Source organism: Halichoerus grypus, chromosome 1 (genome assembly GCF_964656455.1).
Source record: "Halichoerus grypus chromosome 1, mHalGry1.hap1.1, whole genome shotgun sequence".
Taxonomy (NCBI): Eukaryota; Metazoa; Chordata; class Mammalia; order Carnivora; family Phocidae; genus Halichoerus; species Halichoerus grypus.
The window spans coordinates 9,494,370-9,638,548 of record NC_135712.1 but is presented as its reverse complement, the minus strand read 5'-3'; the positions used below and the strand labels follow the sequence as shown (position 1 = coordinate 9,638,548).

The 144,179-nt window shown below is 44.6% G+C and overlaps 3 protein-coding genes and 1 long non-coding RNA gene across 10 annotated transcripts; 2 read left to right on the top strand and 2 right to left on the bottom strand.

Annotated features, from left to right (window-relative positions):
- Nucleotides 1-77,245: 77,245 nt before the first annotated feature.
- Nucleotides 77,246-102,542, bottom strand: SETD4 (SET domain containing 4). 6 transcript variants are annotated; one of them, XM_078075630.1, is made up of 11 exons: nt 102,311-102,538; nt 100,740-100,906; nt 94,167-94,262; nt 89,826-89,863; nt 87,612-87,700; nt 85,670-86,099; nt 83,415-83,589; nt 81,922-82,003; nt 80,792-80,872; nt 78,341-78,464; nt 77,246-77,506 (listed from the first exon to the last, which is right to left on the bottom strand). In XM_078075630.1, the coding sequence occupies exons 2-11, from the start codon at nt 100,807-100,809 to the stop codon at nt 77,372-77,374; spliced, it is 1,320 nt and encodes a 439-aa protein (XP_077931756.1). In that variant the 5' UTR covers nt 100,810-100,906; nt 102,311-102,538; the 3' UTR covers nt 77,246-77,371. The 6 variants fall into 6 exon arrangements, with proteins under 6 accessions (XP_077931756.1, XP_077931814.1, XP_077931870.1 ...); XM_078075688.1 differs by having other exon boundaries at nt 102,452-102,530; XM_078075744.1 differs by lacking the exon at nt 102,311-102,538 and adding an exon at nt 101,802-101,868.
- A 4,919-nt stretch (nt 102,543-107,461) lies between these two features.
- On the bottom strand, nt 107,462-110,303 carry LOC144382342 (uncharacterized). The gene is made up of 2 exons (XR_013449077.1): nt 109,534-110,303; nt 107,462-108,466 (listed from the first exon to the last, which is right to left on the bottom strand). It is a non-coding gene; the product is annotated as an uncharacterized LOC144382342 (long non-coding RNA).
- LOC118543204 (carbonyl reductase [NADPH] 1) lies at nt 107,586-111,936 on the top strand. Of its 2 annotated transcripts, XM_036103984.2 has the most exons (3): nt 107,861-108,149; nt 108,715-108,822; nt 111,288-111,936. In XM_036103984.2, the coding sequence occupies exons 1-3, from the start codon at nt 107,861-107,863 to the stop codon at nt 111,722-111,724; spliced, it is 834 nt and encodes a 277-aa protein (XP_035959877.2). In that variant the 3' UTR covers nt 111,725-111,936. The 2 variants fall into 2 exon arrangements, with proteins under 2 accessions (XP_035959878.2, XP_035959877.2); XM_036103985.2 differs by lacking the exon at nt 108,715-108,822 and having other exon boundaries at nt 107,586-108,149.
- A 1,590-nt stretch (nt 111,937-113,526) lies between these two features.
- Nucleotides 113,527-119,593, top strand: LOC118543205 (carbonyl reductase [NADPH] 1-like). The gene is made up of 3 exons (XM_078075433.1): nt 113,527-113,931; nt 115,437-115,544; nt 118,899-119,593. The coding sequence occupies exons 1-3, from the start codon at nt 113,643-113,645 to the stop codon at nt 119,381-119,383; spliced, it is 882 nt and encodes a 293-aa protein (XP_077931559.1). The 5' UTR covers nt 113,527-113,642; the 3' UTR covers nt 119,384-119,593.
- Nucleotides 119,594-144,179: the final 24,586 nt, after the last annotated feature.

The window sequence follows — 144,179 nt, the reverse complement described above, 5'->3', positions numbered from 1 at the left end:
GAAGAAGAAAAACCATCACAGACTCTTAACTATAGGAAATAAACTGAGGGTTGCTGGAGGTGGATGGAGTGATGGGGTAAATGGGGGATGGGCATTAAGTAGGGCATGTGATGTTATGAGCACTGGGTGTTAGATGAAACTGATGAATTATTGAGCTCTACATCTGAAACTAATGTTGTACTCTATGTTGGCTAATTAAATTTAAATTAAAAAAGGAAAAAACAAAGGAAAATAATTTAAATAAATCAATTATCAATGAAAATATCAAGTATTCAGAAATCTGCCCAAAAATATGCAAAACCTCTATAGGATAGACCAATGGAAAACACTAAAAAGTTCAGAAAGACAACACACCATACATGGCTATTAATTCACATCAGAAGAGGCAGAAAGACGGAGGGTATGGAATTTAAAATACACTCACCTTTCCATGTAAAAACAAATGCAACTGGTCCCTGCCACAAAAACCCCATCGAGGTTTCCAAATTATCCAGATGTTACCTTCCCGATCTCTGGCCATTCTCGGTTTTGTTTGTTTGCTTGCTTCTTTGGTTGGTTGATCTTCTAGTTATAAAAACAGTTTCGGTTGTCAAGAAGACAGAAGATAAAGAACAAGCTAACTGAATATCTGCCTTCTTGGTTGGTGTGCCTTGGAAAGTGAATGTGTGACGGACGAGAGCTGAAGTCACTGACAATGCCTCATCCATTCCGCCCTCAGCGAGCCCCATCATGATGGAGTTCAAGCCATCTCGGGATGTCCTCTTATCCTTGAATTGAAATAGTTCTGGAGGCTGCAAGTCGAGATCAAAGTGTGGTGTCGTCAGGGTTGGTTCCTCCTGAGGGCCGTGAGGGAGAATCTGTTCCACTGTCTCTGCCAACTTCTGGGGCTTTGGTGGCAATCTTTGGCATCTATTGGCTTGTAGAAGCATCACCCCAGTCTCTGCCTGTATCCTCACATGGCGCTCTCCCTGTCTGTGCTTCAAACCATTCTTGTTTCCAAAAGATACCTAATGATCTACAGAAATTTTATTATATATAATATATGTATATAATAGACATGACATATTACATTAAATTGAAAAATAGGCATACAAAACAGTTGTATGATCCCAATTTTATAAAAATAACAATGTATGCATTTTTAAAAGATTAAAATGCAACAAAAACAGTGCTCCTACATGATTCTTTTACGTTTCTGTTTTCTAAATTTTTCACTGAGAGCAAATACTACTTTTGCAGTATGACACGTAAACAAATGTACTAAATGAATAAAGTGTGGATAGAAATCCTTTAAGTAAGAGGCTCTGGTACGTGTGAGAGATACAAAGAGATTTCCACTTCATAACAACAACCACACAAGGAGCACTTGTTATGCACCATGTGATGCTCTAAGAGCTCTCTTTGTGTAACTCACAAAAGCCATAGGAGGCCAATACTTTTTTATGCCCATTTCACAGATGAGGAAAGAGCTGGATAGTCAGCAGATCCAGGCTGGTTCAAGGATCAAGGTAACATCATCTGTCTACTTGCTCACTTGTCTGTTGGAATTTGGTTTTTCAAACACAGGTTGCTGCCAGCACAACTACATTCATTTTGTCTGGTAATGGGGCAGAGGAAGAAACCAGTGGGTCAGTATCGTTATGTGTTAGTTTCCATGGGATCCAATAAGTACTTTGTTTCCATTTTTCACTTTTAACCTTGGAAAGCATTTTGTTTACTCCTGCCCTGCTACTGTTTCACCCTAAAAATCACAGTGGGCACAATCAAGCAGGAGTTTCAACTCCACTCCACTCTATGGCCTCCCCAGCCCTTCCGGTGAAAGGAATCAGCAGGGTGGGAGAACGAACTGGCTCAGGTCCCGGCACGGGTGGTCCCATCCCACCGTGGTCCAGCCGGGAGACCTTCTGTATTTGCTCCATCTACAAAGTGAGCTATCTGTGTAGATCTCCACCAGCTCCTTTCGGAAAGCCACAGCTGGTGGGTGGTAGAGCTGAGCTCAACCTCTAGGTCTCAACTTTAAATCAGACTAATATTTAAGGTTCTTCTTCCTTCTGTGAAGGACAAGGTCACAGTATTTCTCCTCATGTTGTCTTATAACAAGCTCTGTTCACCAGTTAGGATTTCTAAATCAGCTGTCGTTCTGTTCACTCCTTGATGTGTCACATAAAGAGCCAACTGATGGCTTGGTGTCTGTGTGCATCTGCACCATTTGGAGGAATCATGGGTTTTGGAACACTGTGCAGATCCCCAATGCAGCCACCTCTCCTCCCAGATTTCTTTATCATCTTTATTTTTTATTTTATTTTATTTTATTATGTTATGTTAGTCACCATACTTCATTAGTTTTTGATGTAGTGTTCCACGATTCATTGTTTTCATATAACACCCCGTGCTCCATGCGGTACGTGTCCTCCTTCATACCCATCACCAGGCTAACCCATCCCCCCACCCCCCTCCCCTCTAAAACCCTCAGCTTGTTTCGCAGAGTCCACGGTCTCTCACGGTTCGACTCCCCCTCCGATCTCCCCCGCTTCATTTTTCCATTCCTTCTCCTAATGTCCTCCATGCTATTCCTTATGTGCCACAAATAAGTGAAACCATGTGATAATTGACTTTCTCTGCTTGACTTATTTCACTCAGCATATTCTCCTCCAGTCCCATCCATGTTGATGCAAATGGTGGGTATTCACCCTTTCTGATGGCTGAGTAATATTCCATTGTATATATGGACCACATCTTCTTTAGCCATTCATCTGTTGAAAGGCATCTCAGCTCTTTCCACAGTTTGGCTATTGTGGACATTGCTGCTATGAACATTGGGGTGCATATGGCCCTTCTTTTCACTACATCTGTATCTTTGGGGTTAATACCCAGTAGTGCAATTGCTGGGTCATAGGGTAGCTGTATTTTTCACTTTTTGAGGAACCTCCACACTGTTTTCCAAAGTGGCTGTACCAACTCGTATTCCCACCAACAGTGTAAGAGGGTTCCCCTTTCTCCACATCCTCTCCAACATTTGTTGTTTCTTGCCTTGTCAATTCTTGCCATTCGAACTGGTGTAAGGTGGTATCTCAATGTGGTGTTGACTTGAATTTCCCTGATGGCTAATGATGTTGAACATTTTTTCATGTGTCTGTTAGCCATTCCTATGTCTTCTTTGGATATATTTCTATATAGAGTGTAGATACAGAGATACATATGGTATTTCTGTATACCAGGGACAAAGAGTTTCCAAAAGAAATTTAAATAAATTATGAATACCATTTACATCAACGTGGATGCAACTAGAGGGTATTATGCTGAATGAAATAAGTCAGTCAGAGAAAGACAATTATATGGTTTCACTCATACGTGGAATATAAGAAACAGTGCAGAGGATCATAAAAGGGAGGGAAAACTGAAAGGAAAGGAATCAGAGAGGGAGACAAACCAAGAGATGCTTAACTATAGGAAACAAACTGAGGGATCCTGGAGGGGATGTGGGGTTGGGGGTTAGATAAATGGGTGATGGGTATTAAGGAGGGCACCCGATGTGATGAGCACTGGGTTTATATGCAACTGATGATAGCTGAACTCTACATCTGAAACTAATGATGTACTATATGTTTGCTAATTGAATTAAAATTAAAAAAAATTTTAAAAGAACCTGGCTGGCCTCCCCTCCCCCGGCCCAACTGCTCTGCCCTGGTTGCCGGGCACCGTTGACCTCATGGGTGGAACTCTCCACATGGTTCTGAGTGGTCAGTTGCGGCCACAGGACTCTGGCGCTCGGAGACAGAGCTGTGGAGCCCGACGCAGCCATGGAGGGCCCCCCCTCGGCCGCCGGATCCACTTGCCAGCTGATGTTGGAGCACCTGTTGGGGGCACTGCTGATTTCTGGAAGCTGGGGACACAGCCCGAGTCTCCCCGTGTTGCCCTGGGCGGTGCTCGTATGGACTGTGCTGCTGGTTCTCCTCGTGAAGAGACGACTCACTCGAAGAAGCGCGAAGGCGCTGGGCCACAGGGCCTCTGCCCGCCACGAAGTGTGTGGAGCCCGCCGTGAGGAGAGTGGCCCAAGCACACAAGCCGAGGCCGCCCTCAGGCCGCCCGCGGTGGTGGCCAGTCCTCCCTCGTTACAAGCCCTGTGCTCGACAGCAATGAACACGGACCCGAGCAGGCTGGTGCTTAGGGACACTGTCAACTCTCTGAGGAAGGCACTGAAGAGCCAGCCTCCCGACCTGCCCCAGGTCCCTGGGGAAAAACCCATCCTCAGAACATCGGAGAAGGATGGAGAACAGCTTCTGAGGAAAAGAACGAAGGATCGGAGTGAAAACACTCCTTTTCCAGAAGGACCCGAACCGCTCAACCAAGACGTTTCGAGATGGAGGCAGAAAGGGCAGGAGAAGGAGGGGGAAGAAAGGCTGGAGCCGTCGAAGGCATGCATGGAGCCGGTCCCGAAAGATCAAGCCAGCCAGTCCCCGTCCAGGGCCGGACCCGGGCTGCAGGCCGTCCCCCCGCCTGACCTCCCTGCAGAGCACGCCGGTGCCGGGAGCCGGGGAGTCCAGCCAGAGAGGGGAGCAGGAAATGGCGATCAGCCCGCCCATCGGGCAGCAGTGGATCTGAAGGGCGTCCCTGACGATGCTGGCTGCCCTCGGTCCCCTCCAAGTCCCGAAGGGGAACAGCAACACAGAGCCAGACGACTGTGCGCAGAAAGGCGAGAGATGGCGGAGCTGACACGACAAATCCGCAGCCTGCAAACCCACGAAGCCTCTTTGCAGAAGGAAACTTCACAGCTGGACAGGGAGATTCAGCCGCTGAAGCTGAAACGTCAGAACCCCCTGGATGAACAGGACCAATACATCCTGCAACTTCACCAAAAAGTGTTTCAAGCGGAAGCTCAGTGCTTGGAAATGAAGAAGAAACTGGCCAGCGCGCACAGAGAAATGAACTTCGCGTGCCAGAGACGCAACCTCTACAAGAAGATGGTCCAAGACCTGGGCAAGGAGCTGGAGAGAACCACCTCCTACTATCGCAAGCTGGTCCTCTTCCATCAGGACAGAGCCACAAAGAGCTGGGTGGGAGCTGCGCCCAGAGAGAGGGAGTTCCAGGAGCTAAGGAAAGAGAATGATCGCTTGAGGCGGATGCTAGCCGGTGTGGAGTCCAGCTGCCGGCCTGTCCTGTGGGACCCTCTGGGTCCTGCTGCTCCGCCCACAGCCCACGCAGGCTGGGGAGTGTCGGGGGGTCCCCGGGGTCATCTGGCCCCCAGGGGGGAGGGAAGGCCCACCGTGAGGGCCCCGGGACCCGGAGTCGCCTGCAGGGGTGACCAGGCTCAGGGCAGCCGGGCTCTGAGCCGCCACAGCCCGGCTCAGCATCTGCGCGGAGCTCCGTGAAGAACATCTGATGGCTCTCTCTCTCTAGTGAAACGGCTACTATTTCGGAACTGACGCCACAGTGACTCTCCGCCGGATAGCGGTGTAACCCCATCGCGGACTGTGTAACTAGAGCTTCGTCTACATGGTCATGAAGACATAGCTTCCCTGCCGGACGCTTTAGAACTCTCTGCTGTAGGTACGGTGCTCGGATTTAAATTCATGCCACTGGGACTGAAGACATCCTCTATCGTGGACATGGATTGAGACTTTCAAACAAGACCATTTCTGTGCTCTAGGACTAGGGTTACAGTTCCGCAGAAAGAACTCAGTATTTATGTGAATAAAATGTGATTGCCTTAAAAAAAGAGAGAGAGAGAAAACTTAAACAAAACAACATCTCACTCAAACTGTATGAAATAGTTAGTGTAGTCCTAAATTCAAATTTTAGTCCTAAAACTCATATTTTAGTCGTAAATTCAAATTTTAGTCCTAAATTCAAATTTTAGTCTTAAATTCAAAGTTTAGTCCTAAATTCACATTTTAGTCCTAAGTTCATATTTTAGTTCTGAATTCATATTTTAGTCCTAAATTCATAGCATTAGTTTAGTCTTAAATTTATAGATAGGAAAACTTAGGAATTTGCAACCATTTCTTCCTTGTTCTGCAATTTTTTTCTTCTTAGCCTTTGTTGTTTTGTTTAAGATACTGTTTGTTGTTTAACATTTATGAATTGTATGCAGTCAAAATACAAAGTTTTCTCCTGATACCAAGCATACACTCCCATGCACGTGGGCATGTGCACACGCACACACCCCAGGATGCAGAATCTAGACTACTGTAGTTGTTTTATGAGTACCTGAAAATGTAAAAATAGAATTGACCATTTTAAAAATTGCTTAGAGATAAATAAATTACTGAAAGGAAAAAACGTGTGTGTGCAATGTGTAAAGAGAGGACAGGCTCCTTGATCTTCTGCACAGAGAGCAGAGTGTCCGATGGACCAGGGAAGATCCCAGGCAGGAGCGCTTCTCCCACACGGTGCGGAGTTGGAGGCCGGGGGACAGTCCCCAGCTACAGCAGGGAAGAGGGCAGGACCAAGGAGGGGGCTCCCAGCCTCCAGCCACAGGGGGAGGCGGTCCCACCCCTGGGCCTGGAGGGAGGACAGGGAAGTGGCATCTGCTGAGCCCAGTGGGGGGCTGTCCCAGGAATGGGGCAAAGTGCCCCCCCTCTGCCATCCAGACCTCCATGGACTGCTGGGCAAGGAGGCAGCCCCCAGAGGGCCTGAGTGCAGGTAGGGGAGTCAGCCTCGGGCACAGGGCAGGCAGAAAAGGGTCCAGGAGCAATTTGGAGAAGGACGCGCACTCATGATTCTATTTGATCCAAAGTGTGCCTGTGTGTATTATTTGCTTTCATTCGCACCCACATATGTAGTGAGTATCTCTGCAGCTTCTAAGATGTCTTTAGCGCTGTCCTGCAGCATGGGGTGGGGCCCGAGGAGCCCCAGGGCTTCCGTCCTAGTGGGGGCAAGGCCAGGGAATCAAGAACAAGGGGACAAGGAATAGCAATCTCTGCTCTGCAGAGAATTCCAATAGGGTGATGACTACAGGGGTCAGGGGCCACAACCAGAGGGGACATTCAGGCTGAGATGAAGGTCACAGGAGGTAGTCTGGGAGGGCAGGGGGCAGAATGTTCCAGGCAGGGAGCACAGGAGTATAAAGGCCGAGGCAGGGCTGTGCTGCCGGGGCTGGGGAAACCGGGCACAGGTGACAGGGAAGGGGACAGGCAGCAGGGCCCCTGCACAGAGCTCTCCCTCGTGCAGGGTAGAGACACCCGGGGCGGGTGTAGACCTGGAGACAGGGGCCGGTGGCTGGGCACGGGTGTGATGTGTGTTCTGCACAGATCTGCGTGGCTTTGGGGACAAGGGAACGAGGGGAGGGGGAGACGGGGCTGGATTCTGGGAGAGGGCTCACGGGGTCTGCATGGAGCACTGGGGGCTGGCACTGGGGTGGTCATCATGGAGATGGAGGGGGAGGACAGATCGGGGCTGTGTTGGGGCAGTTGGGGGGGGTCAGAGGAGAGGCAGGAAGAAAGACTCCCACCTTCTGTAAGATCGCTGTGTGTTGTCTGGGCGTCCTCAAGGAACCCTTAGAAAAATCTCTGCGTGGGGCCCTGAGGAGAGTCAGCAAGGCATGGACCCATTGCACGCAGTGGGGAGCCCGCTTTCTGAGGAGTGCGGCGTGGAGTAGGCCTGTCCATTTGGGCTCCCGCCAGGTTTCCACCGTCCCTGAAGGCCCTCGTGAGCAGGTGGTCTCACCTCCCAGCTGCTCCCACAACAGGGACCCCAAGGGCAGCTTCGGGAGGGGCTGGAGTGCAGGGGGAGGATTTCCAAGGGGACGCACGTCCTACCTGATGGAGCCGACGCTGCTACCAGCGGGAACCACGACAAATACGACGTGTCCTCCCACAGAGTCACAGGCAGCAGGAGAGAGAGCCTCGGGGACTGGAAGTGCTCCTGAAGGTGGCATGTGCCCTCATTGCTGGGCCACCCCGCCTCTCTAACTGTCCCTGCTGCAGGCTGGGGTGGGGTGGCAGGGCAGGGGGCCTCTCCGGACGAGGAGGCCTCTGAGCTGAATACTGAGAGATGAGCAGGAGTCCCCGATGGTGCTTTCACAGTTTAAAGAGCATAGGAGTCCTTGGAGACCTTGTCACAGAACGATTCCGACTCCTCAGGTTGTGGGGCTGAAACTCAGCACGGCCTCCACGTGAGCTCTATGTTGGGACCAGACATGGAGTAGCAAGGGTCCTTAGATGACGATCGGAGAGGAGCGGGGGCAGTTGGTTGATACAGGGGATTTTCTGGCAGAAGGCACAGCACAGGCCAGACACAGGGCCGAAAACAGTCTAGTCTCAGGGAGCAAGGCGAGTTTGTGCAGTTAGCTTTCTGGAGTCCAGTGCCGATGGGCTCATAAGGGAATTCTACCAAATATTTCAAGAAGAATTAATACCTATTTTTCTGAAGTGGTTTCAAAAAATAGAAATGGAAGGAAAACTTCCAAACTCATTCTATAAGGCCAGCATTACCTTGATCCCCAAATCAGACAAAGACCCCAATGAAAAGAATTTCAGACCAATATCCCTGATGAAAATGGATGCAAGACTGTTGAATCACAGATCTGTACCTCCGAAACAAATCATGCAATATATCTTAAGAAAGAAAAAAGAAGAAGAAGAAGATAGCAGGAGGGGAAGAATGAAGGGGGGCAAATCGGAGGGGGAGACGAACCATGAGAGACGATGGACTCTGAAAATCAAACTGAGGGTTCTAGAGGGGACGGGGGTGGGAGGATGGGTTAGCCTGGTGATGGGTATTGAGGAGGGCACGTTCTGCATGGAGCACTGGGTGTTATGCACAAACAATGAATCATGGAACACTGTATCTAAAACTAATGATGTAATGTATGGGGATTAACATAACAATAAAAAAATTTTTTTAATTAAAAAAATAAAAAAATAATTCCTAAAAAAAATAATAAAGTGCTCAATATGATTTTTTAAAAAAATCAGTTGCATTTCTATACACTAACAATGAGAGAGAAGAAAGAGAAATTAAGGAATTGATCCCATTTACAGTTGCACCAAAACCCATAAGACACCTAGGAATAAACCTAAGCAAAGAGGAAAAGGATCTATACTCGAAAAACTAAAGAACACTTATGAAAGAAATTGAGGAAGACACAAAGAAATGGAAAAATAGGACATGTTCACGGATTTGAAGAAGAAATATTAGTTAAAATGTCTTACGCTACCCAGAGCAAGCTACACATTCAATGCAATCTCTATCAAAACGCCATTGACATTTTTCACAGAGCTGGAGCAAATAATCCCAAAATTTGTATGGACCAGAAAAGATCCAGAATAGCCAGAGGAATGTTGAAAAAGAAAACCAAAGCTGGTGGCATCACGATTCTGGACTTCAAGCTCTATCACAAAGCTGCAATCATCAAGACAGCATGGCACTGACACAAAAACAGACAGACATCAATGGAACAGTATAGAGAACCCAGAAAGGGACCCTCAACTCTATTGTCAACTAATTTTCGACAAAGCAGGAAAGAAAATCCAAAAGAAAAAAAGTCTCTTCAACAAATGACGTTGGGATAATTGGACAGCCACACGGAGAAGAATGACACTGGACCGTTTCCTTACACCATACACAAAGATAAACTCAAAATGGACGAGAGACCTAAATGGGAGACAGGAATCCATCAAAATCTTAGAGGAGAACACAGCAACAATCTCTTAGACCTCGGCTGCAGCAACTCTTGCTAGACACATCTCCAAAGGCAGGGAAACAAAAGCAAAAATGAACTATTGGGACTTCATCAAGATAAAAAGCTTTTGCCCGGCAAAGGAAACAGTCAGCAAAACCAAAAGGCAACCTATGGGATGGAAGGAGATATTTGCAAATAACTTATCAGATAAAGGGCTCATAACCAAAATCTATAAAGAACTTATCAAACTCAGCACCCAAAAAACCAAATAATCCAGTGAAGAAATCAGCAGAAGACATGAAGAGACATTTCTCGAAAGAAGACCTACAAATGGCCAACAGACACATGAACAAATGCTCCACATCACTCAGAATCAGGGAAATCCAAATCAAAACCTCAATGAGATACCACCTCACACCAGTCAGAATGGCTAAAATTAACAAGTCAGGAAATGGCAGATGTTGGCAAGGATGCAGAGAAAGGGGAACCCTCCTACACTGTTGGTGGGAATGCAAGCTGGTGCAGCCAATCTGGAAAACAGTAGGGAGGTTCCTTAAAAAGTTAAAAATAGGGCTACCCTCTGACTCAGCAATTGCATTACTAGGTATTTACCCCAAAGATACAAAGATAGTGATCCGAAGGGGCACATACACCCCAATATTTATTGCAGCAATGCCCACAATAGCCAAACGGTAGAAAGAGCCCGAATGCCCCACGACAGATGAATGGATAAAGAAGATGTGGTATATGTACACCATGGAATATTACTCAGCCATCAAAAAGGATGATTGCTTACCATTTACATCACCGGGGATGGAACTGGAGGGTATTATGCTAAGCGAAATAAGTCAACGAGAGAAAGACAATTGTCGTATGGTTTCACTCACATGTGGAATGTAAGAAACAGCACAGAGGACCATAGGGGAAGGGAGAGAAAACTGAATGGGAAGTCACAGAGAAGAAGAAAAACCATCACAGACTCTTAACTATAGGAAATAAACTGAGGGTTGCTGGAGGTGGATGGAGTGATGGGGTAAATGGGGGATGGGCATTAAGTAGGGCATGTGATGTTATGAGCACTGGGTGTTAGATGAAACTGATGAATTATTGAGCTCTACATCTGAAACTAATGTTGTACTCTATGTTGGCTAATTAAATTTAAATTAAAAAAGGAAAAAACAAAGGAAAATAATTTAAATAAATCAATTATCAATGAAAATATCAAGTATTCAGAAATCTGCCCAAAAATATGCAAAACCTCTATAGGATAGACCAATGGAAAACACTAAAAAGTTCAGAAAGACAACACACCATACATGGCTATTAATTCACATCAGAAGAGGCAGAAAGACGGAGGGTATGGAATTTAAAATACACTCACCTTTCCATGTAAAAACAAATGCAACTGGTCCCTGCCACAAAAACCCCATCGAGGTTTCCAAATTATCCAGATGTTACCTTCCCGATCTCTGGCCATTCTCGGTTTTGTTTGTTTGCTTGCTTCTTTGGTTGGTTGATCTTCTAGTTATAAAAACAGTTTCGGTTGTCAAGAAGACAGAAGATAAAGAACAAGCTAACTGAATATCTGCCTTCTTGGTTGGTGTGCCTTGGAAAGTGAATGTGTGACGGACGAGAGCTGAAGTCACTGACAATGCCTCATCCATTCCGCCCTCAGCGAGCCCCATCATGATGGAGTTCAAGCCATCTCGGGATGTCCTCTTATCCTTGAATTGAAATAGTTCTGGAGGCTGAAAGTCGAGATCAAAGTGTGGTGTCGTCAGGGTTGGTTCCTCCTGAGGGCCGTGAGGGAGAATCTGCTCCACTGTCTCTGCCAACTTCTGGGGCTTTGGTGGCAATCTTTGGCATCTATTGGCTTGTAGAAGCATCACCCCAGTCTCTGCCTGTATCCTCACATGGCGCTCTCCCTGTCTGTGCTTCAAATCATTCTTGTTTCCAAAAGATACCTAATGATCTAGAGAAATTTTATTATATATAATATATGTATATAATATACATGACATATTACATTAAATTGAAAAATAGGCATACAAAACAGTTGTATGATCCCAATTTTATAAAAATAACAATGTATGCATTTTTAAAAGATTAAAATGCAACAAAAACAGTGCTCCTACATGATTCTTTTACGTTTCTGTTTTCTAAATTTTTCACTGAGAGCAAATACTACTTTTGCAGTATGACACGTAAACAAATGTACTAAATGAATAAAGTGTGGATAGAAATCCTTTAAGTAAGAGGCTCTGGTACGTGTGAGAGATACAAAGAGATTTCCACTTCATAACAACAACCACACAAGGAGCACTTGTTATGCACCATGTGATGCTCTAAGAGCTCTCTTTGTGTAACTCACAAAAGCCATAGGAGGCCAATACTTTTTTATGCCCATTTCACAGATGAGGAAAGAGCTGGATAGTCAGCAGATCCAGGCTGGTTCAAGGATCAAGGTAACATCATCTGTCTACTTGCTCACTTGTCTGTTGGAATTTGGTTTTTCAAACACAGGTTGCTGCCAGCACAACGACATTCATTTTGTTTGGTAATGGGGCAGAGGAAGAAACTAGTGGGTCAGTATCGTTATGTGTTAGTTTCCATGGGATCCAATAAGTACTTTGTTTCCATTTTTCACTTTTAACCTTGGAAAGCATTTTGTTTACTCCTGCCCTGCTACTGTTTCACCCTAAAAATCACAGTGGGCACAATCAAGCAGGAGTTTCAACTCCACTCCACTCTATGGCCTCCCCAGCCCTTCCGGTGAAAGGAATCAGCAGGGCGGGAGAACGACCTGGCTCAGGTCCCGGCACGGGTGGTCCCATCCCACCGTGGTCCAGCCGGGAGACCTTCTGTATTTGCTCCATCTACAAAGTGAGCTATCTGTGTAGGTGTCCACCAGCTCCTTTCGGAAAGCCACAGCTGGTGGGTGGTAGAGCTGAGCTCAACCTCTAGGTCTCAACTTTAAATCAGACTAATATTTAAGGTTCTTCTTCCTTCTGTGAAGGACAAGGTCACAGTATTTCTCCTCATGTTGTCTTATAACAAGCTCTGTTCACCAGTTAGGATTTCTAAATCAGCTGTCGTTCTGTTCACTCCTTGATGTGTCACATAAAGAGCCAACTGATGGCTTGGTGTCTGTGTGCATCTGCACCATTTGGAGGAATCATGGGTTTTGGAACACTGTGCAGATCCCCAGTGCAGCCACCTCTCCTCCCAGATTTCTTTATCATCTTTATTTTTTATTTTATTTTATTTTATTATGTTATGTTAGTCACCATACTTCATTAGTTTTTGATGTAGTGTTCCACGATTCATTGTTTTCATATAACACCCCGTGCTCCATGCGGTACGTGTCCTCCTTCATACCCATCACCAGGCTAACCCATCCCCCCACCCCCCTCCCCTCTAAAACCCTCAGCTTGTTTCGCAGAGTCCACGGTCTCTCACGGTTCGACTCCCCCTCCGATCTCCCCCGCTTCATTTTTCCATTCCTTCTCCTAATGTCCTCCATGCTATTCCTTATGTGCCACAAATAAGTGAAACCATGTGATAATTGACTTTCTCTGCTTGACTTATTTCACTCAGCATATTCTCCTCCAGTCCCATCCATGTTGATGCAAATGGTGGGTATTCACCCTTTCTGATGGCTGAGTAATATTCCATTGTATATATGGACCACATCTTCTTTAGCCATTCATCTGTTGAAAGGCATCTCAGCTCTTTCCACAGTTTGGCTATTGTGGACATTGCTGCTATGAACATTGGGGTGCATATGGCCCTTCTTTTCACTACATCTGTATCTTTGGGGTTAATACCCAGTAGTGCAATTGCTGGGTCATAGGGTAGCTGTATTTTTCACTTTTTGAGGAACCTCCACACTGTTTTCCAAAGTGGCTGTACCAACTCGTATTCCCACCAACAGTGTAAGAGGGTTCCCCTTTCTCCACATCCTCTCCAACATTTGTTGTTTCTTGCCTTGTCAATTCTTGCCATTCTAACTGGTGTAAGGTGGTATCTCAATGTGGTGTTGACTTGAATTTCCCTGATGGCTGATGATGTTGAACATTTTTTCATGTGTCTGTTAGCCATTCCTATGTCTTCTTTGGATATATTTCTATATAGAGTGTAGATATAGAGATACATATGGTATTTCTGTATACCAGGGACAAAGAGTTTCCAAAAGAAATTTAAATAAATTATGAATACCATTTACATCAACGTGGATGCAACTAGAGGGTATTATGCTGAATGAAATAAGTCAGTCAGAGAAAGACAATTATATGGTTTCACTCATACGTGGAATATAAGAAACAGTGCAGAGGATCATAAAAGGGAGGGAAAACTGAAAGGAAAGGAATCAGAGAGGGAGACAAACCAAGAGATGCTTAACTATAGGAAACAAACTGAGGGATCCTGGAGGGGATGTGGGGTTGGGGGTTAGATAAATGGGTGATGGGTATTAAGGAGGGCACCCGATGTGATGAGCACTGGGTTTATATGCAACTGATGATAGCTGAACTCTACATCTGAAACTAATGATGTACTATATGTTTGCTAATTGAATTAAAATTAAAAAAAATTTTAAAAGAACCTGGCTGGCCTCCCCTCCCCCGGCCCAACTGCTCTGCCCTGGTTGCCGGGCACCGTTGACCTCATGGGTGGAACTCTCCACATGGTTCTGAGTGGTCAGTTGCGGCCACAGGACTCTGGCGCTCGGAGACAGAGCTGTGGAGCCCGACGCAGCCATGGAGGGCCCCCCCTCGGCCGCCGGATCCACTTGCCAGCTGATGTTGGAGCACCTGTTGGGGGCACTGCTGATTTCTGGAAGCTGGGGACACAGCCCGAGTCTCCCCGTGTTGCCCTGGGCGGTGCTCGTATGGACTGTGCTGCTGGTTCTCCTCGTGAAGAGACGACTCACTCGAAGAAGCGCGAAGGCGCTGGGCCACAGGGCCTCTGCCCGCCACGAAGTGTGTGGAGCCCGCCGTGAGGAGAGTGGCCCAAGCACACAAGCCGAGGCCGCCCTCAGGCCGCCCGCGGTGGTGGCCAGTCCTCCCTCGTTACAAGCCCTGTGCTCGACGGCAATGAACACGGACCCGAGCAGGCTGGTGCTTAGGGACACTGTCAACTCTCTGAGGAAGGCACTGAAGAGCCAGCCTCCCGACCTGCCCCAGGTCCCTGGGGAAAAACCCATCCTCAGAACATCGGAGAAGGATGGAGAACAGCTTCTGAGGAAAAGAACGAAGGATCGGAGTGAAAACACTCCTTTTCCAGAAGGACCCGAACCGCTCAACCAAGACGTTTCGAGATGGAGGCAGAAAGGGCAGGAGAAGGAGGGGGAAGAAAGGCTGGAGCCGTCGAAGGCATGCATGGAGCCGGTCCCGAAAGATCAAGCCAGCCAGTCCCCGTCCAGGGCCGGACCCGGGCTGCAGGCCGTCCCCCCGCCTGACCTCCCTGCAGAGCACGCCGGTGCCGGGAGCCGGGGAGTCCAGCCAGAGAGGGGAGCAGGAAATGGCGATCAGCCCGCCCATCGGGCAGCAGTGGATCTGAAGGGCGTCCCTGACGATGCTGGCTGCCCTCGGTCCCCTCCAAGTCCCGAAGGGGAACAGCAACACAGAGCCAGACGACTGTGCGCAGAAAGGCGAGAGATGGCGGAGCTGACACGACAAATCCGCAGCCTGCAAACCCACGAAGCCTCTTTGCAGAAGGAAACTTCACAGCTGGACAGGGAGATTCAGCCGCTGAAGCTGAAACGTCAGAACCCCCTGGATGAACAGGACCAATACATCCTGCAACTTCACCAAAAAGTGTTTCAAGCGGAAGCTCAGTGCTTGGAAATGAAGAAGAAACTGGCCAGCGCGCACAGAGAAATGAACTTCGCGTGCCAGAGACGCAACCTCTACAAGAAGATGGTCCAAGACCTGGGCAAGGAGCTGGAGAGAACCACCTCCTACTATCGCAAGCTGGTCCTCTTCCATCAGGACAGAGCCACAAAGAGCTGGGTGGGAGCTGCGCCCAGAGAGAGGGAGTTCCAGGAGCTAAGGAAAGAGAATGATCGCTTGAGGCGGATGCTAGCCGGTGTGGAGTCCAGCTGCCGGCCTGTCCTGTGGGACCCTCTGGGTCCTGCTGCTCCGCCCACAGCCCACGCAGGCTGGGGAGTGTCGGGGGGTCCCCGGGGTCATCTGGCCCCCAGGGGGGAGGGAAGGCCCACCGTGAGGGCCCCGGGACCCGGAGTCGCCTGCAGGGGTGACCAGGCTCAGGGCAGCCAGGCTCTGAGCCGCCACAGCCCGGCTCAGCATCTGCGCGGAGCTCCGTGAAGAACATCTGATGGCTCTCTCTCTCTAGTGAAACGGCTACTATTTCGGAACTGACGCCACAGTGACTCTCCGCCGGATAGCGGTGTAACCCCATCGCGGACTGTGTAACTAGAGCTTCGTCCACATTGTCATGAAGACATAGCTTCCCTGCCGGACGCTTTAGAACTCTCTGCTGTAGGTACGGTCCTCGGATTTAAATTCATGCCACTGGGACTGAAGACATCCTCTATCGTGGACATGGATTGAGACTTTCAAACAAGACCATTTCTGTGCTCTAGGACTAGGGTTACAGTTCCGCAGAAAGAACTCAGTATTTATGTGAATAAAATGTGATTGCCTTAAAAAAAGAGAGAGAGAGAAAACTTAAACAAAACAACATCTCACTCAAACTGTATGAAATAGTTAGTGTAGTCCTAAATTCAAATTTTAGTCCTAAAACTCATATTTTAGTCGTAAATTCAAATTTTAGTCCTAAATTCAAATTTTAGTCTTAAATTCAAAGTTTAGTCCTAAATTCACATTTTAGTCCTAAGTTCATATTTTAGTTCTGAATTCATATTTTAGTCCTAAATTCATAGCATTAGTTTAGTCTTAAATTTATAGATAGGAAAACTTAGGAATTTGCAACCATTTCTTCCTTGTTCTGCAATTTTTTTCTTCTTAGCCTTTGTTGTTTTGTTTAAGATACTGTTTGTTGTTTAACATTTAGGAATTGTATGCAGTCAAAATACAAAGTTTTCTCCTGATACCAAGCGTACACTCCCATGCACGTGGGCATGTGCACACGCACACACCCCAGGATGCAGAATCTAGACTACTGTAGTTGTTTTATGAGTACCTGAAAATGTAAAAATAGAATTGACCATTTTAAAAATTGCTTAGAGATAAATAAATTACTGAAAGGAAAAAACGTGTGTGTGCAATGTGTAAAGAGAGGACAGGCTCCTTGATCTTCTGCACAGAGAGCAGAGTGTCCGATGGACCAGGGAAGATCCCAGGCAGGAGCGCTTCTCCCACACGGTGCGGAGTTGGAGGCCGGGGGACAGTCCCCAGCTACAGCAGGGAAGAGGGCAGGACCAAGGAGGGGGCTCCCAGCCTCCAGCCACAGGGGGAGGCGGTCCCACCCCTGGGCCTGGAGGGAGGACAGGGAAGTGGCATCTGCTGAGCCCAGTGGGGGGCTGTCCCAGGAATGGGGCAAAGTGCCCCCCCTCTGCCATCCAGACCTCCATGGACTGCTGGGCAAGGAGGCAGCCCCCAGAGGGCCTGAGTGCAGGTAGGGGAGTCAGCCTCGGGCACAGGGCAGGCAGAAAAGGGTCCAGGAGCAATTTGGAGAAGGACGCGCACTCATGATTCTATTTGATCCAAAGTGTGCCTGTGTGTATTATTTGCTTTCATTCGCACCCACATATGTAGTGAGTATCTCTGCAGCTTCTAAGATGTCTTTAGCGCTGTCCTGCAGCATGGGGTGGGGCCCGAGGAGCCCCAGGGCTTCCGTCCTAGTGGGGGCAAGGCCAGGGAATCAAGAACAAGGGGACAAGGAATAGCAATCTCTGCTCTGCAGAGAATTCCAATAGGGTGATGACTACAGGGGTCAGGGGCCACAACCAGAGGGGACATTCAGGCTGAGATGAAGGTCACAGGAGGTAGTCTGGGAGGGCAGGGGGCAGAATGTTCCAGGCAGGGAGCACAGGAGTATAAAGGCCGAGGCAGGGCTGTGCTGCCGGGGCTGGGGAAACCGGGCACAGGTGACAGGGAAGGGGGCAGGCAGCAGGGCCCCTGCACAGAGCTCTCCCTCGTGCAGGGTAGAGACACCCGGGGCGGGTGTAGACCTGGAGACAGGGGCCGGTGGCTGGGCACGGGTGTGATGTGTGTTCTGCACAGATCTGCGTGGCTTTGGGGACAAGGGAACGAGGGGAGGGGGAGACGGGGCTGGATTCTGGGAGAGGGCTCACGGGGTCTGCATGGAGCACTGGGGGCTGGCACTGGGGTGGTCATCATGGAGATGGAGGGGGAGGACAGATCGGGGCTGTGTTGGGGCACTTGGGGGGGGTCAGAGGAGAGGCAGGAAGAAAGACTCCCACCTTCTGTAAGATCGCTGTGTGTTGTCTGGGCGTCCTCAAGGAACCCTTAGAAAAATCTCTGCGTGGGGCCCTGAGGAGAGTCAGCAAGGCATGGACCCATTGCACGCAGTGGGGAGCCCGCTTTCTGAGGAGTGCGGCGTGGAGTAGGCCTGTCCATTTGGGCTCCCGCCAGGTTTCCACCGTCCCTGAAGGCCCTCGTGAGCAGGTGGTCTCACCTCCCAGCTGCTCCCACAACAGGGACCCCAAGGGCAGCTTCGGGAGGGGCTGGAGTGCAGGGGGAGGATTTCCAAGGGGACGCACGTCCTACCTGATGGAGCCGACGCTGCTACCAGCGGGAACCACGACAAATACGACGTGTCCTCCCACAGAGTCACAGGCAGCAGGAGAGAGAGGCTCGGGGACTGGAAGTGCTCCTGAAGGTGGCATGTGCCCTCATTGCTGGGCCACTCCGGCTCTCTAACTGTCCCTGCTGCAGGCTGGGGTGGGGTGGCAGGGCAGGGGGCCTCTCCGGACGAGGAGGCCTCTGAGCTGAATACTGAGAGATGAGCAGGAGTCCCCGATGGTGCTTTCACAGTTTAAAGAGCATAGGAGTCCTTGGAGACCTTGTCACAGAACGATTCCGACTCCTCAGGTTGTGGAGCTGAAACTCAGCACGGCCTCCACGTGAGCTCTATGTTGGGACCAGACATGGAGTAGCAAGGGTCCTTAGATGACGATCGGAGAGGAGCGGGGGCAGTTGGTTGATACAGGGGATTTTCTGGCAGAAGGCACAGCACAGGCCAGACACAGGGCCGAAAACAGTCTAGTCTCAGGGAGCAAGGCGAGTTTGTGCAGTTAGCTTTCTGGAGTCCAGTGCCGATGGGCTCATAAGGGAATTCTACCAAATATTTCAAGAAGAATTAATACCTATTTTTCTGAAGTGGTTTCAAAAAATAGAAATGGAAGGAAAACTTCCAAACTCATTCTATAAGGCCAGCATTACCTTGATCCCCAAATCAGACAAAGACCCCAATGAAAAGAATTTCAGACCAATATCCCTGATGAAAATGGATGCAAGACTGTTGAATCACAGATCTGTACCTCCGAAACAAATCATGCAATATATCTTAAGAAAGAAAAAAGAAGAAGAAGAAGAAGATAGCAGGAGGGGAAGAATGAAGGGGGGCAAATCGGAGGGGGAGACGAACCATGAGAGACGATGGACTCTGAAAATCAAACTGAGGGTTCTAGAGGGGACGGGGGTGGGAGGATGGGTTAGCCTGGTGATGGGTATTGAGGAGGGCACGTTCTGCATGGAGCACTGGGTGTTATGCACAAACAATGAATCATGGAACACTGTATCTAAAACTAATGATGTAATGTATGGGGATTAACATAACAATAAAAAAATTTTTTTAATTAAAAAAATAAAAAAATAATTCCTAAAAAAAATAATAAAGTGCTCAATATGATTTTTTAAAAAATCAGTTGCATTTCTATACACTAACAATGAGAGAGAAGAAAGAGAAATTAAGGAATTGATCCCATTTACAGTTGCACCAAAACCCATAAGACACCTAGGAATAAACCTAACCAAAGAGGAAAAGGATCTATACTCGAAAAACTAAAGAACACTTATGAAAGAAATTGAGGAAGACACAAAGAAATGGAAAAATAGGACATGTTCACGGATTTGAAGAAGAAATATTAGTTAAAATGTCTTACGCTACCCAGAGCAAGCTACACATTCAATGCAATCTCTATCAAAACGCCATTGACATTTTTCACAGAGCTGGAGCAAATAATCCCAAAATTTGTATGGACCAGAAAAGATCCAGAATAGCCAGAGGAATGTTGAAAAAGAAAACCAAAGCTGGTGGCATCACGATTCTGGACTTCAAGCTCTATCACAAAGCTGCAATCATCAAGACAGCATGGCACTGACACAAAAACAGACAGACATCAATGGAACAGTATAGAGAACCCAGAAAGGGACCCTCAACTCTATTGTCAACTAATTTTCGACAAAGCAGGAAAGAAAATCCAAAAGAAAAAAAGTCTCTTCAACAAATGACGTTGGGATAATTGGACAGCCACACGGAGAAGAATGACACTGGACCGTTTCCTTACACCATACACAAAGATAAACTCAAAATGGACGAGAGACCTAAATGGGAGACAGGAATCCATCAAAATCTTAGAGGAGAACACAGCAACAATCTCTTAGACCTCGGCTGCAGCAACTCTTGCTAGACACATCTCCAAAGGCAGGGAAACAAAAGCAAAAATGAACTATTGGGACTTCATCAAGATAAAAAGCTTTTGCCCGGCAAAGGAAACAGTCAGCAAAACCAAAAGGCAACCTATGGGATGGAAGGAGATATTTGCAAATAACTTATCAGATAAAGGGCTCATAACCAAAATCTATAAAGAACTTATCAAACTCAGCACCCAAAAAACCAAATAATCCAGTGAAGAAATCAGCAGAAGACATGAAGAGACATTTCTCGAAAGAAGACCTACAAATGGCCAACAGACACATGAACAAATGCTCCACATCACTCAGAATCAGGGAAATCCAAATCAAAACCTCAATGAGATACCACCTCACACCAGTCAGAATGGCTAAAATTAACAAGTCAGGAAATGGCAGATGTTGGCAAGGATGCAGAGAAAGGGGAACCCTCCTACACTGTTGGTGGGAATGCAAGCTGGTGCAGCCAATCTGGAAAACAGTAGGGAGGTTCCTTAAAAAGTTAAAAATAGGGCTACCCTCTGACTCAGCAATTGCATTACTAGGTATTTACCCCAAAGATACAAAGATAGTGATCCGAAGGGGCACATACACCCCAATATTTATTGCAGCAATGCCCACAATAGCCAAACGGTAGAAAGAGCCCGAATGCCCCACGACAGATGAATGGATAAAGAAGATGTGGTATATGTACACCATGGAATATTACTCAGCCATCAAAAAGGATGATTGCTTACCATTTACATCACCGGGGATGGAACTGGAGGGTATTATGCTAAGCGAAATAAGTCAACGAGAGAAAGACAATTGTCGTATGGTTTCACTCACATGTGGAATGTAAGAAACAGCACAGAGGACCATAGGGGAAGGGAGAGAAAACTGAATGGGAAGTCACAGAGAAGAAGAAAAACCATCACAGACTCTTAACTATAGGAAATAAACTGAGGGTTGCTGGAGGTGGATGGAGTGATGGGGTAAATGGGGGATGGGCATTAAGTAGGGCATGTGATGTTATGAGCACTGGGTGTTAGATGAAACTGATGAATTATTGAGCTCTACATCTGAAACTAATGTTGTACTCTATGTTGGCTAATTAAATTTAAATTAAAAAAGGAAAAAACAAAGGAAAATAATTTAAATAAATCAATTATCAATGAAAATATCAAGTATTCAGAAATCTGCCCAAAAATATGCAAAACCTCTATAGGATAGACCAATGGAAAACACTAAAAAGTTCAGAAAGACAACACACCATACATGGCTATTAATTCACATCAGAAGAGGCAGAAAGACGGAGGGTATGGAATTTAAAATACACTCACCTTTCCATGTAAAAACAAATGCAACTGGTCCCTGCCACAAAAACCCCATCGAGGTTTCCAAATTATCCAGATGTTACCTTCCCGATCTCTGGCCATTCTCGGTTTTGTTTGTTTGCTTGCTTCTTTGGTTGGTTGATCTTCTAGTTATAAAAACAGTTTCGGTTGTCAAGAAGACAGAAGATAAAGAACAAGCTAACTGAATATCTGCCTTCTTGGTTGGTGTGCCTTGGAAAGTGAATGTGTGACGGACGAGAGCTGAAGTCACTGACAATGCCTCATCCATTCCGCCCTCAGCGAGCCCCATCATGATGGAGTTCAAGCCATCTCGGGATGTCCTCTTATCCTTGAATTGAAATAGTTCTGGAGGCTGCAAGTCGAGATCAAAGTGTGGTGTCGTCAGGGTTGGTTCCTCCTGAGGGCCGTGAGGGAGAATCTGCTCCACTGTCTCTGCCAACTTCTGGGGCTTTGGTGGCAATCTTTGGCATCTATTGGCTTGTAGAAGCATCACCCCAGTCTCTGCCTGTATCCTCACATGGCGCTCTCCCTGTCTGTGCTTCAAATCATTCTTGTTTCCAAAAGATACCTAATGATCTAGAGAAATTTTATTATATATAATATATGTATATAATATACATGACATATTACATTAAATTGAAAAATAGGCATACAAAACAGTTGTATGATCCCAATTTTATAAAAATAACAATGTATGCATTTTTAAAAGATTAAAATGCAACAAAAACAGTGCTCCTACATGATTCTTTTACGTTTCTGTTTTCTAAATTTTTCACTGAGAGCAAATACTACTTTTACAGTATGACACGTAAACAAATGTACTAAATGAATAAAGTGTGGATAGAAATCCTTTAAGTAAGAGGCTCTGGTACGTGTGAGAGATACAAAGAGATTTCCACTTCATAACAACAGCCACACAAGGAGCACTTGTTATGCACCATGTGATGCTCTAAGAGCTCTCTTTGTGTAACTCACAAAAGCCATAGGAGGCCAATACTTTTTTATGCCCATTTCACAGATGAGGAAAGAGCTGGATAGTCAGCAGATCCAGGCTGGTTCAAGGATCAAGGTAACATCATCTGTCTACTTGCTCACTTGTCTGTTGGAATTTGGTTTTTCAAACACAGGTTGCTGCCAGCACAACCACATTCATTTTGTTTGGTCATGGGGCAGAGGAAGAAACTAGTGGGTCAGTATCGTTATGTGTTAGTTTCCATGGGATCCAATAAGTACTTTGTTTCCATTTTTCACTTTTAACCTTGGAAAGCATTTTGTTTACTCCTGCCCTGCTACTGTTTCACCCTAAAAATCACAGTGGGCACAATCAAGCAGGAGTTTCAACTCCACTCCACTCTATGGCCTCCCCAGCCCTTCCGGTGAAAGGAATCAGCAGGGTGGGAGAACGAACTGGCTCAGGTCCCGGCACGGGTGGTCCCATCCCACCGTGGTCCAGCCGGGAGACCTTCTCTATTTGCTCCATCTACAAAGTGAGCTATCTGTGTAGATGTCCACCAGCTCCTTTCGGAAAGCCACAGCTGGTGGGTGGTAGAGCTGAGCTCAACCTCTAGGTCTCAACTTTAAATCAGACTAATATTTAAGGTTCTTCTTCCTTCTGTGAAGGACAAGGTCACAGTATTTCTCCTCATGTTGTCTTATAACAAGCTCTGTTCACCAGTTAGGATTTCTAAATCAGCTGTCGTTCTGTTCACTCCTTGATGTGTCACATAAAGAGCCAACTGATGGCTTGGTGTCTGTGTGCATCTGCACCATTTGGAGGAATCATGGGTTTTGGAACACTGTGCAGATCCCCAGTGCAGCCACCTCTCCTCCCAGATTTCTTTATCATCTTTATTTTTTATTTTATTTTATTTTATTATGTTATGTTAGTCACCATACTTCATTAGTTTTTGATGTAGTGTTCCACGATTCATTGTTTTCATATAACACCCCGTGCTCCATGCGGTACGTGTCCTCCTTCATACCCATCACCAGGCTAACACATCCCCCCACCCCCCTCCCCTCTAAAACCCTCAGCTTGTTTCGCAGAGTCCACGGTCTCTCACGGTTCGACTCCCCCTCCGATCTCCCCCGCTTCATTTTTCCATTCCTTCTCCTAATGTCCTCCATGCTATTCCTTATGTGCCACAAATAAGTGAAACCATGTGATAATTGACTTTCTCTGCTTGACTTATTTCACTCAGCATATTCTCCTCCAGTCCCATCCATGTTGATGCAAATGGTGGGTATTCACCCTTTCTGATGGCTGAGTAATATTCCATTGTATATATGGACCACATCTTCTTTAGCCATTCATCTGTTGAAAGGCATCTCAGCTCTTTCCACAGTTTGGCTATTGTGGACATTGCTGCTATGAACATTGGGGTGCATATGGCCCTTCTTTTCACTACATCTGTATCTTTGGGGTTAATACCCAGTAGTGCAATTGCTGGGTCATAGGGTAGCTGTATTTTTCACTTTTTGAGGAACCTCCACACTGTTTTCCAAAGTGGCTGTACCAACTCGTATTCCCACCAACAGTGTAAGAGGGTTCCCCTTTCTCCACATCCTCTCCAACATTTGTTGTTTCTTGCCTTGTCAATTCTTGCCATTCGAACTGGTGTAAGGTGGTATCTCAATGTGGTGTTGACTTGAATTTCCCTGATGGCTGATGATGTTGAACATTTTTTCATGTGTCTGTTAGCCATTCCTATGTCTTCTTTGGATATATTTCTATATAGAGTGTAGATATAGAGATACATATGGTATTTCTGTATACCAGGGACAAAGAGTTTCCAAAAGAAATTTAAATAAATTATGAATACCATTTACATCAACGTGGATGCAACTAGAGGGTATTATGCTGAATGAAATAAGTCAGTCAGAGAAAGACAATTATATGGTTTCACTCATACGTGGAATATAAGAAACAGTGCAGAGGATCATAAAAGGGAGGGAAAACTGAAAGGAAAGGAATCAGAGAGGGAGACAAACCAAGAGATGCTTAACTATAGGAAACAAACTGAGGGATCCTGGAGGGGATGTGGGGTTGGGGGTTAGATAAATGGGTGATGGGTATTAAGGAGGGCACCCGATGTGATGAGCACTGGGTTTATATGCAACTGATGATAGCTGAACTCTACATCTGAAACTAATGATGTACTATATGTTTGCTAATTGAATTAAAATTAAAAAAAATTTTAAAAGAACCTGGCTGGCCTCCCCTCCCCCGGCCCAACTGCTCTGCCCTGGTTGCCGGGCACCGTTGACCTCATGGGTGGAACTCTCCACATGGTTCTGAGTGGTCAGTTGCGGCCACAGGACTCTGGCGCTCGGAGACAGAGCTGTGGAGCCCGACGCAGCCATGGAGGGCCCCCCCTCGGCCGCCGGATCCACTTGCCAGCTGATGTTGGAGCACCTGTTGGGGGCACTGCTGATTTCTGGAAGCTGGGGACACAGCCCGAGTCTCCCCGTGTTGCCCTGGGCGGTGCTCGTATGGACTGTGCTGCTGGTTCTCCTCGTGAAGAGACGACTCACTCGAAGAAGCGCGAAGGCGCTGGGCCACAGGGCCTCTGCCCGCCACGAAGTGTGTGGAGCCCGCCGTGAGGAGAGTGGCCCAAGCACACAAGCCGAGGCCGCCCTCAGGCCGCCCGCGGTGGTGGCCAGTCCTCCCTCGTTACAAGCCCTGTGCTCGACGGCAATGAACACGGACCCGAGCAGGCTGGTGCTTAGGGACACTGTCAACTCTCTGAGGAAGGCACTGAAGAGCCAGCCTCCCGACCTGCCCCAGGTCCCTGGGGAAAAACCCATCCTCAGAACATCGGAGAAGGATGGAGAACAGCTTCTGAGGAAAAGAACGAAGGATCGGAGTGAAAACACTCCTTTTCCAGAAGGACCCGAACCGCTCAACCAAGACGTTTCGAGATGGAGGCAGAAAGGGCAGGAGAAGGAGGGGGAAGAAAGGCTGGAGCCGTCGAAGGCATGCATGGAGCCGGTCCCGAAAGATCAAGCCAGCCAGTCCCCGTCCAGGGCCGGACCCGGGCTGCAGGCCGTCCCCCCGCCTGACCTCCCTGCAGAGCACGCCGGTGCCGGGAGCCGGGGAGTCCAGCCAGAGAGGGGAGCAGGAAATGGCGATCAGCCCGCCCATCGGGCAGCAGTGGATCTGAAGGGCGTCCCTGACGATGCTGGCTGCCCTCGGTCCCCTCCAAGTCCCGAAGGGGAACAGCAACACAGAGCCAGACGACTGTGCGCAGAAAGGCGAGAGATGGCGGAGCTGACACGACAAATCCGCAGCCTGCAAACCCACGAAGCCTCTTTGCAGAAGGAAACTTCACAGCTGGACAGGGAGATTCAGCCGCTGAAGCTGAAACGTCAGAACCCCCTGGATGAACAGGACCAATACATCCTGCAACTTCACCAAAAAGTGTTTCAAGCGGAAGCTCAGTGCTTGGAAATGAAGAAGAAACTGGCCAGCGCGCACAGAGAAATGAACTTCGCGTGCCAGAGACGCAACCTCTACAAGAAGATGGTCCAAGACCTGGGCAAGGAGCTGGAGAGAACCACCTCCTACTATCGCAAGCTGGTCCTCTTCCATCAGGACAGAGCCACAAAGAGCTGGGTGGGAGCTGCGCCCAGAGAGAGGGAGTTCCAGGAGCTAAGGAAAGAGAATGATCGCTTGAGGCGGATGCTAGCCGGTGTGGAGTCCAGCTGCCGGCCTGTCCTGTGGGACCCTCTGGGTCCTGCTGCTCCGCCCACAGCCCACGCAGGCTGGGGAGTGTCGGGGGGTCCCCGGGGTCATCTGGCCCCCAGGGGGGAGGGAAGGCCCACCGTGAGGGCCCCGGGACCCGGAGTCGCCTGCAGGGGTGACCAGGCTCAGGGCAGCCGGGCTCTGAGCCGCCACAGCCCGGCTCAGCATCTGCGCGGAGCTCCGTGAAGAACATCTGATGGCTCTCTCTCTCTAGTGAAACGGCTACTATTTCGGAACTGACGCCACAGTGACTCTCCGCCGGATAGCGGTGTAACCCCATCGCGGACTGTGTAACTAGAGCTTCGTCCACATGGTCATGAAGACATAGCTTCCCTGCCGGACGCTTTAGAACTCTCTGCTGTAGGTACGGTGCTCGGATTTAAATTCATGCCACTGGGACTGAAGACATCCTCTATCGTGGACATGGATTGAGACTTTCAAACAAGACCATTTCTGTGCTCTAGGACTAGGGTTACAGTTCCGCAGAAAGAACTCAGTATTTATGTGAATAAAATGTGATTGCCTTAAAAAAAGAGAGAGAGAGAAAACTTAAACAAAACAACATCTCACTCAAACTGTATGAAATAGTTAGTGTAGTCCTAAATTCAAATTTTAGTCCTAAAACTCATATTTTAGTCGTAAATTCAAATTTTAGTCCTAAATTCAAATTTTAGTCTTAAATTCAAAGTTTAGTCCTAAATTCACATTTTAGTCCTAAGTTCATATTTTAGTTCTGAATTCATATTTTAGTCCTAAATTCATAGCATTAGTTTAGTCTTAAATTTATAGATAGGAAAACTTAGGAATTTGCAACCATTTCTTCCTTGTTCTGCAATTTTTTTCTTCTTAGCCTTTGTTGTTTTGTTTAAGATACTGTTTGTTGTTTAACATTTAGGAATTGTATGCAGTCAAAATACAAAGTTTTCTCCTGATACCAAGCGTACACTCCCATGCACGTGGGCATGTGCACACGCACACACCCCAGGATGCAGAATCTAGACTACTGTAGTTGTTTTATGAGTACCTGAAAATGTAAAAATAGAATTGACCATTTTAAAAATTGCTTAGAGATAAATAAATTACTGAAAGGAAAAAACGTGTGTGTGCAATGTGTAAAGAGAGGACAGGCTCCTTGATCTTCTGCACAGAGAGCAGAGTGTCCGATGGACCAGGGAAGATCCCAGGCAGGAGCGCTTCTCCCACACGGTGCGGAGTTGGAGGCCGGGGGACAGTCCCCAGCTACAGCAGGGAAGAGGGCAGGACCAAGGAGGGGGCTCCCAGCCTCCAGCCACAGGGGGAGGCGGTCCCACCCCTGGGCCTGGAGGGAGGACAGGGAAGTGGCATCTGCTGAGCCCAGTGGGGGGCTGTCCCAGGAATGGGGCAAAGTGCCCCCCCTCTGCCATCCAGACCTCCATGGACTGCTGGGCAAGGAGGCAGCCCCCAGAGGGCCTGAGTGCAGGTAGGGGAGTCAGCCTCGGGCACAGGGCAGGCAGAAAAGGGTCCAGGAGCAATTTGGAGAAGGACGCGCACTCATGATTCTATTTGATCCAAAGTGTGCCTGTGTGTATTATTTGCTTTCATTCGCACCCACATATGTAGTGAGTATCTCTGCAGCTTCTAAGATGTCTTTAGCGCTGTCCTGCAGCATGGGGTGGGGCCCGAGGAGCCCCAGGGCTTCCGTCCTAGTGGGGGCAAGGCCAGGGAATCAAGAACAAGGGGACAAGGAATAGCAATCTCTGCTCTGCAGAGAATTCCAATAGGGTGATGACTACAGGGGTCAGGGGCCACAGCCAGAGGGGACATTCAGGCTGAGATGAAGGTCACAGGAGGTAGTCTGGGAGGGCAGGGGGCAGAATGTTCCAGGCAGGGAGCACAGGAGTATAAAGGCCGAGGCAGGGCTGTGCTGCCGGGGCTGGGGAAACCGGGCACACGTGACAGGGAAGGGGGCAGGCAGCAGGGCCCCTGCACAGAGCTCTCCCTCGTGCAGGGTAGAGACACCCGGGGCGGGTGTAGACCTGGAGACAGGGGCCGGTGGCTGGGCACGGGTGTGATGTGTGTTCTGCACAGATCTGCGTGGCTTTGGGGACAAGGGAACGAGGGGAGGGGGAGACGGGGCTGGATTCTGGGAGAGGGCTCACGGGGTCTGCATGGAGCACTGGGGGCTGGCACTGGGGTGGTCATCATGGAGATGGAGGGGGAGGACAGATCGGGGCTGTGTTGGGGCACTTGGGGGGGTCAGAGGAGAGGCAGGAAGAAAGACTCCCACCTTCTGTAAGATCGCTGTGTGTTGTCTGGGCGTCCTCAAGGAACCCTTAGAAAAATCTCTGCGTGGGGCCCTGAGGAGAGTCAGCAAGGCATGGACCCATTGCACGCAGTGGGGAGCCCGCTTTCTGAGGAGTGCGGCGTGGAGTAGGCCTGTCCATTTGGGCTCCCGCCAGGTTTCCACCGTCCCTGAAGGCCCTCGTGAGCAGGTGGTCTCACCTCCCAGCTGCTCCCACAACAGGGACCCCAAGGGCAGCTTCGGGAGGGGCTGGAGTGCAGGGGGAGGATTTCCAAGGGGACGCACGTCCTACCTGATGGAGCCGACGCTGCTACCAGCGGGAACCACGACAAATACGACGTGTCCTCCCACAGAGTCACAGGCAGCAGGAGAGAGAGGCTCGGGGACTGGAAGTGCTCCTGAAGGTGGCATGTGCCCTCATTGCTGGGCCACTCCGGCTCTCTAACTGTCCCTGCTGCAGGCTGGGGTGGGGTGGCAGGGCAGGGGGCCTCTCCGGACGAGGAGGCCTCTGAGCTGAATACTGAGAGATGAGCAGGAGTCCCCGATGGTGCTTTCACAGTTTAAAGAGCATAGGAGTCCTTGGAGACCTTGTCACAGAACGATTCCGACTCCTCAGGTTGTGGAGCTGAAACTCAGCACGGCCTCCACGTGAGCTCTATGTTGGGACCAGACATGGAGTAGCAAGGGTCCTTAGATGACGATCGGAGAGGAGCGGGGGCAGTTGGTTGATACAGGGGATTTTCTGGCAGAAGGCACAGCACAGGCCAGACACAGGGCCGAAAACAGTCTAGTCTCAGGGAGCAAGGCGAGTTTGTGCAGTTAGCTTTCTGGAGTCCAGTGCCGATGGGCTCATAAGGGAATTCTACCAAATATTTCAAGAAGAATTAATACCTATTTTTCTGAAGTGGTTTCAAAAAATAGAAATGGAAGGAAAACTTCCAAACTCATTCTATAAGGCCAGCATTACCTTGATCCCCAAATCAGACAAAGACCCCAATGAAAAGAATTTCAGACCAATATCCCTGATGAAAATGGATGCAAGACTGTTGAATCACAGATCTGTACCTCCGAAACAAATCATGCAATATATCTTAAGAAAGAAAAAAGAAGAAGAAGAAGATAGCAGGAGGGGAAGAATGAAGGGGGGCAAATCGGAGGGGGAGACGAACCATGAGAGACGATGGACTCTGAAAATCAAACTGAGGGTTCTAGAGGGGACGGGGGTGGGAGGATGGGTTAGCCTGGTGATGGGTATTGAGGAGGGCACGTTCTGCATGGAGCACTGGGTGTTATGCACAAACAATGAATCATGGAACACTGTATCTAAAACTAATGATGTAATGTATGGGGATTAACATAACAATAAAAAAATTTTTTTAATTAAAAAAAATAAAAAAATAATTCCTAAAAAAAATAATAAAGTGCTCAATATGATTTTTTAAAAAATCAGTTGCATTTCTATACACTAACAATGAGAGAGAAGAAAGAGAAATTAAGGAATTGATCCCATTTACAGTTGCACCAAAACCCATAAGACACCTAGGAATAAACCTAACCAAAGAGGAAAAGGATCTATACTCGAAAAACTAAAGAACACTTATGAAAGAAATTGAGGAAGACACAAAGAAATGGAAAAATAGGACATGTTCACGGATTTGAAGAAGAAATATTAGTTAAAATGTCTTACGCTACCCAGAGCAAGCTACACATTCAATGCAATCTCTATCAAAACGCCATTGACATTTTTCACAGAGCTGGAGCAAATAATCCCAAAATTTGTATGGACCAGAAAAGATCCAGAATAGCCAGAGGAATGTTGAAAAAGAAAACCAAAGCTGGTGGCATCACGATTCTGGACTTCAAGCTCTATCACAAAGCTGCAATCATCAAGACAGCATGGCACTGACACAAAAACAGACAGACATCAATGGAACAGTATAGAGAACCCAGAAAGGGACCCTCAACTCTATTGTCAACTAATTTTCGACAAAGCAGGAAAGAAAATCCAAAAGAAAAAAAGTCTCTTCAACAAATGACGTTGGGATAATTGGACAGCCACACGGAGAAGAATGACACTGGACCGTTTCCTTACACCATACACAAAGATAAACTCAAAATGGACGAGAGACCTAAATGGGAGACAGGAATCCATCAAAATCTTAGAGGAGAACACAGCAACAATCTCTTAGACCTCGGCTGCAGCAACTCTTGCTAGACACATCTCCAAAGGCAGGGAAACAAAAGCAAAAATGAACTATTGGGACTTCATCAAGATAAAAAGCTTTTGCCCGGCAAAGGAAACAGTCAGCAAAACCAAAAGGCAACCTATGGGATGGAAGGAGATATTTGCAAATAACTTATCAGATAAAGGGCTCATAACCAAAATCTATAAAGAACTTATCAAACTCAGCACCCAAAAAACCAAATAATCCAGTGAAGAAATCAGCAGAAGACATGAAGAGACATTTCTCGAAAGAAGACCTACAAATGGCCAACAGACACATGAACAAATGCTCCACATCACTCAGAATCAGGGAAATCCAAATCAAAACCTCAATGAGATACCACCTCACACCAGTCAGAATGGCTAAAATTAACAAGTCAGGAAATGGCAGATGTTGGCAAGGATGCAGAGAAAGGGGAACCCTCCTACACTGTTGGTGGGAATGCAAGCTGGTGCAGCCAATCTGGAAAACAGTAGGGAGGTTCCTTAAAAAGTTAAAAATAGGGCTACCCTCTGACTCAGCAATTGCATTACTAGGTATTTACCCCAAAGATACAAAGATAGTGATCCGAAGGGGCACATACACCCCAATATTTATTGCAGCAATGCCCACAATAGCCAAACGGTAGAAAGAGCCCGAATGCCCCACGACAGATGAATGGATAAAGAAGATGTGGTATATGTACACCATGGAATATTACTCAGCCATCAAAAAGGATGATTGCTTACCATTTACATCACCGGGGATGGAACTGGAGGGTATTATGCTAAGCGAAATAAGTCAACGAGAGAAAGACAATTGTCGTATGGTTTCACTCACATGTGGAATGTAAGAAACAGCACAGAGGACCATAGGGGAAGGGAGAGAAAACTGAATGGGAAGTCACAGAGAAGAAGAAAAACCATCACAGACTCTTAACTATAGGAAATAAACTGAGGGTTGCTGGAGGTGGATGGAGTGATGGGGTAAATGGGGGATGGGCATTAAGTAGGGCATGTGATGTTATGAGCACTGGGTGTTAGATGAAACTGATGAATTATTGAGCTCTACATCTGAAACTAATGTTGTACTCTATGTTGGCTAATTAAATTTAAATTAAAAAAGGAAAAAACAAAGGAAAATAATTTAAATAAATCAATTATCAATGAAAATATCAAGTATTCAGAAATCTGCCCAAAAATATGCAAAACCTCTATAGGATAGACCAATGGAAAACACTAAAAAGTTCAGAAAGACAACACACCATACATGGCTATTAATTCACATCAGAAGAGGCAGAAAGACGGAGGGTATGGAATTTAAAATACACTCACCTTTCCATGTAAAAACAAATGCAACTGGTCCCTGCCACAAAAACCCCATCGAGGTTTCCAAATTATCCAGATGTTACCTTCCCGATCTCTGGCCATTCTCGGTTTTGTTTGTTTGCTTGCTTCTTTGGTTGGTTGATCTTCTAGTTATAAAAACAGTTTCGGTTGTCAAGAAGACAGAAGATAAAGAACAAGCTAACTGAATATCTGCCTTCTTGGTTGGTGTGCCTTGGAAAGTGAATGTGTGACGGACGAGAGCTGAAGTCACTGACAATGCCTCATCCATTCCGCCCTCAGCGAGCCCCATCATGATGGAGTTCAAGCCATCTCGGGATGTCCTCTTATCCTTGAATTGAAATAGTTCTGGAGGCTGCAAGTCGAGATCAAAGTGTGGTGTCGTCAGGGTTGGTTCCTCCTGAGGGCCGTGAGGGAGAATCTGCTCCACTGTCTCTGCCAACTTCTGGGGCTTTGGTGGCAATCTTTGGCATCTATTGGCTTGTAGAAGCATCACCCCAGTCTCTGCCTGTATCCTCACATGGCGCTCTCCCTGTCTGTGCTTCAAATCATTCTTGTTTCCAAAAGATACCTAATGATCTAGAGAAATTTTATTATATATAATATATGTATATAATATACATGACATATTACATTAAATTGAAAAATAGGCATACAAAACAGTTGTATGATCCCAATTTTATAAAAATAACAATGTATGCATTTTTAAAAGATTAAAATGCAACAAAAACAGTGCTCCTACATGATTCTTTTACGTTTCTGTTTTCTAAATTTTTCACTGAGAGCAAATACTACTTTTACAGTATGACACGTAAACAAATGTACTAAATGAATAAAGTGTGGATAGAAATCCTTTAAGTAAGAGGCTCTGGTACGTGTGAGAGATACAAAGAGATTTCCACTTCATAACAACAGCCACACAAGGAGCACTTGTTATGCACCATGTGATGCTCTAAGAGCTCTCTTTGTGTAACTCACAAAAGCCATAGGAGGCCAATACTTTTTTATGCCCATTTCACAGATGAGGAAAGAGCTGGATAGTCAGCAGATCCAGGCTGGTTCAAGGATCAAGGTAACATCATCTGTCTACTTGCTCACTTGTCTGTTGGAATTTGGTTTTTCAAACACAGGTTGCTGCCAGCACAACCACATTCATTTTGTTTGGTCATGGGGCAGAGGAAGAAACTAGTGGGTCAGTATCGTTATGTGTTAGTTTCCATGGGATCCAATAAGTACTTTGTTTCCATTTTTCACTTTTAACCTTGGAAAGCATTTTGTTTACTCCTGCCCTGCTACTGTTTCACCCTAAAAATCACAGTGGGCACAATCAAGCAGGAGTTTCAACTCCACTCCACTCTATGGCCTCCCCAGCCCTTCCGGTGAAAGGAATCAGCAGGGTGGGAGAACGAACTGGCTCAGGTCCCGGCACGGGTGGTCCCATCCCACCGTGGTCCAGCCGGGAGACCTTCTCTATTTGCTCCATCTACAAAGTGAGCTATCTGTGTAGATGTCCACCAGCTCCTTTCGGAAAGCCACAGCTGGTGGGTGGTAGAGCTGAGCTCAACCTCTAGGTCTCAACTTTAAATCAGACTAATATTTAAGGTTCTTCTTCCTTCTGTGAAGGACAAGGTCACAGTATTTCTCCTCATGTTGTCTTATAACAAGCTCTGTTCACCAGTTAGGATTTCTAAATCAGCTGTCGTTCTGTTCACTCCTTGATGTGTCACATAAAGAGCCAACTGATGGCTTGGTGTCTGTGTGCATCTGCACCATTTGGAGGAATCATGGGTTTTGGAACACTGTGCAGATCCCCAATGCAGCCACCTCTCCTCCCAGATTTCTTTATCATCTTTATTTTTTATTTTATTTTATTTTATTATGTTATGTTAGTCACCATACTTCATTAGTTTTTGATGTAGTGTTCCACGATTCATTGTTTTCATATAACACCCCGTGCTCCATGCGGTACGTGTCCTCCTTCATACCCATCACCAGGCTAACCCATCCCCCCACCCCCCTCCCCTCTAAAACCCTCAGCTTGTTTCGCAGAGTCCACGGTCTCTCACGGTTCGACTCCCCCTCCGATCTCCCCCGCTTCATTTTTCCATTCCTTCTCCTAATGTCCTCCATGCTATTCCTTATGTGCCACAAATAAGTGAAACCATGTGATAATTGACTTTCTCTGCTTGACTTATTTCACTCAGCATATTCTCCTCCAGTCCCATCCATGTTGATGCAAATGGTGGGTATTCACCCTTTCTGATGGCTGAGTAATATTCCATTGTATATATGGACCACATCTTCTTTAGCCATTCATCTGTTGAAAGGCATCTCAGCTCTTTCCACAGTTTGGCTATTGTGGACATTGCTGCTATGAACATTGGGGTGCATATGGCCCTTCTTTTCACTACATCTGTATCTTTGGGGTTAATACCCAGTAGTGCAATTGCTGGGTCATAGGGTAGCTGTATTTTTCACTTTTTGAGGAACCTCCACACTGTTTTCCAAAGTGGCTGTACCAACTCGTATTCCCACCAACAGTGTAAGAGGGTTCCCCTTTCTCCACATCCTCTCCAACATTTGTTGTTTCTTGCCTTGTCAATTCTTGCCATTCGAACTGGTGTAAGGTGGTATCTCAATGTGGTGTTGACTTGAATTTCCCTGATGGCTGATGATGTTGAACATTTTTTCATGTGTCTGTTAGCCATTCCTATGTCTTCTTTGGATATATTTCTATATAGAGTGTAGATATAGAGATACATATGGTATTTCTGTATACCAGGGACAAAGAGTTTCCAAAAGAAATTTAAATAAATTATGAATACCATTTACATCAACGTGGATGCAACTAGAGGGTATTATGCTGAATGAAATAAGTCAGTCAGAGAAAGACAATTATATGGTTTCACTCATACGTGGAATATAAGAAACAGTGCAGAGGATCATAAAAGGGAGGGAAAACTGAAAGGAAAGGAATCAGAGAGGGAGACAAACCAAGAGATGCTTAACTATAGGAAACAAACTGAGGGATCCTGGAGGGGATGTGGGGTTGGGGGTTAGATAAATGGGTGATGGGTATTAAGGAGGGCACCCGATGTGATGAGCACTGGGTTTATATGCAACTGATGATAGCTGAACTCTACATCTGAAACTAATGATGTACTATATGTTTGCTAATTGAATTAAAATTAAAAAAAATTTTAAAAGAACCTGGCTGGCCTCCCCTCCCCCGGCCCAACTGCTCTGCCCTGGTTGCCGGGCACCGTTGACCTCATGGGTGGAACTCTCCACATGGTTCTGAGTGGTCAGTTGCGGCCACAGGACTCTGGCGCTCGGAGACAGAGCTGTGGAGCCCGACGCAGCCATGGAGGGCCCCCCCTCGGCCGCCGGATCCACTTGCCAGCTGATGTTGGAGCACCTGTTGGGGGCACTGCTGATTTCTGGAAGCTGGGGACACAGCCCGAGTCTCCCCGTGTTGCCCTGGGCGGTGCTCGTATGGACTGTGCTGCTGGTTCTCCTCGTGAAGAGACGACTCACTCGAAGAAGCGCGAAGGCGCTGGGCCACAGGGCCTCTGCCCGCCACGAAGTGTGTGGAGCCCGCCGTGAGGAGAGTGGCCCAAGCACACAAGCCGAGGCCGCCCTCAGGCCGCCCGCGGTGGTGGCCAGTCCTCCCTCGTTACAAGCCCTGTGCTCGACGGCAATGAACACGGACCCGAGCAGGCTGGTGCTTAGGGACACTGTCAACTCTCTGAGGAAGGCACTGAAGAGCCAGCCTCCCGACCTGCCCCAGGTCCCTGGGGAAAAACCCATCCTCAGAACATCGGAGAAGGATGGAGAACAGCTTCTGAGGAAAAGAACGAAGGATCGGAGTGAAAACACTCCTTTTCCAGAAGGACCCGAACCGCTCAACCAAGACGTTTCGAGATGGAGGCAGAAAGGGCAGGAGAAGGAGGGGGAAGAAAGGCTGGAGCCGTCGAAGGCATGCATGGAGCCGGTCCCGAAAGATCAAGCCAGCCAGTCCCCGTCCAGGGCCGGACCCGGGCTGCAGGCCGTCCCCCCGCCTGACCTCCCTGCAGAGCACGCCGGTGCCGGGAGCCGGGGAGTCCAGCCAGAGAGGGGAGCAGGAAATGGCGATCAGCCCGCCCATCGGGCAGCAGTGGATCTGAAGGGCGTCCCTGACGATGCTGGCTGCCCTCGGTCCCCTCCAAGTCCCGAAGGGGAACAGCAACACAGAGCCAGACGACTGTGCGCAGAAAGGCGAGAGATGGCGGAGCTGACACGACAAATCCGCAGCCTGCAAACCCACGAAGCCTCTTTGCAGAAGGAAACTTCACAGCTGGACAGGGAGATTCAGCCGCTGAAGCTGAAACGTCAGAACCCCCTGGATGAACAGGACCAATACATCCTGCAACTTCACCAAAAAGTGTTTCAAGCGGAAGCTCAGTGCTTGGAAATGAAGAAGAAACTGGCCAGCGCGCACAGAGAAATGAACTTCGCGTGCCAGAGACGCAACCTCTACAAGAAGATGGTCCAAGACCTGGGCAAGGAGCTGGAGAGAACCACCTCCTACTATCGCAAGCTGGTCCTCTTCCATCAGGACAGAGCCACAAAGAGCTGGGTGGGAGCTGCGCCCAGAGAGAGGGAGTTCCAGGAGCTAAGGAAAGAGAATGATCGCTTGAGGCGGATGCTAGCCGGTGTGGAGTCCAGCTGCCGGCCTGTCCTGTGGGACCCTCTGGGTCCTGCTGCTCCGCCCACAGCCCACGCAGGCTGGGGAGTGTCGGGGGGTCCCCGGGGTCATCTGGCCCCCAGGGGGGAGGGAAGGCCCACCGTGAGGGCCCCGGGACCCGGAGTCGCCTGCAGGGGTGACCAGGCTCAGGGCAGCCAGGCTCTGAGCCGCCACAGCCCGGCTCAGCATCTGCGCGGAGCTCCGTGAAGAACATCTGATGGCTCTCTCTCTCTAGTGAAACGGCTACTATTTCGGAACTGACGCCACAGTGACTCTCCGCCGGATAGCGGTGTAACCCCATCGCGGACTGTGTAACTAGAGCTTCGTCCACATTGTCATGAAGACATAGCTTCCCTGCCGGACGCTTTAGAACTCTCTGCTGTAGGTACGGTCCTCGGATTTAAATTCATGCCACTGGGACTGAAGACATCCTCTATCGTGGACATGGATTGAGACTTTCAAACAAGACCATTTCTGTGCTCTAGGACTAGGGTTACAGTTCCGCAGAAAGAACTCAGTATTTATGTGAATAAAATGTGATTGCCTTAAAAAAAGAGAGAGAGAGAAAACTTAAACAAAACAACATCTCACTCAAACTGTATGAAATAGTTAGTGTAGTCCTAAATTCAAATTTTAGTCCTAAAACTCATATTTTAGTCGTAAATTCAAATTTTAGTCCTAAATTCAAATTTTAGTCTTAAATTCAAAGTTTAGTCCTAAATTCACATTTTAGTCCTAAGTTCATATTTTAGTTCTGAATTCATATTTTAGTCCTAAATTCATAGCATTAGTTTAGTCTTAAATTTATAGATAGGAAAACTTAGGAATTTGCAACCATTTCTTCCTTGTTCTGCAATTTTTTTCTTCTTAGCCTTTGTTGTTTTGTTTAAGATACTGTTTGTTGTTTAACATTTAGGAATTGTATGCAGTCAAAATACAAAGTTTTCTCCTGATACCAAGCGTACACTCCCATGCACGTGGGCATGTGCACACGCACACACCCCAGGATGCAGAATCTAGACTACTGTAGTTGTTTTATGAGTACCTGAAAATGTAAAAATAGAATTGACCATTTTAAAAATTGCTTAGAGATAAATAAATTACTGAAAGGAAAAAACGTGTGTGTGCAATGTGTAAAGAGAGGACAGGCTCCTTGATCTTCTGCACAGAGAGCAGAGTGTCCGATGGACCAGGGAAGATCCCAGGCAGGAGCGCTTCTCCCACACGGTGCGGAGTTGGAGGCCGGGGGACAGTCCCCAGCTACAGCAGGGAAGAGGGCAGGACCAAGGAGGGGGCTCCCAGCCTCCAGCCACAGGGGGAGGCGGTCCCACCCCTGGGCCTGGAGGGAGGACAGGGAAGTGGCATCTGCTGAGCCCAGTGGGGGGCTGTCCCAGGAATGGGGCAAAGTGCCCCCCCTCTGCCATCCAGACCTCCATGGACTGCTGGGCAAGGAGGCAGCCCCCAGAGGGCCTGAGTGCAGGTAGGGGAGTCAGCCTCGGGCACAGGGCAGGCAGAAAAGGGTCCAGGAGCAATTTGGAGAAGGACGCGCACTCATGATTCTATTTGATCCAAAGTGTGCCTGTGTGTATTATTTGCTTTCATTCGCACCCACATATGTAGTGAGTATCTCTGCAGCTTCTAAGATGTCTTTAGCGCTGTCCTGCAGCATGGGGTGGGGCCCGAGGAGCCCCAGGGCTTCCGTCCTAGTGGGGGCAAGGCCAGGGAATCAAGAACAAGGGGACAAGGAATAGCAATCTCTGCTCTGCAGAGAATTCCAATAGGGTGATGACTACAGGGGTCAGGGGCCACAACCAGAGGGGACATTCAGGCTGAGATGAAGGTCACAGGAGGTAGTCTGGGAGAGCAGGGGGCAGAATGTTCCAGGCAGGGAGCACAGGAGTATAAAGGCCGAGGCAGGGCTGTGCTGCCGGGGCTGGGGAAACCGGGCACACGTGACAGGGAAGGGGGCAGGCAGCAGGGCCCCTGCACAGAGCTCTCCCTCGTGCAAGGTAGAGACACCCGGGGCGGGTGTAGACCTGGAGACAGGGGCCGGTGGCTGGGCACGGGTGTGATGTGTGTTCTGCACAGATCTGCGTGGCTTTGGGGACAAGGGAACGAGGGGAGGGGGAGACGGGGCTGGATTCTGGGAGAGGGCTCACGGGGTCTGCACGGAGCACTGGGGGCTGGCACTGGGGTGGTCATCATGGAGATGGAGGGGGAGGACAGATCGGGGCTGTGTTGGGGCAGTTGGGGGGTCAGAGGAGAGGCAGGAAGAAAGACTCCCACCTTCTGTAAGATCGCTGTGTGTTGTCTGGGCGTCCTCAAGGAACCCTTAGAAAAATCTCTGCGTGGGGCCCTGAGGAGAGTCAGCAAGGCATGGACCCATTGCACGCAGTGGGGAGCCCGCTTTCTGAGGAGTGCGGCGTGGAGTAGGCCTGTCCATTTGGGCTCCCGCCAGGTTTCCACCGTCCCTGAAGGCCCTCGTGAGCAGGTTGTCTCACCTCCCAGCTGCTCCCACAACAGGGACCCCAAGGGCAGCTTCGGGAGGGGCTGGAGTGCAGGGGGAGGATTTCCAAGGGGGCGCACGTCCTACCTGATGCTGCCAACGCTGCTACCAGTGGGAACCACGACAAATACGACGTGTCCTCCCACAGAGTCACAGGCAGCAGGAGAGAGAGGCTCGGGGACTGGAAGTGCTCCTGAAGGTGGCATGTGCCCTCATTGCTGGGCCACTCCGGCTCTCTAACTGTCCCTGCTGCAGGCTGGGGTGGGGTGGCAGGGCAGGGGGCCTCTCCGGACGAGGAGGCCTCTGAGCTGAATACTGAGAGATGAGCAGGAGTCCCCGATGGTGCTTTCACAGTTTAAAGAGCAGAGGAGTCCTTGGAGACCTTGTCACAGAACGATTCCGACTCCTCAGGTTGTGGGGCTGAAACTCAGCACGGCCTCCACGTGAGCTCTATGTTGGGACCAGACATGGAGTAGCAAGGGTCCTTAGATGATGATCGGAGAGGAGTGGGGGCAGTTGGTTGATACAGGGGATTTTCTGGCAGAAGGCACAGCACAGGCCAAACACAGGGTCGAAAACAGTCTAGTCTCAGGGAGCAAGGCGAGTTTGTGCGGTTAGCTTTCTGGAGTCCAGTGCCGATGGGCTCATAAGGGAATTCTACCAAACATTTCAAGAAGAATTAATACCTATTTTTCTGAAGTGGTTTCAAAAAATAGAAATGGAAGGAAAACTTCCAAACTCATTCTATAAGGCCAGCATTACCTTGATCCCCAAATCAGACAAAGACCCCAATGAAAAGAATTTCAGACCAATATCCCTGATGAAAATGGATGCAAGACTGTTGAATCACAGATCTGTACCTCCGAAACAAATCATGCAATATATCTTAAGAAAGAAAAAAGAAGAAGAAGAAGATAGCAGGAGGGGAAGAATGAAGGGGGGCAAATCGGAGAGGGAGACGAACCATGAGAGACGATGGACTCTGAAAAACAAACTGAGGGTTCTAGAGGGGACGGGGGTGGGAGGATGGGTTAGCCTGGTGATGGGTATTGAGGAGGGCACGTTCTGCATGGAGCACTGGGTGTTATGCACAAACAATGAATCATGGAACACTGTATCTAAAACTAATGGTGTAATGTATGGGGCTTAACATAACAATAAAAAAATTAAAAAAAAAAAAAAAAGCAGAGTGTGAGAAGACTAGGAGAGAGGGGCTCCTGGGTGGCTCAGTCAGTTAAGCATCCGACTCTTGGTTTCATCTCAGGTCACAATCTCAGGTTGTGAGATCAAGCCCCATGTCAGGCTCTGTGCTCAGCAGGGAGTCTGGGATTCTCTCTCTCCCTCTTCCCTGCCCCTCCCCCTGCTTGTGCTCTCTCTCTCTAAAATAAATAAATCTTAAAAAAAGAAGAAGAATAGGAGAGAGATGTATGTGCTCCAATACTGTGTATACTAGAAAAGAGGAAAAAGAAACATGTCAAAGGCAAGCACTTATCTGCTTTTGAAGATGTTGTCTTTGTCTCAGAAAGAGAATATTCTGGAAAAACTAGGCAAGTGGTAAAGGGAGAGGATGGGGAACTACCTCCTGCATCATTAAGTGGCAAAGTACCAAACCTAAGCAAAGGCTTAAAGTAATTATTAATACTTGATCTAAGGTTATAAAAGAGTAAGGAAAGAAAATAAGAGGAAAGAATGCACTAAGTCAATGTTATTGATTTACACTCTGAAAGAAATGCCAGAACTATTATTTAGATGTCAAAATAACTCCAAGAAGAGTACAGGGCTGTTTTGATCATTTGAAACCAAATACCTGCTTTCTCTGAGATGGGGCTTTCAGACATAGAGCCTCCTTAAATACCACTGTGATGCTCTGAACAGATCACATTTCCCCTTCAAAGGTTATACTATGTTAAATTATAAGCAATTTCAAAAAGAACAAGTTGTTTTCCTACTTTGAGTCCTCTTCTCTTAAAAGCATGTTTTGACTAAGATTAATTTTATAGCCCAAGGAGATTTGGGAAAAGGAAAAAAAAAAAAAACCTTGAAATTGCAAGTAAAAATAAGAATTCCGGTCGCTTCTTAAATATCAAGTGACGATGCTGTTTTGGAAATAGGACCAGATCTGCCCAGAGCCACAGGTAAATGGACCAACTTTGCAATTTGCAGTATCCAATAGACACTCTAGGGGGAAAAAAGCTAGCTGGATGCCACAGCTGCAGAGTAGCCATAATGGGAGCTCAACACGGGTCAATTTGCTCAGCTCCGTCCAGTGGAAAGTGGTCCAGTAAGGAAAATGAGGGCAGAGAAGTTCACTTACCTCACAGCAGTGTCATGAGGCTAGTTAGTGAGAGCTCCTGAAGCATGAAGAGTGGATCAGCAAGGTGGCTTAGCACACTTGACTTCCGGTTTCTGTAAAACGTGCTCGTGTCGCATGGATAACTGCATCCTGACTGCTCCTACCACAATAACTGCAATATGCTCATCTCTTTCTGTACTAATAGGACCCTTTATTTACTTAACAAGGCATCTCCATAAAAATTTATTATTTGTGTTTCCTCTTTTTATTTTTATTTTTTTAGGTAGGGGGAGGGGCAGTGGGCAAAGGGAGAGAATCTTAAGCAGGTTACACGCCCAGCATGGAGCCAGATGCAGGGCTCCATCTAACGACCCTGAGATCATGACCTGAGCCAAAATCAAGAGTTGGACGCTTAAATGACTGAGCCACCCAAGCACTCCATCCTCTTTTTAAAACAAACAAAAAAAGACATCTCCTTGTGCTTTTTCATATTTTCTTCACATACGCTAGGAATCTCTTTGCTGGTCATTTATGTAACACTTGCTCTACCAAATCAGTGTAACTCATCATTAACTGGAGGGGCCCCAGGAAAGCCTATGTGGCAGATGGTACCAGGGTGCATTCACCCACCTAAGGAAGAAAAACTTCCTTATTTTTCTCAGCTTTTACATACAGTCACTTTGGTAATTCCATTTCCAGCACTTTTTTTTATTATTCAGATGCAAATTACCAAAGGGGAAAGATGTTTTCAATGGGATAGGGATTAAGTACTTGCATGGTGTGGCTTTGATCTTTTGGAGCATTTCCTGAGTCCTTGGATTTCAAACTGGCCCAATACTTAACTTCCTTAGAGGATTTACTAGTCTGCCAGGACTGCCATAACAAAATACCACAGATGGGGGAGCATCAACAGCAAACATTTATTTCTCACCGTTCTGGAGGCTGGAAGTCCAAGATCAAGGTGTCAGCAGGTTTGGTTTCTCCTGAGAGCTCTCTCCTTGGCTTGCATATGGATCTTCTCACCGTGTTCTCATGTGGCCTTTCGTCTGCGTGCACACATCCCTGGTGTCTTTACCTCTTCTTATGGGGAAAGAAATACTCTTGAAGTAGGGCCCCAGGCTCAGGACTTCATTGTATTAGTTAGGGTTCTCCAGCGAAGAAGACTTAGTATAGGAATTGGTTCATGTGCTTGTGGAGGCCAGGAAGTCCCAGAGTTTGCTGTCTGCAAGCTGGAGAACCAGGAAAGCCTGTGGTAGAATACAGTTCAAGTTCAAAGGCCTGAGAAACAGGGGCTGATGATCTAAGTCCCAAATGGAGCCCAAAAGCCCAAGGACCAGGACTGTCAATGTCCGAGGGCTGGAGATGGATGTCTCAGCTCTAACAGAGGGTAAATTCACCCTCATCTGCCCTTTTGTTCTATTTGGGCCCTCAACAGATTGGATGATGACCACCCACACTGGAGAGGGCCATCTGCTTTAGATAGTTCACCAATTCAAATGCTAATCTCTTCCAGAAACAGTTTCAAACATAGAAATAATGTTTTACCACCTATCTGGGCATTCTTTAGCCAGTAAAGTTGACATAAAATTAACCATCACTCTCATTTAACCCTAATTATCTCCTCAAAGGGTCTGTCTCCAAATACAGTCATATTGAAGGTTAGAGCTTCAACATATGAATTTGGAGGAACACAATGCAGGCCTTAACAGAGTATATACCAGACACATTAGCAGAACCAAATATAAAAACCCTATAGAATAGTGGAGGAGTTTAAGCTATTACTCTATTTTAACTCGACTCATAACACCATCAGTGTACAAATACTATGAGTTAAACCATCCTCCTGAAATAAATCAACTATCTATAGAATAAAAGCACTGTATTTATGGGAAGTGATTGGTCCTGCTGCTAATCTCTACCTTTTAATATAATTAAAAGGGGCTTCTACTCAACCAGAAACACTTAGACATTCATTTTAGATCCAAATGATGAAGTATGTCAAAATATATATCTTGGAAACCACCTGTTTCTAGCTTCTGATGGGGGAAAAATATTGTGGATATAGCATTTAATAAATAAGAGAGGAGGGCTTTTCACTCAATATCCTTAGGATCTGAGAAACTGCTACTGTTAAACTTAATAGCCATTACTATTTCAATAAACAGTGAGCACAACCCAGAAGGCACTTAATCCAAAATGTATAAAATCTATGCAAATCATCACATGTGAGTAGCCAATGGGGGAGTTGAGCTTCTGGCACTAATTTACTACTGGCCCCTGGTACGTGTTCTTCTCCTTCATCAAGATGCACGGTTCAACATCAAAAGGAATGAGATCTTGCCATTTGCAGCGACGTGGATGGAACTGGAGGGTGTTTTGCTGAGCGAAATAAGTCAATCAGAGAAAGACATATATCATATGATATGAGGAATTCTTAATCTCAGGAAACAAACTGAGGGCTGCTGGAGTGGTGGGGGGTGGGAGGGATGGGGTGGCTGGGTGATGGACATTGGGGAGGGTATGTGTTATGGTGAGCGCTGTGAATTGTGCAAGACTGTTGAATCACAGATCTGTACCTCTGAAACAAATAACACAATATATGTTTAAAAAAAAAGAAGAAGAAGAAGATAGCAGGAGGGGAAGAATGAAGGGGGGGAAATCGGAGTGGGAGATGAACCATGAGAGATGATGGACTCTGAAAAACAAACTGAGGGTTCTAGAGGGGAGGGGGGGTGGGAGGACAGGTTAGCCTGGTGATGGGTATTAAAGAGGGCACGTTCTGCAGGGAGCACTGGGTGTTATACACAAACAATGAATCATGGATCACTACATCAAAAACTAGTGATGTGGGGTGCCTGGGTGGCTCAGTCGTTAAGCGTCTGCCTTCGGCTCAGGTCATGATCCCAGAGTCCTGGGATCGAGCCCCGCATCGGGCTCCCTGCTCCGCAGAAGCCTGCTTCTCCCTCTCCCACTCCCCCTGCTTGTGTTCCCTCTCTCGCTGTGTCTCTTTCTGTCAAATAAATAAATAAAATCTTAAAAAAAAAAAAAACTAATGATGTGATGTATGGTGATTAACATAACAATAAAAAATTAAAAAAAAAAAAGATGCACGGCTCTACAATTCCCTGAGCCTTGACAGATTATATGTTGTACACACAGCACAGGTAGCCAAGGAGCAGTTTATAACACCGGATCATTTAAAGGAGGGGTAAGGTCCTGGAAACAGCCCTGGCGTATATTAAACGGCATCTTCAAACAGATAGAACCAAGACCTACAGATAGATATTTCCGAACCTCAGAGTATCCAACCTTTTCTGGCAGCTCATGACCTTTCTATCAGCTGCCCCACACCTGACATCATCTAAGTGAGAATGTGCTGGTGCCTTCTTGGCCTAACCAATACTGTTGGCTAAAATTTCCCATTTATCTTTATGTTCTTTATCATTTTCTCCTTGTTTCCAGCATTTGGGTTCTTTTCTTTTCAGCCCGAAATCCATGCTACATTAGATGCCTGTATCCGTATCCAGTGTGTCTGTCCTCCCATGAACGTTTTCTGTTTAACTTCACTAGCGCTGGAGAGTTAGGCGATGAAGACTTACTAATAATCATTAGCAAAGCAGGATGGTAGGGGGGAAATACAGAATTGTGGGGGATACACAGGAACAAGTAGCCCATAGAACAGACTTTTCTTTGTAGTAAAGAAATCTGTATGTATGTGACATATTTTATCTTAAAGTGTCTGATTCAGTACATACGTGGCTGGTAACGGCATCAGGATTGGGAAAACACTGCCAACACTTATTCTAAAGTGGGAAGAACCGTGGCCAAGTTTTTTCTGTCAGTGGCACTCAAGCTCTGAAGAACTTCCACAGACAGGACCTACTCTGCCTAATTTCTTCTCCGATTACTGTTCCCAAATTATGAACCCAAAAATAGCATAGGAACGGTAGCTACATTGTCCTGTTACTATTCTACAGTAAATCGTATTTTACTTCAGGAAGGAATATTTAGAGTGAACAATATAAAACATTACATTGACATTAAATTCCCAAGGGCAAACCATCTGTTCCCTTGGTTCAGAGTGACCAACATGGCCTTAACGTTTCCCTCAGCTTGACTAAACTTTAGACAAGTTTATTCCCAACCCTAGGCCCCGACCTCCCTTTCCTTTGAGCATTTTGTCTAGAAAACTTGTGATTGTATCTTCTTTCTCTGCCACTTTGAGATATATGTAATTTTTTTTTAAAGCTTCTTGCCAGTTTCACAGTTCAGGGATGTCTTTCTCGAGGACCCTGGAGCCATTGCTTTAAAATGTAATCATCAAGGGAGATAGCACCCTTACCTCCCAGTCTCTGTGAGAAGGCAGGAGCCTCATTTGATGGCCTAATCACAGAGAAACATTTGGGAACTCAGGAAATAACCCAATGTGCTCTACACATCACATCGATCAACCTCCCGCTAACATCCTCCATACTCATTCCTGCCTTTAGAAGCCCTCCTGCCCTTTGTTTCAGTGGAGTTGAGTTCATACTCCATTCTAGTCTCTCTCCCCTCATGTAACAGTCTTGAATAAAGTCGTCCTTGACTGTTTAACTTTGTCCATTGCAATTTTTTCTTTGACAAGAGTTTATCATTCCTATAACTCTGCTCTTCATGGAGAAAAAGGAAAAACTCCTTTTCTCTCAGCTTCAAAGAGTTACTCTCTTCATGATTAGCAAGGGATCCATTATTTGTTCATGGTAAAATGTCTAAGAGACATCTGCTGTTAACTGCTGACAAGCTGTCTGAGAAATCCATCCACATTTGCTCATACGGAACTCTAAAGATATTCACCATTATCATCATTCATTCAACAAATATTTATTGGGTTTTGACCAAAAGTTGTGCTTGGTCCTGGGTCAGCACTGGCAAGCACACAGACCCAGTCTCAGCCTGCAAGAAACTTCAGTCCAGCATCAGTGTTACAAGGGTGGCAGTCTGGAAAGCATTAATGGGCTTTTCTTTTTTTTGCCTTTCTCTTTGCTCTGACCTTTGAGACATCCCTCTGTCTAGGGGGAGAATGAGGATTATATAAGACATGCAAAGGGATAGACCGACATAATGTTCACCTTCGTGCAAAGTGATGATTTTGCAGCGGGAGATGGCCCTTCAGGCTGGGCTGTTGTCCTGAGAAAGGGCATGCAGCTTTCCTTATCCCCCCAGTAGTATATCAACAGCCAGGCTTGGAGGACTAAGCCATGGGGTCTTTATACTGGAGGCCTGGACAGAACCTGCTCTATTTGGGCCCTGGGTGAATTGTGGTGAGAAGGGAGCCCAGAGGCAGGAGAGCAAGACAAGCGCCTTCCTCCACTCTGGCAGCTATAAAAAAATACCATAGGGGCGCCTGGGTGGCTCAGTCATTAAGCGTCTGCCTTCGGCTCAGGTCATGATCCCAGGGTCCTGGGATCGAGCCCCGCATCGGGCTCCCTGCTCAGCGGGAAGCCTGTTTCTCCCTTTCCCACTCCCCCTGCTTTGTGTTCCCTCTCTCACTGTGTCTCTCTCTGTCAAATAAATAAATAAAATCTTAAAAAAAAAAATACCATTGATTGGGTGGCTTAGACAACAAACATTTCTCTTTTATAGTTCAGGAGGCTGGGAGGTCTGATATCAGGGTGACAGCATAGTCAGGCTCTGGTCAGAGCTCTCTTCCTGCTGTGTAGACATCCCTCTTCTTGGTGTGTGTCCTCACATGGCAAAGGGAGACCAGGAGCTCTGGGCTCTTCCTCTTCTTTTAAGAGCACTAATCCCATTACGGGGCTATACTCTCATGACCTCGTCTAAACCTAACCACTTCTTAAGGGCCCCAAAACCATCACACTGGGGGTTAAGGTTTCAACATATGAATGGGGGGTGGGGGAAGACAGAAACATGCAGTCCGTAACCACAAGCCAACAGATGGACTATTTTTCAAGTGAGGATATCCATACTACATATGGCAGGTATAAAGGAACCAGCTCACAGGCTGTCCCACATTCCAATTCAGGGACCGGAAACATCCTGCAAAATTTGGCAGCACCAAAAAGCATGGTCATTCTAGAGGATGGGCCACATGGATTCCTGGCCTGGGGCCAGATGGAGAATCGGGCTCAGGGGTCTGCAAGCAGCAGAAGCCAGTAGGGGAGAGATAGAAGTGTCCCAAAGGCAGTGCTGGGGCAGGCTGCAAGTTCACAGCTAGAGACAGCAGAACCAGCACGGGGAGGGTGGAACTATAAACATAAAACCCCTCCTCCCACCCAATGCCATTTTAGGGAAAGAAACAAGGGAGGCTACTAGACCATGTTTCTCTTCAGGCAATTGCCTAAAGAAGCTATTTAAATTCAATTGAGGCTTTTAAATTAAATTGGATGAGATAAAATTTAAACTGGACAGGACTAAAAGCCAGATTTTACCCAGTAACCTGTGGGGTGGGCTCGGGGGGAAATTGGATCATGCAGCCACAATGAAGGCATTACATTTTTCTCTGTAGTATGAGTTAAATTGATGGCCTTGCACAATAGCCAGTCTTGGTTATATGCTAAGGTACATTTCATCCTCAAAACAGTCCCTGGAAATCCGTACTCTGCTTGTCCCCATTCACAGATGAAGAGGGAGAGGCACAGGATGGATGATAAAAACTTTCCATGGTCCCAGAACTAATGAATAGTGTGTATCAGGACCCAAACCCAGATGAGGCTCGGTCTACAACCCATGCTGGTAACCCATACCCTACAGCCCCTGATCATTAGACAGTTAAGCAGAGGTCCTCAGTAATCAGGATGCCCATTCAAGCAAAAGGAGGATACCATATAAAGCTTTCATATCGAAGCATCAAGCAAGAACACCCTACCAGCTAGCAAAGCCACATGACTTCTTAGTGTCTTGGGCCAAGTGACACAATCTGCGCTTGAAACTGAAAATTTAAAAATTTAAAAAAAAAAGCAAAACAGGGCGCCTGGGTGGCTCAGTTGGTTAAGCAACTGCCTTCGGCTCAGGTCATGATCCTGGAGTCCCGGGATCGAGTCCCGCATCGGGCTCCCTGCTTGGCAGGGAGTCTGCTTCTCCCTCTGACCCTCCTCCTTCTCATGCTCTCTGTCTCTCATTCTCTCTCTCTCTCAAATAAATAAATAAAATCTTTAAAAAAAAATATTTAAAAAAAAAAAAAAAAAGCAAAACAGCTGCAGCAATAATTACAGATGAGAGTTAAGAGAAAGGGAAGTTGGAAGAGCTTCCCTGTGAGAGCTGTATTTTTAGAGAAAGAAAGACAGGAGAAGACTGATTTTTCTTCCCACGACTCTGGATCAAACTGAGGTTTGATTAAAGAATGACCCTGACCCACAGCAGAGAATAATAAAAGACAATTTCCAGTAAGTATGCTAGCTCGAATTAATGATTTACTTTTTATTTTTAAACTGAATTCAGTAGAGATTTACATGCATTAGGTTACAATAATTAACATTTGAAATTTGACCTTGAAATAATCTTTACATTGTAAATTCTTAATGATCAAAACAATGTTCTCAGTGATTAAAACATATTAGTGATTAATTATTAAAGGAGAATAATTGCAAATACACGTTCCTAAAATCTCAAGGCTTTTAAACCATTTGTACAAATGACTGGACATTTTTTAAATTTGCTAAAAAAAAAAAAAAAACTCCATCTAATTCGCATTTTCATTGCCAATCCAAAAACAAGAGAAAAGGTACTTCTAGCAAGCTAGAAATGCACACGACTACCTGTGATCCCATCAAAGCCAAAGAGAGAAAAGAAAATTGTTCTGTGTCAACTTGTAACATTAAGAGATAATCCCAAGAATTTAAGTAAGGTTAATAAAAGGTCAGTAGTTTTGATCATCATTTATCTTTAAGAAATCACTTTGTTATCAGTTTAATAACATGGAGTCAGACATGATCTTAGTGCTATACCTAAGAACTATGATTGATGCCCAAGCTGAGAACAGGACAAGTACAGCTACCGAGCAAAGTAGATTTGCCTGAACAATTTTTACTGAGCAAGAAGATTTCAAGAAACGACTATACATCATGCCATAGGGGAACAATACTCAACCAGATACTGGCCCTGTGTATTTGAAGCCATCTTTCCCAATGCCATGGTTCTTCTTAACTTGGACGCACTTGCCTGGAATAGATTTCCTCTGCACACAAGGAACCCCAGAGTGTGTACAAGGTAGGGCTGATTATGGCCTCCCAGGGCCAAGGCCATCCCAGGGCCAGGACGAGGGCCTGTCAGGGGCACCGGCCTCCTAACAGCTGAACACGCCTGGCCAACTCTTTGGGGGAAGATAGAAAAGCATTCCCTACACTCTCCCCAAACCTGCTCCTTGTCTATGGGTCCCATCAGAAGTGACAAAATTTAATAGAAAAAAAAGAAAAGGCAATTTCCTGGGGAATTGATCTATGTAATTTTCTGAGTTGTCAAACATTACTTTTCACAATTTTTCTATGTTGACCATTAACTTATTTTTTCCAACGTAAAGGAATGATATTTGAAATGTTACCTATATTAATTTTCTATTGCTGCATAACAAATTACCACAAACTTAGTGGCTTCAAGCAACACCATTTTATTAATTTCACAGTTTCTGTAGGCTAGGACTCCAGCATATTTTAACTGGGTTCTTTGCTCTCAGTTTGTACTAAATGTTTATATCACTCCAAATTCATATGTTGAAGCCCTAATCATCAATGTGCTGGAAACTGTGGGAATTAAATAGCCTTGGATGAGGTCATGAGGGTGAGCCCCCATGATGAGAAGAATGCCCTATAAGAAAATGAAGAGACTGGAGCTCGCTCGCTCTCTCTGCCTTGTGAAGACATCTGCAAAACCAGCCATCTGCAAACCAGGAAGAGGGCCCTCACCAGACACACAATCTGCCAGCACGCTGATCGTGGACTTCCAAGATCTCAGACAGTGAGAAATAAACGTCTGTTGGTTAAGCCGCTCAGTCGATGGTATTTTTGTTATAGCAGCCCAAGCAGACTAAGACAGTCTCACGAGGCTGAAATCAACTTGTTCGCCAGGTACATAGTCATTCGGAGGCTCAATGAGGGAAAAATCCACTTCCAAGCAGCTTCAAGTTGTTGACAGAATTGATTTCCTTGGGGATGTATGACTGAGGTTCCCATTTTCTTGCTAGTTGTCAGCTGGGGACCACTCTACCTACTAGAGGATGCTCTCAAGCCCTTGCCATGAACCCCGCCCCCGGAGGCCCCCTCATACTTCAAATCTATCTCTTCAGAAGGCACTCAGTCCCTTTTAAGGGCCCACCTGATTAGGTCAGGCCCACTTAAGATAACCTCTCTTTTGATTAACTCAGAGTCAACTGATTTGGAACCTTAATTATATCTGAAAAACCCCTTCACTTATGTCACATAACATACCCTAATCATTGTGTTTGCAATCCCATCCACACTTAAGGAAGGGGAATTACATAGGGGGTGTGCCAGGGGGCAGAAATGTGGGACCAATTCTATTGGCCTGGTTTCTCTGGGGAACCCTGATGAATATACATGGTCATTCTGTGAGTAACAATTCAGGCTCCACTGTAAGTCTCTCCAAATCCAATCTGTCCTTTATTTTACCCACTTCCATGCAAGGGACCAAAATGGTAAACACCTTAAGGATTTAAGGATTTTTTAATGTTCAGGGCAGCCTAAAGGATCCTAGCAAATTTATATTCCATATAACCTTGAGGCTGTACTTGGTCTGCTTTACACAAAAGCCAGTGACTGTCTGGTCCCTTTGATGCTACTTTTTCTGCAGGCACATTTGTGTTCTCTTAGCCTGATGACATAGAAAGTGGGAGACAATAAAGAAAACAGGGAATACACCTATTGCACAGGATGCAATAATCACTCTCAGATATTTTCAGCTGCACATAACTGAAAACCTAACAAAAAGGAGCTTAAACAATAATAAAGACATGAGTTACTTCACATAGCAAGAGATCCAGGATGGGGAGGAGGGGGAAGAGGGAGAGATAGAGAGAGAGAGAGAAGGAGAGAGAGAGAGAAGAAGGCTCCAGGGTTGATTATTCAGCTGCTCATAAAAAACTTTCTCTTTTTCTTCTTTCCTTCTTTCTATTCTGTCATCCTCAGGGTATTGACTTGGGATGACTCCCCTCATAGTCCCGAAAAGGCTGCCATAGGTCCAGGCATCACACAGAGATGACAACATCTAGAAGCACAAAGGTACTATTCCTCCTCACTTTTCTCTTTTTGTATTACAGAATGGAGCGTGAGGAGACCTACATTATACTACAAAATACAGTAAAAAACACCAATACTTAACAAATTCTTCCAAAGAAAAGAAGAGGAAATACTTCCAAATTTATTTCATGAAGTGAGATTCCCTAATTGCCCTGATACCAAAACCAGACAAAGTATTACAAGAAAACTACAGACCAATATCCTTTATGAATATAGATATAAAAATCAACAACATATTAAGAAACCCAATCCAGCAACATATAAAAAGGATTATGCTCCATGACCGAATGGGATTTGTTCCAGGAATGCAAGGTTGGTTGATATGAAAATCAATCAGTGTAATACACTTTATTAAGAAAATAAAGGACAGGGCACCTGGGTGGCTCAGTTGGTTGGGCGACTGCCTTCGGCTCAGGTCATGATCCTGGAGTTCCGGGATCCAGTCCCGCATCGGGCTCCCTGCTCGGCAGGGAGTCTGTTTCTCCCTCTGACCCTCCCCGCTCTCATGCTCTCTCTATCTCATTCTCTCTCTCAAATAAATAAATAAAATCTTTTAAAAAAAAATTAAAAAAAAAAAAGAAAAGAAAGGACAAAAACCACATGATCAGACACAGAAAACGCATTTGGCAAACTCCAATACCCTTCTATGATTAAAAAAAAAAAAAAATTCAATAAAGTAGGAATAGAAGGGAACTTTCTCAACCTGATAAAGGACATCTGCAAAAATCCATAGCTAACATTATACTTAAGGTGAAAGACCAAAAGTTTTCCCCCTAATAGCAGGAGCAAGACAAGAAAAAAAGGGTGACTGCATTTACTGAGGTGAGCACTGAGCAAAGGACAGAATTTCCAAATCAATGTGTCATGCACCTGAAACTAATATATTTATTTTAGAGGGAGAGAGAGATCAGGGAAGAGGGGCAGAGGGGGATAGAGAGAGAGAATCTCCAGCAGACTCCACACTGAGCATGAGCCTGACATGGGACTCGATCTTACAACCCTGAGATCATGACCTGAGCTGAAACCAAGAGTCAGACGCTCAACCGACTGGGCCCCCCTGGTGCCCCTAAAATGCTATTGTTTTAAGCCACCAGGTTTGTGGTTATCTGTTATAGCAGCCCTAGGAAACTAATACATATGTATTGTGGCAGGAAAAAAAAAAATGTTGCCTCAGTACAGATCTTGTACTTCATAATTGTCAGTCAAGCCCCTGGGAGGTGAGCAGATGTATTAGGGCCAAAAGAGTCTGTCTATGATTGGAGCATGCTGGCTGTGACTGTTCTGTGTATACCAAACACCAGGTAAATAACTAGGCCTGATTCAAAGCCAATCACCAAGAGAAGTAACTCTCCAACAGAGCCACCAAATGTAGAAAGTAAATATTCCATTAGATCTAGAGCAGGAGTCAGCAAATTTTTTCTGGAAAGGGCCAGCTAGTAAATATTTCCAGGTTTGTGAGCCATATGGTCTCTGTCACAACTGCTCAACTCTCCTGTTGTAAGGGGAAACAGCCTTAGACAACTGGTAAACAAACAGACATGGATGTGTTACAATAAAAGTTTATTTACACACTTCTGGGTATACACCCAAAGAAACTGAAAGCTAAGACTCAAACAGATATTTGTACATCCATGTTGATAGCAGCATTATTCACAATAGCCAAAAGGTAGAAACATCCCAAATGTTCACCAACTGATGAATAAATAATAAAATATGTTATATACATACAGGGGGATATTTTTCAGCCATAAAAAAGGAAATCCTGTCACATGCTGCAAAATGGATAACCCTTACGGACGTGATGCTAAATGAAATAAGTCAGTCTCAAAAGGGCAAATATTCTATGATTCCCCCCCTGGGAGGTATCTAAAGGAGTCAAACTCTTAGAAATAAAAAGTAGAACGGTAGTCCCCAGGGGCAGAGGGGAGAGGGAAAAGGGGAGGTATTATTCAACGGGTATAGAGTTTCAGCTTTGCAAAATGAAAAAGTTCTAGAGATCTGTCGTACAACAATGTGAATATAGTTAACACTACTGAACTGTACATTTAAAAATGGTTAAGATGATGGGCGCCTGGGTGGCTCAGTTGGTTGAGCGACTGCCTTCGGCTCAGGTCATGATCCTGGAGTCCCAGGATCGAGTCCCACATCGGGCTCTCTGCTCAGCAGGGAGTCTGCTTTCCCTCTGACCCTCCCCCCTCTCATGTGCTCTCTCTCTCTCTCATTCCCTCTCTCAAAAAAATAAATAAAACCTTTTAAAAAAAATAAAAATAAAAATGGTTAAGATGACAAATTTTATGTAACATTTATGTTATGTTTACGTTTTTATCATAAAGAAAAAAAAGCAGCAATGCAAGATGAGTAAGTTCTGGAGACCTAATGTACAATGCTGTGACTATAGTTAATAGTACTATTTTGTATACCTGAAATTTGCTAAGAGGGTAGATCTTAAGTGTCTTCACCACAAAGAAAAAAAAAATTATATGGTAACTATGTGAGGTGATGGATATGTTAATTAGCTTGATTGTGGTGATTATTTCATAATGTAAAAATATGTCAAATCGTCAAGTCGTACACCTTAAATACATACAAGGCTTAATTCTCAGTTAAACCTCAACAAAGCCAGAAGGAGCAATGAATCCCTCCTAATACATGCCACATCATGGATGACGCTCGAAAACATGATGCTGTTAAATAAACCAGACAAAAAGGACACATAGTATACAATTCCACCTCTATGAAATATCTAGAATAGGCAAACTATAGGGACAGAAAGTAGATGAGAGGCTACCAGGTGCTGGGGCGGAGGCAGGAAATGGAAGGGGGAGTTACTGATCAATGGACACTGAGTTTCCATTTGGGGTGTTGAAGTTTTGGAAATAGACCGTGGTGATGCTTACACAACATCGTACTCAATGCTGATAAACTGTATGCTTAAAAACAGTTACACTGGCAAATTTTATTTTATGCATATTTTACCATAATTTTGTAAAGTTTGCATTTAGAAAAAAAAACTTTATTTACACAAATAGGGAGTGGCTGTAGTTTGCTGACCCGTGATCTAGAGTTTCTACGACACTGAGAGGACTCTTGGTGTACGTTCTTCCTCCAGAACGACCCCAGTGTAGTAGCTACAAGGTGGTAAGGACTCACCATGAGCTCTGAGATCCTGTGTCACTTCCTTCTTAGGACATCTGTATCCATATCTGGAACACGGGGAGGAAGGTGGATTTCTATTAGGTTGGGTGACTTGAAAAAGCCTCCAAGCTCTGTCACCTAACTGTGCTGCGTGCCTAGGAGAGAAAACACAGAGGGACCGTCTGGCAGAGCGAGCAGCCCAGTGGTTCAGGGCACCCAGTCCCAGTACACCGCATTGCTGTCACATCACTTCTGCTCGAGACCTCAATTTGATCCAATGATTCTAATGTGCTGTACCTGAAAGCATGCCGCTTATAAACAAGACCAAGTTGAGAGGGCATTACACGTTTGTGGATGGCTGCCAGCATCCTTAGGCATATGTTCATCCAGAAGAATAAACAGCCTCGTAGAAACAGACATGAAACGCGAGGCTCGAAGTCATAATTCAACGTATAACAACCTGCAAACCAGCGCAGGTTTATTAGACGGCTAATAAAAATAAATCATGGAGGTGTTTTTAAAATGACTTCCCATGTGTTGTGGTTACTTCTCAGGCATACTGTAAATTAACTGTGAAGTGCTACTTCCTGCAGGGATTTTTTTTTTCTTTCAAATATAAAGGGGTTATAAGGCTAAAGAATGCAGACACGCATCATGTCTGCAGAAATCATAAAAAAAAAGATCAAATGTAATATTTTCTTTCAACATGGGCGACTGCTTTGAGATTTTCCACTCAAGCAGCCTTGAATACAGCCTCCAGCGTTTGCCAATTACTCCTGACAAATACCATTTGGGCCTGAGTGATGTCGTAAGTGAAATAAAACAGTGGGAGGGAAAACCCAGAACATGATAAAAGGCATTTTTTTTGGTCTGCTGAGAGCTTACTGTAAGTTATACATTCACGAGGAAAGGCCTTGCTTCCTGCCAGGGACGGACCCCAGGTGATTCTGAGTTCTAAGGTGACTTTTGTTTGACAGTAGGAGGAAGGGAAGACAAAACTCAGTTTTCATGTCCCTTAAAAGGGAGGCACCTCTTCCCCCCACCCCCCGCAAAGAAAAAAAATGTATATAAACAAAAGAAGGGACGCCAGGTACTGTTGCCCATCGTTCGGCATAAACATGAGCGGATGCGTGGGAACAGCGCTGTGAGACCAGCCGGGCCGGGATGCTGGTGGCGGCCCCAGCTGTGCCCGGCCCAATCCGCGAGCTAGGAGCATGGCAGAACCCGCTGCGGGTAACCAAAGCCACAAGAAAGGAAAGGCACAGCCGGGATTCAGAGTGCAGTTGTCTGCCCCCACCCCTCACCCCCAGAAACCCACGGACAGCCTAAGGGAAGCGAATAAGAAGGCTGCCCCCATCCCCACCGCCTCATTGCCTGATCTTCCATCCAAACTCCTCCCTACTCTTAATCGCAGTGTTACAGGAAGTCGGGGAGCGGTGCACAGAAATGACCCGAGAGATGCTGCATGGGTATAAAGCCCACGTGGCATCCAGCAGCCCAGGGCTGTGTTCAGCCCAGTCTGCCTTCTTGGATAAGGAAGGGACTTTACCGAGTGACCCGCTGAGCTGGGCCTTCTTCATCTATCGGACAGAGAACAGCGCATCTGGTACCGTGCTGGCCCCTGGGAGCTAGGCAGTCCCTGGAAACACTAAGGAAACACTGGCCGGTCTAAAAGTCCCTGGACTCTTCCAGTCAAGGCCCACCCGTGCTAATGCATCTGCAGTGGCTCAGGGACTTCATAACAACACCGATGCGCGGGCATCTAGTTTTTCCCGGTGAAGGTGAACCTCAGAAATGCGCGTTAGGGAGACTGGGGTCCCACAGCCGACCGCCCGGCAGGTCCCCGGCATGGAGTGTGGGTGAGGAGCTGGCTGCTTCTGTGGGGCCACCTCTCCTGGTACTGCGGAGCGGACGGCGTACAGCCATGGCCCAAAGTGAAAGGGGCAAAACCACGGTCACTGCTCTGAGAATCTGGCCTCTCGGCAGAGCCCGCAGTCCCGCCCCACTCTCCGGAATGAGCCAGCTCCAGGGGCGCCTTTTGCCAAGGAGCAGCACCCCCAGCTGTGCTAGGCAGATTGCTGATGGTCAGACTGGCTGGCCCCGGGGACTGGTAAGACTCTACCAAACACAGTCCCCAGGGCTAGACACGCTCCTGAGACACAGCTTTCCTTCCTTCCGCAGGAACACACGTCTTGTTGAGGCCGCAGACTCTGATTCGGTAAATCCGGGGCGGCCTGAGACTCTGCATTTCTAACAAACTCCCAGGAGTTGTTAGAATTTCAGCCTCTGAGAAGCCGGGTTCTATGTGACCCCAGTAAAAGATGCCGACACCACTCAGCTTGCTGAGGGACAGTTTCGGGTGGCAGCGGCCTCCCCTATAGACTCCTGCCACTAGCCAGCCACAAAAGAAAACCGTTCTAACGGTTGCCCACTGCCAGTGTTTGGCCCTACTGGGTATCGGAGACACTGTCTTCTGCATAAAGAAACAGAATATTTCATCTTTCACACCATTTCTGCTGATGTTTGTGTCCGTATGAGCCGTGGCTCCCAACCTAGGCTATGCTGTGGCTGCCGGCTCTGAATATTGACCCACAACAATCAGAACGAGCTGGTTATCCCAACCTGAAGACTCTTCAGCAGGATCTGTTTCCCAAACAGGCAGCCGCCACCAGTACGGCAACTCCAATCAGATAAACAGGCACCTGCCGTTTCCTCTACTCTTTCAATTAAGGGGGGAAAAAATCCAATACTGCAGTAAGGGCACACTCTAGATGAAATGCCAAAGAGAAAACAAGCACCCACTCAAGGCAAAGCCAGAAGGTGTATCAATAGCAAGAGGTGTCAAAGGAGCAGAGAAATCAAAAGGAAACACACGTGACAGGAGCTCCCCCATCTGCAGGTGAGTTAGTCTTGATCTAAGGACAGATCATGTTGGCACAGAGAGAGCCCAGCAGACCAAAGAAATCATCTCAAATAGGACGACCGGCCTAGGCACTGTGTGACGCTGTGCTAGGCCACTTCGTATCACCAGCAGTTTGGGATCTGGAGGCTGTCAGCCACCTGTGGACAGGGAAATCCAAGGACACCCTGGCGTTTTCACTCTACCTTGAAGCTCTGTCTTCAGATCAAACGCACATACTTCTAACAAGAGGCACGAGCCCTCCAATCAGTCTGAAGGAATGGCTCCTTGCCAGCTGTCCCCACAAAATGCACCATTTTCTAATTCCAGAAGCATCTCACAGAAGAGAAGTCACAGGATTAGACCCCTTTCTCTGTGGGGGCGGTCAATTCAAACTCCTTTAAAAGCTACCCTGCCTCTGTTTGCCTGCATGTCGGGACCTGCGTCGACATGCTGCTATCAGTGATGTTGGAAATGAAAATCTGCTATCTGCAGCGAGACATTGTTTCTTTCTCAAAAGAAAGTGCTACATATCAACATTTATTTATGGCTTGTCCGGAGGCAGAGCCTGGGCGGTTTCTGCCTCTTTTCAAACCCCCTCCCCCACCCCAGCCCCTTCCTCTGAGCTCAACACACCGGGCCCCTTGTCTGGCAGCTGTCACCTTGAAGTAATGTTTAGCTGCCTGTGTTTCTCACCCAAGGAGATCCAACACCCCCCCAGAGAATATGAATCTCTGCATTTTATCCCAGTAGCAACACACAGAGTTGTTTTGCCTTGTCTGGATCCTACTGACATACGAAAAAAATGATACTCTGCTGCCTCTTTTTTTTTTTTTTTTTTTGGAGTAGTAGCTCACCAATCTTTATTGCAAACAACCACTCAAATATTTTCTTTCTTTTTTTTTTGTGGTGGTGGTTTTCTGTCATTTCTTTTATTTATTTATTTATTTATTTTTATTAACATATAATGTATTATTTGTTTCAGAGGTACAGATCTGTGATTCAACAGTCTTGCACAATTCACAGCGCTCACCATAGCACATACCCTCCCCAGTGTCTTATCACCCAGCCACCCCATCCCTCCCACCCCCCACCACTCCAGCAACCCTCAGTTTGTTTCCTGAGATTAAGAGTCTCTTAGGGTTTGTCTCCCTCTCTGGTTTCCTCTGCTGCCTCATTTTAACGGGGCCTCAATGACCTGGGTCAGCAGCCTCAGCCCGGCGGTCTTCTTGTGCCATCTAGTGTACGAAAATAGAAGTGTCTCAGCTCATGGCAAAGTCCCACAAAGATTCAGAGATCCACTTTGTATATTTCAGGCATCCAGCCGAACACTTGGGACACTTACAGGTATGACTTGTTTTTAAAAGAGTTGCATGAAAAGAACTAAAATGCACTGAGCATCTGTTGTGGTCTGGCCGCCCATACTTAAGTGTACTCACTGAACCAAATGTTAAAGCATCTGAGCTTGGGACTAATGTGTACTCAGTATGGATTGACTACAGACTAATTTAAGCAGCATAAACGTGTGTGGTAGTACAGCAATGGGTACTCTGTACCCTGCCTCCCAAACTAGTGTCATTGTAGCTACTGGAAAACCAGACGGCTCCCGCTGGGGCTAGTTAATGCAGCTTTTCCTATAGTGCAGAGGCTCAGGGAACTGTGACATACATCAGTCACCTGGGAGCTTTAGGGCTCCCAATATCTTGGCACACCCCAGGCCAATTAAATCAGAGCCTATGGGTGGGACCCGGGCTCAGTAGTTTATAAAGCTCTGCCTTGTGCAAGGGAGGTGACGTCAGTCAGCAAGATGGAGGGTTAGGGGGTCCCAATGCTCATCATCCCCATAAAAAACAACAAAAAGAGTTCATAAACAACTACGAACCAATGAAAATAACTCAGAGAAAGCTCTAGGCTACAATTAAAAAAAAAAAAAAGGCAGCAAAAACCCTGCAGAGCTTAAAACCCAAGCATGGTCACATAGAAAAGGACAGGAAGTGTTTTACCCACATCTCCCCATTCTCAAGTCAAGAGCAGCTTGCTGCATGGGGGATCCACTCAAGGGAAGCTGCTCTCATGGGGCAAAGGGGACGCAGGAGAACCCCAGCAAGCCACACCACTGTGGATGTTTGCAGCCTTTACTACTACCGTGGCCTCCCACATTCTACACCAGTGCTGATCCCAGATGCTCGAGCTGCCCGGACTTCCCACCACTGAGTCCCCTCCTTGTGGCTTGAGCTGTCACTGCAATAAGATCTGCCCTCAGGAGCCCTGTCACTGCTGTGCCCAGCTCTTTGGGATCAAGACTTCACAGTGCCTCACCATATACAAGACGGAAACTGCCACTGCCCTGAGCCCTGCCCTCGACTGCTCCTGCCCTGAGTCTTGCTCCCTGGATCCTAACACAGGGCTTTAACAGGCCATCACTAGGGATGTGCTTCTGCTATCCTGAAACTGCCCCTGAGGCCAAAGTTGGGACTGTGACCCACCACCATCCACAGGCTCTACTGCCACTGCCCCAAGCCACCGCTCTTCCTCGCTATCCCAGGGCCTATGCCACTGCTGCATCATCTACCTGGCCAGAATGGTTGCAAGACCCAGAGACCCAGACCCTGGTTTCACAAGGTTCTACATATACCCACAGCAAGTGCACCTGTGCCCCCAGACCCAGACACTGTGGTAGTACCGCATGCACCAGGACTCCAGCTCTCTTATTGCTCTGAGTGCCCGATCCCAGGACTCCAGCTCTCCTATTGCTCTGAGTGCCCCATCCCAGGACTCCAGCTCTCCTATTGCTCTGAGTGATCCCCAAGAGGGATCCCCTTTTGCTAGAACTTCCTCTCACAGGTGAAAATAGAACAGAAGATCCTAGCAACCTTCACCTCTGAATATCCCAACAGTCTTAGTCATTTGCCACCCACAGTCTTGGCCACAGAAAACACCCACAAGTCTGTGCCTACACAGACCTCAGCTGATGCAGTTACATGGAGACTACACTGCTTGCCTTCCAAGAACGAAAGACGCTGCATCCCACCCAGGTGGCACCCTTGCAGCCGCCTTTAGGTGAAAGTCTTTCCCCGCCAAAGCCAGTTCAAATGGCTGGAAGAGGTGAATGCACCCTCAAATGTGCAAACATCAACACAAAGCCATCAGAAACATAACAAAGCAAACATGGCACCACCAACAGAACATAATTTTCTAGTAACCAATCCCAAAGAAATGCAGATCTGTGAGTTACCTGAAAAAGAATTTAAAATAATCATTTTAAGGAATTTTAAGGAAGCTCAGTGAGATTCAAGAGAACACAGACAATTTATTGAACTCAGGTAAACAATACATGAGCAAAATGAGAAGTTCAACAGAGACATAAATCACATGAAAAGAACCTAACCAAGACTCTGAGCTGAAAGAATAAAATGAATGAAATTAAAAATACAATAGAAAGCTTCAACATTAGGCTCAATCAAGCAAAAAAAAAAAAAAAAAAAAAAAGATCTGGAAACTTGAAGACAGGTCAAGTTGAAATTATCCAGTCAAAGGAGAAAGAAGAAATTGGAATGAAAAAGAATGAAGAAACCCTATGTGAATTATGGGACACATTCAATGAAACAATATCTGCACTATGGGTGTCCCAGAAGAAGAGACAGAGAGGGGCGCCTGGGTGGCTCAGTCGTTAAGCGTCTGCCTTCAGCTCAGGTCATGATCCCAGGGTCCTGGGATCGAGCCCCGCGTCGGGCTCCATGCTCCGCAGGAAGCCTGCTTCTCCCTCTCTCACTGTGTCTGTCTCTGTCAGATAAATAAATAAAATCTTAAAAAAAAAAAAAAGAGACAGAGAGACAGAAAACTTAAAGAATGGATGGACACTTCCTAAATCTGGACAAAGTATGGCCATCCAGGTACATGAAGCTCAAAGGTCCCCAGATACAACCCAAAGAGATTGTCACCAAGATTCAAAATCAAAGACAAAAAGAGAATTGCAGAGAATTTTGAAAACAGCAAGAGAAAAAAGATTAATCACATACAAGGGAATCTCAATAAGGTTATCAGCAGATTTCTCAGCAGAAACCTTGCAGGCCAGGAGAGGAGATAACATATTCAAAGTGCAGGCCAATATCCCTGATGAACCCAAATGCAAAAATCCTCAACAAAATATTACAAACCAAATTCAAGAACACATTAAAACGATCACACACCATGATCAAGAGGGATTCATCCATGGGATGCAAGGATGGTTGAACATAAGCAAATCAATAAATGTGATATACCACATTAACAAAATAAAGGATAACAATCATATGATCATTTGAATAGATGCAGAAAAGCATCTGACAAAATTCAACATCCTTTCATGATAAAAACTCTCAACAAATTAGGTATAGAAGAAATGTTCCTCAGCATAATAGAAGTCAAATATGACAAGCCCACAGCTACATCATATACAATGGTGAAAAGTTAAAAGCCTTTCCTCTAAGATCAGGGATAAGACAGGGATGCCCACTCTCACCATTTCCATTCAACATAGTACTGCAAGTCCCAGCCACAGCAATTAGGCAAGAAAAAAAAATAAAGGCATCCAAATCAGAAAGGAAGATGTAAATTACCTGTTTGCAAATAACAAGACCTTTTTTTAAATTTTATTTTATTATGTTATGTTAATCACCATACATTACATCATTAGTTTTTGATGTAGTGTTCCATGATTCATTGTTTGCGTATAACACCCACTGCTCCATTAAATACGTGCCCTCTTTAATACCCATCACCAGGTTAACCCATCCCCCCACCCCCTCCCCTCTAGAACCCTCAGTCTGTTTCTCAGAGTCCACAGTCTCTCATGGTTCATCTCCCCCTCCGATTTCCCCCCTTCATTTTTCCCTTCCTACTTTTTTTTTTTTTTTTTTTTTTACATATAATGTATTATTTGTTTCAGAGGTACAGGTCTGTGATTCATCAGCCTTACACAATTCACAGTGCTCACCATAGCACATACCCTCCCCATGTCTATCAGCCACCGGCCCCATCCCTCCCACACCCCACCACTCCAGCAGCCCTCAGTTTGTTTCCTGAGATTAAGAATTCCTCATATCACTGAGATCATATGATACATGTCTTTCTCTGATTGACTTATTTCGCTTAGCATAATACCCTCTAGTTCCATCCATGTCATTGCAAATGGCAAGATTTCATTTTTCTTGATGGCTGCATAATATTACATCGTATATATATACCACTTCTTCTTTATCCATTCATCTGTTGATGGACATCTTGGCTCTTTCCATAGTTTGCTATTGTGGACATTGCTGCTATAAACATTGGGGTGCATGTACCCCTTCAGATCACTATATTTGTATCTTTGGGGTAAATAACCAGTAGTGCAATTGCTGGGTCATATGGTAGCTCTATTTTCAACTTTTTGAGGAACCTCCATACTGTTTTCCAGAGTGGCTGCACCAGCTTGCATTCCCACCAACAGTGTAGGAGGGTTCCCCTTTCTCTGCCTCCTCACCAACATCTGTCGTTTCCTGACTTGTTAATTTTAGCCATTCTGACTCGTGTAAGGTGCTATCTCATTGAGGTTTTGATTTGGATTTCCCTGATACCGAGCGATGTTGAGCACTTTTTCATGTGTCTGTTGGCCATTTGGATGTCTTCTTTGGAAAAATGTCTGTTCATGTCTTCTGCCCATTTCTTGATTGGATTCTTTGTTCTTTGGGTATTGAGTTTGATAAGTTCTTTATAGATTTTGGATACTAGCCCCTTATCTGATATGTCATTTGCAAATATCTTTTCCCATTTTTTCGGTTGTCTTTTGGTTTTGTTGACTGTTTCCTTTGCTGTGCAAAAGCTTTTTATCTTGATGAAGTCCCAATAGTTCATTTTTGCCCTTGCTTCCCTTGCCTTTGGCGATGTGTCTAGGAAGAAGTTGCTGCAACCAAGGTCAAAGAGGTTGCTGCCTGTGTTCTCCTCTAGGATTTTGATGGACTCCTGTATCACATTTAGGTCTTTCATCCATTTTGAGTCTATTTTTGTGTGTGGTGTAAGGAAATGGTCCAGTTTCATTCTTCTGCATGTGGCTGTTCAATTTTCCCAACATTATTTGTTGAAGAGACTGTCTTTTTTTCATTGGACATTCTTCCCTGCTTTGTTGAGGATTAGTTGACCATAGAGTTGAGGGTCCATTTCTGGGCTCTCTATTCTGTTCCATTGATCTATGTGTCTGTTTTTGTGCCAGTACCATACTGTCTTGATGATGACAGCTTTGTAATAGAGCTTGAAGTCTGGAATTGTGATGCCACCGGCTTTGCTTTTCTTTCTCAACATTCCTCTGGCTATTTGGGGTCTTTCTGGTTCCATACAAATTTTAGGATTATTTGTTCCATTTCTTTGAAAAAAGTTGAGGGTATTTTGATAGGGATTGCATTAAATGTGTAGATTGCTCTAGGTAGCATTCACATCTTCACAATATTTGTTCTTCCAATCCATGAGCATGGAACGTTTTTCCCTTTCTTTGTGTCTTCCTCAATTTCTTTCATGAGTATTTTATAGTTTTCTGAGTACAGATTCTTTCCCTCTTTCGTTAGATTTATTCCTAGGTATCTTATGGTTTTGGGAGCAACTGTAAATGGGATTGACTCCTTAATTTCTCTTTCTTCTGTCTTGTTGTTGGTGTATAGGAATGCCACTGACTTCTGTGCATTGATTTTATATCCTGCCACTTTACTGAACTCCTGTATGAATTCTAGCAGTTTTGGGGTGGAGTCTTTTGGGTTTTCCACATAAAGTATCATATCATCTGCAAACAGTGAGAGTTTGACTTCTTCTTTGCCAATTTGGATGCCTTTTATTTCTTTTTGTTGTCTGATTGCTGTGGCTAGGACATCTAGTACTATGTTGAATAGCAGTGGTGATAGTGGACATCCCTGCTGTGTTCCTGACCTTAGGGGGAAAGCTCTCAGTTTTTCCCCATTGAGAATGATATTGGCTGTGGGTTTTGCATAGATGGCTTTTATGATATTGAGATATGTACCTTCTATCCCTATACTCTGAAGAGTATTGATCAAGAAGGGATGCTGTACTTTGTCAAATGCTTTTTCTGCATCTATTGAAAGGATCATAAGGTTCTTGTTCTTTCTTTTATTAAGGTATTGTATCACATTGATTGATTTGCGGATGTTGAACCACCCTTGCAGCCCAGGCATAAATCCCACTTGGTCGTGGGGAATAATCCTTTTAATGTACTGTTGGATCCTACTGGCTAGTATTTTGGTGAGAATTTTTGCACCCATGTTCATCAAGGATATTGGTCTGTAGTTCTCCTTTTTGATGGGGTCTTTGCCTGGTTTTGGGATCAAGGTAATGGTGGCCTCATAAAATGAGTTTGGAAGTTTTCCTTCCATTTCTATTTTTTGGAACAGTTTCAGAAGAATAGGTATTAATTCTTCTTTGAATGTTTGGTAGAATTCCCCTGGGAAGCCATCTGGCCCTGGGCTCTTGTTTGTTGGGAGATTTTTGATTACTACTTCAATTTCCTTAGTGGTTATGGGTCTGTTCAGGTTTTCTATTTCCTGGTTCAGTTTTGGTAGGTTATACATCTCTAGGAATAAATCCATTTCTTCCAGATTATCTAATTTGCTGGCATATAGTTGCTCATAATATGTTCTTATAATTGTTTGTATTTATTTGGTGTTGGTTGTGATCTCTCCTCTTTCATTCATGACTTTATTTATTTGGGTCATTTCTCTTTTCTTTTTGATAAGTCTGGCCAGGGGTTTATCAATCTTATTAATTCTTTCAAAGAACCAGCTCCTAGTTTTGTTGATCTGTTCTACTGTTCTTTTGGTTTCTATTTCATTGATTTCTGCTCTGATCTTTACTATTTCTCTTCTCCTGCTGGGTTTAGGCTTTATTTGCTGTTCTTTCTCCAGTTCCTTTAGGTGTAGGGTTAGGTTGTGTATTTGAGACCTTTCTTGTTTCTTAAGAAAGGCTTATATTGTTATATACTTTCCTCTTAGGACTGCCTTTGCTGCATCCCAAAGATTCTGAACAGTTGTGTTTTCATTTTCATTTGTTTCCACGAATTTTTTAATTCTTCTTTAATTTCCTGGTTGACCCATTCATTCTTTAGTAGGATGCTCTTTAGCCTCCATGTATTTGAGTTCTTTCCGACTTTCCTCTTGTGATTGAGTTCTGGTTTCAAAGCATTGTGGTCTGAAAATATGCAGGGAATGATCCCAATCTTTTGGTACCGTTTGAGACCTGATTTGTGACCTAGGATGTGATCGATTCTGGAGAATGTTCCATGGGCACTAGAGAAGAATGTGTATTCTGTTGCTTTGGGATGGAATGTTCTGAATATAACTGTGAAGTCCATTTGGTCCAGTGTGTCATTTAAAGTCTTTATTTCCTTGTTGATCTTTTGCTTAGATAATATGTCCATTTCAGTGAGGGGGGTGTTAAAGTCCCCTACTATTATTGTATTGTTGTCGATGTGTTTCTTTGATTTTGTTATTAATTGGCTCATATAATTGGCTGTTCCCATGTTAGGGGCATAGATATTTACAATTGTTAGATCTTCTTGTTGGATAGACCCTTTACGTATGATATAGGGCCCTTCGTCATCTCTTACTATAGTCTTTGGTTTAAAATCTAATTTGTCTGATATAAGGATTGCCACCCCAGCTTTCTTTTGGTATCCATTAGCATGGTAAATGGTTCTCCACCCCCTCACTTTCAATCTGGGGTTGTCTTTGGGTCTAAAATGAGTCTCTTGCAGACAGCATATCAATGGGTCTTGTTTTTTTATCCAATCTGATAGCCTGTGTCTTTTGATTGGGGCATTTAGCTCATTTACATTCAGGGTAACTATTGAAAGATAGGAATTTAGTGCCATTGTATTGCCTGTAAGGTGACTGTTACTGTATATTGTCTCTGTTCCTTTCTGGTCTGTGTTACTTTTAGGCTCTCTCTTTGCTTAGAGGACCCTTTTCAATATTTCTTGTAGGGCTGGTTTTGTGTTTGCAAATTCTTTTAGTTTTTGTTTGTCCTGGAAGCTTTTTATCTCTCCTTCTATTTTCAACGACAGCCTAGCTGGATATAGTATTCTTGGCTGCATATTTTTCTCGTTTAGTGCTCTGAATATATCATGCCAGTCCTTTCTGGCCTGCCAGGTCTCTGTGGATAGGTCTGTTGCCAATCTAATGTTTCTACCATTGTAGGTGACAGATCTCTTGTCCCGAGCTGCTTTCAGGATTTTCTCTTTGTCTCTGAGACTTGTAAGTTTTACTACTAGATGTTGGGGTGTTGATCTATTTTTATTGATTTTGAGGGTGGTTCTCTGTGCCTCCTGGATCTTGATGCCTGTTTCCTTCCCCAAATTAGGGAAGTTTTCTGCTATAATTTGCTCCAATATACCTTCTGCCCCTCTCTCTCTTTCTTCTTCTTCTGGGATCCCAATTATTCTAATATTGTTTCGTCTTATGGTATCACTTATCTCTCGAATTCTGCCCTCATGATCCAGTAGTTGTTTGTCTCTCTTTTTCTCAGCTTCTTTATTTTCCATCATTTGGTCTTCTACATCACTAATTCCCTCTTCTGCCTCATTTATCCTAGCAGTTAGAGCCTCCATTTTTTATTGCACCTCATTAATAGCCTTTTATTATTTTGACTTGGTTAGATTTTAGTTTTTTTATTTCTCCAGGAAGGGTTTCTCTAGTATCTTCCATGCTTTTTCAAGCCCAGCTAGTATCTTTATAATCGTCATTCTGAACTCTAGTTCTGACATCTTACTAATGTCCGTATTGATTAGGTCCCTGGCAGTCAGTACTGCCTCTTGTTCTTTTTTTTGAGGTGAGTTTTTCCATCTTGTCATTTTGTCCAGAGGAGAATAAATGAATGAGGGAACAAAATGCTAACAGGGTAGAAATGACCCCAGAAAAATATACACTAAACAAATCAGAAGAGACCCGAAACTGGCGGGGGAGGGGGGTGAAGAAAAAAGAATACGATCAGGCTGGTGAATAGATCAATGCCACACACTAGATTTTGGGCGTATTTTGGTCTGTTAGAAGAAATTGCCTCCCAAAATTTTAAAGAAAGAAAAACTTATATATGTACAAAAATAAGGGTAAATATGATGAAGGGATAGAATATGACTGTAAAGATGAAAATTATAAAAGATTTTATAAAAGGAATTGATAAGAAGTTGGTTGAAAAAAGAAAGAAGAGAACTTTTTTTAAATAGAAAAAAAAAAGGGAGAGAATGTGATCAGGCAGGAGACTAGAACAAAGCCATACACTAGAGATTTAGGGTATATTTTGGTCTGTTAGAAGAAACTGTATCCCAAAATTTTAAAGAGAGAACAACTTATATATATATATACCAAAAATAAGGTTAACTACAATGAAGGGATAGAATATGACTCTTCCAGAAAGTGGTCGCTTTTCTGTTCAGAGAGTTGCTGCTATTCTTTTCTTCGATCTCCTGTTGAGTTCGTAGGTATTCAGAATGGTTTGATACCTATCTAGCTGAATTCCTGGGACCAGACGAAATTTAGGTCTCCTACTCCTCCGCCATCTTGCTCCTTCCTACCCCTCGGTACCAATGACATGATCTTATACATAGAAAACCCTAAAGACTCCACCAAAAATCTGTTAGCACTAATAAATAAGTTCAGTAAGGAAGTAAAATACAAAATCAACATACAGAAATCCATTGCATTTCCATACATTAATAACAAACTATCTGAAAGACAAATTAAGAAAGCAATCCCACTTTAAACAGCATCAAAAACAATAAAATACATAGGAATAAATTTAACCAAGGAGATGAAGGTTCTGTATGCTGAAAACTATGACACTGATGAAAAAGATTAAAGCAGACACAAATAAATGTAAAGATATTCCACGTTCATGGATTAAAAGAATTAATATTGTGATGATGTTCATACTACCCAAAGTGATCTACGGATTCAATACAATCCCTATCAAAATCCTAATGGCATCTTTCACAGAAATAGAAAAATGTATCCAAAAATTTGTATGGAACCACAAAAGACCCCAAATAGCTAATGTGATCCTGAAAAAAAGAAAGAACAAAGTTGGAGGCATGGCACTTCCTGATTTCAAGCTAAATTACAAAGCTATAGTAATCAGAAGAGTATGGTACTGGCATAAAAACCATCACATGGAAGAGAATAGACAGCCCAGACATAAACCCACACAGACATGGTCAGCTAAATTTTGACAAGGCCACCAAGAACACACAATGGGGTCTCTTCAATAAATGGTGCTGGGGAAAGTGGATATCCACATGCAAAAGACTAAAACTGGACCACTATCTTACACCACTCACAAAAATTAACTCAAAACAGATCAAAGATTTAAATGTAAGACCTGAAACCATAACACTCCTAGAGGAAAATATAGGGGAAAAGATCCTTGACATGGGCCTTAACACCGATTTCTTGGATAAGACATCAAAAGTACAGGTAACAAAAGCTAAAATAAACAACTGGGACTGCATCAGACTAAAGATCTTCTGCACAGCAAGGAAACAATGAAGTGAAAAAGCAGCCTATAGGATGGGTGAAAATATTTGCAAACTATATATATGATAAGGGGTTAATATCCAAAATATACAAAGAACTCATACAATTCAATAGCAAGAAAAGGAAATAATACAATTTAAAAATGGGCATAGGACCTGAATAGACATTTTTCAAAAAAAGACATACAAAAGATACATGAAAAGATGCTTAACATCACTAATCATCAGGAAAATGCAAATCAAAACCACAATGAGATAACATCTAGTAGGATGCCTATTATCAAGAAGACAAGAGATATCAATGTTGGTGAGGATGTGGAGAAAAAGGACACTTAGACACTGTTGGTGGTAATGTATATTGGTATGGCCATTATGGAAAGCAGTATTAACTGTTCCTCAAAAAATTTAAAATTGAATTACCATATGATCCAGCAATCCCACTTCTGAGCATATATCCAAAGGAACTGAAGTCAGTACCTCAAAGAGATACCTGCACACCCACATTCATTACAGCATTATTCAAAATAGCCAAGATATGGGAACAATGTAAACAATGTAAAGTGTCCTTCAACAGATGAATGGGTAAAGAAAATGTGGTACATATATACCATGGAATATTACTCAGCCATAAAAAAGGAAATCCTGCCACATGCAACTACATGGATCAGTCCGGAAGGCCTTATTTTGCTAAGAGAAATAAGCCAGACTGAGAAAGCAAATACTGTATTATATCACCTATGTGGAATATTAAGGGGGGAGAAAATCCAGTTTCCTACAAACAGAGAACAGAATAGTGGTTGCCAGGGGCTGGAAGGATAGGAAAATGGAGCAGCATTGATCAAAGGGTACAATTTTTCAGTTGTAAGGAGAATAAGCTCAGAGGGACTGATGTACAGCATGGTGACTAGTTAATGCTACGGTATTGTCTACTTGAAAGTCACTGTGAGCAAATCGTACACATTCCCACCACAGAAAGAAAATATAAGTTAACTATGTTAACTATGTGAGCTGATGGATGTGTACATTATCTTGATCTTGGTAATCATTCTATAATGTGTACATATATCAAATCATCATGTGTACATTTTAAGTCTAAACAAATATATTTGTTAATTATTCCTCAACAAAGTTTTTAAAAATGCTTCACATGTGGTTCCCACGAACAGCTAAGGCTTGGTACGGCTACTGCCACCTTACTGAGGCTTGGGAGGACCCGAGAGGCAGAGATATATGCTGCCTGCAACAAACACCCCCTTACACTTGACCCCTGTCATGAGCAACATCCTGAACTCCCTTTTATCATAAACGTTTTGAAGTCTCCCTGTGTGACAAGGGCAAAGTTAGAACTGGAATTCGTTACTGTCCTAATAATTGCTAGGCAGACCCTGCCCAGTCCTGGTTTTTGCCTTATCTTCTGACTCTAGGCACCAGCAGAAGGCTTTTAAATGCCCATCGCCAGAGCTGCGTCACCAGACAGGGACCCTTGAGATCAACAGGAGAGTCCGCCACCCTCGGGACAAATTCCTCTGAAATGGGAGAAGGCTGCCTTTCGGGATCACTCACCCCTTCTCGCCCCGCTGCCCTTTATGGGATGTGGGTGTCACAGTGACAGGGAGGGGGTTGTAAAACTGAAAACCACAGGGAGAGGGCTTGGCTCCCAGGGACCCCTGGGCAGGCCCTCTTTCTCCTCGCACCTGGGTGCTGCTTGTTCCCTGTTGCCCGTCTGCACAATGAGGTCGAGGAAGTGTCCTATTAGAACATGAAAACGAGACAGAACAAACCGCTGTAAGGGGGTCTATCCCCACCCTGCACTGTAGGCTGCCCATCTTTGGAAGCAGAAATAGGTACAACTGGCAAGTGATAGACTTGAATTCAGAGACTCCTGGGTTCGAATCCCAAATGTATGATGTGGAATTCAGAGACTCCTGGGTTCAAATCCCGTGACCCCTCTGTCCCTCAGTTTCTTCACCTCTGGTAAAACATGGAATACTTGCCCCACAGAGCTACTGTGAAATAAGATGGGAAAATTGGATGAGAACATGAAGGCCAGCGCAGGGCGAGGCGAGGCTCCTGTAAGTGCCTTCTCCACCCCTTCCTGACTGGGGCTAAATTCCCTCTCTCCTCCAAATGCCTCGTTCCACCTCTGATTCTTCCCTAGAAGAATACAGTTTGGGGAGTCCATTTGGGAGAATGTCTAGATCTTACACTACGGAAGGAGAATGCAGGCCAGTGTGACGTCTGCTAGAATCAGAAAGAAAATGTGGGTTCTGATGTGCTAAATCCAGGGTCCGAAGCAAGTTCCTCAATCTCTCAGGGCTTCAACCACAAAATGAGTGGATCATCTCAAGGCCCTCTTTCACGTGTCTGAATACAGGACCTGTATTTAGAGGCCTGGCCTCAGAGTCACACAATCTGGGGTCTGCCTAACGCTTCACATCAAGAGTCATGAGACGACCAACTAAAACCCAGGGACCAGCGCCTCAGGGGGCACTCCTCCATCAGAATCTCTAGATCAGGGGTCCCTGGGTGGCTCAGTTATTAAGCATCTGCCTTCGGCTCAGGTCATGATCCCAGGGTGCTGGGATCGAGCCCCGCATCGGGCTCCCTGCTCCGCGGGAAGCCTGCTTCTCCCTCTCCCACTCCCCTTTGCTTGTGTTCCCTCTCTCGCTGTCTAAGAACAAATAAAATCTTAAAAAAAAAAAAAATCTCTAGATCAGTGGTTCACAAACAACGGGCGCTGAAATCACCTGGGGGCTCAGTCAAAATACATATTCCTGGCCCTACCCCCAGAGATCCTGATTCCGTGGGTCTGGGATGGGCTCGTAGAACCTGGCAGTGTTTGATGCCACAGTCAGGGGCCCACATCCTGACAAGCATGCTCTTAATACGAGTTTCAACTACCTGTGACCGAAGGTAGCTCCACCCCACCCCATGGGACTCTGTATTCACCTGCTGAATACCTTTGGCCCCGTTACTTCCCTTCTCGGCACCCGTTTGCTCTTCTATAAAATGTGGCTAGTAACACCCTCTCAGGGACTGGGCTGTCATTTTTGGAGATGGGTTCCCTGGGCCATGAGTCTGCTAGTCTGCATATTAAGGAGTCCCTTTGCTTATCAAAAGTAAGTGCCAGGAGAGAGCGGATTTAAATGGGCAAGACTGCAGCATGTCAGCCCTCCAAATGCTCTTCCAAGGATGACCAATCCAGCTACACTTTCATTTTACAGAGTTCTGATCAGGTGAGATCAGGTGCACCTTTCACAGACACAGTCTTTGCTGTATGAACATTACAAGCACGACATCTGGAGGTTGACTGAGGTTTGAATCCTAGCTCTACCCCTCAGCGCTATGTGACCTCAGCAATAACTTTACCTTTACAAAATCAGGAAGATACTACCTCATCAGATCATGGATCAGGATTAACAAGGTGATAAATGCAATGCAAGGGCATTTACTGACACTGTCAGACTGACAGCCTCTGGACCTTCCTGGAAGAAGTGTTAGCTCCAAGTGAGAAGAGGGGTAGAATCCTCACTAATTAAGCACTAACCTTACTTGTTGAAAAAATAGGTTTACTGACCTTTAACTCACAGGCTATACCTGATCCATTTAGAGTGTACAATGCAATGGGCCTCAGTATTCGTGAGCACGCAGCCATCACAACTCGAAAGCACTTCCGTCACCCCAAAGAGAAACCCTACACTCTAGCCCTTGCCCCCCAGTCCTGACAGTGCCCCAGCCCGCCCTGCGGCAACCACTAATCTACTTCCCATCGCTCTAGATTTCCCAATTCTGCACATTTCATATAAATACAATTATATGTGGTCTTTTGTAACTGGGTTCTTTCATTTGGCATGTTTTTAAGGCTCATCCGTGTTGTAGCATGTATGAGTATTTTGTTCCTTTCCGAGCCTGAATGATATTCCATTTTATGGAAAAATCTCATTTTATGTATCCATTCATCCACAGATGAACTTTTGGATTGGGGCTGTTATGAACAACTGCTATACAAACTGCTATGAACATTCATGTTCAAGTTTTTGTGTGGACATGTTCTCAAGTCTCGGGTACGCACCTAGGAGGCTAATTGCTGGGTCATAAACTCTGGGCTAAACCTTTGGAGGAACTGCCAGACTGTTGTTCCAAGCAGCTGCACCGTTGGACTTCCCCCTTCAGCAGCGTTAAGAGCGTTCCAATTTCTCCACATCCTCAACCCTTTATCTTTTTGATTACAGCTGTCCTCATGGGGGTGCAGCGGTAACCTTGCATTTTTATTAAATTCTACTATATTTTTGTGAGTTTTTAAAAATTTACTCGCAGCCTAACATTAAAACTGTGGAACAATTTAGCTATAGAATAGAAGGGAATAAGACAAGGAAATATCCCCTCAAGGAAAGGTTACAACAGAAGGATAAAGACAGAAAGATGCCCTCCGAAAGGTGAAACAGAACAGCACCAGAGAGAGCACACGGCATTGCTGTGCGTGGTACGCTGGCAGGGTTATAGAAAAATGCTTCAGGCCTACTTCTTCCCTCTTACTGTTCCACTCCCTTTAATTCACAAATGACTTTCTGGATCTGTTTTTTGTTTTGTTTTTAAAAAAAAGCCCTTTTCCAAGTGAACCAACATGGTTGCATGCCTGAAAAAACTCTATATTCAAATGTCAGCTGACAAAGTGATTTGGGTTTCAGGATACTTTACTCCTCTGGACAAACCTACTGCCCAATATTAATCTATCACACGGAATGTGGTGGCTGTCTGCCAACTGAGGAGCCAAAATAAATTCCCTATTTCTAGACTTTGATGGCTCCTCTCTAGGTGCTCCGGTGAAAGCCACTTTCATAGAATTAACAGCTCTGACTTCCCAGGTCATTACCAGTCTCCACGTTCAGACTTGAGGTAAGCTTCAAATAGCCCTTAACTTCTTGGTGTCTGTCCCCTCAGGCCAAGTCAGCCCTCGCTGCGGGAGGCTTACCACCCTCAAACTCTGTAACCAGATAGCAGCAAGGGGCAGGTGTGTTAGGAACCTCAGCCATGCCCAAGGCACTAGTGAGGAGAAAACAGAAAAGGAGGAAGATGGAAATGGTGCTGGGGGAGGAGGGCGTGGGACACTGAAAAGGGGGAAAACGGTGCCGCTGGGGAAAGATCAGCACAGGCTGCCCCTCCTGTTTTGGCAGAGATGGTTTTGCTGGCCCTCGTGATGATTTTGCCAGGATAAGCCAAAGGAGGCCGTGCTGTCACTGTCAACAGTGGGTTACCCTGTGGGCCAGACTGCCTTACGAGAGCCACAGATTTCTCACAAGCAGCGTCTACAAATGGAAGTCTTTCTCTGATGTTTTTCAAATACACATAGATCCGGTGTGGGTGAGGAAACACCTCTCATTCGTAAATGTGTAATGACTTGTCATTGTCTATTTTTTTCTAAGCACTGGACAACTAAAGCACAATTATTACCACACAAGTCCGTGAAGTTTTTCATGTTAAGACGGGGGCTTTATTTCCGGAAGGTATAAGGCACCTTCAAGTAGGAGTCATGTACTATGTATTTTATATATATATATTAGGATAATTAGGTCCTAAATGCCCACAAGTGGGGACAGAAAAAATAAGTACGGTAGAGCACAGGGGTCAGCAAACCATGGCCCATGACCTGTCTTGTAAATAGTCTTACTGGAACACAGCCATGCAACCTGTTTGCATACTGTCTATATGTTGTACCATGCAGCTGGGACAAAGACCGTATGGCTCAGAAAGCGTAAAGTAATTACTATCTGACCCTTGAAAGTTGCAGACCCCTGGTATAGCATATCCTGAAACACACTGCAGCTATTTAAAAATAAAGTCAACGTCAACCATACGTATGAACAGGGAAGGATGTCCAGATCCTCTGCCTGCCTTCTGAAGTGAGCGGGCCCCATTTGTTTGTTTGGGGTGTATTCCACAAGGGCAGGAATTCCAGCACTGGGGAAGAATGCGAACCTGGGAGGGAACACCGGACTCTGGGCACCAATGTCTGACTGGGGTAGCCCCTGCACTGTGCGGCCAGTCCGGCTCCAGTCCAGCCTGGTGGTCCACCCAAGACTCCTCCCCCTGCAAGATTCATCCAGGGATCCCCTGAGGCCAAGGACGAGTGAGGGCTGAGGAGGAAACATCCCTTCTTCCCAGCTGGTTCTGAAAACGATGAAGAGGAAAAGAGTAAGGATGGAAGTTCACATATAACCATGGCATTGGGGCATTTACTTACGCTGAACCCCAGAATCTAGCAGACATCCCCACTGAGGATCAGCTGTGCCAGGCTCCTTGACTGAAATGGAGGCAACATCCCCATGAACCCCATCCCCACATTAAGACAGCACGGTACGTCCTGGACACAAACACACCCAAGCTGTGGGGCCTGGTCCCTCTGAGGGCAGGGAGAGCGGGCATTTTCACTCTAACACACACTAGGCGTAGCATCTTAGGCAATTTCTTCCTCTTTTAATTTATAACACAGGAGAACTATGAGGCTTAAATAAAACACTGCACACCAAGGCCTGAGCACAGTGCCTCACATCCAGCAATGCTAATATTTAATAAATGTTATTTGTTTTATGGTTCAATCATAGTCCAGTTTTTATAATAGGTACATATTTGCTTCTGTGATATAGAACACCTGCTGACTTCCTCGCAGTGGTCCTGAATGTCCACTGACAGGCATGAGAACGCTATGAAAAGTGTAAATCCTGAGCCAAGATCTAAAAAGTACTAATTAGTACACACTATATATAAAAAACCATTCTTAGAGGGAAGTCGATAGCCTAAAATATTTTTATAAAAAAAAAAAAGGTAAAGACTCTTAATTCAAAATGGCCAACTGAGCCCAAAAATTCATCTCCCATTCCTCCCAAACCCCCATTAAAATGACAGAAAAGCAGCAGAATAAAAGAGTTAAACACCCACCAGAAAGAGAATGGATAAGGGACATGTCTGCTAAGAGACTCAAACACATTCTGGAAAACTGCAGAGGGCGGTCTGCTAAGGCAGGCCCCACTCTCTCCTGTACTTAATGACTGAACTTCCGTTCCATAAAAATCACAGGCTGACAGCGCCCCAACTGCCCCTCCTACTCCCGATTCCCTGGTCCCTAGGAAGTGAGGCCAAGAAGGGGAGAAGCAGCATCACCTGGGGCCTCTGCCCGACGTGCCTCGGCCCTTCCCCTGGGTGGGGGCTCAGGGCTGATGCACAGGGCATCCACCCCCATTCCTGCCCAACAATCTCCTTTCCAGATTGGAAATCAGAACCAAAAAATGTGACGTGGTCTGCTCCAGCTCAGTGCAGCTGCAGGTGAAGCCCAGCTGAGACCCAGGCCAGCCCCACACTCCCCCGTACTCCCCACCCAAAGCCACCCACCGCCAGCTAAACCTGATGGTATCGGAACATAATAAACATACGACTTCTTGCCCTTTTACAGGTGCTGAGTCAGAGGGGAAGTAAGACACCAAGCCAAAGGCCACACACGGAGCCCCTCACAGCCCCCTCTCTCCTTACCGTGCAGTGCCTTCCTCCTACTTCTTCCTGCAGGACTGTGGTCTGTTTTGAGAATGTCAGAGGCGCTGTGAGGATGGCACATCCATCTTCACTTACAGCTCCGGAATCCGCAGAGCCCGCCCTGCCCACCAGATACCCTTCAATGTCTGAGAGCAACCACCACTCCATCCCACAATCAAAGAAAGCAAAAGGAGTAGGATTCAGTATACAATTGTTTAATAGAAACCATTTGGTGACTGTAAATGATTCTGTACAAAATAAACCTTCATTTAAAACTGTTTAAGTAAAGTCACACCCACCACAGGAGGCGACCGAATGCATTTAGTTACCTAAAAGGTGTTTGCAAACAGTTTAGAATCTCAGCAGAGGCCTGCAGAATCTTTAGCTCTTCTGTCCACAATGTTTCTACCAAAGTTAGTTGGTTTATCAAAGCCACTTCTTCATCTTTCATATGAGAAACCTGGAAGATATTTTAAAATTAATTTTTTTTACTGTAGTAAAATACATATAACATAAAATTTACCACTGTGACCACTTTTCCGTGTACAGTTAGATGGCATTAAATACGCTCACAGTGTTATGTAACCGTCACCACTATGCGTCCCCAGGATTCCTTCATGGTCTCTAACAGAAACTCTGCACCCATTACACAAACTACCCATTCCCCCAACCCCCAGTCCCTGGTAACCTCTACTCTACTTTCTGTCTCTATGAGTTTGCCTATGCTGGACAATGGAATCACACAATATTTGTCTTTTTGCATTCTGGTTTATTTCACTTAGCATAATGTCTTGAAGGTTCATTAAAATTATTTTTCAATCCCAATAATGTTTTCATTAAAATGAGCTGATTTCTCGGGGCACCTGGGTGGCTCAGTTGGATAAACATCTGCCTGCCTTCGGCTCAGGTCATGATCCCTGGGGACCCACATTGTGTTGGGCTCCCTGCTCAGCAGGGAGTCTGCTTCTCCCTCAACCCCTCCCCCTGCTCATTGTCTCTCTCTCTCTCTCGATCTCAAATAAATAAATCTTTTTTAAAAAATGAGCTGATTTCCCATTTAATTAAAACATTTACTAAATAGAAATATTTTAAAAAGAGTACTCGAAAATTCATCCAATAATTTTACCTACTGAAAATATAAGCACAACGTTAACAGTCAAAAAAAAACCCAGAAATTACATCAACATTCATCTATTTAAGGCATCAAACAATGCCCTAATAAGGTGTAACATGTACAAACAAGTAACTTCATCAAAATATTTTAACAAAAGAATGCAATATTCTAGAAACATACCTTTCGCAGCATAGCATTGGTCTCCTCTATGAAATACTGGCATATTTTCTGGGCTATGACCAAACTTCTCTTCTCATTTGTATCTGAAATGATTTCCCCAAGAAGTATTTTTTTCCAGCATGTACTAGAACCAAATTGTTCAGTAAGATAATGTCAGCAGGCTCTTAAAAAAGTAAAGGTGACTTTTTACACTTCAACACAACAAACTCTTCTATTTTTCCAGAAGCATAATAAACTCACTCCATTAGCAGATTCCCTAAAACCTTCCCACCACATGCAGCTCCCGCATTGAAGGAGACAAGGTAGAGGAGGAGGAGGAACAACTGAGAATAAGAATCAAGGGGACTGACACTCTTTGCAGGGAGGGACTGAATGTGGTTATCATTGCAATCCTGTGTCTGGCACGTAAGTAAGTGGAGTCACGTCCGCCAGTCATGGGAACAGAGCAGAAGACAGAACAGGACAGTGACTCCCAGCCAAAAGGACTCAGGGCTAAGGAGCACTTCCTTGTCACTTCCTTCTCTTCAAGTGAAGGTCTTTCCTAAACTATGGCAAACTGAACAGAACACGTTTCACAAGGTAAAATGCCCTGGAGACGGAAGGAGGAATCTACAGTGAAGCCCTTCTCTGCAGGTCATTCCCATTTTACACTATGAAAATATGCAGGAAATGGGGCTCAGGCGGCAAGCGGAGCCAACTTTCTGCAGGCAGAGGAGCAGAAACATTTCAGGGTAAGCAAGGGGGAGCCACGGCAGGCGCTGAGCCAGAAGGCAGAAGAGCCAAATCCACACGCTCACAAGAGGCACTAAGCAGAGAGGAAGAAGGTGGAGGAATAGATTCTGGATGCCGAGAATCCGAAGTGCAGTGGCTTAGGAAGGGAAAGGTAAGGTGACAACTGCCACATCAGAGTGGAAGTATACAGAAGCCACTCAGAAATTCAGAACAGCTGACAAGCCACACATGGAATAAAGTCTTAAAAGTCTTCAGCTTTAGAGACAACAATGGAAACCTCAGGAATGGCTAAGTTCTCAGGAAAGAAAAGAAGGAAGGAAGGAAATCACTATATGCCAGGCAGTGTTTCATGGAAAACAATTATCTAATTTAACCTTCACAATATTCTAGCAAAGAAAGCATTTAGTATTCCCACGTTAACCACAAACAGAATCGGGAACGGTAAAGAACTCACCCTAGGTGACAAAGCTAAGGAGAGGTAAAAACAGCATGCAAACAACATCCGGCAGAATCGCCACCACGGGCCTGTTCTACCACACCGTGGCAGACCGTTAGGATAACTCAAAGGCAGGAAAAGGGGCCTCGGGGTGACTTCTCATACCTTTTTCCACGAAGGACTTAAAGACACTTACGCGAGATGAAATAAACAGTAAGATGAACGGACAGTGAAAACAAGACAAAGGAAAGGTGAAAGGAGGAAGGGTAAGATACAACCAGGATAAATTGCATGCCTTAAAATCCTGCATATTTGGATGGGCCACAAATTTGCCACTGAGTTTTCTAGCAAACAATAAAGAGAAGGAAATGTATCAGATACAGAATCCACAGTGGCTATGAGATAAAAACACACCATCTGCTGAGAATAAACACGACTATTTCTGGTGTTGAGATGAGGGAGTAATTTTTTTCTGAGTCCCTACAGAAAAAGAGGTCAGCAATATCCCAACAGGAGTTACTGAATGAGCACCAACTACTTTGAGGCACCGTGCAAGGGCTATCTGTATGCATTAACTCCTTTAGTCCTCCCAACCGCTCGAGGATGGGGTCACCATCTTCAGCAAGTCCTCTCTTCATAAGGTTTCTCTCATCTGAGCCTTTCCTAAGCAGTGGACCCTGGCTGAAGGAGGTCCCTGCACTGGGCAGCGGACAGTCCTTTCCATGCTGGGGGAGGGACCGGCAGCCTCAAGGTAACATTAAGGAGCCTAACCAAGACGCATGTCTCCACCAGGGGTTCCCCTCTACCTGCCTCCCCATGGATATTTCCAAATATCCAGGCCTCTCCTTTAGCAGGGGGCTGGATCTGCACTCCGGGGCAGCACAGAATCTCTGCTTGAGATTCTCTCTCTCCCTCTCCTTCTGTCCTTCCCCTACTCGCGTGGGCGCACGAGCTCGCTCTAATAAATAAATAAAATCTTTAAAAAAAAAAAAAAACAATTTACTCTACCAGCTGCAGGTCACCAGGGAAAAAATACCTGAGAATAAAAAGTTCTCAGGGCCATGTACTCTGATCATGACTCTAAGACCAGAATTCCAGAAATGATGAAAACTTAAAAGTGCAATGCTCAGGGCATGGTCAAGTCCCATAAAGAATAAGCCTCCCGGTGTACAATGGCATTCCTTTCTCCTCCCAGGCTGGGTATTTGAATGTAAACCAACAGAAGCTCCAAGGTTATGTCCAGGTTGTAACTACAGCTCATGACCAACACACACGAAACTTACAATTCTTTGGCTTCCAGACATAACAACTTAAGAGCTGTGAGTAACCTCCAAGATGGTCCATCCCATCCAAATGTCAAATTTCTAAAGCATAAAAACAAATAACAACACACTTGTCATTTCAGTACTTCATGACACCATGGCAAATGACTGAAGAGCCAAACATTTTCTGAAGGGGCTAAACATTATGTAACTTGTGTCTTGGTCACAAAGGCAAAAGAGAAAAGTAAAAAAGAGAAAAGAAAAGCAAATACTTAAAAATAAAGCCAGAGTAAAAAAAAAAAAAAATTCTGTTTAAAAAAAAAAAAATGTAAAAGGGGCACCCGGGTGTCTCAGTCGGTTAAGCGTCTGCCTTCGGCTCAGGTCATGATCCCAGGGTCCTGGGATCAAGTCCCGAGACGGGCTCCCTGATCAGCAGGGAATCTGCTTCTCCCTCTCCCCTGCTCGTGCTCTCTCTCTCTCTCGCTCAAATAAATTAAGTCTTTTAAAAAAAAGGGAGGGTAAAAAACTACTTTCCATTTAATTTCGGTAAGGAGCTGAATCTGGCTGAGGAAGCCAGAGGAAGAGGGCCAGTGCCACAGGTCCTAGTGCGATGGAAGATGAAGAATCAGAGTTCCCCTGGGCACCAAACAAACGCTAGCCACCACAGCCAGACTGCCCTCACACTGCTGCTGGATCACATAAAACTTGATTTTATTTACAGAAGAAATTCTGAAAGACAGAGCCTCCACTTGGCGTGGAATCACCTCGCCACCACCCCAGCCCTGCGCCCTAAGCACGTGCACCCTGTTGCTGGTAACTGAGGGCCAGCCTGGCCTACAGGAGCCCAGTGCATCCCACTGACCGTGTGCTGGAGCCAAACACTGGGCTACCACTCAGTATAAACAGCGCTTTCTTTTAGTACAATAATACTTCAAGTTTGTATCTTATGTCCCCAAGTAAGTTTCTTGAAAAGCATCTTACACTCCTTGTGTGCCCCACATCAAGCACAATTTACTACACATAGTAAATGCTCAATAAATACCTACCTGTCAACAAGTCAGGAGGTAGCTCGTACCTACAGAAACACTACCTCAATTTTCTCATCAAAGTTTCCTGAAGGAATAATTTTAAGAGACAGAGAAATCACTTACTCTATAAAATCATGATCCTTCAAAATGGAAATCTTCTTGTTCATCTGTTTATCTGTTGATGGAAGGTATTTAACAAGTATATCTACAAAAAAAAGAAAAAGAAATTTAGGGTGTCATCAGACAAAAGTGTGAACCCTCTAAAATTACCATCCCTTCCACCAACAATCAAGACATGTGTAAACAGTTTTACCTAATTCACACCAAAAAGCACCAGTGAGTCCAATTCAATGAGATCTTTAGTTAGCCCCTGAAAAGCTACAGAATTCCAGGGCAGGGGAGAAAACACCCACAACCTCAACACACAAAACCTGGTAATTAAGACAGTGGCAGGATGCGGGAAGTTACACCCACCAAAAGTATAGGAGCTGTACAAACATGAGGAATTGTTTCTAACAGTAAGTTTTCAAAAGCCAGAATTCAAAACTGGGTATTAGTGATTACAATCATAAGCAATACAAAGTGAACATGTAAAAATTAACAAAGCTTTTTGGGGTAGCAGAGTAATGACTGATTTTTCTACTTTTAAAATTTCTTTTTTATATTTCTACGTTTTGGTTTTTTAAGTGTAAAAATAACTAAAATGTAGATTTTGTTCAAACTGTTTGCAAATCAGTATTTCATGGTCATCAATATTATTCTGATAACAGGAGGCTAATCTCAAAGCTAGTTTTCTAAGAGACCTGGCAAGGCCCAGTTTTTGTTTTTTAATTTCTATTTTGAGAAATAACATTATTATTCTGCCCATAGGATGGAGTAGTTTCATCTTGAACAAGTTTCTATTTCCACTTATTAAAACTACCCTAAATTATATACTCAGTAAATCTCTGGCCATATTTCTTCATGGCCTACAAAACTAGTTCTCTGCTGCTTCAGGAGAAAGGGGAAAGAAACATTTTTCTATGCACTGTTATTAATATTTGGAATTTCCACAGCATAAATTTAATAGCTAAATTATTTTTTTTTAAATAGTAATACTGATGATGGCTAATTAGCAGCCCACAGAAAAACATAAATGAAATCAGTATTTCATCATGGTATTAAACCCCCAAAACAAGGACTATATATTTATCCCTGTCATTAGCACAGCGCCTCACACAGTAGGTGCTTAAATTAACATTTTTAAATTTTTTGTTCTCTAATCTATCCTGTGTTTAGTGACAGTGACAATGTCTCAGTTCAAAAATTTCCATTTCTTCCCATCTTTTTAATATTATATTCATTTCCTTAGTGGGTCTTCCTTTTTTCCCATTCTGTCTGACCTAATGCAACAGAACTTTTCTCAGTTCTTCCTTTCCTCAGTACTGACCGGAGCCTTGTTTTTCACTTCAACACTCAAAATACATGGTCAGTGAGTGTCTTCCCCTATCTAGGGGAAAATAAATGATACACATTTTAAGGTTTTGCCATTTTTTAAAACTTAAAAAAACCACATCCCCAGATGGGGATAACAAAAAGAACTGTATCTTCTTAGTAAGAACAAAGTTGGTTCCAACCTTCTGAGACACAAACACAAGCGTGAGGATTCTGGATGGAAATGAATCCATATTCCAGGAGCAGCCGCTGGTTATCGTGAGGCCCATAGCAGATGAACACCTGTTCATGTTTCCTGCAGCTTGAAGCCGTTCTAATTTCATAACAGTGAGTTTCCTCATTAAATGCTGCTTTTACCTAGGAAGGAAAATTGTTACGGTTTTTTTTAAAGCGAAGCATAAAACTGAAAATATTAAGTTTATTGTATTACAGTCAGATGCAGCTTTCAAACACTCATCACAATGTGAATTTAACCACATGTGGGAAAATGCGAGCCCTGCACTTGGGGCTCTTGTGTGCCTCCACGTGCCCACTCAGTGAGGGAGGGGGTCCTGCCCAAGGGCTCTCAGGATGGCCAAACGCAGGACTCCTGAAAATGGACAGGTATGCCGGAGAGCAGTTCACTAGTCACATATACAGCCTAGAGGAAAGGACACCCCAGGCATGCAGGGGCTACACTTGCGAGCTGTGTGACCAGCAGGGGCCACGGGAAGCAGGCTTGGGAATAACAGGAGGTGACCCCCTGGCTCCTGCAGGGAGATGTGAGTGCTCATGTGAAGAGGCAGGCAGGGAGGGGAAACCGTCAGGCTGAGGGCCAGGCAGGGTGCGGCTAGTCCAGCTGATGGGGCCTTTCCCTCTGGGTGGGGGGCATATCCAGGGAGAGCAGAGGAACTCACAGTCAGGCCCCTGGGGTCCTGTGATGCCCAAAGATGTCAAAGCAGCACATGAATTTCAGGTCTCACAATACATAGCCTTTGAGCAGCAGGATATTGGTTGACACAATCATATAGATTTTGTGACAATTCTGTTAACAGGTAACAGAGGAAAGGACCAAGATGACCCACCTGCCCTCCACACTAAGGCGTGGGTACAAGGTCTGAGGCCACCACACTACACAGTAAACCCCAATGAGGACAAGGATAAGGAACGGGGCTGAAATCCCCAGCTTGCAGCATCAACAGATTAGGGCCATGGTCTTGAGTTACATGCCAAAAGCCAGCTGTAATACACTTTAGACCAAGGGTCAGCAATCTTTTTTCCATAAAGGGCCGGTGAGCAAGTATTTTAGGCTCTGCCAGAGCCCTGGGCCACATGCCTACAGGCTGTAGTTTGTGGGGCCCCTACAATGGCTGTCAAATCACTGGCTTGGAGCACAACTGCACTAACAGCCCAATAAAGATAAAGTCACCAAAGTGAGGACTGACTCGGTCCCTGTGCCCAGCACCCTATTTCAGGCACGCTCCCAACATTACTTCATCACCATCAGTCACACAAATGGCCATCTAACCTCCACCTCCTTTGCTGAGTACTATCAGAAATGCATCTTTCTACAACAGCAGAAGCAGACAGGCAAGGAGACTGCCTCCGCCTGAGAAAAGCACAGTATGGGTCTCCCTACGCTCGCCTCGCACCAGCACGTGGGCTAGCCAGGTGCCGCCGATCTTCTCCAGGTGGGGTGCAGTATGAAGAGGACCACACGAGCAAGGGCCCAGCCAGTGCACCTCTAATTGGACCCTGAACGGGTTACAGGTGAGCCGACATAGGGACACCTTTGCCCTCAAAGCCAGGCACCTACCCCACCATGCCTACACATATAATCGTCTCCTTTATGTGCCAAAGGGGAAAAGGGCTGGAGACGAGATCTAGGACTATCTCCCAAAGAGGGATTCTTTAATATTTCCCAGACTCCTTCTCCCGACAAATATTCACCCATTCCGTAAGGGTTTATCAAGTGCCTACTACATGCCTGGCCCTGCACTGGGTTACAGGGAGAAATAAGGCACAGTCCCCATCCTTACACAGCTCAGAGAGGGAGAGAGCAAGTCAATCGGGGATCACAGCAAAGATAAACGCTGACAGCGACAGCACCAGGTGTCAAAGGGAATGGGACAGGGAAGCAATCTGGACTTCAGTCCCCATACTAAAGGAGGAAAGAGGACTCTGCACCAAAGCTGGGGGATGGAGGGAGTGCTGCTGGTCAAGGCCATTCAGGGGACATAGCACTGAGCTCTACTGGCCTGGAGAGCAGAGTGGGAAAACACGGGGAGGGGATGCCAGAAAGGAAAGGGGGGCTGGGAGAAAAGACAGGAAAATACCTGGTGGCAGGTAGGTTTACCTGAAGCCAGCAACACCTCACTCTATAGTTTCAAAGTCAGGTTCTACATGTCAGAGTCCTTCCTATCAAAACAGAACATGTGTACCCTTGTTGACTTCTCACCTGGACATGTGGGCTATGATTGAGCAGATCCAGGTACGGGGCGAGCGCGTAGGTGTTCGGCTCTGCGGACAAGCATTGCCTCTGCCTGTGCTCCACGTACACAGCCCTGGTGTTGACCGTGCACCAAGCCCACAGGAGGGCACTGTAGCTAAAGATGCTCTCAACAGCCTCAGAAAACAGAGGCTGCAGGGAAGAGACAAAGTCTCTGGAGGAAGAAAAGAACTCCTGCACGCGGGCTCTCTGCTCTTCAGCCTTTGCCTTCAAAGGTTTGGGAAACAGGTTCACCACTTCTGGCTCCAAACATACAGGGCAGGTGTAGGCCTTCGGTAAAATCTCCAGGTAAGGCTTCCAGAGAGACTGGTCCCCAGCATGCTTTTCTGAAACTAAAAAGGTGCACAGAGCCAGCAGAGGAGATGGAGGAGGCTGCCACCTTTTAAAAAATACAAGCCGGATTAAAAGAATTACTTTTATTTAAAATATGGAATAAGCCAGAGATACAGATCTCCTAGTGGTTTGTTCTGCTCCCAGAGGGGCTGTGGCCAAACTGCCCTTGCACTCCCACGTTTACTCCGTGCACCCAAGGGAGGGTTTTGCTTCCTCAAGACTTTCCTCTCCAGAGCGCATCCCGATGTAAATGCCCTAAACAAGTCACACTAAAGAGTAACAAGGACTGTCTCACTAACCCAAGTACCAGCATTGCTTGCAAGAGAGTCCTTTTTATAAACAACCTCTTTGCTTCCAACTTGGTTCTACAGTTTTAAAGCTTCTGCTCCAAGTTCACTTATTTCACTTGGATAAGGGTATCAAACTTGATGGGGGGAAAAAACTGGCGGAAAGAACCTAGACCTGCCCCACCCAATACAGTAACCACTGGGTACATGTAGTTATTTCAGTTTTAGTTATTCAAAATTAAATAATATTTAAAATTCAATTCCTCAGTCATGTAGGCCACATTTCAAGTGCTCAATAGGCGTTATGTAGCTAATAGCTACCATACTGGACAAAGCAGAGTGAAACATTTCTATTCCTGCAAAAAGTTCTACTGTATGACACTAACCTAGACAGAAAACTGAATCAGCTCATTATATATTTGCTACAGTTCTAAAGTTTTAATTCCTAAATTTACCCACTCTATTACAAACTATACACTGCAGTATCTAATGTTGCATGAATGTATTTAGAAAAGTTTTCATTAATCCCTCAAAGTCCAGATTCCTATATTGCCAAATATCCTACTCAAAATTTCAGAATGATATATAAAATGTTAATACAAAGAACATCCCTTCTTCTACTCAGATACATTTGCCCTCATAAAAACATGCCAAGGAGGTTAAAAGTCCAGAACTTAGACCCTGAGTTAAGAAACAATACAATCTTACAACCCTCATAATTTCTTCTGCTAAGGATCCCACTCACTCTGTCCTCAGAAAGTCCCCCAGAACAAAGGCCCACTATAACAAAAGCCAGAAAATAGTTCTCTCCTATTTTGGCCTCCTCTCTTCTATGCTAAACAAAACTACATAATGTCATAATGTCAACAGCTCTTCGTAGCTGAAGGAGAATTCAAGTAAATACAATAAGGGTGAAAATAAGAGTAACATCTGTGGAGACCTACTACGATGGAGAACAGGCTAGGAGGAGTCAACGCACTCAGAATGATTGACATCTATTCTCCCACTTTATCTTCATTTTCTAGTAAGTGATACATCAGGATTCAAACCCACATCCCAGGCAGCCTATTAAAACCCTTAAAAATGCAGCTTAAAATGAATTAAGAACAAACTCAAGCACAGAGTAAACCTTCTGAATCATTTCAAATATGTATGAGGTATACAAAGGGGCTGGTCCTAACAAACTCTGCCTTAGAGGACATTATCTGCCAATGCTGTAGACTTTACAAGACAAGCGCTTGCACCAGACGAGCATGTATACGTTCACTTACTTAGCAATGTACGCCCCTAAGTAGCTTCTAATCACTGTGTCCGTGGTGAGCAGGCAACTCTCAGGCAACGAAATAATCATCTGTCCCTCCTTACCAAAAAGAAAGTGAAGTTTAGAACACCCATGCTTTGAGAAGGACTGTGTACTTGAGTCACAATCGTCCACTAAGAACCCAGGATAACCCAGCCATAGACACCGAAGAGCCCACCAACAGTGTGGCTCCCAAGCCCCTGAGTCGGCGGTTGCGGGCAAGTCTGCTCCAAGAGCAGGTACTACAAGCCCAACAAGAATTAAAGGCTAATTATGTGACTAACATCCACTAGCAGTCAACCCTTCATCAGAAAAGAATGTGGAAACACTCCTGACAAATCATATCACTCCTTCACTTTCTTACACCAGGAAATAGTGCTATGGGAAGCAGGCAGAAACCACTCAAAACAACTCTTATCTGATGAAATCCATGTGTCCAGCGACTATTCCCAGCAAAGGCCTACTCTCCATATAACCTGTGCCAACTAGACTAAGAAAAGGGCAGCCCAGCCAGCACATGGGTCTCATTTTACAGAAGTGTAGTTTTCAGTTCCTCCCACTGAGACAGAAACATAGAAGAAAAATTAAGATGTCAAGTCACAGACACCAGAAACAAAGCATTAAGCAGCCTGATGTTAATTAAGATCCTGGATTTCATTATAACTGGCATCTAAGTTGGTTAAAAATCTCAGCCAAAAATCTTCTGGGTTCAATTTCTGGTTTCCTCATCTGTAAATCAAGATCAAGTTGGACAATCACTATAGTCCCTTCCTGCTCCAACAACCCGCAATTTTCTGATTTTAAAAAAGCCACTTAATAAAATGTTCTGTGTCCTGACTAGAGTAAATCTCTTCATCTTCAACACTTACCAAACTGGATGCTTAAAATCTGTGCATTTCACTATGCGTAAAATATGTCCCAATTTTCAAAAAGCTTAACCAAAGGTCATATTTGAAAGCAGATGTGAAGCAACTGCCAATTATCATTTCATAATCTAAACAAAGACTACCTACATTTACTGCCATACACATGAGAAGTATATTTCCCCTCCCAAAATAGCCAGAACACAATTACATATTCCCTCAAAAAATAAAAATATTGTACAATGTGACTGTACTTAATATTTTTGAACTGTACACTTAAAAATGGCTGAGATGATAAATTTTGTCATACATATTTTACAATTAAGCAGTTTTAAATAAAAAAATAAAAGTGGCATAAGAGAATTACAACATTAAAAAGTACCATTCTTTAGGCCAAATGTGTATTTACATAGATGGATTTTAAAATTAAGGAACTAAAAATAAATTAAGGAATTAATTTCTAGCTTCACAGAAAATTGTGCATTAGATATCCTTTAAATAGCATAGAAAGAACTAAAACGGACCTTGGAGATCATCTATGTCATGTACCTCCTCGTTCTCCAGGTGAGAAAACAAGCCGGGGGGGTCCCACCACCAGCTGAAGGCAATCCTGGGACAGGCTCCGAGGCTCTGCCCGCTGCCTGCCCAGGCTTAGGCTCACTCAGGCTTGTACTTAGCGTACCCAGCACACGCTCTCAGATGAGAACCGCTCCCTCCCCTGGCACATTTAAAATATGGTCTGCTTTATACAATTTGCTGAGGCAGAGATGGCTAGCTGCCAACCCAACATGCCTTCTCTCCTCCTGCTGTTAATGCAATCCTACCGGGAGGTCACTGTGCCAGGAAAGGACACGTCTCACCTCCCTCACAGCCACCTGGGGCTGTGTACCTGGTCAATGGCAGATGTGACAGGCCTGGAATTTTCTTAAAAGAAGGAGACCTGCCCTTCCTCACCCCCTTATTCCATCTTGCTGCTCGAGCTCCAGGAGCTATTCCCTGGACCTGAGGGTGTGGGGCTTCCTCTAGGATGTGGACAGAGAGCTGGGAGGAGTCTGGGCCTCGAACGGCCATGGGATCACCACACCAGCCCAGGTCTGCCCAGCCAGGCTTGTTTACTTGAGAGCAAAATAACCTTCTGCTGTTACTTTGGGTCTGTCTCCTCTATGCAGCAAACTTAAAGCTAACTGACACAATTGTATTCAAACCTATCATTAGGTAAAAAATGGCTGTGTATCTGAAATATTTTTAATTCACTTGATTTGAACCACAAAAGCAAAGCAGCAAAATCTACATTAGGTTTCAAGGATAAGAGAAATTCTCACCCGCAGGGATGTTTTGCTCATCAGCCCTCTTCCTGTACCTAAGACACAAAGAAGAAAAAAAGGGTAAATCCTACGATATCCAAAAAAAGAAAAAACAAAAAAAATCTATGGTATCTTCAAGATCTTAAGGATATCATTTTGAATAAAAGATGCAACAGAACTGGGGCGCCTGCGTAGCTCAGTCAGCTAAGCATCCGACTCTTGGTCTCAGCTCAGGTCATGATTTCATGGGTCGTGGGACTGAGTCCCACGTCAGGCTCTGTGCTCCAGCAGGGAGTCTGCCTGAAGATCCTCTCTCTCTGCACTCCCCCCACCCCCGGCCTGCTGGTGCTCTCTCTCTCTCAAATAAATATTTTTTTTTTTTTTTTTTAGATTTTATTTGACAGAGAGACAGCCAGAGAGGGAACATAAGCAGGCGGAGTGGGAGAGGGAGAAGCAGGCTTCCCACAGAGCAGGGAGCCCGATGCAGGGCTTGATCCCAGGACCCTGGGAACATGACCTGAGCCAAAGGCAGATGCTCAACAACTGAGCCACCCAGGCGCCCCCAAATAAATCTTTTTAAAAAATGCAATTGAACCTCAAAATTACACAAAGCTGAAGCCGGGTATCTCTCTCATTCTTTGACTCTCAGGGGAAAGAGAGGATCAAGAAGCTGTTCTAGAAAATGTCCTGACCTCCTTTTGGGTTTATAACCCTTGAAGAGCAGAGTCAAGACCTAAAGATCATCGACTTTATACAGATCTGCTACTGGGTGTCTTACAGGACCCTTCAAGCTGGACCCGCTCCCCTGGGGCCTGGCAGCTGTGCTGGGGGCCAACTCCCAATGCCCACCCAACCTGAGAGGCTGGACCCTCAAGCCACGTTTACCCACTACCGGAGCCAGCTTTCCCAGTGATGATCTTGAGACCTCTGACTGGCTGACCAATAAACCCACTCAGCTCCCACAAAGCCTAAAGACTATACCCTCCCCTCCCTGACCAGGAAAGCCATTAGACTCTCCTTGACTGGGTGAGCTCAACAGGGGAGATCCAGGACCAGCCCCTGCCCATGAGCCAAGGCCTCGGCCAGAGCAGTCACAGCAAGTAACTTCACCCACTGCACTGTCAACATCACTACTGCCCAGAAATTTACCCTTCTAAGCCCAAGGCTCCTTCCCTGTAACAGTCAGCAGCTTTTCCAGCAGGCCTAGGTACCCTATGACCTATAATTATTATATGGGGTACAGAATATTCATCTTTTCAAATTCATAGGTCTTGATCTTTTTCTTTTTCTCTCAACTAGGAGGGAATATAATTCAGCAAAGGTCAAGCCCTGCAGGACTACGGGGAGTTCCTAGTTCATGGAGGGAACTCCTGCCTTGATCCTGGATCAGGTGTCTGGCAAGTCTGATTTGATGAGTCCTAACTCATCTATCAACCCAGAAGCATACTGTCTGTTCAGACACATGGTTTTGGTTTCAAAAACTTATTTAATTTCTTCCATGTGTCCCATAGCAGAGTTAATCATCCCTGTGGGCCAGAACCCTTCCTGGAACCAACTACTAATGGAAGGATTTTTTTTTTCCTATGGGGTCATCCTTTAAAAGACTCATGTGCTAAGTTAAGTGGAAATTTCTCTTCAAATACATATATGAGCAGAACATGGCATATGGAATAAATCTGGAAGATACTTTACCTGTATTTCTACAACATAATGTTCAGTATCAGAACACATCACAGTAACCTGCATTTACTAAGGCAAGGCAGGAAGTGGCCCTTAGGATCTTTTTATAAAAGGAAAGCTTATTACAGACTTCCCTGCACCTAAAAATTTCTGCTATCATAAATCCACCTGGGGGGCTCCTGGGTGGCTCAGTAGTTAGGCGTCTGCCTTCCGCTCAGGTCATGATCTCAGGGTCCTGGGATCGAGCCCCGCACTGGGCTCCCTGCTCCGCGGGAAGCCTGCTTCTCCCTCTCCCACTTCCCCTGCTTCTGTTCCCTTTCTCGCTATGTTTCTCTGTATCAAATAAATAAATAAAATCTTTAAAAAATTTTTTTAAATAAAAATAAATACATAAATCCACCTGGGAGACCCAGATTTGGCCAGTGCTTTTGGTGGCAAAAGCAAATACTGGGATCAATCCCCAAAGCATAAATCAGGTGAGAGTCTAAAGACTGAATCCTACTTGCAACTTAGGAATCTTGCCTTGCCCCTCCACAAACTAAGATTAATTCCCCAGAATTTTGTACATTTGACAGACTCCCATAAACGTTCCCTCCTATCAGAATAAGAGCTAAAGGTATATAAAGCATTTAGGGAAGATATGTTGAAATCCCAACCCACAATGTAATGGCCTTAGGAGGTGGGGACGTTTGGTAAGTGATTAGGTCATAAGGATAGAGCCCTCATGAATGGGATTCAGTGCCTACCGCAGCACTAAGAAACCAGAAATCTTGTCCAGCTCCCAACCCTCTGTGAGGACCCAACTATAAGATGGCAATTTGCAAACCTGGAATCAGTCCTCCCCAGACCCTGAATCTGCCCACACCATGAACTTGGCCTTCCCAGCCCCCAACTGTAAGGAAGAAATTGGTCAAGTCACCCAGTTTATGGTAATTTGTTATAGCAGCCAAAACTGACTAAGACAGAAGGCTCCTTCCCCCCAGAACTGTAAGTAGTGGGCTATGATCATTACCAAACCATTTTGCTTTAGCTCCTCTGTGACCATGAATCTGGAGGCCCAGAAAGAGCTGTTCCATTAAAAACGGCTAGCTCTTCACTGCTCCACATTATAGACAGATTATTTCTTTTCAGGCATTCCACTTAAACATATCCCAATCCCTGCTTGATCATTTTAATCCTATCCTTCTTAAGGCAAAGTGACCCCTGAGGCACAGATCAGCCAAAGGCACAAGTCCACTCCTGACACTATTTTCTCTAGACCATCTTGTGAAGAACTCCATCCAGTAAAATCTAAGAGCGTGGCTTTTTCTGTTTCTGTGCTTCTTGACACACATAAACAGAAAGTTAAACATTCTGTTAGAGGGTGACAAAAATAGTTTACCATCTTAAATAGGAGCAACCCTAACAGGTTATGGCTCAGAGCAAGGATTTTAGCCCAATGTCATGATGTGTAGGGAACAACTTTACACACATCACCTCATTCAACCAGGGCCACACGTGGTAAATCATTTACCTTGATTTTGTATAAGGAAGTTAATTTGCTCAAAGTTAAATTACCTAATGGGTATTTAATCATTTCAGTGTCCAAAAGGAGCACTCAGAGGCATACGATTTAATTTTCTGTAAAAGGTCTGTGCCTGCCCTGTGATGCAGAACTTCAAGGCCCTGACTGCACAACTGTGTCTCTACTACAGCAGACCTGGAATCCTTTTGAAGAGCATCTTGGTCCTCCCCATGGTGACCTCAAGCCCACTTCTGGACAGAACTGGTGGTGCTGAATGCATGCACACACCCAGAGTAAGCTGCCAACTTCAGTAAGAGAATGTTCCAGAAGAAAATGCTAACCCAAACTCCATGACAAGCTCAATTCCAGAAAATTTTGTTAATCTACCTCTGCTTAGGTGACTGTTGAAGCTAGGGCCACACAGAGAGCTCCTCTTCTAACACCTGGGGAGCAGAGCCACAAACCGGCTGAGGGAGCAGTATCTGCTGAGGCCTCCCTAAGGACACCTCTCCTCCAGCCACACCACCAGAGAATAAGCACCTCCTTCCCTTAGAAAACTCTTGACTCACCTGAGCTATGGGATAATCCCATCACCCTGCATGGTTTGAAACATCCCTTAAAACCACTGAGTATGATGATAAGGACACCGGTCACATTACATAAATGTCTTCCCTATGAAGACCCAATGAAGACATTTCCCTCAGGTCTAAGTTCCAGGAATACCTGCACTTCTGCTGAGTAAACAACTTAGTTTTGTTTAGTTTTGTTTATAGAATACAAAGGTTCAGGTAACTGATCATCTAAATTGGCTGGCTGTTGGAAAGATAAGTCAAATTTGTGGCTGACCTCTGACAGGTATACAACAAGATTTTAGAATCACGGTTTCCATGTATTATCCTTATCCCTGCCTTTGTCTTATTTTTCTATTCTCACTTCCCTTTTTTAATTTTTAATATTATTTTACCATTTTGGAATTTCTCTCCAAAAGCTACTTCAATTTATTTTTAGAACAAAGGATAAATAAATGTTGTAGCTACAAAGTAGGAAGTCTGACACACAATGTGCTCCCAGAGAATACAGCCCACCTTCAAGAACTACCCCTGCTTTCCCATCACCTGGGCCCACATGTCTCATGTGAGCAAAGTCCTGAGAGTTGATTTGATGCCAGACCTTACCTGGAAAACAAGCAGGTATTAAGTTTGTATCTTCAAACTTCCTGTCTTTCAGCCACTTCTTAAGCTCTATAAATTCAGGCTTATAGCTCTCATTCACTAATCAAGAGAAGAAAGAAAAAATGGTAATTAAAATCACTACATAATCAGAGCACCATCTATAAAAAATAACTGTCTCAAGGGCACATAGGTGTCTCAGTCAGTTAGGCATCTGACTCTTAATTTCAGCTCAGGTCATGATCTCAGGGTCGTGAGATCGAGCCCCGCATCAGGCTCCACGCTGGGTATGCAGCCTGCTTAAGATTCTCTCTCTCCCTCTCTCTCTGCCCCTCCCCCGACCCCACTCAAGCGATCTCAAAAAAAATAAAATAATGAATAAATAAATAAAAACTGTCTCAAACAGGTGGTCATATCATAAAAGAGAATAAATAATACCTAAATAATGTAAACTAAAAGAGAAAAACCATATGATCATCTCAAAGATGCAGGAAAAGCATTTGATAAAATCTAATAATCATTCCTGATAAATAATGCCAACAAGCAAGGATAGAAGAGAATTTCCTCTACCTGATAATGACTACCTAACAAAAAAACCTACAGCTGACATAATTACGGAAAACTGAGTGCTTTCCCAAGATCAGGAACAAGACAAGGAACAAGACACTTCCAGTCAACATTGTACTGGTGGTTCTAGCCAATATAAACGAAAGAAAAATAAATAAAAGGCATCAATTATGGGTTGAATTGTGTACCCCCAAAATTCTATATTGAAGTCCTAACCCCCAGAACCTCAGAATATGAACTTATTCAGAGATAGGGTCTCTATAGAAGTAATCAAGTTAAAATGTAGTCATTAGGGTGGCCCCTATTCCAATACTATAATGACTAGTGTCATTATAAAAAGGAAAAATCTGGACATAGGCAGGCGTAGAGGAAGATGATAGAAGAAACACAGGGGGAAGACAGCCATCTACAAGCCAAAGAGAGAGACGTGGAACAGATGTTTCCCTCACAGCCCTGGGAAGAAACCAATCCTGCTGACACCTTGATTTTGGACTTCTAGCCTCCAGAACTGTGAAGAAGGGAAATTTACAGCTGTAAAGGCCTCTATGAAAAAAGAAGACCCAATTAAAAAAAATAGGCAAAGAAAAAATAAATAAAATAAAATAAAAAATAAAAATAAAAAACAGGCAAAGGACTTGAAGAGACATTTCTCCAATGATGGTATACAAATGGTTAATAAGTATATTTTAAAAAGTTCAACCTTATTAATCACTAGAGAAATGCAAATCAAAACTACAATGTGTATCACCCTGTATCCATTAGGATGGCTACTATCAAATAAATAAATAAATAAATAAAATAAAAATAAAAAGTATTGGCAAAGATGTGGAAAAACTGGAACTCTTGAGCAGTGTTGGTGGGAATGTAAAATGGTACAGCTGCTGTGGAAAACAGCACAGTGATTCCTCAAAAAATTAAAAATAGAATTGACCCAGCAATTCCAATTCTGGATATATATCCAGAATAGAAAGCAGGATCTCGAAGAGATACTTGCCCATGTTCATAGCAGCATTACTCAAAAATGGCCAAGAGGTAGGAAAAAAACTAAATATCTATCAACCAATAGATGGATAAAGAAAGTATGGCATATATACAATGGAATATTATTCAGTCTTAACTAGGAAGGAAATTCTGACACATGCTACAGCATAGATGAATCTTGAAGGCATTATGCTAAGTGAAATAAGCCAGTCACAAAAAGACAAATACTGTATGACTCCATGTATATAATCTATCTAGAACAGTCAAATTCACTGAAACAGAAGATAGAATGGTACCCACTAGGAGCCAGGGAAAAGAGGGGAATGAGGAGTTCCTATTTAATGGATATAGAATCCCAGTTCTGCAAGATGAAAAGAGTTCTGGAGATTAGCTGGACAACAATGTGAATGTACTTAACACTACTGGACTACACTTAAAAATGGTTACAATGGTAAATTTTATGTTATGTGTGTTTTACCACAATTAAAACAAAAAATTTTTTAAAAGATCTCAAGTCAATAACCTGAATAAATGGAGAAATATACCTTCTTTATGGGTTGGCAGATTCTCCCCAAAGGGATCTATAGATTCAGTATGATGCAAATCAAAATTCAAGCAGGATTTTTTGCAAAAAAAAATGACAAAATGATTCTAAAATCCATATGGAAATACAAAGGACCTACAATAGTCAAAACCACCTTGAAATACTGATTTCAAAACTTATTATAAAGCTACAGTAACCAAGATTATGTAACACTGTCATCAAGACTAACAAAGAAATCAATGAAACAGAATAGAAAGTCCAAAAACAGACCCAGACATATATGAATAGTTGATTTTTTACAAAGGTGCAAAAGCAATTCAATGAAAAAAGGATAGTTTTTTCAATAAATGTTGCTGGAACAATTGGACCTACCTAAGCAAAAAAAAAAAAAAAAACGTAGTCCTATCTTGTACAATATATAAAGTTAATTCAAAATTATTCACAGACTTAAATATAAAATCTAAAACTATAAAACTGCTAGAAGAAAACATAGTAGAAAATCTTTGCAACCTTGGGTTATGCAAATTTCTTAGGTACAACACCAAAAGGAAGATCCTTAAAACAACAAATTGATAAACAAGATTTTACCAAAATTTTAAAGTTCTGTTCTTCAAAAGAAAGACACTGTTAAGGGCATGAAAAGAAAAACCACAGAATGATTAAATATTTGCAAAACACCTATCTGATAAAAGACTTGTATCCACAATATCTAAAGAACTCTCAGTAGTCAAGAAAAAGTCAAGAAAAATAAAACAACAGACATTTTTCCAAAGAAAGCACACAGATGGCCAACAGACACATGAGAAGATGCTCAACATCACTCATCACCAGGGAAATACAAATCAAAACCACAATGAGATGTCACCTCACACCTGTCAGAATCAAAAATAAGAAACAACAAGTGTTGGTGAGGACATGGAGAAAAAGAAATCCTTGTGCACTGTTGGTGGGAATGCAAACTGGCGCAGCGCTGTGGAACATGGTATGGAGTTTCTTAAAAAAATTAAAAATAGAACTACCCTATGATCCAGTAATTCCACTACTGGGTATTTACCCAAAGAATACAAAAATACTAATACCAAAAGATAGGTACACCCCTATGCTTACTGCAGCATTATTTACAAGATATGAATGCTACTCAAGTGTTCATCGAGAGATGATGGATTTTTACTCAGCCAAAAAAAGAATGAAATCTTGCCATTTACAACAACATGGATGGATCCAGAAGGTATAATGCTAAGTGAAATAAGTCAGTCAGAGAAAGATAAATACCCTATGATTTCACTCATATATGGAATTTAAGAAACAAATGAACAAAGAAAAAAGAGATAAATTAAAAAACAAACTCTCAAATTCAGAGAACAATGGTTGCCAGAGGTGAAGTGGGTGGGGGGATGGGTGAAAGACGTGAAGGGGACAGAGAGTACATTTATCCTGATGAGCACTGAGTAATGTATACTATATTCTACACCTGAAACTAAGATAACACTGTATGTTAATTATACTGGAATTTTAAAAATTAAATGTCATAAATAAATAAATAAAAATTAGCATTTTCAGCTCAAAAAATAATAAAAGAATAAAGGTGCAAAAAAATACATAGAAGGGAATTTATACTAAAATAGTGCAGTAAAAAACCAATGTGTAGTAATCAACAGCCACCACAAGTACAAACAAGAGCCAGCAAGAAGATGTAATGGAAAGTAATGTCGGGACGCCTGGGTGGCTCAGTCGGTTAAGCATCTGCTTTCAGCTCAGGTCATGATCTCAGGGTCCTGGGATCCAGTCCTGCACCTGGCTCCTTGCTCAGTGGGGAGCCTGCTTCTCCCTCTGTCTGCCACTCCCCCTGCTTGTCCTCTCTCTCTCTGACAAATAAATACATAAAATCTTTAAAAAAATAAAATCTTAAAAAAACTTTTTTTAAAAAAGTAATGCCTCACTATAACCACAATACAAAATTTTAAAAAGAAAAAAAAAGAAGAAGAAAAAGAAAAAGAAAACCAGCTAATAAAAAACATGGGCAAAAGATCTACACAGTCAACCAAAGAATGCTTATATAAATGGCAAATAAGCACACCAGTCATTAGGAAAATACAAATTAAAACCACAATAAGATAGTACCGTTAGGATGGCTATAATCAAAAAGACAATAGGAAGTGTTGGCAAAAATGTGGAGCAAATGGAATTCTCATAAACTGCTGAAAGAAATGTGAAATTACACAACCACTCTAAAAAACGGTTTGGCAGTTTCTTTAAAAGCTAAACTACACCCACCATATGATCCAGTCTTTCTACTCCTAGGTATTTGCCCAAGAAAAAAGAAATCACGTGTCCATGCAAAGACTTGTACACAAATGTTCATAACAGCTTTATTTCTAACAGTCAAAAAAAAAAAATGAAAACAACCCGAATGTCCATCAACAGGATAAACAAATCATGGAATATATTCAGCAATTAAAAAACAATGAACTATAGATACACACAATTATCTCAAAATAACTACGCTAAGTAAAAGAAGCCAAATACTATATGTTACTATATCATATACTATGTGATCATATAAAACTATAAAATGCAAATAAATCGACAGGGACGCAAAGCAGATCAGTGGTGGCCTGGATGGGGGGGGAGGTACAGTTAAAGAGGGGCAAAAGGAAAGGATTACAAGGGGAAACAAGTAAACTTCTTGAGATGGGTGGATATGTTCATTATCTTGATTGTGGTGATAGTTTCCTATGTGAACATATATGTCAAAATCTATCAAATTATACACTTTAATATTGACATTCATGTATGTCAATTATACCTCAATAAAACTTTTTTAAAAACATGATTTAAAAAAACCAAGATCCAAGATATAAGCCTTCCAAAATATGCCACCATAAATCAGAGAACAAGATTTTACAGTAACAGCATTTAATCAGTGAGCGTTTAATGAGCAACTCCTATACACACAGCACTATGTTAACCACAGTGGGGAATGTTCAACATGTTCTTCAACTTCAAAAGTTGACAACTTAGTTGGGAAATAAGACTTCCATAAGAAACAACTAAAAAAACCATAGCTCCTTAAGAATAACACCCAATAAGCATCATAACAAAGGGTGGTGTTAGTGAAAACTGAAAGTGACATTACCAAAAGTATAAGATCTCAGCTCAGTCTTAAAGGTTGGAGAAAAACTGAATAAGCAGAGAGAAGGAAAACAGGTGTTCTAGACTGAAGGATTATGAGGAATGGCAGAGGTAGACGTGTGGGGTGTGCCCAGGGAGCGGCATGGAGAGAACATACTTCTGGTACAGGAGTGGCAGGATGGAGCCCACAGATATCAGGCAAAAGGGAATGAAAATCCATGAAAAAGGCAACATATGAGTAGTTCCTTAGGAGTCAGACTCACAGCAACAAATGAAATAACAAGCAGGTTAGAAAAACAAGGTGTAGGTAAACCAGCGAAGAGTCGCCTGAAATCATCTTCCAAGAGTAAACAGAGGGGAAGCTAACCTAAGAAAAACTAGACAACATTTAGTAGGACACTGGCCACAGAGAGCAAAGAAGGAAATAGTAAAAAGACTGCTCCAGATGGTGCGGACAGGCTTGGGGTCAACTAGGAGTTTTAGTAATTTTTCTGACAGGCTTAGGGTCAACTCGGAGGTGTTTTATTAATTTTTATCAAAAATAACAACTGCATTTACATAGTACTTTCCAGTTGGCCAAGCACTTCCACACGCAATGTCTTGTTCAGACTCCGTTACACAGAATCTGAAATGATGAATCTATATCCAAACACTGATATTCTACAGGCAGCTGGAGGTCAGGAGGAAGGTCAGGACTAGAAACAAACCTGGGAGTCATCCCTAGAGAAGACATAGTTGAAGCAATGGGAAATATATTCACAGTCCCACAAGGGTTTAAAAGAACATAATGACACTATTAAAAAGAGTATTCTTTAAGAAAGAGGTGTTAGGAAACCTAATGTACCTAGAGTTAGATGAGATCACAAATGAGATACAGGTTGAAATAATTGCATCTGGATAATTAGAAGGTCTATCATATTCCAAAACATGCATTCCTTTCTCAACAATTTTCCTAAACCAGACAACTTGAAATGGAATATGTTCTTTCAAAATGATGTTCAAATGGCATTGTTAAATAGTGGAAGATAAGCAGAATTAGTTTCTCTTTTATCTACTACCAAATAAGTTATTCAACATGCATCCTAATAGAAATGAGTCTTGAGTGGCAGAATTAATTTTCCCTGGATGGGAAAAAATTTGATGTAAGAGCTTACAGTAAGTACTGATCAGTATTATTAACAAAGCACACTCATACTCCTTGAGCACCTTGACAGAAAGTTAAAAAAAAAAAAAAAGGAAATATTCTCTCTGGACACTGCCCACGTGCCTTTGAGAAAAACTATGTATATCTGTTAACACCGCTCAACAAAGGATTCCTTCTTTTCATCCCTGGCAACAGAAGATCAGAGCTGTACCTCCTGATACAGAACTTCTGAAGAGTTTCCGTCTTCTGACCCGGCTTGTTCTTCCTCTTCCCTTCTTCATCCTAAAATTGCAGTTTCTGTTCAGTTGCCCAATCCAGCACAAAAAGCATTTTCTTTGCCTTTCTTTCCAACTGTATGATAATCACTGTTCTTCATACCTACAAGGATTTAAATACACAAACATATTATTTGGTAAACCATTTCTCTGAAGTGTTTTTGTACAGAAAACATTTATACTGTGAGCTAAATCATGATTCCTTGGGCAGTAAGGCAATGCTCATTACACCGGTCCTTCTAAAATAGTTTTATCTTGAGGTCCTACTAAATGCTGATTAATCATCGAAATCCTCATAACCGATTTCACAACTGTATGCTTTGCTGACTTACACAGCTCAATTCTAATCAACATTTACTAAGCACCAACCTAAGATACTTTGAAAAAACGGTAGCCAGGAAGCCCTCATCAGCTAGGAAGTCTTAGAGAAAAAAAAGATCCTCTTTTAATATGAAGGAAATAATGATTTGTTCTTAAAACCAGGATACTGAAATCAATATAAGTAAATGGGGGGTTGCAACAGATTAGTGAGGGAATGAGACCCAAGAAAGCAGGCAAAACAAATGATCGTAAAATCCAAAATTACTATTGTAGTTTCTACATGCTACTTCTTTGGAAGCATAAAAAAGGAAATCCATTAACCACACCAGAGTGATACAGACAATGGAGTATTATGCAGCCATTAATAGGAAGAAGGTATGTGCTAAGGTGTCCGAATGCTCAAGATACATTAAATGAAAAATAAAGTTGCAGAACATTTAATGATCCCTTTTGGATTTGCTTCTGACACATTCTGTATGTTCATAAAACAAGAGAATTTAAGGAAGGCTATTCAAAAACGTGCCTGAGGAGGGGGCTTTTACAATTACTTTTGTATCCTCCTATTCTGTGACTTATATATGTATGAGCACATAAACGACATAACATGACTATTACTATGTGCATATATGTGCATGTTAACCATACAACTGGTTTTAAAATCTACTACTAATAAATACCGGACAGAAATGAGTAACAAGAAGTCCGGGCACTATTAACATCCCACTGCAGCAGTGGAAGGCTCCCTGATCTACACAAAGGCTGCGAGCCGGGTCCCAGAGCCAACCGCGGCTCGTCCCCTCCGGTGCCCAGAGCCCCGCCAGCACCCGGACGCCCGGTGACAGCACGGCTAACCCCCCGGCCTCGGACTCGCACTTGAGGCTGAGCCTCGGGACCTGGAGGGAGCAACTCCGGCCGCAGGCTCCTGCGCATCCCCCAGTGCACCTCAACCACAGCTTCTGGGGCGACATCGCTGGAGGGGGTCATCCATCCAGATGACGGGGGAGGGGGGCGGGGGGGTTACTGCAGCGCGCAGCGTAACGCCAGGCCTGGTGGGCGTCTGCGAGCTGAGCCGTTCTTTTCACACCAGAAAGTGAAAACATACGGAAAGCTCCAGCACTACCCGCGCCGGGACCCAGGCACCCCGCGTTCCCCAGCTTCCGTCACCCTGCAAGTCCTGCCGGCTCACCTCGGCGCGGCGGCGGGCCCCGCGCGCGAGGAAACCCAGAAAGAAGAGCGCCCCAAATGAACGCCAGTTAAGGAGCGGGCCCAAGCAGCAGTGGGAGAGGCCGAGCGCGCGCACGCACGCCCGCCTACAGTCTTAACCGACCCAAGTCCTCAGTCGCGCGTCAGAGGACTCGGCGTGCCGTGGCCGCCGCCTCCCCGCGTGCGCCTGCGCCTGCGCCTAGTTTCCCGGAAGCGCCGCGGCCGCCCCACCCAGCTGGGGTCAGGGCACTCAGGCGGGGAACCTGCGTCCCGCAGCGTACGCCTGCGCAGTCTTTGCCTCCCTAGAAGAGGGGAGGGGCCTCTTAGGGCGCGGAGCCGGCACAGTCCGGGCCCTAAAGCCGCCAGCTCCCCTCCTCCTCCCTCGGTCCTTCGACCCTCGCCACGCCCCGGGGCCCGCCTCTGGCCCTACCTGGCAACCTTTCCCTCCGCCTCACCCCGCCCCACCCCTCCCTTGGTTGGCCAGGGCCTGGCCTCGCCCCACTCCACTTGCTTGAGCCTAGCTACCCCAGTCCCAGCCTTACAGAATTCCAAATCCTTCCTGGATATGGAGCTCAGTTTCTGCCCACCCACTGCCCACGAGGCTTAGTGACTTGCTTCCCAAGAGTACAGTATGGAGAGGGAAGAAAATTAACTGCAGTCGAGAAACCTGGCAGATACTGCCTTGGTCAGGTGATGAGGATTAATGGTGATAAATCATGTTGGTAGCGTGCTCCCCAGATGTAAGAAGGGTACTTCACCTCTAGGGTATTCCTCCCCAAAACCCATAACCCCAATTCTTACTGAGAAAAATATCAGACAAACCCAAAAACACCCGATCATGTACTTTGACAAAATCTGTCAAAGTTCATGAAAAACAAGCAAACTCAAATCTCGTAAACCAAAAAAAGAAAAAAAAAACTAAGGAGACATGACAGTTATATGTAATGTGATATTCTGGAGGGCGTCCTGGAATAGAAGAAAGCTATTAGGAGGAAAGCTAGTAAAATCCAAATAAAGCACGGAGCTTAGTGAATACTACTGTTCCATGTTGCTTTTTTACTTGTGACAAATAATAGTAAGATGTTAATAATAGGGAATTCTCTACTATATTTGCAACTTTTTAGTAAATATATTCTAAAATTAAGTTTATTGAAAAGTAAAGGGGGGATAGGGGCCCGCTGGGTGGCTCAGTCAGTTAAGCATCTGACTCTTAATTTCAGCTCAGGTCATGACATCAAGGTCATGAGACTGAGCCCAACATTGGGCTCTGCACAGAGCATGGAGCCTGCTTAAGATTCTCTCTCTCCCTCTCCCTCTGCCCACCCCCACCACTCGAGCACACTCTCTCTCTCTAAAAAAAAATAAGGAAAGAAAGAAAAGGGGAGACTGGAAATAGTTGGTTCCAGATTTGGACCTATGATTCAAGGCTGTCATCAAGGATCAAGGCTCTGTCTAATTTTCCATAATGCCATTCTTAGGGAGTTAGCTATTCACCTGTTAGTTTGTTTCTTTGTCGTGTCAAGACAGAGTTGCTGCAGCTCCAAGCATCACATTCTCACACAAATGAATTCAAGACAGGAAGAAAAGGATCTGAAGAGACAAGTATTTTCCTTTTATGAGGGAGGAAAATAATGCATACTCCCATTTTCTAGATGGGAATTGGCAAAGAGTCTCTCCTTGAGCAAACTCTAGCCAGGCTCTTCTGAGCCTTCCTCTGAACTAGACCTCAGTCTTGGCCTATAAAATCTACATACTCAATACACTGATTTCATCCCCCCTCCCACACATACACATTAAAATTATATTTTTTAAAAAGCAAACACTAACATAGTTTCTGATAGCTCAAAGCTGCATCCCTAAGATGACCCTAGCCCTCTGTAACACACTCAAGGCTGCCAAAAAGAATTTACTATTTGTTTTAGCCAACAACTGATAATAAGCCCTTCACTACCTTTTGTTAGAGCATTTACTAAGAAGGGTTTATAATGTGTGAGTCCTTCCTCTGTCCAATTGAGGTATATATCTATTTCCTACAACTCAGTAGTGTCTTTCTCAAGGATTTGAAAGCCATTCCTTTGAAATATAATCATCAGAAAAGATAGGGCCTCTGTCTCCCAGTCTCTGTGTAGCCCACACAGCTGGCCTAATGACATTTACACTGACCCACTCTTTATAATTTTTCATTTCCCCGACTCTACTCAAGCCCCTCCATTCCCCCTCCCTACCCCCTCATTCTCCCTTTAAAACTATCAGCCACCTCTGTACAAATCCAAGTTTGAGTGCAGTTCATGCTGGACCCACTTTCCTATTTCAGTAGTATATTACTGATTAAAATCTCTCCTTACCACATTAAACAGTATCCAGTGTTGTTTATCTTTGACAAAATTAAGTAAATTGCTTGGAGTTACCTATCTACTAAGCATCTCAGCCACAATTTGATTCTGGGAATCAAAATCCATGCTCCACCCTTTTAAGAAGGCTTATTGAACATCCTAAACAAGCAAAATGTGTAAGAAGAAAAGCCGGTGCCAAGTGGAGCTCTATAAGTGTAAATAATCATGGGCAAGGGAAGACCCTGAGAGCTTAATAACTTGTCATTTAACAGTACTGTTTTTCCTACATCTTTTATGTTAATGGACACCATAGAACTGGGTACTCTCAGGCAAATAAAATAACTGCTTTGAACCGGTGGATAGTAAAGATGTGAGTTTATTCCACAAGGTAAAAGATGTGATAAACTTTCTTTCTCCATCTAGCAGCCAGGATGATCTCAGAGTTAACTCACAACTAAGCAATATCTTCCAAGCTAGCTAGTACTAACAGAGATCTGGGGCCTCCATCTTTACTCTTTTGTTTAATTTCTCAAGTTGTTCAGAAGTCAGACAAGGTGCTATGTATGGAAAGTCATAGGGGCTTCACAAACAAACAGCCAGGGTCAAGACCCAAATTTGACAGGAGAAAAAAAATTAAAAATCATCCAAATAGAGCTTAATTCACTGGCTTTAAATTAGCATGCTTTTCAAAAAAAGTTTCAAAACACTTCCCATACTCAAATCTATCCTTTCCTTTGTGATTCTTCGCTCTTCTTAGCCTACAAAGTCCTTTTCCCACAAATTTTAGTTATATTTTCTTATACTTGTTTTATGGTTGCATTTATAAAACTGTAAATTTAAAAGTGAGAGAGCACTTTTTTTCTCTTTTTAGATATTAACTGATGACATCATGCAATTATCACTCCCTTTCCTCAGTACCATTTTTGGAATAATTCCTTCTTATCCCCATAATTGTTAATACCACTTTCATCATATGCTAAATTCTTATTTCCCTGTGATATTTTATGTATTGTATTTTCTTGAGTGTCCTGCCTCATTGACCTGTCAAGTCTTATGTTGGGATCAGTACTAAAAGGATAAACAAATCAGGCAGAAAATATAATTCATGGCCCTTTTAGAATTTGCCTTTTGAAACAGCAGGCCCTCACCATGCCCAAAATTTCCTGCACACCATATGCTATCTGTGAATGGCTCTCTTAATGAATTTAATAACATTGGCTCACCCAGCTATAGAAGAAAGTAGCGAGTGGTGTGGAGAGAGGCCAGCATATGACAGACCAAGTATACACTTGGATAAAAGAGGAAAATCCAAAACAAAGATCTTAGTTATATCTTGAGTGGGGAAAAAAAAAATCCACAAAGGTTACACTGCACAACTCCATCTATGTAACATTTTTAAAACAATTTTTAAAATGAGGAACAGATTACTGGTTCCCAGGCAATGGAATGGGGGGGGGGCAAAAGAGATATGTTCAGCTATAAAAAAGCAACACTGGGGGTCCTTGCGCTGATGACTGTAGTGGTGGACAGACAGACCTATATGTGATAAAATTGTATAAATCCCAATATAAGCAATAATAAGTACTAGTAAAACTGAGGAAATCTGAATATGATTGGTGGATTGTTTTGATGTCAATATCCTCATTATGATATTGTACTACAGTGTTGCAAAATATTACCCTAGAGGAAAACGGGGTAAAGTATAAGGAATCTCTGGTTTGTTTTGTGTTGTTTTGTTTTTGTTTTTTTTTACTACTACATGTGAATCTGCAATTATCTCAATAAAAATTTAGGTCAAAGAAAGCAAAGGTCTTTCCCAGATTGTTAGTTTTGTTTTTTGCAACTGCTTGGAAACCCACTTTGAAATTGCAACATAATTGGAATCTAGCTAAAGCATTGCTTGTAACTTTCTATTGTGACAGAAATACTATAGATCTGCACTGTCCAGTACAGTGTCCACTAACACATGTGACTACTGAGTGCTTGAAATATAACTAATGCAACTAAAGACTGAATTTTAAATTGTATTATTTCTATTAAATTTACATTTAAATAACCACTAGTGGCTGTGGCTCCCCTATGAGGACAGTACACAAATGAGATTTGATTTTATAGTCCCCTATTCCTGAAATCGGAGGGGGAGATGAACCATGAGAGACGATGGACTCTGAGAAACAAACTGGGGGTTCTAGAGGGGAGGGGGGTGGGGGGATGGGTTAGCCTGGTGATGGGTATTAAAGAGGGCACGTTCTGCATGAAGCACTGGGTGTTATACGCAAACAATGAATCATGGATCACTACATCAGAAACTAATGATGTAATGTATGGTGATTAACGTAACATAATAAAAAATTAGTCCCCTATTCCTCTGTTGTAAATAGGAAATAAGAGGAAGAAAAATCATTTCCTAACACTGAACTAATTTACGAAATTTCTAAGGATCCATTTCCTCACTTTAAGGTGGGTAAAATAAGATGGACCCTGACGAGTTATTTTGAGAAAGGGCTTCAAAACCCCCCTCCCACCAGTACACCGCAGGACCTGGATATAAGTAACCTGATGACCCTGCAAACACCTAAGAAGGTAATCCTGTGACGTATCAGTGAATGCTCCCCACTTATGTAAAAAAACAGCCAAGGATTAGTAGATTTGCTTTCACATACTTAAGGAAGAAAACAACACACCCATGATCTCTCGCCATGTTACTCCTAGCTTATTCCACAACTATAGTTCCAAAGACTTCAGTTCAAGAGATTTCTTTAAACACCAGGGGAAGAAAAAAAAAGTCTAGACAAATACGCTATTTCTTCAAGTGCACACGCAAATAGTTTAATAGTTGGGAGAATACAAGGAAAAACTCGCGGAGACCAAGGAATAAAGGTTCAGTTTAGATATAGTGAGTGACATGGCCAATCGGAACAATTACCTCCACTTCAGGGCGGGGCAGTCCTCAGACCAGCCCTGGCCACCAACCCGCGGGTTTTGCGACCAAACTAGTCGCCCCTCCCATTCTCCACCACCCCCTTGAGGTTCCCGAGAAGCCACGCCCTAAGGGGGGCGAGTCGTGCCCGGGCGCCCCTAGCAACCTTTGGCCTCGCGCAGGCGCACTAAACCCTGCCTTTAAACTCGGAGGCACCGCGCTGAGCAAACTAGACTGGTCGGCTCTCCAGGCCAGTACTTCGGGCGTCCCGCACACAGCCATGTCATCAGCCACCCGAGTGGCGCTGGTGACCGGGGCCAACAAGGGCATCGGCTTCGCCATCGCGCGCGACCTGTGCCGGCAGTTCTCCGGGGACGCGGTGCTCACGGCGCGGGACGAGGCGCGGGGCCGCGCGGCCGTGCAGCAGCTCCAGGCCGAGGGCCTGAGTCCCCGCTTCCACCTGCTGGACATCAACGACCTGCAGAGCATCCGCGCCGTGCGCGACTTCCTGCGCAAGGAGTACGGGGGACTGGACGTGCTGGTCAACAACGCTGGCATTGCTTTCAAGAGTAAGGGGATGGGAGCTAGAAGGGGAGGTGGACCCCCGGAGCTCCTCCAGCCAGGATGGGCTCCATCTGTTGGGAATCCATGCGGTCCGGCTCCTGACGCGTGGTATCCAAAATGGCTCCTTAGGGCAGGAGGAGGGATGGAGGGACAGGGGTGGGGCTCAGGCAGAGTCCAACAGAAATTGCAGCGCTTATCAGCCAGAGTGACCTTTGTGCTTCCTCCGATTCCTGGGGATTTTTTCCAGATTGTCAGAGAGTTTCTCTCATTGGATTTTAAGGCAGTTGGGTTATTTTTACTGCATTTTGAAATAAAAAGGAAACTGCACAAATTGGTTAACAAGAAATCCCATGTGTGCACCACCCCTTCACCCAGCCTCCCCCAATGGTGCCATCTTATACCACTACAGCATTATCAAATGAGAAAACTGTCAGTGTCACAAGACTGTAAACTAGAAGCCAGTTTTACACAAAATTCACCAGACTTCACATGCACTTTTTTAACATATATCATTCTGTGGAATTTTCCCACAAGGCTACTATTAACGCTACTCTCTTTCTCCCCGGGAAGCTAATGATCCCACACCGTTTCATATTCAAGCAGAAGTGACCATGAAAACAAACTTCTTTGGTACCCGAGATGTGTGCACAGAACTGCTGCCTCTAATGAAACCCCAAGGTGAGCCTGATCAGGGGCCCAAGCTGTGGTGGTTCTGCCATGATGCCTCTCTGACCTCATCTACAGACCCCTGGACCCTCTCCCTACTCAGCCACACCAGCCTCCTTGCTAGGTCTCCTCCTGGACATGTGCCCCTCTGCCTCAGGACTCACACACGTCCTGCAGTCAGCAGTGCCCTCTGTCCCACTGGTCCTTCACAACTACCTCGGTCTTATCCTTCACATCTCTCCTCAGAGAGGCCTTTTACTCGCTCCATGCCACTCACAGGTGCAGGACCCTGAAGATTCCTTCCTGGACCCTTCTCCCTCTCCCTCTCTCCCAGGGATTTTATTCAGACCAGTGGACTCCTCACTCTCCAAATTTCTCAGGCCCCCCTAACATCAGTCACCTGCCTAGAACATTCCCAGAGCTCCAGACACACACAGTTCTCTTCCTGCCTCTCCTTCTCCTCAGGATGCCCTCCTAGGCCCTGTCTAGCCTGGGTGCAGACCTCTCCCCATGGCCAGCAAGCGGCCTGCGCACTCACATGTGGTCAGAGCTGCCGATGGCCACAGGCCAGTGGTACGTCGCCATGTGGACAGGGCACCTGTATGGCCCCCCTACCCCGGGCTGTAATATTGGATGCCTCTTGTTGCATAACCCACTGTTCATGCCCTTACCCTCATTCCTCCTCCTCACGCCTCCCTCCTCCTCCTTGTTATCTGCATTGACCTTTCAAAGGAACATCAGTTTCAACCTCTGTGCTGGTCCTGATTCACTGCAGTGATACTAGTCAAGTGAGTGCCTGCCTTCTAGTCCACTCCCACTCCTACAGGACAGGGCCGCATCTGTCTAGAAGGAGTGGCTATCTCAACCACTGTGCAATACAGCTATGTTCACTGTCACTCGAGTTTTCCCAGATGGGGGAAGGCACAATCCACTCCATTATGCCCTTAGGAATTCTGACGTAAAGATTTAAAGCTACAGTTACAGTGTTTCTTGATTACAGATTATCCCTGCTTCCCATTTCCATAGTTGCATCCCTGGTCCTGGGATCACGGTAAGAGTAGGAAGAAAAGGAAGTTGAGATGATGTAGGGAAGGACTGTAAGGTTAAGTCAGCATCCTCCCCCATGCCCTCTCCCCAGAATCCCCAGCGAAGCAGAAGAATCTGTCCAGTGGGGAATATCCCTTGGCACCCACTCCCCTCATGTTGAGTGTGAATACATGCTCATGAATGTGTCTAAGCCCCAAATACCTTTGTCTCGTGTTTGAGACAACCAGGGATTCAGATGCCTGTTCCAGTTCTCTGTGGAACCACTTCTCTGCAGATGAAAATGTGTTGCTTGGCCTGCACAAATGCAACTCCTTAGTCCAGACTATTGCAGCATCTTCTGTCCTCATCCTGCTATACTGCATGAACATTGCCATCGTCTTCTGCATTTTCCCAAAGCTTGGTCCAGAAATAGTGTCTTAACTTGTCTGGACCCATTTGGAACTTGCCAAGCTACTACCTTCAACCCAACTTACCAGCCTTGTGCAGGGCCTTCTCCTTAGGCAGTCTCTCCCATAACCATCTCCAGTCTTTGTCTCTTTTGCTGAGAAATGGAATAGTGCTTAGCATTTTTTTTTTTTTTTTTTTTTTTTTTTTTTTTGCCTCACAGGGTGGAAGAGTCTATGTCAACAATTACCCCAGCTGTAACTCTCCCATTTCCACTCACCTCAGGGACCAGATGGCCACTTCATACAGGCACACCAGGATATCCACTTGCTGATTCCACTCCCATTCCAGTCCTGGAAGGGGTTCTTCTGAGGGGCATTGACATGTCTGACTTTAATCTGCCCCCTAAATTGCCACAGTGACTTCCATAGGGCCATGCCCTGTATGGACGTCCTTCAATCCCCCAGTTTCCGACTGCCTCTCTCCATGACCGTATTCTCAGGCCATAACATACTCCCGAGTTCATAAAAACCCTATCATAGACAAATCACCATGCAGGTCAGGCCACTCTACTAATTTGTTTTTACCATCCTCAAACAGAGTGCCAGCCTTCCAAACCAGTCCTCCTTACACCAGTCAGCTCTTTATTGGTCAGTACAGACCTGTTTGTAGACCATCCCCAAGTGACCATAAGATCCTCAGGTGGTCCCAAAGGTGGCCTTAGGGAGAAAGAGGTAATCCACTCTTGAATGCAGTGTCCTTTACCTTCTCCTTATCGTGTTCTTCTGTACAGCGTTTCCATTTTCCTGTGGAACATCTGCTCGGTGCCCTCCCCTTTAGAGCATTTCTCACACATCATCAGAGACATTATGGCTATAACAAGTTTCAAGACCGTGTCATAGTCTTCGCTCATACAGGCAGTCTTCATTAACACTTATAGCAAATTAATGAAGTCTCAAGTGGAAATTTTCTCATACAAAATCTTAGCGAAATTGGTATTTATCGTTCTTGTGCCTTTCTACATAACATTTTGTGTTGTATTTTAGGCAGAGTAGTGAATGTGTCTAGTGTGGTGAGTCTGAGAGCCCTTAAAAAGTGCAGCCCAGAACTGCAGCAGAAGTTTAGAAGCGAGGCCATCACAGAGGAGGAGCTGGTGGGGCTCATGAACAAGTTTGTGGAAGACACAAAGAAAGGCGTGCACAGGAAGGAGGGCTGGCCTGATACTGCCTATGGAGTGACAAAAATCGGTGTCACGGTCCTGTCCAGAATCCATGCGAGGAACCTGAGTGAGCAGAGGAGAAGTGACAAGATCCTCCTGAACGCCTGCTGCCCTGGGTGGGTGAGAACAGACATGGCGGGACCTAAAGCCTCTAAAAGCCCAGAAGAGGGAGCAGAGACCCCTGTCTACTTGGCCCTTTTGCCCTCTGATGCTGACAGACCTCATGGGGAGTTTGTTATGGAGAAGAAAGTTGAACAATGGTGAGCTTAATTCACAGCTCCATCCATGGATCCCTTTATGATACCCCCCTCCTTTCACCAAAAGGACTCTTCCACTGTCAGTCATATCCCTCTCCATAGCAAGAAAACGTATAAACTATCCCTGTTGAGTATTCAATTTGAGGAGGCTACTAATTCAGGGATAAGGGACAGAATAAATGAAATAACCCCAGAGATGAATAAATCTCTATAAATGCCTATTTGTGCAGACTCTTTATATGCTGAACCAGCTAAGAAGTCTACTACACCTAATAAGATCAAGAGAAGTTAGAGTTTCGCTCAAGGGTAAGCAAACATACAAAGAGGCAGACAGTAATATGTTTAGCTTTGCAGGCCTGTCACATCTCCTCAGATCTGCTGAGGAGACACACTCCTGTCACATCTCCTCAGATCTGCTGAGGAGACACACTCCTGTCACATCTCCTCAGATCTGCTGTTGTAGCATGGAAGAAGCCACAGAAAATATACAAACCAATAAGCATGGTTGGATGTGGCATGCAGCCCATTGTACCAGCCTCTAGCATGGCATGGACAACACCATGAAGGGAAGACATCCCCCGGGGTCTCTGAATATCTAACTCATTGGGAAAAAGAAACAATTACCAAGTGTGAAATGGCAGTGGGAACTTAGATACATCCCTGGGCACTCTGAGACATGGAGAAAATTGAGTATGGAATGGGTATGGAGGATGAGTCCCGGGGAGTGAGGCCCAAGACACCAGTGTGACGAGAAGATTCTTACTGCCCCGTCCAAGCCTGGCTCCCTGTGGGCCTGACTGACTGTCCACCACATGCCTGCCTTCACAGGAACATGCATGTTGGAAAGGTGCCTCTACTACACTGATTATTTTTCACTCTTCACCAGGGGTTTTCAGCCTCACCCAAATGAAAGGTGAGAGACCCTGAAAGCAAAACTTTTAAGTTTTTCACTTCAAAGGGCTGCAAACTTCCTCCCTGTTATTTTGCATTTAATTTTTTACTTTGCATTTCTGAATTGACACATGAGGAATATCAATGTCTAGGACAACACAGTGGATCTCTACCGTAAATTTGCAAAAATACTCTGATGTGATCACATAGGTCTTTTCTCCTTGATATTTTAAAACAACACCTAATTATGTAAAATACTTTTTAACTGTGACCTTAACCTAAACCAAAAAATAGGCACTTTAGGCAAACGGGATTATGAAACCATTAAATCAAACATTCCAATCAATACCTTGGCCCACCGTGTCTTCATAAACATCCCCTCCCACTCGGAGACCTTTGGAATCACACTGAGGGAGAGCCCTGCCCACAGCCAAGTCTCATCACAGGACCGAATTCTCTATTTCTCCCCCTTGAGTTTCTCCTAAGAAAGGAAGGGGACCTGTATCCTCAGAACCACTTTTCCTATGCCAGAAATTTCACTGCACCTTGGAAGAACCCAACCATTCCCATTCTGCAGTGGAAGGACATGTTCCCAAGACATTCTCTCTACCCCTTTTTTCCTTTTGAGTTTTTCCCAAAATTATTTTAGATCAACTACCGTGAATCTCTAGCCCCCTGTAACCACCACCAACTACCTTTCTTTTGGGGAGCATTTGAGTCCAACACGAACCATTGTTTGCCTCAGAGGAGGGACCTCTTAGAGTAGAGGGTAGAGACTCAGTTGGGCTCAGGGTGCAGCTGCTGGAGGGACAGACCTGGTATAGTGTTATTAGGAAAATTGCTAGAACATTTGGCCCCTCCTTCGATGGAGGGACTGAGGCGGGGCCTTGGGCACTAGGAGCCACAGTGCTGGATCTGAGAACCCAGTTCTGCTGGCATCTCTGACTGTATTAGAGCTCTGCACCACCAGCCCTCGTGGGGCCCATAGCACCATCTGCTCACCACCTAGGGTGGTGCTTGCTCTCCACACAGCCATGTCATCGGCCCCCCGTGTGGCGCTGGTGACCGGGGCCAACAAGGGCATTGGCTTCACCATCGTGCAGGACCTGTGCCGGCAGTTCTCCGGGGACGTGGTGCTCACGGCGCGGGACAAAGTGCGGGGACAGGTGGCGGTGAAAAAGCTCCAGGCCAAGGGCCTGAGTCCCCGCTTCCACCTGCTGGACATCGACCACGTGCAGAGCATCCGCGCCCTTGGTGACTTCCTGCATAAGGAGTACGGGGGACTGGACGTGCTGGTCAACAACGCGGGCATCGCATTCAAGGGTAAGGACACGGGAACACGTTGGGCTGGAGACCTCCCTTAGGGGACCTTCCAGGGTGGGTGGGGCATGGTCCCTGAAGGCTACCGGAGGACCCAGAGCTCCTATGGGGTCTAGAAGGGCCTCCCTAGGGAAAGAGGCTGGACTGGAGGCACACAGAAAGAAGAGGCCTCTGGGGGTTGCAAGTCTTAAAGCCAGGGCACCTTACCCCGATGTTTATAGCAGCAATGTCCACAATAGCCAAACTGTGGAAAGAGCCAAGATGTCCATCAACAGATGAATGGATAAAGAAGATGTGGTATATATATACAATGGAATATTATGCAGCCATCAAAAGGAATGAGATCGTGCCATTTGCAACGATGTGGATGGAACTGGAGGGTATTATGCTGAGCGAAATAAGTCAAACAGAGAAAGACATGTATCATATGACCTCATTGATATGAGGAATTCTTAATCTCAGGAAACAAACTGAGGGTTGCTGAGTGGGGGGTGGGGTGGGAGGGATGGGGTGACTGGGTGATGGACACTGGGGAGGGTATGTGCTCTGGTAAGTGCTGTGAATTGTGCATGACTGTTGAATCTCAGAACTGTACCTCTGAAACAAATAATGCAATATATGTCAAGAAAGAAAAAAAAAAAAGAAGAAGAATGTAGCAGGAGGGGAAGAATGAAGGGGGGGAAATCGGAGGGGTAGACGAACCATGAGAGACGATGGACTCTGAAAAACAAACTGAGGGTTCTAGAGGGGAGGGGGGTGGGGGGATGGGTTAGCCTGGTGATGGGTATTGAGGAGGGCACGTTCTGCATGGAGCACTGGGTGTTATGCACAAACAATGAATCATGGAACACTACATCTAAAACTAATGATGTAAAGTATGGGGATTAACATAACAATAAAAAAATTAAAAAAAAAAAAAAAGCCAGAGCACCTTGGCATTGCCATGGATTAATCTCAGGGACCTGACGGAGAGTTTGGCAAGTTTCATTCGGTTTGGATCAGAGCCATTCGGTGAATGTTTAATCTATTTTGTAATAAACAAAAATTGCAATCAGAGATACACAGAAATCCCACTAGGCACACTTCCCAAGCCTCCTCAAATGATGCCAACTTACCAAGCTACACAGCATTAACACACCAGATACATCACGTTGGGAAAATACGGTTCACTAACCCAAACATTAATGAGAGTTCACCAGATTGCACCTGCAAAAAGAATGTTACTGTCACGGGGCGCCTGGGTGGCTCAGTTGGTTGAGCGGCTGCCTTCGGCTCAGGTCGTGATCCCAGGGTTCTGGGATCGAGCCCCGCATCAGGCTCCCTGCTCGGCGGGAAGCCTGCTTCTCCCTCTCCCACTCCCCCTGCTTGTGTTCCCTCTCTCGCTGTCTCTCTCTCTCTCTGTCAAATAAATAAATAAAATCTTAAAAAAAAAAAAATGTTACTGTCATTTCATGGGATTTTCTCAAATGGCTACTATTTATTAAAATATTCTCCTCCTCCCCTAACAGCTGGTGATCCCAAACCGTTTCATATTCAAGCAGAAGTGACCATGAAAACAAACTTCTTTGGTACCCGAGATGTGTGCACAGAACTGCTGCCTCTAATGAAACCCCAAGGTGAGCCTGATCAGGGGCCCAAGCTGTGGTGGTTCTGCCATGATCTGGCCCCTTGCCTCTCTGACCTCATCTACAGACCCCTGGCCCCTCTCCTCCTGGACATGTGCCCCTCTGCCTCAGGACTCTCACACTCGTCCTGCAGTCAGCAGTGCCCTCTGTCCCGCTGGTCCTTCACAACTCTCTCGGTCTTATCCTTCACATCTCTCCTCAGAGAGGCCTTTTACTCGCTCCATGCCACTCACAGGTGCAGGACCCTGAAGATTCCTTCCTGGGCCCTTTCTTCTCCCTCTCCCTTTCTCCCAGGGATTTTATTCAGACCAGTGCACTCCTCACTCTCCAAACTTCTCAGACCCACCTAACATCGGTCACCTGCCTAGAACATTCCCAGAGCTCCAGACACATATAGTTCTCTTCCCGCCTCTCCTCCTTACAATGCCTTCCCACTCCTCCAGCCCCCAACCCATACACTCATTTAAAACATCTACATTTCCAGGGGCGCCTGGGTGGCTCAGACGGCTAAGCGTCTGCCTTCGGCTCAGGTCATGATCTCAGGGTCCTGGGATCAAGCCCTACATCAGACTCTCTGCTCAGCAAGGAGCCTGCTTCTCCCTCTCCCTCCACTCCTCCTGCTTGTGTTCTCTCTCTCCCTCTGTCAAATAAATAAATAAAATCTTTTAAAAAAAAATAAAACATCTACATTTCCAAAACTATCATTTCCCACACACGTCCTGGTCATAGACCCTACCATCCACCAACAAAGAATAATGAGGTCACCATGCCCATCTCCTGATTATAGGGACCAGGTCCTAAGAGTTGTCCTATGGATTTTGTCCCCAGACCTTTGCTCCATCCCAGCTCTAAACAGACACTAGCCTGTCATTTCTGGATCATTGCAACCTTCCTAAGAGACCCTGCTTCTTCTGTCTTTTCCTCTCTAGGCATTCTGTCTACTCTCTGAGCACTCACTTACTCCCAAAAGTCCTTCAGGAGCAAAGCCCAAGACCTGAGCATCACTTGTAGGCATCTCTCTCATCAGACCTGCCAAACCCCAGTCCCATCAACTCCCCTTCCCCTTGTCCAATGCTCTGCACTAAACAAACTGCCAAAATTCCTTGCTTGTCAACTAGTGTAATACTTACCCCGCAAGAACGTGATGCGGGGAACCACCACCCTTTTACTACACTCATTAAGATAAGCTGATACTTTGAGAAAGATTAAGATGTCTGGCTTGAATTGAGGGCATGCAGGTACCGTGGACTCTCTGTTCTGCCCCCAATTTGTCTTCTGACCTGGAAAGTTCTACTGTTTCTTCTAACACTGGCTTCACTGGCATCGCAAAGGGTTGCTCTCAGATGTCACCGACTCCTTCACTCACCACAACACCTGAGTGGGATGGAGCTCCTTGTGCCACCACCACACATCCTACAGGTATTCCCTTAGAAGGCAAAAATGGCTTCTGACCGAGTTTTTTTCTCACTTACTGAATAGTGTTGGGGCTTGCTGTGTGTTGACCTTGGACCAGAATGTGGAGTACGTGCTGTCCTGCATTTGCTAAGGCAAGCTCTAATCAAACAATTCATCTTACCTCAGGGAAACTAGACTTCATGGACATGGAAAGGCACATGGAAATGCATGGACTTTCTCAGTGTGAAAGCAGGGTTTTCTTGCCTTTTGAAATAGGAGAGTTCTTCATTAGTTGGGGGGATGGCAGCCACTGTGCCCTTGTTACCAGGACTTTGTCCTCTTTGGGGAGACTATCTGAGATAAATCCTAGCTAGGAAAACCAAAAGCAAATACTGTCCCTCCCCTCCCATACTTCACAACCTAGGATACAAAGAACAATCCTGAATGACTTCACCAGTTCTCTGTGGGTGCAGAACACATTCCAGAGGCCCGTGTTTGCTCTGTTTTTTGGCATGGAGGGACAAAACGAAAAAGAATGTGACCTACAGGACAGAGGCATAGTAGAGTGATTCTTCTCTTTTAATCCTTTCTTCAAAAAAGAATTTTACTGAAATAATGGAGCCACAAAAAAGTTAAGAATCTACAACCACCAGGTTTTTAACCAGGCAATCAGTATCTAGGCCACATACATCTCCTCCCCACATTCCATGGCTTTTCTTCCCCATTCCCCTAAATTCATATTCCTGAATTTAAAGGATACACTCTCTAAAGTGATAAACTGTTGTTCTTCTATTTTCTCTTTAAATTATACTATGCATTTAGTTTGAAAAAGATATTAAAAAATAGATACTCCTTTAAATATAAAAACTGTAAACAATTACTCACACATGTCAATATAAGTTCATTGCTATAAATACTAACTATATTTTCAAAAAAGAGGTAGTGAGAACCATGTCAGTGCTTTACACTTTCAGCAGCTTATTGAGACACAATTCACATATTGTACACTTCACCCATCTCAGATATCCAACTCAGTGGATTTTAGGAAATGGGCCGAGTTGTGGAACCATCACTGCTTCAAGATTAGCACACTGTCATCGGCGCAGGGAGATCCTGTGCCCTTAGCTATCAGCCCTCCGTTCCCCCACCCCCCCCTGCCCCAAGCACCCACCAATCTACACTCCCCCCTTCATTTCCTTTTCTGGACATCCCATGTATGGAGGAGCATATAATGAGTGGTCTTTTGTGACTGGCTTTTTAATTTTGAATAACGCTCTCCGGGTTCATCCATGTTGTAGCACCGACATCATTTCTTTTAATAGCATCCATTTAACAGATTCGTTTTCCACGGCTCCTTTCCATGACCATATTGCCAGGACGTTAGTCAGTCCTTCTGAGCCAATAAGAACACCACCAAGGAGAAAACCCGCATGCAGTTCCGCCCACTGAGGTGACTTGTCTTTACCCACCTAGAGCACAGTGGCGGTCTCCCAAACCTGATGCAGTCTGTTGACCTTCAAAAGGCCCTCAGTTAAGCGATCAGCTCTTTGTTGTTCAGTAGACACCTATTCATAGAGCACTGCCCAAGTAACCACAAGATCTTCAGGTGGTCCCAAAGGGACCAATGAGGAAAAGTGGCTCTCTACTCATGACTACACTGAATGTCTCCTATCACTCTGTTTAGCATGTTCCTGTAAAAAGCACGTTCTTTTCTTTATGGAGCATCTGGGCACTGCTCAGTCCCATTAGATCATTTCTCTGACATCCTCTGAGACATGATGAGTAAAACAAGGTTCAAGACTGTATCATGTCCTTCATTTGCAGAGGCAGTCTTCATTGCCACTCATAGCAGATTGGTCATTGTCTCCCAAATGGGAAAAATACCAGCGATTTTGGTATGCATCATCCTCAGGCACGCCATTCTACGTGACTCTCTATGTTGTATTTTAGGCAGAGTGGTGAATGTGTCTAGCATAATAAGCCTCGTAGCCCTTAAAAAGTGCAGCCCAGAACTGCAGCAGAAGTTTATAAGTGAGGCCATCACAGAGGAGGAGCTGGTGGGGCTCATGAACAAGTTCGTGGAAGACACAAAGAAAGGCGTGCACAGGAAGGAGGGCTGGCCTGATACTGCCTATGGAGTGACAAAAATCGGTGTCACGGTCCTGTCCAGAATCCATGCGAGGAACCTGAGTGAGCAGAGGAAAGGAGACAAGATCCTCCTGAACGCCTGCTGCCCTGGGTGGGTGAGAACAGATATGACAGAGCCTAAAGCCATCAAAAGCCCAGAAGAAGGAGCAGAGACCCCTGTCTACTTGGCCCTTTTGCCCTCTGATGCTGAGGAGCCTCATGGGGAGTTTGTTATGGAGAAGAAAGTTGAACAATGGGGACCGCTCTATCAGTTACCTTCATGGCTCCCATCTCAAATCCCACCATGATTGACCAAAAAAACTGTTACACTGTCAACAATATCCTTATCAAAAAAACAAAAGCAAAAGAATCACTATCCTTACTGAGTATTCACATTGAAATGGCTACTAATTCTGTGAAGTTTCTTGTGATTTCTTCTGTGTTATAAGAGGAGAAAAAGTGGAATTGATGAAAATAATGAGTGGACATCACAGAAGAAATAAACAATTCTAACTAAATGTCCATGTGTACAGATGGTTTTATGGCAACCAGCCCCAAAATCACCATTTAGTACACTAAGTACTAACAGCAAACCCTAAGGTAGATCAACAAAAGGGACAGTTGAACTCAGGGCTTGGTAAACATTAGTGAAAGAGGCAAATAGTATTTTTGCCTTTGCAAGGCCAATGGTCTCTGTAGGACCTACTCAAATCTGCTGTTGTAGCTGGAAAGTCACCACAGACGATATATTAACCCATGAATGGGGCTGGTTTTCCCCGGCAAGCATACTTTACCAGCCTCTAATATGACATGGGCAGCCCATGAAGGATAGACACCCTCTGTGGGGTGAGTGTGAAATGGGAGCGGGCGCTTAGGATACATCCATAAGACAGGCTGAGACAAGGGGAAAGGTGAATGTGGATTGGTATCAATGCATATGAAAGAATGATTGTCAAATCTCCTCAAGGTGAATGTGGTATTGAAGTAGGGATAAAGGGTCACCCAGTTTGTAACATTAACATGGTTCAGAAAAATATCAACAGAAGGTGAACACAAAACGATAGTAAAATAGTCGTCATTGTTGAGGCTAGTTCGGTGAATACCTGGGTGTCCACAATACTATTCTTCCCACTGTCCTCTTTGAAAGCTCCCAACACAAACATCTAGAAACTCAAAGGTCCTGGCTCTGCCACCTTACTGGGTGACCTTGAGCAAAATCCTGCATGTTGCTGTAGGTCAGTGTCCACAAGTGTACCATGGAGGAAACCACACAGGATTGCTGTGAAGAGTATGTGAACTAGTACAGGTGGACAAGCTAAAAACTATGGCTGCGCAGAGTGTCCTCCATCGTGAGTCCCTGTAGTGGGGCCTGACACGTCCATGGCCCTGAGGGGAAGTTCTTACTGCCCTGCACCAAGCCTGGCTCCCCGTGGGCTCAGTGAATGCCCACCACCTCCCTCCCCTCACAGAAGCATCCCTGTGGTACAGACTCCTCTCCTCTCGTGATTATTTCTCACTCTTCACCACGGGTTTTCAGGCTAAAAGAAATGAAAACTGAAGGCCCATGCAAGCAAGGGGAAGTTTTTTATTTTGCATGTGAGGTTTCCTTTGGGGTACCTGGCTGGCTCAAATGGTTGAGCATGGGACTCCTCATCTCAGGGTTGTAAGTTTAAGCCCCAAGTGGAGTGCAGCGATTACTGAAAAATAAACTCTTTTAAAAAATAAACTAAAATAAAAAATAAATATCCGGTTTCCTTTAAATTTTCCCTTCAAGAAGGCTGTTAATTTCCTTCCTGTTAGCTTGTATTTCTAAACTGACCCATGAGGAAAATCAATGTCTAGGTCAAAACAATAGAATCTCTACTGCTAGTTTGGAAATGTAACCTGGTATCACAAAGACCCCCTTTTTTTGATACTTTAAAAATAATCCAAACTATCTATACGACTTATTAACTATGAGGCTGGACTAAAAGCAGGCATTGTAACAAGCGTATGCATGTGTAGCCATTAAATAAAACATTCCAATCACTGGCCTGGCTCACACTAATTTACACAAACATCCACTCGCACTGGGAGCCCCCTGGATCACACAGACGAAGGAGCCCTGCCCACAGCCAAGTCTCAGCACAGGACTGATGTCTCCCTCTTGATTTTCCCTTAAGAAAGCAAACGGATCTGTATCCTGAGAAGCAGTCTCCCTGGACATATAACTTCACTGTATTTTAGAAGAAAGCAACCATTCCCATTCTGCATAGGAAGCGCACATTCCCAAGACAATTACGCAGCTCTCTTTTTTCTCCCTCTAAGGTTTTTCCCAAAATAGTTCACTTGAACGCTATGAATCTCTAGCACTCTAGTAACCCATACCCACCACCTTTGTTTCGGAGAGCACATCTGTATTCCCCAAACCATTGCTTGGCTCAGAGTTGAGATCCTAAGAGGGAAAAGTCCTGGTTGGGTCAGGGTGCCGCCCCAGGAGGGATGGATCTGGTAGAGGCTTGTTGGGAAAACTTCTTACATTTGGTCTCTCCTCTGATGGAGGGATTGAGGCAGGGCCTTGGGCCCAAGGAGGCACAGCCCTGATTCCTAGAACACACTTCTATTGGCATCTCTGACTGTGGCCTGGCCTCTGCACCACAAGCCCTCGGTGTGGCCCACGACACGATTCTCTCACCAGACAGGGCCTTGCCTGACCTGCATGGAGCCATGTCCTCAGCCACCTGCCTGGCACTGGTGACCGGGGACAACAAGGGCATTGGCTTGGCTGTCCCGAGGGACCTGTGCCAGCAAATCCCCAGGGATGTGGTGCTTATGTCTCAAGACAAGGTGCCGGGCCGGTGGTCATGCAGCAGCTCCTGGTCGGGGGCCTGAGTCTCCACTTCCACCTGCTGGACATCGACACCCTGCAGAGCATCTGTGCCCCGTACGACTTCCTGCACAAGGAGAACGGGGGCCTGGCCATGCTGGTCAACAGCTCAGGCATCGCCTTCAACAGTAAGAACATGGGAGCATGTAGGGCAGGAAGCCTCCCTTAGGGGACCACCCAGGGTGGGTTGGGGATGGTGCTTGAACCACTACTGTGGGACCCACAGCTCCAATGGGATCTAAAACGGCCTCCCTAGGGAAGGAGGTCAGATTGGAGGTACACGAGAGCAGAAGCCTCTGGGGGTGCAAGCCTTTCCGGCCAGAGCCTCTTGGCGTTGCCACGGATCAGACTCTCAGGTAAATCACTAGATTTTTACAAGTTTCTCTCTGATTGGATGTGACCATCTGGTGAATGTTTAACCTATTTTGCAATACACAACAAACTGCAAAGAGAGATACACAAATATCTCATTGTGCATCCTTCCCATAGCCTCCAAATTACAAAGCTACACAGCATGAACACACCACGTAAATAACATTGGGTTCACGATGAGTCGTGGAACACTACATCAAAAACTAACAATGTGGGCGCCTGGGTGGCTCAGTCGTTAAGCGTCTGCCTTCGGCTCAGGTCATGATCCCAGGGTCCTGGGATCGAGTCCCACATCGGGCTCCCTGCTTGGCAGGAAGCCTGCTTCTCCCTCTCCCACTCCCCCTGCTTGTGTTCCTGCTCTCGCTATCTCTCTCTCTGTCAAATAAATAAATAAAATCTTTAAAAAAAAAAAAAAAAAAAACTAACGATGTACTGTATGGTAACTAACATAACGTAATTTTTAAAAAAACACATTGGGTTCACTAACCCAGAAATTATAGAGAATTCACCAGATTACACATGCAAAAATATATATATACATGTATATATATTACTGTCACTTCATGGGATCTTCTCAGATGGCTACTATTTAAAAAAAAAATTTTTTTTTTAAAGATTTTATTTATTTATTTGATAGAGACACAGCGAGAGAGGGAACACAATCAGGGGGAGTGGGAGAGAGAGAAGCAGGCTTCCCGCTGAGCGGGGAGCCTGATGTGGGGCTCGATCCCAGGACCCTGGGACCATGACCTGAGCCGAAGGCAGATGCTTAATGACTGAGCCACCCAGGCACCCCCCAAAAAAATTTTTTTTAATTTATTTATTTGACAGAGAGAGACACAGTGAGAGAGGGAACACAAGAAGGGGGAGTGGGAGAAGGAGAAGCAGGCTTCCCACTGAGCAATGAGCCCGATGCGGGGCTCAATCCCAGGACCCCAGGATCATGACCCGAGCCGAAGGCAGACGCTTAACTGCCTGAGCCACCCAGGTGCCCCTGGAAATGTAAATGTTTTAAATGGGTGAATGGGTTGGGGGCTGGAGGAGTGGGATTTGGGGAGGAGGGGAAGGCATTGTAAGGAGGAGAGGCGGGAAGAGAACTATATGTGTCTGGAGCTCTGGGAATGTTCTAGGCAGGTGACCGATGTTAGGGGGATCTGAGAATTTTGGAGAGTGAGGAGTCCACTAGTCTGAATAAAATCCCTGGGAGAGAGGGAAAGGGAGAAGGGTCCAGGAAGGAATCCTCAGGGTCCTGCACCTGTGAGTGGCATGGAGCGAGTAAAAGGCCTCTCTGAGGAGAGATTTGAAGGATAAGACCGAGGCAGTTGTGAAGGACCAGCGGGACAGAGGGCACTGCTGACTGCAGGACGAGTGTGTGAGAGTCCTGAGGCAGAGGGGCACATGTCCAGGAGGAGAGGGGCCAGGGGTCTGTAGATGAGGTCAGAGAGGCAAAGGGCCAGATCATGGCAGAACCACCACAGCTTGGGCCCCTGACCAGGCTCACCTTGGGGTTTCATTAGAGGCAGCAGTTCTGTGCACACATCTCGGGTACCAAAGAAGTTTATTTTCATGGTCACTTCTGCTTGAATATGAAACGGTGTGGGATCACCAGCTGTTAGGGGAGGAGGAGAATAGATTAAAAAGTAGTAGCCAGGGGCACCTGGGTCACTCAGTTGTTAAGCGTCTGCCTTCGGCTCGGGTCATGATCCCGGGGTCCTGGGATCGAGCCCCGCATCGGGCTCCCTGCTCCGCGGGAAGGCAAGAAAACCCTGCTTTCACACTGAGAAAGTCCATGCATTTCCATGTGCATTTCCATGTCCACGAAGTCTAGTTTTAATTTTTTTTATTATGTTATGTTAGTCACCATACAGTACATCATTAGTTTTTGATGTAGTGTTCTATGATTCATTGTTTGTGTATAATACCCAGTGCTCCATGCAATACGTGCCCTCCTTAATCCCCATCACTGGGCTAACCCATCCCCCACTCTCCTCCCCTCTAAAACCCTCAGTTTGTTTCCCAGAGTCCATAGTCCCTCATGGTTCATCTCCCCCTCTGTTTCCCCCCCCTTTCATTTTTCCCTTTCTTCTCCTCACGTCCTCCATGCTATTCCTTATGTTCCACAAATAAGTGAAACCATATGATAATTGACTTTCTCTGCTTGACTTATTTCACTCAGCATAATCTCCTGCAGTTCCAACCATGTTGATGCAAAAGTTGGGTATTCATCCTTTCTGATGGCTGAGTAATATTCCATTGCATATATGGACCATACCTTCTTTATCCATTCATCTGTTGAAGGGCATCTCGGCTCTTTCCACAGTTTGGCTATTGCGGACATCGCTGCTATGAACATTGGGGTGCATATGGCCTTTCTTTTCACTACATCTGTGTCTTTGGGGTAAATACCCAGTAGTGCAATTGCTGGGTCATAGGGTAGCTCTATTTTTAATTTTTTGAGGCACCTCCACACTGTTTTCCAAAGTGGCTGTACCAACTTGCATTTCTTCTGTTTTTCTGTGGGAAAACCATGGATGGGACTTCCTACTCTGCCATCTTGCTGATGTTACTCTTCAGATTGTTTTTGACATAAAGCTGCAACATTTACTCTTCCCTGGGTCTCCAGCCTGCTGGTCTACCCTGCTGATTTTGGACTTTCCAGACTCCATAATTGTGAGAAATTCCTTAAAGTTCCTTAAAATAAATCTCACACACTTTCCCTCTCTTCCTCTATGTGTGTGTATACACACACACACACATGCACACACCCTATCAGTTCATTTTTCTCTCGAGATTCTGGACTAATTGATTAATACTTATGGCAAAAGAATAAATAATATTCTATATTGCAAGAGATGTTTAAGTTAGGATTTTGAGCAAAGGAACTTATCCTGGATTATCTTGCTGGGCCCCAAATGTCATCACATATACTCTTATAGACAGAGGCAGAGGAAGTTTTGAAGAAGAGGAGGCATGTGACCATGGATGCAGTAAGTAGACTGATGTAGCCACAAGGAAAGAAACACCTGTGGCCACAGGGTGGAAGAGGCAAGGAAGGGTTTTACTTTTCTGGGGCTACCATAACAAATGATTACAAACTGGGTAGTTTAAAACAACAGCCGTCTATTCTCTCAAGGTTCTGGAGGCCGGAGGTCTGAAATCAAGGTGTTTCCAGTGCTGTGCGCTCTCCAGTTTCTAGAGAAGATACCCATGTTCTTTGTTTATTTAGGAGTTGGCCACATTTGTGACTCAATATAAGTTCTGGCAGATTACCCTAAAGAGCCCTCGGGTAAAAACCTCTCGCATTTCTTTCTGGCAGCTCTCCTTAGGATTACAGGTTGTACCAAAGTATTGCTATTGAAGAACAAAGAGTTCAGAAAGTTCCTTGCCTTCAGCAAAGGAACACACACAACCAGCAATTATGTCTCTTCTTCTGTGAGTGCTCTTGGTCCCTGTCATAGGGTTACCACCTCTCCCTACACATAGAACATGCTATCGAGTGGTACAGGACACTGCTGGCTCTTTAGGCAGGCCAAGAAAGGAGAGGCTACCACATGGACCTCGGTGTAGGAGCAGGTGACTTCAAAGCAACTGCAAGAGGGTTAACTGATTCTTGCCCATCAGTGACCAGTATAGTTTCCTAAATGCAGGACCTAAACAAGTGTCCATCAGTTGGAAAGAGATCAGGGGAAAGAAGTGGTGGGAACAATAGGGGGTTTATGCTCTACAGTTTGAGTATCATAATTCAGGATAAAAAGGTTGATGGTAGAACCATGCATTCAATGTGGTGATATGATAAAAGCAATTTACAAAATTGTTCTGTAACTTGTTCTGGAATTCTGAAAAAAGCCAGAATATCTCTGACTTCTGTTTGAGTTCTGTCAACAGAGCCCCAAGCTTCTTCCCACTGGGCTCAGCAACAGCTTGCTTGGTTTTGTGTTCAGGAAGACAAGACTATTAACAGTAAACTGTTGAAACACAGACTATTTCAGCAACTGATCTAATTTACAAATGCTTGTCAATCTCTGCCCAGATCCCAGTCCTAGTAACTCCTGCCTTAAAACTCCCCTACAACTAATTCCTTACTAAAAACAAAAAAACAAAACAAAAAAAGACCCTTATAAAACCCAAGTGCTCAAAATATTGAGATAATTTGATGAATTCATTTGGTCAGTGGAACTTTTGCCTGACAAGTTTCTAATAAACCCAGCTTGTGAGATTGTTTTTTTCAATCACAAAAAATTTTCTCCTGGTGGTTTTATGGGGAGCTTTAACAGACCTGGAGGTCCAGTGATATCTAGCCAAAATCACCTCATCCATTTTGGCCCAAGACCCCACATCAGTAACAGCATACATCCTAACACCTCCTGAGTACCCTGATCTGAGGTCCTCAGCTGTCACAACCACTGAGTCTCCAACATTAAGTCTGAGTTCCCATTCCTTTTCCAATCATTATCCTTCAGGAATTGTTCAACTTCCAGTAAATTTCTATTCAAATTCCTTGTTGGAAAACTGACAAAGCATTTATTTACCATTTTTTGTTCTTTTTGCCTGTCATGTTTTCTGTCTATAAGAGGAAGCTCTAAGGGTAGGGGGCATACATAGGTCTGATAAGTCTACCTCTTAAACTGGCCCTGAGGATAAATGAATAAAAGGTCTTATTAGTCTGGCTTCCTTTCTTAGACATCTTTGTCTTGAGTCACCCATCAAAACTTTACAACAGCTTTCTTTAGTCTGGTCTACCTGTAAGAAATTGCTTCTAGAAGAGATCTTCTCTCACCATACTCCATCTTCCAGGGCCATTGATTTATCATTTCAATGACAGGAAATGGCTCAACTTCAGGTTGAGGGGCCCAAGACATGGGTTATAGAAACAACACTTCCTACTGACTGCTAGCCAATTCCACATGGATTCACCTGCTAACTAATACATCTACAATTCTTCCTGACAGAGATCTGGCTGGCTACATGTATTCTCACTTAATCCCAACCCCTGCTGCTGTGCCTTTATATGTCATAATTCCACCAAGGGTCGTATGAATTTGCAGGTGCTACTTTGGTGAATTTTTGATATGACAATTGATCATCTAAGGGGTACATTAAAAGAGAGACAAAACAAAACCCCTAATATTCTTGGTCAACACTTTTGACAGATATGAGTAAGTTTCAAAAAGAAATTCAGATTCGAAATTGGACCTTTACAATATAGCTTAGTCAAAGCTAATAAAAAAGGTGAAAAGCTTAAAACTGTGTGTCCATTAGATTCATCATGAGCAAACACATACCATGTATAAATCTACTTCCCCCTCCTCACACCCACATGCCTTCTCTACCTTCTGCTCTCTACCTGGCTCTGACTCTTTTTATTGTCCTGCTGGTCTACCTGAATCACCTAAGGCTCAATAGCCCCTTAAAGTCAGACAACTGGAAACCTTAAAACAGACTGGAAACCACTGTCTGGGTCAGAATTCAGAGTTATCAATGACTATCCTAACGTTTTACTGAGAAACTTAGAATAGTCATATGAATTTATAATTCTCGACTACCAGGCTTATATTGACTAGTTCACACACTGGTGGACTCCTCAGATGTCAAATCTTGGATGAAAAAAGACTCACTAGGATGAGACCACAGAGAATGTTAGGAACCCTGAATTTCTTAGGACAGTCAATGGGGTCAGCAAGGCTATCAGAATAGAAGACACTCTCCTAAAGATCACATCAGACACATTCCCTGTAAAGATTGACTAGGCTCTTCCTCAGTTTTATAAACAAGGCAAAGATGAAAGTATGGTCAATTCAAAGACAGATTATTAAGCAACACTTAGCATAGATGCTGGGGTCAATTTCAGTATAGACCTGTTTTTACTGTTTTTCAATGAATGAAAACCTTAATAGGATATTTGACTAGCAAAAGCAAGTTAGAGTGGAAAATAACTCCCTTCCCTCAACTACAGCACTCAGAAGAATACTTTTAAGCAATTTTTTTTTTAAGATTTTATTTATTTGCGAGAAAGAGAATGAGAGACAGAGAGCATGAGAGGGAGGAGGGTCAGAGGGAGAAGCAGACTCCCTGCTGAGCAGGGAGCCCGATGTGGGACTCGATCCTGGGACTCCAGGATCATGACCTGAGCCGAAGGCAGTCGCTTAACCAACTGAGCCACCCAGGCGCCCCAGAAGAATACTTTTAGAGGGGAAGAGATCAAACCCAGAATAAAACTCGGAATAATAAACTTAAGGTTTTCCAACTTAAACAATGACATGTTTCAGGCACCTGGGTGGCTCAGCCAGTTAAGCATCTGCCTTCAGCTCAGGTCATGATCCCAGCATTCTGGGATCAAGCCCTCCATCAGGCTCCCTGGTCGCTGGGGAACCTGCTTCTTCTCCCTTTGCCTCTCTCCCCCACTCATGCGTGTGCTCTCTCTTCTCTCTCTCTCTCTCTCTCTGCACTCTCTCTCAAATAAATAAATAAAATCTTTAAAAAAATAAAAATAAACAATGATATGTTTCCCACGGAAATAATTGCTAGAACCATAAACAAGGAGATTCCCAGGAAAGTGCGCTTGCAGATACTGCAAGCAAAAGGGGGGGATGGGAAAAATAATTATCCTGTATTAGCCATGAAATAAAAAGAGAAAATTAAGATGCCCAAACAGAGAAACAAGCATCCAATTCCCTGTTGTACCTTTAAGTTCACATGGAAACATTTATCTAAATATAAAGGACAAACATGCAAATTTGATTGATGTGGATATTAGGTTCAGTAGGGTCCTCAAAAAATTCATGTCTACCCTGAGATTGTGAATGTGATCTTATTTGGAAACCAGGCCTTTGCAGTTGTAATGAAGTAAACATGAAGTCTTGCCAGAATAGAGTGGGCCCTATAAAAACTGGTGTCTTTATAAGAGGGCCATATGAAGACACTGAAGATATCCAGGGAGAATCCCATGTAACAACAGAGTCAGAGATTAGGGTGGTGCTTCTATAAACCAAAGGGATGCCAAGAATTGCTGACAACCACCAAAGCCTAGGAAGAGGCAAGAAATGATTCTTCTCTAGAGTCTTCATGGCCCTGTCAGTGCCCTGCTCTTAGACTTTAAGCCTCCAGAACTGAAAGAATATTTTGTTTGTTTGTTTTAAGCCACCCAGTCTGTGGCAGTTTGTTATGGCAAACACAGGAAATGAATACAATATGGATACTACCAAACAACAGTGAATGTACCACTAACATACAACCTTTCCTTCAGAGGTAGAGGCCAGCCCACCAATCCCCAAATCCTATGTCCAAACACATAGTTTTCACTTTTAGACTTTAACAGAAGGACATTCCTCCTTCCTTTGTGGTACCTCATCTCCTCATTTAAGAGAGAAACACTCACTATGCCAATGGAATTGCCAGATGAAATGACCTTCCAGAAATTTCCTCTAGAAATTCTGAAGATTCCCCTATTTATAATCAGGTTAAAATTAATTTAGACATTAACTTACCACTGCCCTTATGTTTAAATTAACCCCAGATTGAGGAACTCTGTACTGCTTTAGGACAAAGAATTCCATTGACATTAGGAGAATTATTGGAGCTGAATTCATTAAGTTACAGACTGAGCAATGTAACTTGAAATTTCATGGTACCCTCACAGACCAGAAATTAAAACATAAAGCCCTGTAATGCAAATTATGATAGAAAGAAAATTTGTCATGCCTTACAGAAGTCTGATAGAGAAATCCAATAGACAAAGCTATTGATTCATCCAGGACTTTGGAGGCATAAATACAAACAGTCATACCTTATTTTTCTGTGGTATTAAACCCCAATACCATCCTATCCTTAATGCTACCTGAAATCACTTTCCTTAGTCATAGACCTGTCCATTGCCTTCCTTAGCACCCTCTAGATCAGGACACCAATGCCTGTTTATAGAGCTTGATAAGAGATAAAGTAAGAGGTAAATTATGCAAATAGAAGATTCCTCTCTTACAGAGTTCCTACAAGGAAAAGCTGGTCTCCTGAACTATGAATCTACCTGCTGATCTGTACTGTATATTTTACTGTCTGGTGCTCAGTTACATTTGTTGACTTGTGTCAAAGCTGGAGGGCACAATCAGACAACCTCACAGGGGTATTTTGGCCAACAGTGGGTCATTGGATGGCCCCCAATGACTGATAATGGATTTGTCCTACAAAAAGGAAGGAAGGAAGGAAGGAAGGAAGAAAAAAAGAAAAGAAAAGGGAAGAGAAGAAAAGAAAAGAAAGAAACTTGTTGGCTACTGCTCACAAATTAGACAGTGACTTACCATCTCAATAAACTGATGCCCACTGTGAGGAAATTCCCTGATATTCCTGTGGGACCATTTGGCCCTCTGATTTTCCCTCTTAAGAAAAAGCAGTCTTGGTGCACCTGGGTGGCTCAGTTGGTTGGGCGTCTGCCTTCGGCTTAGGTCGTGATCTCGAGTCCTGGGATCAAGCCCTGCGTCGGGCTCCTTGCTCAGTGGGGAGCCTGCTCCTCCCTCTCCCTGCCCCCCACTCATGTTCTCTCTCTCTCTCTCTCTCAAATGAATGGGTAAAATCTTAAAAAAAAAAAAAAAAGAAGTTTAAAAAAAAAAAGCAGTCTTTAGACCTCTTAATTCAAGAAGGAGAAAATATGAGCCTCAATTTGAAACCTCAAATTTTAACCTCTAAGGAAAAATTCTGGGCTGCTTTATTCTGTCCTCAGGAATACCCATTTCCCACTTTAAAGAAGGTCCCAAAAGTGGTGCCAAAAACCCTACATGCTGTGGTTCAGGGAATGACAGCAAAACCAGACAGTGCCACTAAGGCTAAAGATCTCCTTGCCTGAGAAATTCATAAGATTGGACACAGAGTGGATTAAAGCAGTCATGCTAGACATATTATAGCCTTCTCAAGGCAGAACATGTGTCATCTTAAAGAAGGAATGTTGTACTTCCATCCCTATTGAAGTCTTCTTTGATCTTTAATGTTAAAGAGATCTCGAAAACAAAGATATTAGAAAATTCAGTAATCCGGATAGTACCCCATATTTGGTTCAACAGACTCCTCAAATTGGGGTAAGATCTGTTCTCTTGGCTTGAACTGGACATACTTGGCTTAGAAGTAGACTACCAACTCAGTATTTGTCAGTGTCCCATGATCAAATATATGACTCCACAGAATCTTAAATATTGCCCCACAGCTGCTTTATCAAATGATCTTGTTGACAGAAGCAAAATATAATATCTACTGAAACTCAAGTGACCTCCATCATGACTAAGTACTTAAGCCAGTAGCATAGCTCTAGATTGATCACATGGTCAAGGATGTGGTCTGTCCCGTAGATACAGTTGAAGTAGAATCCAAAAAGTATGACTGTGAGAAAGGTGAAGCATTTATATCTTGCCAACCAGATAAACTATACAGAAACCACAAACTTTAAATACAGGAAGACTGTTTAAGCTGAAACAGCTTGACCATAGTTTGCTTGGTGGCCTCGTAAGTTTCCAAAGAATAAGCTCAGAGAAAAACTATTCAGATACAAACTATTTCAACAACTCTGCTAATTTATAAATTCTGACCAACTCCAGTTTAGATCTCAACTTCTAATTTCTTCCTGTGACTAACAATCCAAACAAAACCTTATAAAACTCAATAGTTCAAGAACCTACAGGAGGCTATTAGATGAAATTCATTCAACCAGTGGCTCCCTTGCTTGGCAAGTTTCTGATAAACTTAAGCTTTTGTTATTTCTTTTTTAGTAACCACAGATTTTTCTGATAGTTTCATATGGGCTCTTTGATAGCTCCTTGAGTAATAATCAAGAAAAAGTAAATAGGACTTTTTATTCCCTTGAACTTGCTTTCCTCCAAACAGCTTATCACCAACAATTCTGGGATGGGAAGTATAAGAATGAGGAAGTTGCCTCAGATTGCATATCCCCTTACCTTACCCATTCTCTAGCAAGACCTGCTATGCAACTGAAAACTGAGAAGCACAACTGCAGTAAGCCAGTTAGTAATAGAGGCATGATACATCCCCCAGTAGTGCTGGAGAAAAAAATCTGTTGAAACTACAAGATTATAAATCACTACTGCAAACCTACATAGGTAGAAGATATGACAATAAGTTACTATAATTGATTTTTTTAAACTATGACTTTAAGAAGTACCTCTCCAGGTCACTGTTCCCATCTTTCTCTCCCATGTGATATTGCACGCTTCCTGGGCAGGTGAGAAGTGTGTGTGTGTGTGGTGGTGGTGGTGGTGGTGGTGGTGGTGGTGGTAGGGGGACACAAGGGGGAAACACAGGGGAGAAGCATCAGAGATAGCAACTTCACTGGAGGTGGTATGAGGCAACATGGTGTGGGGCCTGGAACTGCTATCACTGTTCACATTTTTGGTGCTGCTAGGGCTATTTCCCACCCCAACCCCATGTTCTAAAGCCCTTCTAGCCTTCATGCACATCCATTCCACACTAAACGCCTTGAAGGACAGCTACTACTGGAAATAGAACCAAGCCCTTGGCAAGGCTGGTCTTTAATGATAATTGTGAAGGACAGAGAAGCAGACAGCTTCTAAGAAAGTGTTGGTTCTGTACTCAAAGAGGGCAAGGAGAGATCAAAGAAAGAAGCAGACCACTCCAGATTGTTAGGTGGCAAGTTTAATAAGCAAGGGAACTTATTTACAAGGCTTGTCTTGGATGGCTGTTAGGATGAGTATATCTCTGCACCCGCCCACCAGAACCTTAAAAGTTTTTCTAGAGGCCTTAACTGGGTGCAGGCACATGCACAGAAGATGGTCTCTACAACACCTTACTCTCCTTGAAAACAGTTCCCACTATGGGGACGGTGGGACAGAGCATACATTCCAAGGACAGGGGAGGGATAAGGGGCCTTCAACAGCCCAGGTCTGGCTAGAGGGTCAACCAGTGGTCACATCCGGTCAATTACCTACTCCAACAAATACCTGTGACATTTCTCAAATCCTTAGGATCTATGCATTAACTTACATCTCCTCCAAGATGGAGAAGATGACCAAGCATGGGGAAACTCTCCTGGTGTTCAGGAGGAAGATCAGAAGTTTCATACAAAAGACACAAATCCAGGAGGCAGTTTATAAGAACATACATCCTGCAGGATTCAAGTTGCTGATTTTGGAGAACACAGTTCTTAATAAAGCTTATGAGGTTTACCTAATGGTGTAGACACCCATTCACTACAAGGTGCAGAAAACCTGACAAGCAAAATTACAGAACTCTTCATGCTTTTTGACCAATAGGAACTGAAGGTTCATAGGACTCCTATGAACCAAAGGACTCCTGACTCAGCCTGTTGCCATTTTGGTCCAAAAACCATCATGGTTATAGCATTGCGTTTGGGACAGTGTAACCGCATCCTCCAAATCAGGAACATCTCTACTCAAGATCTTCAATGCAGGTACTCCAACAACTGATCTGAATTCCAAGGGCCACTTTAGGTGGGTGTTATCAAGACCAGCCTCTGGGATATCTCAGCCTCTCAAGCAATTGTCCCTCACAAGAAGCTCCACACTGAGAGCACAATGCTCCCTACCCAGAGGACTCTCAGGCAGAGGCCATCAGTGGCCAGCTTCAGCTGGAGCAAGAAGTCTTTGATTTCCCAGCAGGTGGGATCTCACCATAGAACTGGGGTTTGCTGCTACTCTAAGCCAGCTCCTCTGCCCCCATCAAGATGCACAGGTTAACTTGGGCACAAAGATGACCGTTCTTAAGTTCCCTGGCTCTATCTCCAGCACCTACTTCCCCACAGACCAGAGCACCAAGGAGTCCTTCTGCCCAGGTCTCCATGCCAACCAGGCTCATGTTTTCAGCACTAGTCGGAGATCAGGGTCTTCGGTACCAAGGAGATTCTAGGGATGAAACCCAGAAATAAAGTGCAGGTCCCAGCTGTGCTGGCCATTGTGAAGGATCCTTCAGGCTGCCTCACTTCCCCGCATGCATAGTCCTGCAACCAGCAGTCAGTGACCTCGGCCCACTGCTCTGGTCTTATGTGCCCCCATGACCACCAGGCTATCACCAACCTGGGCATGGTGACCTTTGCAGTCAGAGTCAGCCTCCTTCTTGGAGTCCCCCGGGTCACCTTCTTCAAGCTGTTTGTGCTGCTGGCTCAGACTCTCTGTTCTGACTGCCCCAGGGGTTTGCCACCCGCTGGGCTTTGCCCCCTTAACCAGCCTGCAGCACACCCAGAAACTTTTCCTGGAGCATCTCTAACACCCTGCACATTCTGCTTCTAGGATGCTGTGAACCCCAGCCTACCCTTCCCACGTATCAGCTTAGAGTCAAACAGAACAGATAAGCCAGGTCCTCCCAGGTACAGCCTCAGAGACTGGCATGCCTCTAAAAATAGTGACACCCACGGGGCACCTGGGTGGCTCAGTCCATTGAGCGTCCGGCTCAGGTCATGATCTCTGGGTCCTGGGATCGAACCCTGCATCGGGCTCCACGCTCAGCGGTGAGTCGGCTTGAGATTCTCTCTCTCCCTCTCCCTCTGCGCCTCCTCCTGCTCTCTAAGTAAATATAAATCTTTCAAAAACTTAAAAATAGTGACACTCTGTGTCCACACCAGAGCTATCCCCAGGAGACCCCCTTTCTTGATGTAGATTTCACTGTCCCATCTAGGGATATGTGGCAGTGAATATCCCAAAGATATCTTTGGCTCTTAAATCCATAAAATCTCTTTCAATATATCTGTTTCTATACTTAGCACACACACCCTTCCATTTAATGGCATTATCTTGAAATCTTGAACCTTCTAAAAATAAGAGGCTTGCGTGGGAGAACAACATCAACAGTCCCATAGAGCAGGGTAGAGTAGCATTTCTTGAGCACCTACTATGTGTTTCACCTTTGCTTTTTGCTTCAATTTGGGATCCTAATAGAGCTCTTCAGCTTTTTTAAAATTTTATTTTCTGATTGGAAATAGGGAGAAAACACATTTGAGAAAACATCCTTTTAATGTGTGTGGTGCTAGCTTGGGTTTCATAAAAAATGAGTTTACTAATTCCTGCTAATTGTATCGTAACCCTTAAAGTATTCACTGAGAGATCAGTTAACAAGAGTCATAGATTTCTGGTATATCTTAACTTTATTTGGTATGCATCTTGGATTTGTGGAGTTGACCCTATTTGGGGAAATCAGTGTGATTTTAGAATAAGGTATTTCACAAAAAGCTAAATGCAAGATATACTTCTTTCTTACCTAGAACAAGTATTGGAGGCATCCAAAGACTAGTAAACTGGCACACAATTAGAAAGTTGTTGGGGAAACTCACTAACCAGGGAGGTGGATGTTAATATTAATAGCTAAGTTATCCAGTGCTTACTAGGTGTGCCTTTTGAGAGATGTTTATGCATTTTAGAGATATTCTTGTATAGTCCTCATAATAATTCTATGAGCTGGTATTATTATAACCCCGTTTCACAGGGGAGGAAACAGGCTTCAAACATAATGGGACTATAAAGAAATCAGTGAAATTGAATGCAACTAGTCTGTGTGCTGAAGCCTTATCATCATTCATCCCCCAAGATGAACACACAGGCAAGGTGAAACCCTGTGTGGGACCAGGACAGACCAGGAAGAGTGAGAGAGCGCCATCTAGTGACCATCCTAGTGGTGAGAAGCAGTTGGATTTTTTTTGTTTTTTTTTCTTTTCTTTCTTTTTTAAGTAAACTCACCGCCCAACCGGGGCTTGCACTCATAACCGTGAGATCAAGAGTTGCATGCTCTACCGACTGAGCCAGTCAAGTGCCCCTGGATTTTTTCTTTAAGCAGTATTTAAGATATGTACACAAGACAAACAATACAATACTGATGAACCACCGCGCAGTTTAAGACTTTTAAATTTTTTCTTCACTTATTTTAAATAAATATATGCACACCGATAAAAAAATCAAAACGAATGAAAGATACATTGTAAAGTCAGCCTCGTATCCCCCAGGTACCCAGTTCTCCCCAGAAGCTAGTACTGTTACCAATTTCTTGTGTGCCCTTCCAGAGATAGTCTGTTTAAATAAATATTTCTTATACACAAAGGTGCAAAATAATGCCTTCTCCCCAAGAGGTCCACATCCTAATCCTTAGAACCTGTGAAAAGATTCCTTTACAGGACAAAAGGGATTTTGCAGGTGTCATTCAGGTTAAAGATTTTGAGATGGGGAGATTATCCTGGATTATCCAGGTGGGCCTAATGTCATCATATACTAATCCTTAAAGCTGAGAATTTTTCTAGATTGTGGACAGATGACTATGGAAGAATGGTCAGGCATGCCACATTGCTAGCTTTGAAGAGGTAGGAAGCCAAGGGATACAGGCAATCCCTAGAAGCTGGAAAAGGCAAACAAAACAAAATAAAATAAAAACAATTAGGGGCGCCTGGGTGGCTCAGTCAGTTAAGCATCTGCCTTCGGCTCAGGTCATGATCTCTGAGTCCTGGGATTGATCAACTGATGGAGCCCTGAGTTGGGCTCCCCGCTCAGCAGGGAGATTGCTTCTCCCTCCACCTCTGCTCCCCCTACTCCCACTCAAGTGCTCTCACGTGCGCCCTCTCTCAAATAAATAAATAAATTCAATTAGCCAACACATAGTACATCATTAATTTTTGATGTAGTGTTCAATGATTGATCAGTTGCGACTAACACCCACTGCTCATCACATCATGTGCCCTCCTTAATGGAATTTAAATAAATAAATAATTCTCCCCTAGAACCTCCAGAAAGGAATGCAGCAGCTAACACCTTAATTTTAGCCCAGTCAAGACCTGTGTCAGACTTCCCACCTATGGAATTGTAAAATAATAAATTTGTGTTGTATTAAGCCACGGCATTTGTGATAATTTGCTGCAGCAGCAACAAAAATCTATGTACACGCAATATGGTACTATGCTTTTCTCATTTAGTATATTTTGAAGCCACTTCCATTTCACTACACTTAGAGCTGCCTTATTCTTTTTAATGGATATTTTATCCATTCTGTCAAGGATGGTCATGAGGCTGTTTGAGTCACATATAAATGAGTTCTAAATAAGACTGTGATGTCGTGGGACGCCTGGGTGGCTCAGTCGTTAAGCGTCTGCCTTTGGCTCAGGTCATGATCCCAGGGTCCTGGGATCGAGTCCCACATCGGGCTCCTTGCTCAGTGAGGAGCCTGCTTCTCCCTCTCCCTCTGCTGCTCCCCCTGCTTGTGCTCTCTCTCTCTCTCTGACAAATAAATAAATAAATAAAAAGAAAGACTGTGATGTCGTAATTCCCAATTTTTCTCATCTGATAGCAACACAGATATGTTGCTGTTTATATAACACGTAGAAGTGAGTTGGAGGCACGGAGGCCATGATCAGAGCCTTGATAGAAAAGATTACAGTATTTTCTTTATATTACATAATTACAAGAATATAAAACACTAAGGAAGATATTAAATATTGAATGTGTATAAAACTTCTCAAGTCTTTTCAATTTTTAAGTGAGAAAGTTGATTTTTTCAATTAATTTATTAAAAATAAATAGGGTTTATTTATTAAAAATAAACAGGCTGTGCGCATGAAAGAGTTGATTCCCATTACCCACAGTAGTTAGTGACACTCTATAGAGTTCCTGCAAACACTGCATTGGTAACTACTGGACTATTTCTTAGGGTCAGGTTCCTGCAAGCCTCTGATAGAACGTTTTCAACCGAGAGGCCATACGGATTCATTTGCCAACATCCTTGTAAAACGAGCCAGTCTCATTAACACTGAAAACCTGCTCTTCCACACGCAACACTTTTATTTGGAGACACGTGAGCCAGCCAAGAAGGGCATAACGATTCTCCTGGTGCTGGGTATCATGGCTGTAAATTTCTTTGGCTTTCAGCCTCCCAACAATGCTCTCCACTGCAATTTTTAATTGTTTTTTAAAGAATAGTCATCTCATAAATCCACACATTTAGCCCCATTTCTGTCTCCTTTGCTCCATCTCACGCTATAGGTGTTACTGTAGTACTTTCCAGAACAGCCTCCCGTACAAGTCTGCACATTTCTTACTCCTTTCTCTGGACGGAACGTACTGTTCGTTCATTAACATTAAACTCACCACCACAGCACCAAAGCATGAAGGGCGGCAGAATATGCCCCCCCAACACTGATTACTTTGAACTGAAGACACTGGAAAACAGCAGGTACAGGACAGACGCTCTGATCTCCCTCACCTGCCGGAAGACATCTCCTCCAAAGGACCTCGGGGTCCTCATCAATCCCCTCCCGGGAGTGTCTTCAGCAGGGAAGACGGACCCTCATCGCAGGAGACGAGACTAGAAGTCGGCTCCACACCCAGACACACTCTGTCCAGAACTGTCGGCCTCCCATCTAGTCTTCTGAGGCCCCTTTAGCTTTCCTAAAAACCATCTGCTGTGCCCCAGGAGACCTACCTCCCCTCCCCTTCCCCTATGAAGATGGCATTTAATCCTGAGTCCTAAGCCACCTCGAGGAGTTACTCATAGTTCCCTATATATCTCCCACCTATACACGAGGTAGATGTGTTAATAAACTTCTGTTTGACTCAGCCATTCGCGACAACGTGGATGGACCTACAGGGTATTGTGCTAAGTGAAATAAGTCCGACCGAGAAAGACAAATACCATATGATTTCACTTACATGTGGGATCTAAAAAACAAAACAAATGAAGAAACAAACAAGGAGCCATAAATGCAGAGAACACACTGCTCGCTGCCGGGGTGGGGGGTGGGCAAAATGGGCAAAGGCGAGTGGGAGGCACAGGTTTCCAGTCTCAGAATGAATAAGTCATGGGGATAAAAGGCAGAGCATAGGGGGTGCAGTCAGTGGCATTGTGATCGCGTCGTATGGTGACAGACGGCAGCTACACTTGCGGGGAGCACAGCACAGCTCCAGACTTGTTGTACCTGAAACTAATGGAACATTATGTGTCAACCAGACTTCAATAGAAACAAAGCAAAGCAAATTACATGGTAATAAACAAACAAACAAAACAGTTTGTTTTTTCTCTTGTTAATCTTTTATTACAGGGGTCTCAGCTAAGAACCCAGAAGGGTAGAGGGACAATTATTTTTCCTTCCCTACAAACTCGTGCCTGAAGGAAGCTTATCTAACACGTGGATTTTCTCCATAAGGCACATCCCAGCCTTCCTGGGCTTAGGACACTAGACAGCACCGCGGCTCTAACCCCCGGGCCATTTCCAACAGCAGAATCACCAACGAAAAGCACAGATACGTGAAAAAAAAAAGGTCAATAAATAAACCAAAAAAAGGACACTTGTACACAGTATGAGAGAAGAAACAAGAAGGCAGAGTGTCACTTTTTTTACCTCAGCTGGAAACCTACACTTTGGACCACGCAAATATTTTGCCACTCTGTTCATATCTGCAATGACTGTGAGAGCCCTGGGAGCAATGATTGGGGGGTTACAAACGAATCTTAGTGAGTGGACAAACTGACAAACATGGGTTCATGAATAATGAGGACCAAGTGTGTATGCAATCCCTGACCAAGATGACTTTCTAAAGATGATCTCTTCCCACTTTTTTAGAGTTACCACTGATGGACAGCTTCATTTGCACAAGTAGGCAGTAACAGGGGCGCCTGGGTGGCTCAGCGGGTTGAGCGTCTGCCTTCTGCTCAAGTCATGATCCCAGGGTCATGGGATGGAGCCCCGCTTTGTGCTCCCTGCTCAGCGGGAAGCCTGCTTCTCCCTCTCCCTCTGCCCCTCCCCCTTGCTCCTTTTCTCTCTCTCTCTCAAATAAATAAAATCTTTAAAAAAAGAGAAACAAGTAGGCAGTAACAAACAGGAGACTGTTTCCCCATTTTCCAAAAAATTCTCTGTTCTTGCCGTTAACCAGGTTTCAGATAATTCAATCTCTTTAACGCAGAGTTCAGAGAAACGATCCATTCTTTAAATCTAGCAGCTTTTGTTTTTATTCACAGATTGTTTTCTTGTGATCCCGCCAAAGGATTTTAAATCCAGCCAAACTTTTCCATTTCAAATCAGCAATCGCCAAAAGAAATAGAATGTGAGCCACAAAAGCAATTACATGTAACTTTAAGTTTTGTCGTAGCTAGAGTAAAAAGAAACCGGTAAAATTAGTTTGAAGGTATTTAACCCAACACAACCAAAATACCATCACTGTAACATGTAACGAGTATGAAAAATATTAGTGAGATCATTTACAATTTTTTTAACTAAGTCTTTAATTTTAATGTTATGGCACATCTGCGTGTGGACCAGTTACATTTCAAGTGTTTGATAGCCACATGTGGTCGGTGGCTACCGTGTTTGACACAGCAGTTTTATTTTATTTTATTTTATTTTATTTTTTGATTTTATTTATTTATTTGACAGAGAGAGAGAAAGATCACAAGTAGGCAGACAGGCAGGCAGAGGGAGAAGCAGGCTCCCCGCCGAGCACAGAGCCCGATGTGGGGCTTGATCCCAGGACCCTGGGATCATGACCTGAGCTGAAGGCAGACGCTTAACCATCTGAGCCACCCAGGCGTCCCACAGCAGTTTTATTTTAAAATAACAGTGAAGCTTCTCCCGAAGCATGTACGGATGTTACTCTCCCGTCTAATTCTTTTTTAGGATTCAATTTATTAGACTAGTGATTGCTACTACACAATTTCTAAACTTTTTCAAAAGTTGCAGTTTTGCTTTAAAAATGCAAACTTTTCAACATACATTCATATATAAGTACACACGCATATAAAATATATTTTCACATGGCCTGTGCAATATTCTTTAAGTTCAGGTGTTCAGATGCCAGTTAAAACACACCCAGAGTTGACCTAATATTTACTGCCTAATGAGCGACTTCAAATTATTTTGGGACCGGGTCAATCTGGGGAGTCAGATGACTTTTCCAGTGGAGCCAGCCAAGACTGTCACGTGATCCCTGCCTATTATTAATATCCTCGTGTAGGCTCTTCCCACACTGGATCAGAGTGGATCTGTGTGGCCAGACAACATGGCAAAGTGATGACATGTAACTTGTGAACCTAGAACTTAAAAGACATTTTGGCTTCTTTCTCCCTGTCTCCTGGCTCACTCACTCTGGAGGAAGCAGGTGCCAATCTTGAAGATACTCAAGCTGCCTGTGAAGAGTCTGCATGGCTAAGAACTGGGGCCTCCAACCAAAGGCCATCTTGGAAGGGATCCTCCAGCCCCAGTAAAGCCTTCGCATGACTGCAGCCCCAACTGACATCTAACTGCAACCTCATGAGACACCTTCAACCAGAAGGTCGCACAGCAAAGCCACGCCCAAATTCCTTATCTCCATAGGGGTGCCAGGGCGGCTCAGTTGGTGGAGCATCCAGCTCTTGGTCTCAGCTCTTGGTCTCAGGGCTGTGAATTCAAACCCTGTGTTGGGTGTGTAGCCTGCTTAAAAAAATAAAAATTCCTTATCTCCAGAAACTGTGAGAAAACACATGTTTCTTATTTTAAACCACTGGATTTTGGAGTAATATGTTATGCACCAATAAGTTGCTAAACCACAGCTTTAATTTTAAAATTAAAATTGGTAATGGGGAACTATATCTGTCAAATTCTATTTAGATATAAAGTATTTGAGGGATTGAAGACATTAACAGTCTCACAAATTTGATATTTCAAAAAAAAAAAGTTTTACATCAGCCACTTCTGCAGAACACTAAAACAAATCAATTTTTAAAAAATTTTAAGCATAGATGAGCAAATTAGAATACTGAAATGTTTTATTTAAAATTCTGAAAAACTGACAAAATATACACATGCGTACTTTTGAAAAATTTATTTTGAAAGCCATAAAGTCTATAATGTCTTTATTGTATCACCTTTATTATATCCAATTAATACTTTTAAAGATAAATATTTCTGGGGTGCCTGGGTGGCTCAGTCGGTTAAGCGGCTGTCTTCAGCTCAGGTCATGATCCCAGGATCCTGGGATCGAGCCCCACATCGGGCTCCCTGCTCAGCGAGGAGCCTGCTTCTCCCTCTCCCTCTACCTGCTGCTCTGCCTACATGTGCTCCCTCTCTCTCTCTCTCTGCAAATAAATAAATAAAATCTTTAAAAAATAAATAAAGATAAATATTTCTATGAACTAAAAGTTCACTATAAAATCTTATCAAGGGGCACCTGGGTGGCTCAGTCGGTTAAGCATCTGCCTCTGGCTCAGGTCATGTTCCTGGGGTCCCGGGATCGAGCCCTGAGTCGGGCTCACCCTCTCTCCCTCTGGTGCTCCCCCTGCTTGTGCTCTCTCTCTCAAATAAATAAGATCTTTTTTAAAAAAATAAAATAAAATAAAATAAAATCTTATCAAGAATCAGACTTGCTAAATGTGAACTTCAAAAGTCAGTGCAACACAGATGAACCCTGAAACGTTATGTTAAGTGAAAGAAGTCAGTCACAAAAAACCACACATCTTAAGGTTCCAGTCAAATGAAACACCCAGAACAGGCAAATCTATAGACAGAAATTAGGTTAGTGGTTGCCTAGTGCTGGGGGCATGGGTGTAACCACTAATGGGTATAGGGCTTCTTTTGGAGGGGTGATGAAAATGTTCTAAAATGTGGTGATAGCTGAACAATTCTGTGAACATACTAAAAACCATTAAATTGTAGGCTTTCAACGGGTACACTGTTCAGTACGTGAATTATATCTCAAAGCTGTTTTTCTAAAAAGGGAGGGTTCAAAGAACAAGAGTTGCCAAACAGCAGAAGATAAATATATCTTTTGACAGCAGCACAAAGATTCTTTTCCAAGGAATGTGAGGTCTGGAAAATGATTGCTAAAGAATCTTTTCTTCTGTAGACCACTGATAACTGAGAGTAGCCATCACCAGTTGAAACAAAGAGGAGCAGAAAGCACAGAGACGGCTATGGAAGAAAATCAGTGTTACAACCTAGAGGATTTAAAGTCTTTTTTTTTTTTTAAAGATGTATTTATTTGAGAGAGAGAGAGAGAGAGCACAAGCGGGGGGTAGGGGCATGGGGGAGGGAGAGGGACAGACTCCCCACTGAGCATGGAGCTGGAGCAGAATCGATCTCAGGACCCTGAGATCATGACCTGAGCCAAAATCGGGATTCGGACACCCAACCAACTGATCCATCCAGGTGCCCCATAAAGCCTATTTTTGAAAGGGTTCCCCCAAGCTAGACTCTACAGTGTAGCGAGCCTTGTATGATAATGGGATGAGTTGCAGTGTGAAGCGCTAAAAGCAGCAACTTGCTCTGGGCAAGAACTCAGCAGATTAGCTATCATTTCTTTTACAAGCCAGGGAGGAAGGTAGAGAAGAGAAAGTTGACAGTCCAGTTAAGCTCCTTAGAGATACCTAATACCCCATAACAAAAACAACAGTAAAGATAGCATATATAACTTTCAAGGTGATAGAAAAAAGTGTGCGTATCAGAGCAAATTATAGCAAAAGAAAACTAGTGTTATGTATGCAGACAAGAATCCTTATTCGTGATAAACAACAGCTCGGGACTAAGTCAATTATTAGATTAATTGAAATGAATCAATAGAACGGTTAAGGAAAGATTCTGTAGGAGGTTGAATAGTGTCCCCCCAAAATTCATGTCCACCTGCAACCACAGAACATGACCTTATTTTGGAAAGATGGTCTTTGCAGATGTAATTAGTGAAGATGAGGTCATGCTAGATCAGGGAGGGCCCTAAATCCAAAGACCGGTATCTTGATAAGAAGGGAAGAGGACACACACAGACACACAGGGGAAGAGGCAGGGATTGGGATGATGCAACCACAAACCACAGAACCCCAAGGATTGTCGGCAACCACCAGAAGCTGGAAGAGACAAGGAAGGATTCTTTGCTAGAGCCTTGAGAGGGAGCATGGCCCTGTCAACA

Coding starts and splice junctions, on each gene's coding strand:
- SETD4 (XM_078075630.1), bottom strand. CDS start 100,809: ATGAAGAAGGGAAGAGGAAGAACAAGCCGGGTCAGAAGACGGAAACTC. Junction 89,864..94,166: donor AATACCTGCTTGTTTTCCAG/GTAAGGTCTGGC, acceptor TTTGTGTCTTAG/GTACAGGAAGAGGGCTGATG. Junction 86,100..87,611: donor TTAGGGGCGTACATTGCTAA/GTAAGTGAACGT, acceptor ATTTTTTAAAAG/GTGGCAGCCTCCTCCATCTC.
- LOC118543205 (XM_078075433.1), top strand. CDS start 113,643: ATGTCATCGGCCCCCCGTGTGGCGCTGGTGACCGGGGCCAACAAGGGC. Junction 113,932..115,436: donor CGCGGGCATCGCATTCAAGG/GTAAGGACACGG, acceptor CTCCCCTAACAG/CTGGTGATCCCAAACCGTTT. Junction 115,545..118,898: donor GCCTCTAATGAAACCCCAAG/GTGAGCCTGATC, acceptor GTTGTATTTTAG/GCAGAGTGGTGAATGTGTCT.
- LOC118543204 (XM_036103984.2), top strand. CDS start 107,861: ATGTCATCAGCCACCCGAGTGGCGCTGGTGACCGGGGCCAACAAGGGC. Junction 108,150..108,714: donor CGCTGGCATTGCTTTCAAGA/GTAAGGGGATGG, acceptor CTCCCCGGGAAG/CTAATGATCCCACACCGTTT. Junction 108,823..111,287: donor GCCTCTAATGAAACCCCAAG/GTGAGCCTGATC, acceptor GTTGTATTTTAG/GCAGAGTAGTGAATGTGTCT.